General features: G+C 36.3%; 1 protein-coding gene across 1 annotated transcript; it reads left to right on the top strand.

Moving 5' to 3' along the window:
- Positions 1-31013: 31013 nt before the first annotated feature.
- GABRG1 (gamma-aminobutyric acid type A receptor subunit gamma1) lies at positions 31014-115365 on the top strand. Its single transcript, XM_051831322.3, has 9 exons — positions 31014-31255; positions 58500-58648; positions 72636-72703; positions 89031-89251; positions 94183-94265; positions 96933-97070; positions 97160-97312; positions 102570-102781; positions 113094-115365. Exons 1-9 carry the CDS (start codon positions 31152-31154, stop codon positions 113361-113363), a joined length of 1398 nt encoding a protein of 465 aa, XP_051687282.1. The 5' UTR covers positions 31014-31151; the 3' UTR covers positions 113364-115365.
- The last annotated feature ends 28654 nt before the right edge of the window (positions 115366-144019 follow it).

The following is a 144019-nucleotide window of genomic DNA, read 5'->3' as shown; positions in this document are numbered from 1 at the left end:
GTATTGATTTTATGTCCTGCTACTTTACCAAATTCTTTTATGAGTTTCCATGGACTCATGGTGGAATCTTTTGGATCCCCTATATTTAGAATCATGTCATCTGCAAATAGGGATAGTTTGATTTCCCCTTTCCAATTTTGCATCCCTTTGATTTCTTTTCCTTGCCTAATGGCTCTAGCTAAAACTTCCAGGACTATATTGAATAGCAATGGTGAGAATGAGCATCATTGTCTAGTTCCGGATCTCAGTGGGAATGCTTCCAACTTTTCCCCATTCAATAGGCTGCTGGCTATGGGTTTGTCATAAATTGCCTTGATTGTGTTTAGGAATGTTCCTTCTGTACCCAATTTGCTTAGCATTTTCAACATGAAAGGGTGTTATATTTTATCAAAAGCTTCCTCTGCATATGGTTTTTGTTTTTCAATATGTTAATGTGATATATCACATTGATTGATTTGTGAATGTTGAACCATCCTTGCACACACAAAATCCCATTTTGTCTGGGTGGCTGATCTTTCTGATGTGTTGTTGAATTTGACTAGCTGAAATTTTGCTGATGATTTGTGCATCTATGTTCATCAGGGAAATTGGTCTGCAATTCTCTTTCTTGTATCTTCTTCAAGTTTAGGAATTAAAGTGATGCTGACTTCATACAAGGAGTTTGGGAAGATTCCCTCCCTTTCAATTGTTTTGAATAGCTTGAGAAGAATTGGAGTTAGATTCGAGTTAGTTATTTAAATGTCTGGTAGATTTCTTCAGTGAAGCCAGCTGGTCTTGGGCTTTTTTTTTTTTTTTCCGGTTGGGGGGGTCTTTATTACTGATTCAATTTCTGTCTTGGTTATGGGGTCTGTTTAGATTTTCTATGTCTTCATGGCTCAATTTAGGTTGGTTGTATGTGTTCAGGAATCTATCCATGTCTTCTAGGTTTCCCAGTTTGTTGGCATACAGCACTTTGTAGTAATTTCTTGTGATTCTTATTATATCTGTGGTGTTTGTTTTTACATTTCCTTTTTCATCTCTAATTTTAGTAATTTGGGTCCTCTATCTTCTTTTTTGGTTTACTTAGGCCAATGGTGTGTTCATTTTATAGATTTTTCAAAAAAAAAGCTCTTCATTTTGCTGATGCTTTGAATTTTTTTGTTTCAGTTTTGCTTATTCTCTAATTTCAATTTTTTCTTTCTTCCTACTAATTTTTGGTTTTAGTTTGATTTTTTTTTAGATCCTTGAGATGCATTGATAGCTCAATTATTTGGTGTCCTTCCAATTTCTGAAACTTCCCTCTTATCATTGCTTTTGCTATATCCCATATGTTACATTGATATGTTACATTGTCCTCTTCATTTTTTTCCAATATTTTTTTCTCTTTTGATTTCTTCTATGGCCAACTGTTCATTCAGGATCATGTTGTTCAGTCTCCATGTGTTTGCATATATTCTAGAGGTTCTTGAGTTGCTGATTTCCAGCTTCATTCCATTGAGGTCTGAGAAAATACATGGTATGGTTTCAATTTTCTTTGAATTTGCAGAGACTTGCTTTATTTGGTCAGTCCTAATGAAAATTCAATGGACTGCTGAGAAGAATGTGTATTCTGCAACCATAGGATGGAAAGTTCTGTAGATATTGTTAGGTCCATTTTGTATATAGTATCGATTAACTCTGTTGTTTGCTGATTTTCTGTCTGGTTGATCTGTCCACGGCTGAAAGTGGGCTATAGAAGTCTCCCATTACTATTGCATTTGAGTCATTGTTGGGTGCGGACACAAGCTAGTACAGCTGTTGTGTATGTCCAAAAAGCCAACTGCTCTGTATAGGCTTGTTACAGGATGCTGTTGTAGGGCGATAAGGGAGAGAGGAACGTGCATCTTCACCCCCTTTTTCTCCTCTAGTTTGGCAGGTGCACTATCCCCCACAGGTTCCAAGCCAGATTTCCTCCAGGCTCTTCCCATAGCTTTATTGCCAGTGGCTTGGGCTGCTGCAGTGTGGCCTCACCTCTCTACACAGCTGGTGTGGAGGCTCTCAGCTGCTGGGGTCCTGATTTGTGCATGCCACACCCCCCCATGGAAGTATGCTGTGTCCCTCTGATTTGCATGAAGTTTTCTCTGCTGTTTTCTCTCTAACTCTTCCCTGACACTGCACTCTCTCCATTTTTTAAAAACTATCTTCTGGGCCGGCACCTTGGCTCACTTGGCTAATCCTCCCGGGTTCTAGTCCTGGTTAGAAGCGCCAGGTACTAGTCCTGGTGCTCCTCTTCCAGTCCAGCTGCCTGCTGTTGCCCAGGAGGGCAGTGGAGGATGGCCCAAGTGCTTGGGTCCTGCACCCACATAGGATACCGGGAGGAAGTACCGGGCTCCTGGCTTCAGATCAGCGCAGGAAGACCTTTCTCTCTGTCTCTCTCTCACTGTCTATAACTCTCTCTCTGTCTCTCTCTGTCTAACTCTGCCTGGCAAAAAATTAAAAAAAAAAAATCTTCTAGAGTAGAGCAGTAAGCTCCCTCCCTGCTCTGCTATCTTAATCACTGCATGGTGAATTTTCTTATCCTGCCAACAAATATATAATTAATACTTTTGTTTGATGGCTATGTTGATTTGCATTTGATCTTCAGAGCTGTTGAGAAAATGTAACCTTGGTGCTGGAGCTGTGGCATAGCAGGTTATGCCCTGGCCTGAAGTGCCGGCATCCCATATGCGCACCAGTTCGAGACCTGGCTGCTCTACTTCAGATCCAGCTCTCTGCTATGGCCTGGGAAAGCAGTAGAAGATGGCCAAAGTTCTTGGACCCCTACACCTATGTGGGAGACCCAGAAGAAGCTCCTGGCTCCTGGCTTTGGATCGGTGCAGTTCCAGCCATCGCAGCCAATTGGAGAGTGAACCAATGGATGGAAGATTCTCCTCTCTCTCTATCTCTACCTCTCCTCTCTGTGTGTAACTCTTCGAAATAAACAAATAAATCTTTAAAAAAAGTAATCTTATAATAAATATTAACTATTTAGTACACAAAAGGGGGACAGCCACTCTACAGAAATTCAATTTCTTCTCTCTTTATCTTTAAACTGATAATACTAGTTTATTTTAAGGAAGAATATAAAACGAATAAAACAAATATTAGCAATACAAAGTTAAAGGATCAAATTTATGGACTATCGCATTAATAAAAACTCAGTCTGTGCTTTCAATGTGTTACTGTTTTTAATCAAAGCATAAAGCACTAACTTATCAGTGATCTATTTCCTCAATTATGGATTAGTTTGTTCATACTGATTATTCAGAACTTAATGTAAATCATAAATCTTATTTGTGCATGTGCCATAAAATGACTGGTATGTTAGTGCTGACACATAATGTATGTCATGCTTTCTTGAAACTGCATGCTTATTCATATGCTGTTCAATACATAATCACTGAATGCTTATCAGGTGCCTGGCACTATTATCTGATACAGTTGTTAATCTTCCAGAGATGCCCTTCTTGTCTCTGACATTCTTATTTTCAGGACTCACACAAGAGGTTTCATAACAATTTTGTATGCTTCCACTTTCTTACAGATAGAAATGACAAAGAAGTAACTGAACCAGATTTAGTTTTTGCTACTTCTGTATTATAAATTTTTCTGTGACAAAAGTTGTCATTTATATCCAAGAACTATCCAAAGTAAGATAAATTTCTTCTACTTTTCCTGCTATCACCATCTTAACATTTAAAAAATATATTCGTTTATTTATTTTTACCACTGGTTCACTCTCCAGATGATCGCAACGTCAGGGCCTATGCCAGACTGAAGTCAGGAGCCCAGAATTCCATCTGGGTCTTCCATGTTGATGGCAGGGATTCAAGCACCTGGACCATTCTCTGCTGCTTTCCTATGTGCATCAGCAGGGAGCTAGCTGGACCAGAAGTGGAGCCCCTCAGATGGGACCTGAACCAGCACTTCAATATGTGATGCTGCAGTTGCATGCAGTAGCTTAATCCACTGCACCACATTTCCCTTGCCATCTTAACTTTGAGCTTTATAATTCTACACTGAGATAACCACAATATCCTTTAACTAGCTTACTGCAGCCTGTCCTACTTCCACTTATCAGTTGTGTTAGAGCAGTAGAGTAATCATCCTGTCTACTTTGTACAAATTAAACAAAATAAAACTAGTATAATAATCCCAGTAGTCAATACTCTACAACTGACTTTGATTCTCTTCTGTATTTCTGTATCCAGATACTTAGAAACCCAAATATTCTATTTCACCAAAATGGTCAGTTGCTCACCTGAGTCTCAGCGAGTACTAATCTTTCTGTATCTAAGCTAAGTTGCATATTAAGCTAGTGATCCCTTCAGTAAACTCCTAAATAACTTTGATCCCATAATCTCATTTGTATCTATTACTCATTACATGGTATTTGAATTTCTTTGTATTATATCCCATGCTACTTTTGTAAATAAATTGTAAGCTAATTCATAGTAAATGTGTTTTGAATCCACCCAAAATATCCATGGCACTTAACAAATATTTAAAATTTGACCCTAATAATTGTTGTACTTCATTTTTTCTTGGAAAAACTAACTTTGGAAATCATCACATCAGCCAAGTTTTATATGAGAAATACTGTGAAGAATAATAAGTAAAATTATCAAATGAATATGTTCTCACACTAAATAACACAGATTTAATATTTCTTAAAGCTTCTGGTAGGCTTTAAGACCACTTTTGGGGGAAAGCAATTGAAGAACAGAGTTGCTCTATCTTTTCCAATGCCTAGTCTTCAGTTTGGGCATTTATAAATCATCATCCAAGCAAGATGATTTCCATTTCAGTGTTATAATATTATTTCAAGATAGAGAAGAATAAAAAAAAGCTATTAACATATCTTACAGAAGAAAAAATGTGTTTTTTTTTTAAAAAGAGAATGTTTTTGCTTCTATCAGAGCAAGCAACAAAGATAAAATGGTGAAAGTGTATTCGTTGGTAGAAAACTGAGCCTCTGTGTTAAAGAGTGGAAGATATGACTGTAAGCTGAGACACAAAAAATAAATACTGAGAGACATCAGTTAATCCTAGGATTCAAAGGCTAGAAGCACAATTTCAAACTAAATTTTTGCCAGTGTGTGGAAAGTTAAAATTACATACTAGGGGAAAATAATGTCTTTCCCATTTTCTTGAATAACACTAGGAAGAAGAAAATTCAGAGTTAAGCATTAAAACTGCCTGCAATGCAGACTTCCCAATATGTGGCAGGCGCCAGGGGTAGGTGTAAGCTATAGTACAAGAAAAGCAACAGAAAGATGGCTCAAGTACTTGGACCTCTGTATGCATGTGGGAGACCTGAATGAAACTCCTGGCTTCTGGCTCCTTGTGGCAGTTATGGCCATTTGGAGAGTGAGTCAGTGGGTGGAAGATCTCTCTCGCGCTCTCTCTCTTGCGTGCTCTCTTTCTCTCTCTCTCTGTTTCTCTCTATCTCTATCTCTATTTGCCTCTCCCTCTCTGTAACTCTGCCTTTCAAATACATTAACAAATAAATCTTATAACAAAAGAATTATAAAATTCCAGATGTTTTATGAGCAGGTAGACACTCTATTAACTTCTCTGAGAATCCAGGAGGTCAGAATAGAGAAGAAAAATTGTCTCTCTCTCTCTCTATATATATATATATCAACAATGCAAGCGATTAAATACCAGAAATTAACAAGTGAGTTCTAGAAGTGGCCATGTCTCTTTATTTTTTCCAAATAAGCTTAAGAAAAAAATAATTTCAGACTAATACTTGTAAAGTTTGGTGCCAGTAAGAGAAAGCTGGTTTTGAGACCTTTAAAGAGGAGACAGAAAAAAAGTTGGGGTCTTAAAGAAAAAAGGATTAGAACTAAATCAACATCATAAAAATGTTTTCTGAAAGGGATATTAAGTTACAGGTATAAAGTAATTCAATCATTCCCTTTTCTGTTAACCAAGGGCAGGCTTGACTCCTAGTGAATCTTACTGATCATCAGCTAGAAGTCTTGATTCTCCTGTACCCAGGAAACAAAAAAAAACATTTCATCCACTTTGGAGACCTGTTCACTCATTTGACTGTTACACCCTTTTAGAGTTACTAGATTGTATTCCTGGTCCTCCTATTTCGAAGTCGAACTTTTGCCCTTGTCTTACCTCACCTGTCAAAGACAAACAAAACAAGAGACTAGTTAAAGTAGCAAGGTCATTTCTAAATCAGGATGACTATTGCACCAGGAGAGAGTGAAGTGAACTTAATTTTAGCTTGTACACAGCAGACTGACTATTTTAAAGGGAGAATGAGGAAGTTGGGCTGAGGGGGGCAAGTTAGAAGTTCAGAGTCACAGAAAATCCCATATGGGCGCTGGGTTCTAGTCCTGGTTGCTCCTCTTCCAGTCCAGCTCTTTGCTATGGCCCAGGAGGGCAGGCAGTGGAGGATGGCCCAAGTGCTTGGGTCCCTGCACCCGCATGGGAGACCAGGAGGAAGCACCTGGCTCCTGGCTTTGGATCGGTGCAGCGCTGGCTGTAGCGAACATTTGGGGGGCGAACTAATGGAAGGAAGACCTTTCTCTCTCTCTCTCTCTCTCTCTCTCACTGCCTATAACTCTTCCTGGCAACTGAAATAAATCTTTAAAAAAAAAGAAGAAAAGTTACAAAGAGTTTGTTGCTGTAAATAAAATTAAGCCAGCTGTACGTGCTAGCTCGTGAGTATCCAAGTTAGTATCTTAGTCTCTCATGGTGACTGGAAGAAAGAAATCCTATCCTCGGGTGTTGACAGGAAAGAAACATGCATTTCTCAGCCACTTTGAGTTTTCTTAGAAACATTGAGCAGATGGAGTCATTTTAGGGATGCGGCCTTAAGCTACTAGAAACTATATTGATGTTTGTGTTCAAATCTTTGTAGGTCAAGATTGGAAACAGGTTGGAGCAGAGGGCTCAGAGGAGCCTGGCTAGGTATGGGTTGTAGAGGGAGATTCTGTCATATCAGTACACATTAAATTTCTATCCTTTGCAGCTCACCTTTCTGTTCACCACTCCTCCATTGCCACCCCATCCACAAAACTCCTAGACTTAGATTGCTTTGTCTTACTGTTCAACCATCAATGCTCTTCATGACATGCCTCCAGTCAGTTCTCCAGTCAAGTATCAAAGCATGTCATAAAGGACTAATGAAACACTCAGTGAGTTGATTGCTCAAATAACATTTTGCACTGTAGCTGATAACAACAGTCCTTTGCTTCTTTTAAAGGAAAGAACATTGTATTATCATCAAAGATCTTCACATTTCCCACAGCCACAATTTATTTTTGATTTCAAAAAATTAAAATATAATGGTAGCCACAGTATGATTAATATTTACAATAATGTGTAAAAATTTGAAAGAAAATCTGTCTTCAAATATTTCCTGATTGCCCTAAAAACAGAGATAACCCTACCCACAGAAAATACTTGTCACTATGGCTCTGTGAGCAATCACTGGAAAAGTTTGTTAAAGTTCCTATTGTTATAAGTGGCCTATCAGCTGTTGAAAGTGTGTATGAACTGCCTGATGGTATAGAGAAGACAGCTGACACCTTGATCCACACAATTGCAGGTTGTGTACACAACTATTTGTGTTTGTGTTTGGAATTTATTCTTTGAAAATCTCTCTGCCCCTTTTTGTAAATTAGATCCTTCATGGGAAAACTTTCTTTGTTACAGAGTAAGTTTACAGAAATTAGATATATTTATAACATAAAATATTAATATTTTTATATTTTCAAAGTATGTCCTAGTTTCCAGCCTAAACACTGTATAATTTCTATGAAATTTTTTTTGTAGATAAATCTCAGGCTTTGGTCTCACTTTAGTAGTTCCCAATATGTAAATTGCTACTATCAGTTCATGTGTGCTACGTACTGAATGATTTTAGTTCATGCTTAGCAGTAGACTCTCCCATTTAGTTTCAGGTCAATTTTACATATGTTAGGCATATAGATCTGCTATATTGGTAGTACCTTGAAAAGAAAGGTTAGTAACTCTGTACCATGGCATGTTCCCATCTTGTTATTTAAACTGTATTCAGCACACAAAATATTTCCTTGGAATATGCCAGAGAGCTGAGCAGGCAGTCAGGAGGGTGAGGAAGAATAGATTGAAAGAGGGGGAAGGCATGTTAGTACAGTGAGTTAAGCCACCCCTTGTGATGTCAACATCCTATATAAGAGTACCTGTGATCTAGCTTCTTGCAAATGCATCTGGGAGGCATCAGATAGTGGCCCAAGTACTTTCATTCCTGCCACCCATGTGAGAGACCAAGATGGAGTCCCTGTCTCTTAGTTTCTACCTGTCCTAGTGCAGGATATTAAGGGCATTTGAATAGTGAACAAACAGGTGAAATCTCTTTCTCTTTGTCTTTTAACCTGCTGCACCACAACACCTTCCCCAGCAAAAATGCTTTATTCAGAGGGTGCTTCAGGTTGTAGGGACTAAGGCTTAATTTTTGTTCATTCAAATAATTTTTACTTTCCAGTATTACTCGATAGCCATCTTTACTGCTTGGTTTAGTACCCCTGATAAATTCTGTTCATCATTATAACAGTGATTATTTAATCTTGTCTTTAACTAATCCTATGATCTCTTTAATGAGAGGCTATGGTAAAAACACTTGAACACATATTTGTGAAACTGAATCCTTCATTAATAAATTCTGATGCCCTGAGTTAAATCTATAATCATAAAGTCCTGCTAATGAGTCATGCACCTAATAAATGAATTAGAAAGAAAAAGCATTGAGAGGCTGCCTTTGAATTTAGGTGGGAAATATAGTTTTAGTTATTTAAGTATGCTAGTCTCAAGTTTCCTTTATGATTAAAGAAATCGATGTCTCCTTACCATTGGTATCCAATTTGCAATTTCCTTCTTTGATGTTTTGCTAGCATCATGTTAGTTAAATGAAGCAAATGTGCTCTTAGCTTTAAGCAGCTACTTAGCTGCTTTTGAAGTACAGTGGAAAGCAGCAGGGCATTAAAGTTGGGATGGCCTGAGATTTAAATATCTGCTCTGCCATTTAGTAATTGTATAACCTTGGGCAAGTTATTTAAGTTCTCTGAGTTTCCATTACTCTATGTATAAAATAGACATTATAATATCAGGTTGGAAGATTTCTTCTAGGGATTAAATGAAGTAATAAATCTATTTAAAAGACAACACGTATCTTACTAAATAGTATTTTTCATCTAATGATAACTATCATTAATTATACATACAGACATTCTAATTTTAATAACTTAATTCGCATATACATTTTGAGTATTATATTTAATATCAACTTTTAAAATTTAGAATACTCCAGAAATTTTCAATTTTGTGCTTCAGAGATGGCTTTTCTCCTATGTCTCATACCTATCTCTCAATTGTGAGGGCTACTTCTTCATCTCCACATGGAAATATATTCACCTAGAATGTCAAATCATGAAAGCTAACCAGTGTCCAAAAGCTACTGCGTGAAGGAGACATGCAGAGATGACAGCATGGCAATTTCACTTTTTATTACAATAAAACATTTTCATAAAACATGTTCTGTAAAATTTTAACTTGTAAGATAGTCTTAGAAAACAAAATAAAGCAAATTAAACAAAAACAAATTGAAGATGGAGATTCTGTAATTAATATTGAATATCAACTACACTTCTTGGAGATTCACAAATCACAGAAGGTTTTGAGGATTCTGACAGGAAAGAAACCTAAGTCTGCTTTGTCCAGTGTTTACATATTTTTTGAAACAAATGTGGGATGACATTTTTCACATCAATAAAATCACATTGGGAAATCCTATCATAAGTCTTTGATATCAAATCCTTCTATGGAGCCTTGAAATTTGATTGAAATGGTTGGACTATACACATTTCCATAAGCAAGATACTATCCTTTTCTGTAGTCTTCATCAGATAGACCAAGTTACTTTTTTGAGTCCTTTCATATAAACTCATAGGTCCGATTTAATTCTGATGATCTTAATAATAATAAGAAAAGTTAATGAAAAATTTATTTTTGTTTTTTAATTTTTTAACTTTTAAAAATTCTATAAGCTTAGCAAATTTCATGTATTTCTTATATACAGATTTGAGAACAGAGTGCTATATGCCACCATACCCTCCCTCCAGCCCATGCTCACAATCTCCATCCTCCTTCCTTTTTTATTCCTCCCTTTAATTTTTACAATGACATGCTTTCAGTTTATTTTATGATCATAAGATTAACCCTCCACTAAGTAAAGGATTAAACAAATAGTATGAAAAAAAAACACATAATGATAAATTTAAATAAAAGGAACTGACATAACAAGATATATTTCTGACTTGAGAATTAAATGCCAAATACAGTCCAGTCAAGCATCAAGACTGAGGCTGGAATAAGGTAAAATACAGCATCCTCCCAAATCCCATACAATTCAGTCACCAAATAATAAACAGCAGTAGTGAATAGCTGGCTCTGGGGGATGAGTTAGAGCGTGTAGAAAGATGCTCACAGTGTTACAAGTATACAGAAATGATGCATGATGACGCTGAGGGGGAATAAGTACTCTGTGCCTTACTCTCAACTCTGTACACAAGAAACCAACAAGTCAGTACTAAACTAACCTGAGTATTGTACGCATTTGAAGATAACAATAGCAACAACAAAATGCAAATACAGTTCAACTACAAAGAAAACTGGCCTATTCCTTACACTAATCACAAAATGACATGTTTATTTCTAAGCATAATTATTATTCACCTCTATATTTAATATTCTTTCAACAATGCTTAATTGTGATTTAAGAAAATTCTAAGGTAAACAAAAACACAAGACAAAAATATTTAAATTTTCAAGAGATAACTCATAAGATTCAAAGATGGCCCTGATTTGTTACTATGAGACAGAGATGTTAAAATAACTATAACTAGTATGTTAAAGAAACTACTGGAAAAGGTAGACACCATATATGCATGGCAAACAGCAGAAAAAGGAAAATTAAACAAACATAATTATAAATAGTAAAATAAAAATGCTAGAAACTTTCAAATTGCTATAATAAGTGAAAAATTCCATTGATGGCTTCATAAGTAGACTATAGATACAAAAAAGGAAAGGATGACAAGGTCCCAAAACAGATAAATAATATGAAACAGTAAACAAGTATATAATTGAAGTCTAGAATATATATTTGAGTAAATAATGGCCCAGAAGCCTTTAGAACCTCAATCAGCATAGGTACAAAAGCAAAGAAAAAACAATTTACCTGGATAGAACAATCAGAACATGGAAGGAAAAAAAGAGTAAATGAAACTCTTGAATGTAAACTGAAAAAGATAAGTAATAAATATGAAGAGAAATATATGAATATCTTTGATTTATGGACAAGAACCTATGTATGCCAGAAGATGTTAGGGTTACAGCTTTAAAAAACTGGCGAAGTGTAGAGGCTAGTGCTGGGGTGGGGGTGAAGGGGTAGGGATTGGCAATCAAAGCACAATTCTATATACAAAGAAGCAATCTTAAAAAAAAAAAAAAAAAAAAAAAAAAAAAAAAAAAAAAAACAAGATGAAATAAACTCTTTTCAGCAGGGACTGGCATTGTGGTGCAGCAGGTTAAACCACCTGCGTGGGATGCCAGAATACCATATCATAGGGCCTATTAATGTCCTGACTTCTCTGCTTTCCATCCAGCTTCCTGATAATGTACCTGTGAAGGAAGTGGAAGATGGCCCAAGTTCTTGGGCCACTGCAAACTGTGTGGGAGAACAGAATGGAGCTCTGGCTTCATACTGGTCCATACCTGATTTGTGACTATCCTGGGAGTGAATTAGCAGATGGAAAGATATCCTTTTCTCCCTCTGTCTCTCTTTTAAATGAATGAATGAATCAATAAAATCCTTTTAAACAAAGATTTAGTCGGGAAACAAAATTGGAGATAGTTGATTGCCAGCAAAACATGTTAAGAAAATTAAATATGATACCAGATAAAAACTTGAATCTAGGTAAAGAAAAACATGATGTGGGTAATAAACTAACAAAAAGATACCAATAAAAACTCCATACTTATTTTGTTTTTAATAATGTTAAGCATAATTGATTTCCTATTTATAAGTGGATTTTGCAATATATACAAGGGCTCTTCAAAAAAGTTCATGGAAAATGGAATTAAAAATATTTATTTTGCGCCAAAATTGTTGAAATGCATACATTTTATGTATTTTACAAAAGCTTTTAAACTCCTTTCAAATATGACTGTACCATTGAGCAATTTCCAATAGCAATATATGAAACTTTAGTCATGCTTATATGTATATAATATACAACCCAGAAATTGCTCTTCCAAGAGTCTACCCAAGAGAAAGAATGTATAAATTCACAAAAAACCTATACACAAATATTCATAGCAATACCTTGAAATTATAAATCCATCAACTGTCAAATGAATCAGTAAATCTGGTACATCCATACAATGCAATTTTGTTCAGAATTTAGGCAATAAAATATCAATTATTCTTAATGAAGAATATCAATTATACTAAACTAAATTCTTAGACAAAATATGGCATACTTTATTATTTCATTTATATAACATTCTGGAAAAGACAAAATATAGGGGGTAGAAATCAAATAAGAAATTTCTGGGCCTTGGTTGTGAGGTGGACTGACCACAAAGTAGCATGATGAAATTTACAGGATAGTGGTAATATTCTGTATCTTCACAGTGACAACGAGAACACAACTTATATAAATTTATCAAAACCCATGGACTTGTACACCTAAATAAAGTGTATCCCATTTTATAAATTTATTTTTAATTTGCTTGAGCGGCAATGTTACAGACAGAGAGGGAGAGACAGAGGGAAAGGACTTCCATCCTCTGGTTCACTCTCCAAATGGCTGCAAAGGCCAGAGCTGGACTGATCTGAATGCAGGAGCTAGAAGCTTCTTCTGGGTCTCCCACATGGGTGCAAGGGACCAAAGGACTTGGCCCATCTTTTACTCCTTTCCCAGGCCATAGCAGAGAGTTTTATCAGAAGTGGAGCAACCAAGACTAGAACCAGTGCCCAAATGGGATGCCAGCACTGCAGGTGGAGGATTAATCTACTATGACATAATGCTGGCCCGATTTTACCACTTTTAAGTTGTGAATTACAACCATCTAAATGATGTCCTCTATACCAATTCCTGTTCTATTAGATTGTAATTACATCTAGATTTTTTTAAAATTTAACCAATCATTCCTCACATAAGTAAACTTTCTCTCTTCGTTTCATGTTTTTCACTATCTTGAAAAAGATACTATTAAAACTCCCTGCAGAATAACGTTGATAGATTTAATCTTTACTCTTCTTGTTTGTTTGATTTATCAACTTTTAATTCACATAGACTATAGCAATTAAAGAGAGAGAAGCAATCTGAATTACAAGGACATCAAAACCATGACCTTCTACCATGCTATAAGCAGAAAGTTCTAGCAATGTGGCCAATTAAGCTACAAACAGCACTGATGAAATTATTCTCAGGGTAGCAATCTCTATCTTGAATTCCATTATTCCTGCAGAAAATTAATGTGGAAAATTGACACTGTTTGACTTTGTTTCTAGATCACACACTATTCTTTTTTTTCTAAGGATACATAATTTCAAGTGACTGCACTATTTCAAATTTAAATGATGGTTGAACATCTATAGACCAACATACCTGCAATTCAGTGGCTACATGAAAAAATAGGAAAGTAGTTCGGTTTAGAAAAGATTTATTTATTTATTTATTTATTTATTTATTTCTATGAAAGAGTTACAGAGAGAGGGGAGGAAGGGAGAGAGAGAGAGAGAGAGAGAGAGAGAGAGAGAGAGAGAGAATCTTCAATTTGCTGGTTCACTCTAGATGGCCACAAAGCCAGAGCTGGGCGAGTCCAAAGCCAGGAGCCAAGAGCTTCATCCAGCTCTTCCATATGCTTGTCAGGGGCCCAAACACTTGGGCCATCTTCCACTGCTTTTCCCAGGTCATTAGTAGGGTTCTGGTTTGGATGTGGAGCAGTCAGATATGAACCAGAGCCTATATGGGATGCTAGTGTCTCAAGCAGCAGCCTTACCCACTAGGCTAGAACACCAGTCCTAGGGAATTAGTTCTGAAACTGAGGGACACTTTACAAGTAGTCAGATATTTGCTGAAAATGAGTATGAGATGGAAAACTCTTTGCAGAAAAAAAGCATGCATATTATTTGTATAAAATTAAGTTGAAGACTATAGATTATGGATCTACTCCATCTTTTCTTGTTAGGAGGCTATACCCTGACAAAAAGTTCACTAAATACAAATCATCATGCTGGCTTATAAATACACATGCTTGCTAAGTTCTAGAAAATGTTTTAGCATTCCTGACAAAGTAATAATTTTATCAGTAATTGACTCAACTATATATTAACTAACAAAAATATAGATTGCATTTTGAGTTTTTTATCAGTGGTTTCAATGAAGGCCCACATAAACTTTATGGGATAATCTGTTGATAAGCTTAACATACAGATTTTGAGATTTCATCTATTGAAACTCTGAGTCAGATTGTTTAGGGTGGTGGAATTTGTATTTTTTTTTTAAACTTTTATTTAATGCATATAATTTTCCAAAGTACGACTTATGGATTACAATGGCTTCCCCCCCATACCGTCCCTCCCACCCACAACCCTCCCCTTTCCCACTCCCTCTCCCCTTCCATTCACATCATGATTCATTTTCGATTATCTTAATATACAGAAGATCAGCTTAGTATACATTAAGTATGGATTTCAACAGTTTGCTCCCACACAGAAACATAAAGTGAAAAATAATAGATGATTTTTTTAAATGATGATGAAATCAGAGCAGACCTATTGTCATGTTTAATCCCAGTGAGAGTCAAGTTGGGAATTGATAATTTCTTTTTTTTTTTTTTTTTTTTTTTTTTTTTTTACAGAGGATCAGTTTAGTATGCATTAAGTAGGGATTTCAACATTTTGCACCCCCATAGAAACACAAAGTGAAATATATTGTTTGAGTACTCGTTATAGCATTAAATCTCAATGTACAGCACATTAAGGATAAAGATCCTACATGAGGAGTAAGTGCACAGTGACTCCTGTTGTTGGAATTTGTATTTTTTTAAAAAATGATTATTTATTTATTTGAAAGGCAGAGAGAGAGAGAGAGAGAGAGCGAGAAAGAAGAGAGGTCTTCCATCCGATGTTTCACTCCCCAAATGGCTGCAACAGCCGGAACTGAGCCAATCCAAAGCCAGGAGCCAGGAGCTTCTTCCAGGTCTCCCATGTGGGTGCAGGAGTCCAAACATTTGGGCTGTCTTCTACTGTTTTCCCAGGTTATAGCAGAGAGCTGGATTGGAAGTGGAGCTGCTGGGACTCAAAAGGGTGCCCATATGGGATGCTGTGGCATTGCAGGTGGTGGCTTTATGTGCTCTGCCACAGTGCTGGCCCCAGAATTTCTATTTTTAAAGGATCTACTGTGTCTTTCTGCTAAATATCCAAGTTTGTAAATATGGTTCAAAAATAAATAATACCTAGGCAAAATTTTAAGTGTTTATACAGGCAAGAAATTATGTAGTATGCTCCTTAAAGTTATTTTCAGTGAAAACGTTATGCATGATAAAATTTTTCCCTAAAAACCATGAGAGATGATTTTTTCCCTTTTAAATGTATAAGCAGTTGTTTGGGGAAGAATAATGTATGGATGGCTTTAGCAATAATGAAGGAATCATCACCAAAAAAACTATTGACTTCAAAGAAATAATACTACATTTCTGAAATAAAATTCAATTCTCAGAAAAGGACAAAAACCTGTTCATAATGCATATGATAGGAGGGAAACTGAGTGGTTATAAGGATCTTTATGAATAAATACCCTTAGTAAAATGCTTATTTTAGAAAAATATTTACTATATTATGCCTATGTGTACTATAAATCTACAGATAACTTCTCTCCATTTAAATATGTAAATTATTTTAACATGAATTTCACCCTATTTGATTCTGTACTCCTCACTTATGGGTCTCATAATGTGTTGAAGATTAATTGCCCATACTCCTGTCCTTTGTCACAATCCTAAATATGTAAACAAATTTCACTGATTAACTTTCAAGTCTGTTTTGGTCAGTAACAGTACAAATATCCATTAGTTCTGAATGGCTCAACTTGCAGCAACCTTTGAATTATCTCAATTTCAAAATAGAACTTTCTCACTCTCTGCGTTATTATTTATCCCAACCTTTGCAGTCAAATTTGCTCACAAATTTCTAGCTGTTGCTAAGCTTTCATGATTTAAGCTTTTATATTCTTCCAAATAATACATAGATTTATATAAATAAAAATAGCAATAAATTCATTATTTTCATTCAACAATTTCAATGTGCTCACTATTGCTAAGAGTAAGGAACAAAAAGCCACTGGAAGTCTGTGTCAGAGTTTACCATGGCAACATATCAACTGCTTGTAAATGGATAACATGTAAGCTATGATAGAGGTACAGAAAAATTGATCTAGGTATCTTATGGTGAATACTTCACATGTGTGGGTTCCATCCATAAAGATTTAATGTAAAAATATCTCTTACACTGTGATCACATAGACTTTTCTTTAGTATTTAAATAATAATCTGTGAGACATTATAATCTAAATTTTTCTCAGAGCAGTCTGCTTTTACTTTGCTTAAAATGAGTCAGACATCTCTGGAACTCTGGTGTTGGTGGTAGGTCCAAAGTCACTCTAAGTCATCAGGGATAGAACCTGGGGAAGAGTTGTGGAACTTAATATGTTATCCCTCTTAGTATTTTTTTTTTGTTTGCTCTACTTAATACTTTTGGTTGAATACTGTAATCAATACACAATTCTTCTTAAGTGCTGAAACTTAACTGAAAAGTGATCACTGTTAAATATAAGAGTGAAAATAAGAGAGGGAGGAGATGTACAATTTGGGACATGCTCAAGCTGACTTACCTCAAATGGTAGAGTTAGAAACATACCAGGGGATTCCAATTCAATCCCATCAAGGTGGCATGTACCAGTGCCATCTCACTATTCCAGGTGATCAATTTCAGTTCACAATTGATCATAATGATAGGGCTAAGAGCCAAAGGGAGCACATAAACAAGAATAGTGTCTGCAAATACTAGCTGATAGAATAAAAAAGGGAGAGAATGATCCAACATTGGAAGTGGGATACACAGCAGACCCATAGAATGGCAGATGTCCTAAACAGCACTCTGGCTTCAGAATCAGCCCTTAAGGCATGCGGATCCGGCTGAAATGCCCATGAGAGCCATGAGAGTATTTCAGGCATGGAAAGCCAAGACACTCTGGGGGAAAAAAAAAAACCTATATGAAAGATCTCCACGAGTGAGATCCCAGTGGAAAGAATGGGTCATCAAAGAAGGAGATACCTTTCTCTGAAGGGAGGAGAGAACTTCCACTTTGACCATGGCCTTGCCTAAATATGATCAAAGTCAGTGAACTCAGGGGGCTTTCATAGCCTTGGCAGCTCATGACAAGAGCCTAGCGTGATTACTGAGGCCATAAACAAGAGTGTCAATTTGTTAAGTCAACAACAGGAGTCACTGTGCACTTACTCCTCATGTAGGATCTTTGTCCTTAGTGTGCTATACATTGAGATTTAATGCTATAACTAGTACTCAAACAGTATTTTTCACTTTATGTTTTTTTGTGGGAGCAAACTGTTGAAATCTTTACTTAATATATGCTAAACTGATCTTCTGTATATAAAGAGAATCAAAAATGAATCATGATGTGAATGGAAGGGGAGAGGGAGTGGGAAAGGGGAGGGTTGCGGGTGGGAGGGACGTTATGGGGGGGAAGCCATTGTAATCCATAAGCTGTACTTTGGAAATTTATATTCATTAAATGAAAGTTTAAAAAAATTAAAAAAAAAGAATAACGAAATAAACCTTGGGTATTTCTCACAACTTCCACCTTGGCAACTCTGGTAGTCTGCAGAAAAAAAAAAAGGCATTCTTAGAAGTTTCAAATTAATTGACTTGGCATTCCTTACAGAAAAATACCACTTTGTGAGATAAGTGTTAGTGTCTACTAATATCAGATTGGATACTCACCACATCAAATCACCCCTGGTAAGTAAAAGTCCATGTTGTGGAACCCATGCATATCATTCATCCCTGCTCCAGAGAGTACATTACAGGGCAGATTGACTGGAGAAAGAGGTTGCCTGATATTCACACAAGAGATTATATTATTTACCTACTCTGCTGAGAATACTCTTTGGTGAAAATTCACACATGGAACAGCATATATCCCTACACTCTGAGGATTCAGGGAATTCTATCTAAATTCTCTTCTGTCTTTATCACCAGTTTTCTAATTGTGTCCTTTCCAAATCTCTATCTTTTTAGCATATAGCAATATAAATACTGCCTATATTTCTCAATTCAGGAAAAACAAGCCAAAATATGTATAATACTCAGAGATCTGCTAATGAAAGATGTTTGCTTTTTTTTACTTCTTTTTTCCAGGTTACCGTAGACTGAAGCTGTCTACTTTGAGTGATTTCAACCAATTCCACAAATAATACACATTAAAACCTGTTTTTTTTCCTTCTTTCACAGTTAGGTCATCATAAGAAATTCCAATTAGATTCTACAGATTATGTTAGAGAATTGGAGGCAGTGTACGGGGAGAATGTAGCCACAGGTATCTGAGCCACTTGTTCATGTGACTTGCTCATATCTTCAGGTACCACTCAAGGCTGAGGCCATATGTATCACTTTTATTTGCTAATGGACTTCTGTCCAGATGTGCATCTGTGATATGCTGGTCAGAGAATACCATTTCATAATGGGCAGTTCACCTAGCAGGGTTATTTGGTCTCTCATGGAAGATGTTCAATATTTGAGAGACCAGGAGCAAGTCAGACACTATTTATTGTAAAGGAAAAAATAATTTGAAAATGATAACATAAGTTTGTCTAAAATCTTGAAATTTTACTTTGTGGTTCATCAGTAGAAGCCTGACTGGTAATGATACAGCACCCCTATCTGCTACAATCATTTCAAAGATAATTGAATCTGCAATGTCCTGGAGCCCAAGCTGTCAAGTAGCTTGTGCAGTAGTTTAAACCTATTAAAGAGTTGTCTTTTTTTCTGAGACCTAGTAAAAAGTAGCAAAATTCTAATAAAAACAGACTTCAAGGATACTCAGTAAATGTGTTGGAACAATAAATCCAAATAAAGTATATCCTTCCTACAAACTGCCAAGATATAGTATGTCCCTTTATTAATACTAGGAAGCGCATGATGAAATAAATTTACTTTTATCTCCACACGCATACCTCAACATGCACAGAACCTTGAGCCTGTAGAAACTTAATCAGAGTTCCTGAAGATTTTGTGGTATATTCTTTTCCAACTTCTTATTTATTTATTTATTTATTTTCTTTAAAAACTCATTTTTGTGTTCATTAGGCCCAATGAACAGGATGTTATTAATGTAATGGAATAATAGCATGACATTTGATGAGATACTGAGAAAGATGATCACGATCCCTTGAGATTAGATTTTGTCATATGGCTGTGTATTTTATTTAGCCCCCTAATAGGTCAGTGGCAGTGTTTTATTGACCCTGTCAGCTGAAATTGAACTTCTCCTAGTGGGTTTTATACTAAAATATTTGTTCTGTACTAGGTAACAGAGGGTCTATTATTGATTAACTTCAGCAATAAAACCACATCTAGGTTAGTGGTTAGAATTAGAATTATTATCTGATTACATTTTTGATAATCCAATGACATTTTCCTATATCCATCTGCCTTTGCACGTGCCAAACAGAAAATCTGAATTTGCATATGGTAAAAAGCATAACTTCTTTACTGCTCAAATCCTTGATTGGCAGACTTGTGATACGCATATTCCTTATTATGTTTGTAGGCTTTCATTTTACTTTTCTCTGCAAGCAAAAATAATACCTGCAATCTTCCAGTTTCTGAACATTTCCTTTACGTCTGTGCATATTTATAATTTGAATTTATTTTATCATGTGGTGTGTTCAAGGGTATATAGTTCAACTGTGGGATGAGCCCGAATCATAATCGCAGTTAGCACCTGGTCTCAATAGATCTCTACTCTGACTATTGGAATGCTGACATTTGGGGTCCCTGGAGATTGCTGACAGGTAGAGTCAGAGCGTTACATTCTATGAGAGGTTTTTTATTGTCCTTCTCTAATACTTACCCTGATAAATCATGGCAGGATTCCTTGGGGGAAGATTAGGAAGTAGATTTGCAGTACAAATTCTTCATGTATAGTCATGTTATTTCTCAAAGGAACTCAATCTCTGTGTCCTTGGGAGATCCTGAATCTAAGAACTATATAAATATTAGAAGAACTATATCAAGGTTGAAGGCTCTGGACCCTGTTAAAGTGATTTAAATAATATCTCTCTTTATCACATTTAGTGCTTTTCTGCCTGCGCACATCAATAAAACTCTATAGACTGATCATTTACTTCAGCACTAAGAACACCACAATTAATTAGCAACTTTTCTTATTCAGTTCACACTACTGGATTACAATACCATAGACTGATCGATTTAACAACTGACACCTATTTCTCACAGTTCTAGAGACAAAGATGTCCAGCATCTAAGGGTCAACAAATCTGGTTCTGGTGAAGGCACTCTTTTTTCATTTGCAGACAATAACCAACTAGTTGTATCCTCTCCTGACCAAGAGTGATTATTTCTCTCATGATTCTTCCAAGGCCACTAACCCAACTGATTAAGGATCCAATTTCCCAACTAATTTTAACGCCAAAGACCTATAACCTAATACTGTCAAATTGGGCTTAAGACTCTACAATATGGATCATGGGAGAAAACACACTATATAACACAAACACCAAGGATTTCTGCTGGTCAAATGATGATAATTCAGTGGGATCTGGTCCCTTACTGCAAATGTGGACACATTAACTATGGAAAGTAAGCACTGTCTCTTCGCCTATCTCTTTCAATAAATCTCATCTTGCCTGGTGAATACAGGAAATCTCTTGTGACCCATTACCCATATTGAATTTCAAAAATGCAATGTGATTGCAGTATTTCCCACTGTCATCATTGACCTACAATAATGCCATGACAAAGACTGTTGGACTTCCATTGTAAATGCTTTAAGGTAAAGGAAATGCTTTAGACAAACTCAGGGGCATACATTGAGTTTTTTTAAACAGGTCTTTTGCAGTTCCAAGGACATTTCAGTCTCATTATTTATTTATTTATTTATTTTTGACAGGCAGAGTGGACAGTGAGAGAGAGAGACAGAGAGAAAGGTTTTCCTTTTGCGTTGGTTCACCCTCCAATGGCCGCCGCAGCCAGCACGCTGCAGCCGGCGCACTGCGCTGATCCGATGGCAGGAGCCAGGTACTTATCCTGGTCTCCCATGGGGTGCAGGGCCCAAGCACTTGGGCCATCCTCCACTGCACTCCCTGGCCACAGCAGAGAGCTGGCCTGGAAGAGGGGCAACCAGGACAGAATCTGGTGCCCCGACCGGGACTTGAACCCGGTGTGCTGGCGCCGCAAGGTGGAGGATTAGCCTAGTGAGCCGCGGCGCCGGCCTCAGTCTCATTATTATAGGCTACCTTTGGGTAAAGGTTTAGTCAACTAGCAAACAGATTGTTCGAAACACTATTAATTACTTGATGTAATATATCTTCCAGAGTCTTTGCCTAGTGCATGTACCAATTTCAATACATTTTACTAATTAAACACTAGAATCCCTACAACTCAATAAAATATACTTAGAACCCTTTCCCATGTAAATTCCTCAGAATTCTGTCAATAAATACTGACGATTCTTTTAGTGTACCCGGAGTCAACTCATGGATCTGAGAAAAGACTATGGACTGTAAATGGGTTCTGTCACTTACATGTAGTTGCTATACTCATTTGTGGCCCCAAATCGACAAGGAGATAAATGTGAGAGGAAATAGGCATGTTGAAGAAGGTTCTGTCTGTCTCTGGAACCTATCACCCATAGGGAATTACATTATCCTTTAGGTCCTAGTCAAACTTGCATAAGTAGACACATTTCAGGCTATAAAGTGGATGAGTAGGGAGTTAGGTCCTGGATAAGACCCATTCAAAGATGCCCTAAGGGTTACTATTTCAATACCAGCCCTGCTAGCAAGGCATTTTTAAAATAAAATATATTAGGCTATATATGAAGTGAGTGAGTAATTGACATAATAAAGTTCCATCAAAACCTTGAGGGTTTTCATTAAATGTCAGGCTACAATAAATCTTCAAGTGCTGGACCTCTTTCCTGTAAGTGTCTCATATCTTAAACAGCACTGTACCCCTTTGAAACATGACTGCTTAAGGTTAATTCCTCAAAAATTCTTTCCCACTTTTGACATTTTTATTGCAGGGTCCTTTAAAGTGAAATATGAAAGGTTTTAACGACAATGATGCTTTGGTATGTAGTCACTGAAATAACTGTGTTGGTTAACCTCAGAGGAGAAAGGTGACCTGAAGAAATATTAATAATTTCCTTTAAGAATATCATGATTCATTGACCATCAAAGGACACTATCATGGAGAAATTCAAAACACAGGCTCTCTAGGTTCAAGTTTCTGCTCTGCCATTGCTTGCTATTTAACAAGGGGAAATTACTCAATCTCTGCTCTTCAGTTTCCTCATCTGCAAAATAGGAAATTAGTAGTAACTGATTGACAGGACTATTGTGGGACTAAGGTTTCCAAATCTTTAAGATATCCAGTGTTTAGCAGATTTTGAATACTACATACTTTTCCGTTTTTTTTATATTTTATATTTCTTTATGATATGCTCTTTACTTGCTTCCATTCTGTGTTGATCATCAAAAAGGAATAAATAAATAACTAATATTTTTCTATCATGTGATATTTCACAAAGAGTTACACTAATGTGATTTTATTTTATCTTTATATTCACCATCTCTATTTTTAATAGTAAAATCTGAAATTCAGAGAAATGTTGCGATTAGGCACAGATTCTACATTCTTTCCTTTTCCCAGTTATAAGATTTGTGATACTTATGAGTGTTTATTCTCCTGAACACTGCATCCTTACAATTTACTGTGCCTTTACTGTGTATTTAATCATATGATCTACTAATATTAACTGCAAATTTCATATTGTTATTCTATTCCTTTATTATGAAGAGACTTAGAGAAACAGAGTATAATGTTTAAAACTATCAAGAGAGCAATGTTGAGACATTGCAGTGCATTCCTTCCTTCATTTATTCTTTCAAGAAATGTCTACAATGGGGCCATACAAGATATTTGAACACAGTGTGGAAAAAGAAAGTCAAATTTTCTTGACATCAAAGAGTAACAGTCTATAATAGAGGTAATAATTAAATTAATGTTTATTAAAATGTAAGAATCAAAATATAATTTACATTATAGAAGTTTCATTAAAATGTGTATTTTGTTTCTTATGCTATTTTTATTATATCGAAAAGTGCTTGGGGCCAGCGCTGTGGCAAAGTAGGTAAGGCCACTGCCTGCGGTGCCGGCATCCCATATGGGCTTCAATTCTATGTCTGGCAGCTTCAATTCTGATCCAGCTCTCTGCTATGGCCTGGGAAAGCAGTGGAAGATGGCACAGGTCCTTGGGCCCTTACACCTGTATGGGAGACCCGGAAGAAGCTCCAAGCTCCTGGATTCAGATCAGTACAGCTCTGGGAGTTGAGGCCTGCAGGGGAGTGAATGAAAGGATGCAATCCTCTCTCTGCCTCTGCCTCTATAACTCTGCCTTTCAAATGAATAACTAAATCTTTAAAAAAAAAGAAATGCTTGAAACCCAGGTGTTGAAAGACTGTTTATTGAATTCAATGAATCAATGAATTATAAAATATAGCAAGTGTCAGGAAGAAATAGTGACTGGTGTTATTAGATGTTATAATGTGGAAGTCAATTTAAATTGGGAAATCAGTGTTTCTTGAATATATGCCAGTTTAGCAGAGACTGATAAAAAGGAAATAGCCAAATAAATGACGTAAGGCATGGTGGAGTAATCCAAGTATAAACAAATCTTCTGAAAAGCTGTAAAGATGGGGCAGGACAATGAAGAAACTAAAGTAAGAGCATTCTACAAACATGAAGCAGGACAGAACATAGAGGCTAGAAACTGGAGGAACTCAAAAGCTTCCATAACAGTATTGCATTTTGTTCTCAGTACAGTAAAACATCATTGAATGGTAAACAGAAAATATTTCAAATGCCTACTTTTTAAAAGACTATTCTGATAAGTATGTAAAGAATAAATAAATGTTAGACAAGTCTGGAAATGATTATTATAGTCATCTGAGTAAGTAATAATGATCACTTAGATTAACTGGGAGTAGAAATAGAAAGAAGGCTAATGATAATGACAATAAAAATTGAAGTTTAATTTGAACACTTACTATGTGCCTGTTATTCTGTTAACTAGCATAATTTTCATGGAAATCATATGGAAATTAAGGCACTGGAAAAATAAGAAAGCTTTCTGGGAAGAATATTTACTGCAGCAGTTAAGATGCTGTAGGGAAATCTGCATCCCATATTGGAATATGTGAATTTAACTTCTGCCTCTGCTTCCAATCCAGTTTCCTGCTAATGTACACATAGTTATGGCTAAAGTATTTAGGTCCCTACCACCACCCATGTGGGGGTTGTGGATTGAATGCCTAGCTCCCAGCTTTGACCTGGCCCAGCCCTATCTGTTGTAGGCTTTAGAGGAGTAAACTAGCAGATGGAAGATCTCCATTTGTGTGTCACTGTTTCTTTCTCTCTTTGCTCCTCTGCCTTTCAAATAAATTAATATAAATACATTTAAAAATTAAAATATAAAAAAACTTTCCATCCTTAAGCAACTATTACTTAGAGGATCTTTGCTTGGAACACATATCAACTTATTTTTGATACCTATTTAAATGGAATAGATTGGAGGTAAGATGGGGGAGTATTAAAATGAGCTGGTGATAAACTGAAAGATATGTATGTCAAGTAAACAGTGTGTGATGCATCTGGCTTGACTAATTGGTTGTGTATATGTGTCAGAAGTACACTAGAAATTCCTTGACTTGCAATACAAGTTGACAAAGTACTTTTTAAAGTTTTTACAATGGTATGTACAGATTTGTGAATAGATGAATTTGCCAAAGGTGACAATGTAAAATAGAAAGAAAAAAATCAAACTGATATTTGAGGAACTATAAAATATTGAGTCTAGGTAGAAAAAAATGTAAAGCTTAAAAAACATTTGGTGAGGATGTATGGGGAGAAATGATCAGAAGTATTTTGAGAAACATAGAATGGCCAACAGGATCAAATGTAGATGAGAGACCGTACACTCTGTGTATTGCAAATTTCTACTAGATTAAGCAACATGGAGACATTAGTGTCATGAGGACAAAAGTCACAGCAGAGAGTTTTGTGAATAAAGAAGCAGAGAAGGATAGCTGTTTTTTATATTGATTTTTTTAAATTTGAAAGAAAGATAGAAAGAGACAGAGAGAAGGAGATCTTTATCCACTAAATCACTTCCCAAATGGCCACAGTAGTCAGAGCTGGGCCAAGCTGAATCGAGGCACTTGGAACTCCATCTGGGTCTTCCATGTGGGTAACAAGGGCCCAGATACTTGTATTATTTTTCTCTTCTCTCCCAGGTGTATTATTGAAGAGTTGGATCAGAAATGGAGCAACTTGGTTTCAAACAGGCACTCTGATATGGGATGCCAGTGTCACAAGCCACAGCCCACCCTCTGTGCTACCATACTGGCCTCAATGATGGCTGTTGATGGGAATGAAACTATAGCATGAAAGAGAGAAAGGAAGCAGGATAATATAATATATATGTGCCTGTTGATTTTAAAGCTGAAAGTGCATTGTATGTTGGTATGCAAAATCAAATAAGAAAGAAAAATATGAAGGAAGCAGTAGAGGTAACCAATGACAGAAGTGCAGACTAAGATATAATGTAGAAGTAAGCCAAAAGATCGAATGGCATTATAGTTATAAGCTATAGTCCCATTGCTGATTAACTTCTGGATTCCGTCCTTTGGCTGTATTTGGAGACCAGGTACATATTAAAGAGACTGAACAGATTAGCAAATGAAAGGTATGTATCTTCAGGCTTTTAAAAATCTTGTTTTGTTTTTTTTCTTCTAACAACTGAGATCTGGAATTTGTCTACCTAGAGAAGGACACATGAGGCCTAGGTAGAGAAATAGAGATCACTTTATATTTCCAGAAATATTTTTTAAAAAAGCGTTAAAATCATTCATTTGCTTATTCTTTTGAGTACACATTGTATATCTAATCATTTTACAGATATTTATTGAATGTCAATTATTAAGTACTAGCCACTGCCTTGAACAATAACTTTACAGTTGTAAAGAACACAGATCATGTGCCCACCTTTATGAAGCTACATTCAGGGAAGAAATTCACTGCTAAATGTAACAAAATATTAAACACATGATATAATACTAAATGGGATAACCATTACCAGTCCTTAGTAAAAATTGGACTGGTGGCTTGAATAGAAAAACAAGTTTCTGAAAATGTGATATGTACTATAATATAGATATGATGCAGTTGTGTTAGGACATCTGACCTTGGACAACCATACTCAAGAGCTATCCACAATGCCTAGTGACATACAGTTAGCCCCCAAATGTATCAACTGTTAGTTATAGGACATCCCTGTAAAACAGACTAGTATGCTGTGAACAACCAATAAAGACTTCTCGAGGAAAAAAAAATGACTAATCAGAAAAATGAAGAGGGACTTGTCAGATGATGAGGAGGCTGCCAGGCTAAAAGAATAGCATGAGACAAGACAAAATGTGTGATACTATAAATAATGTTTAGGGACATTAACTTGAAGACTTGACTGCAGTATATGGGGTTTGTAATTATCAGAAAAGTAAATAAGGAAAGGTAGGATGTGAGGCAAAGGCCTCTTTGCTCTAAAGTATGACCATTAATTCCTAATTTCCTCCATCCTTCCTGTCAGACTGAGCTATTTGGAAATTAACTATTAAGAACCAATTACTGTTCTAGAGATAGAATGAATGAATTAGATTTGAAACCCATCTTCAATGAGGTAACAATAACAACTAACATTTTTCAAATAATTTATGTAAGTCAGGGATTGTTTCAAGCAATACCTATATATTAATCCATTTAATCCTCAAGATAATTCTGTAAGATAAGTGGAATTCTCCTCTTTTTTTATAGATGAAGAAAACAAGGTACAAATAACCATTATACTCACAGTGCCAGGCACAGTGCCTGACATCATAGTTTCTTAATATTTTTGAATGATAGAATTAATAGATGAATGATGCTGAAGGCCTGCTTTGCAAGGGCCAAGATTGTACACACATGATGAGGTTATTGTCTTGCTCATTGGTCGTTTTGTGAGATGACAGTAGGAAAATGTTTCTCAAACTCTGATAGATTTTCTTGCTAAGAATTCTAATTCATTGGCTTCAAATTGAAATGCATTGCGTTTTTAATATGTTCCCCAAACATTTTATTCTAAGGTGAACTTGAAAAGTTTTGAAGCCGAAAAAAGAAAATGAAACAAATTTGCAGTACACTGAATTGGTAGTCATTACAACTAAACACACAACTAGTGGATAATGATTCTTATTCTAGCTCAACCAATTAAAATTAGGAGGAGGGGGGTGTTGACTTTGTGACACAATGGGTAAAGCTGCCACTTGGAACATCAACATCAAATGTCCAAGGGCCAGTTCAATTCCTGTCTATGCAAACTGAGAGTCAACTTCCTGATAATGTGTCTGCGAAGGTGGTAAAGATTGCCCAAGAACTTGGTGAGCCCTTGCCAGCCATATGAGAGAATCAAGTTCCTTGGCTTTAGCCTGGCCCTGATCTGGCTGTTGTAGCCATTCGGGGGGTGAACCATGGAAATGAAGGATCTCTCTCTCTCTCTCTCTGTGTGTGTGTGTGTGTGTGTGTGTGTGTGTCTGCCTTTCAAATAAGTAAATAAATCATTTTTACAGAAATGAGGTGGGGAATGATGACTTCAATGAAATTATTAGTTATCATTCATTAGTTATCTTCAGCCATAACATAGGGCTTCTCTGTCTTGATGTCTTTAGCTGTATAATTCTTGGTTGTATGATGGCTTTCCTGCTGTGCATTTTAGGATATGCAGCAGAAATCTTAACCTCTATCCACCAGATCCCAGTAGCTCATTCTATCTCCCTCCCCCACGGCATTATGCCAACTAAAAACCTCTCCAGTCATTAACAAAGGTCCCATACAATAAAAATGATCTCTGATTGACAGCTACTGACATAATACAAGACAGGGAGCTTTCACCATCCGGTTCCTCACCCACAGTAACGTTATCTCTGAACCCAGAATCCTGTGAAACACCTGATCTATTTCCCTATAAATGTGTCTCTGAGAGCAATGGGGTGTGTTTGATGAGTACAATGTACCTTATTTGCATTATCCAGATTCTATAGTACATATCTTTCCCCAACTCTTGTGCCCAACATGTAGAGCTGGTTAACAAGTCAGATGGAATTGAATGTGGCGTCAAGACATGGATGATGTTCAAAACCTTCATTCTTTTTTTTTTTTCAGGTTCTGGAGGGCTCAGATCCCTTTTACATAGTGTTCAGGGAATTATAATTAACTGTGACAGCAGAATAAGATTCCCAGCAGACATATATTACAAAAAGGAATAAAAGGAATCAAAATTAGAAACATAGAAATAAAGTCAAATTAAAGTACTTGGAGAAAGGTATAAACTAAAAACATTCGGTAAAATTGGCAAAAAAATACATTTTGAAAAAAAGTGAAGTGTTCCGATATTGTAGTTATTTACCTTTCATTAAAATAAACGTGCAGCTTGTTACTACCCAAGGTATATCTTTCATTTTTCCTTTCCATTAATCTCTTTTAATGGTTCTCCAGGTCTTTCAGTTACATATGAGAAAAATAAAAGTAAAACCTTGTTAAGAATTATTGACTGCCACAGCCAGTGCTGTGGCATAGTGGGTAAAGCTGCTGTCTGAAGTGCAAGCATCCCACAAGGACACTGGTTCCAGTACCAGCTTCTCCACTTCCCATCCAGATCTCTGCTATCACCTAGAGAAGCAGTGGAAGATGGCCCAAGTGCTTGGGCCCATGAACCCGCGTGGGAGACCTGGAAGAAGCTCCTGGCTCCTGGCTTCTGATTGGCGCAGCTCCGGCTGTTGTGGCCATCTGGGGAGTGAACCAGCAGATGGAAGACCTCTCTCTCTCTATCTCTGCCTCTCTATAACTATATCTTTCAAACAAATAAATAATTTTTTTAAAAAAGAATTACTGATGGGAGAGTTATCAACTGCTATTGTATAACATTAGGTAATACCATATTTCCACTGATGTTTTAGAACTCTAATCTTACCAAAATGCAAGGGGTAGCTAGAAAAGTATTTATTATTCACAACATTCTTCTAGTGAATTAATTGCTTCTTCACTGGCTAATCAGATCAGTGAATTAGTGGGTGCAACCAATGAAACAGTTGATTAACTACCCAAAGCACAACCTTAATAGAAACACTAAAACTAAGAAAAAGAAAACCCATCAACTCAAATTTATATTGGTATTACTTTTTAACTTAAATGTACTAGCCAAAAGTCTATTACAATGAGAGTTTATTGTTATATTAATTATTTTGCATGGACTACTTTGATTAATGTGCTTTTTGGAAGAAGAAAATTATGCCTAATTAATGTGTGGTGGGGGAAGAAAAACAAGGAGAGTCAATACGTTTGTTTGGAGGAGACTGAGAGGAGAATCAATCAAAGAAAGGGAAGAAAAGCCCAGCACTGCGCTCTGCATTATTCCAGGCAAGAAAAAGAATAGAAAGCCACCTCCGACCTTGTTACCTCTGTCCGTTTTAGTGATGTGGACAGGTAGAGTAGCTACAGCTCCCTTTCTGGCGTCCCCTGTGTGCTAGAGACAAACATTCCCAAGTCATGAGGCGCTAAATTGCAGACCATCCCCGCATCTGGCCCATTCCAGGTGGCTGTGGGGTGATTAATGAGACAGACACAGACCCCTCCCCACCCCCAAGCCCGGCGGCTTCCGTGGGAAACAGGAGTTCCTGCAGGCGGAAGGCAGAAGATGGCTGGGCAGAGCGAGTCTGCTGCTGCACCACCACTGTCTTAGTTCCCGCTGCCAGAGGCTTTCTGGTTGCCATGGATACTGCTGGGCTCCGCCGCCAAGTGCAGGCGGCGCCTCTGAAGTTCGGCCCGAGCAGTGGCGCTCGGAGGCGACCCGCGAGGGAGGGGCGCGGCAGGTCCACGCTCGTACGAGGCCGACAAGGATCCCGTCAAAGCCAGACTCTCGGCTCAGTGTTTATACAGCAAGACAGTTCCTGTCTGCCGTTATTCGTCAGTGTCATCTTTCGGTGCCTGGCGGGAGACTGCACGCATCCTCTCCTTACGAAGGCTCTGAAAGGGAGTAGGACCGCGCAGAGCAATGGGCGCCTGCATGCATTCGGTTATCAATCTAGCATCCCCCGGGGGCCCCGTGCCTGCTCTGCTGGGGCTGCAGAGAAATGAGGCGCCGCCCCATCCCCACAAATTAACAGCGATGGTCAACAAAGATGAACGGAATCCGCAAGTCCAGGGAAAACCGAGTGGGCACTCTCTGCTTCCCGAGGGTCTGTCGGAATCCGAACGTGGGAACGGACACGGACGGTGGTCCCCACACTACGCCGAGGGGCGCGCAGGCTGGGAGGGGCTCCGCCTTTCCAGGGAGGGCGTCCGTCTGGGCCCCTCCAAAGCGTCCCCGCCACGGCGACGGGAAGAGGTTTGTTTTTCTTTCAGAAACCCGGAGCCCTTTTCCCTACTGGGCTCGGTTTCTAGTAGGGGAAGCTCCGCCCCTCGGAGCCGCCGATTGGCTCCGCTCTTTTCAAGATAATCTATGCCTGCATCCTCTCGCTCCGATTGGCTGCCCCGCTCCGCCGCTGCGGGAGTCGTGTCCACCTGGTGAGGAGGTGCAGCGCGGTCCAGCACTCGCCTGGCCGCCTTGGGCTGCGAGGGAAAGTCCTGGCTGCGCGGACAGAGCTCCGGCCGCTCCGAGAAAGCCATCCCGATGGGGTTCTGCAAAGCCTTCCTCTCCTCCCCGTTTCTTCTGTGGAGTCATAGTAGAGGGGTGAGGTTGATGTTCTTGCTACTGACCCTGCATTTGGGGAGCTGGTGAGTACATTCAAGGACACGAAACTATTCTTTGCTGATTACCCTCTTCCCCCGCTTTATTTCTCCTTCTTTAAAAAAAAAAAAAAAAAAAAAAAAAAAAAAAAAAGCTGTCCAAGTTCAGTAGTTCGCATTGCCCAGCAACATGTGCGTTTTGTACCGTCATTCTGTTTTCTGGTTAGATGCATTTACTCAGATAAAATGGAATTGGCTTAATATTGAAGCATCAGGATTAGTTCAGTTTTTTTTTTTTTTTATTTACTTGTAAAGGCTCAGTTACTGGAACGGGACGAGGAAGAGTAGAGATGACTTTGCTACTAAATTTAGTGAATGGATGTCATTGATGAACTTTCTGGATGGTTCTACATTCAGAAACTTGTCACACAGTGATACATAATGATGCTTTTCTGTATACTAACATGGCTTTTATCTTATTTTGTTTGCTTGGTAACTTTTTGGAAAATATATCTTATATCAAGAAAAGATATGACTTTAAAAACATGTAACATGAAATTGTGTAATATATAAATAAGAAGCATGCATGTTTTATTTGAAACAGCTTTCAATGGTTTTTACTTTGGTTGGCTATTCACAAGTAATCAAGAAGTGGGTGGTGATATGAATGTTTTATGGGAGAGAGAGAGAGAGAGAGTGAGTTATCCCAATCCTGCAATTGAGCAGGGACAGGATGTAATACCTTTCAATAAACTTTGGAATCATTTTGATACAAAAATAAATTGTTCAAGTATCATACCTGTATTGTGTGGTAGTAGGTGAAAAGAATTACAGTATGTTTATTAAGGCATATTCACAATAAAGGTTTGTTGCACACTACTCATATCATACAATATATTTTAAATGAATATATATTTTAATTATATTTTTGTATTATGTAATCCTGCTTAGAACTTGAGCAAAGCAAAATCAGTATAAAGATAAAAATATGCCTTTATAAGTACTTACATCATTGCTAAAATAAATGATTATAATTTTAGCATATAACCAGAGTGAATTTTTTTTTGCCATTACCACCAGATGGAACAAGTATATTTTCTCTCACGAAATAGAGATTGGCTTGTAATGTGCTAAGTAATTGACTAGTTAGAAAATTTTTGACATAGTGTTTTGAGGTTCTTTTTTAGTTCTACATTTAGAGTTTATATATCTTTTCCGTTGAAAATATTCTGAATGGGCACAAACATACTACTGCTGGTTGAATTATTCCACATATATGAATATATGACTCTATATGTGTGTATATATATCTGTATGTATGATATCAATGGCTTAGGCTTTGAATATATTATAATGCCTTGTAAAAGATATTTATATAGAACATCTACCTTCTTAATAGTTCAAAAGTAACAACTGATCTACCCAGTTGTTTTCTGAAATAAGCTGTATGTTCTTTTACCTTTACAAGTTTCTCTTTCAATGAAATAGGAAAAATGCATAGTAAACAGCACATTGTCTACCCAAAGATACATTTGTTTTAAATTGGAGATGTTTTATTTTTAGAGATATTTAGGTTATGACTATTGTCACTGGCTCCAGAACTCTCATCATGCTACTCAAAGTTAAAGAGCTGTATGGTACTGTAGATGGAGCCCAGGTTTAACAGTCTGGAGACGTGAGCTCATGTGTCAAGATCCTTAACTTCTCTGAATCCAGTTTCTTTACTTAAGAAATGAAAAGTTGCAGTAAATGACTTCTTGAGGTTTCATATTCAATACATCTAAGATTTGAACTGAAACATAAAATAACTCTGAGATTGGCTTCCCTGGTGTTTCTTAGTAGTTTTCACAAAGAAAATTCCATTGTGGATGCCATGTGTCTTTTTATTTACCATTCTGTGTGCATGGGTGAGATGTTATACAGTTAAAAGTGATAAATAATTCATTTTATCATGGAGATATAGATACTCTGGATTATTCTGGCCACAGAATTAATACATATTGAAAAATGCACTTGCATGAGTTGCTGTTATAATAGGTTTAGGGCCTCAGCAAAAGAGGTCATTTATTTACTTTTTAAAGTAGCTGCAGTTGCAGTGAACTTTTCATCCTTTTGATATTTATTTGAAGATAATTGATGTCAACATGTACTAGCCCTGTATAATCATATTTCCCACCCATTTTCCCTTTATAGGGACAAATGTAAACCAATAATGGCTGGTTCTGTCTGTGAGACCCTTTCTATCTTATACTTGTTTCCAAAAGAAATCTTTAAAGTTATCTCTTTTTGGTTTTACCTATTTGGAAACTATTGCTTCTTATATCTAATCAGAGGGGATGTCTTGTTTGCTTGTTAGTTTCCATCAAGAGGATGAAGAAGGAGAGACACAGTATTCATTTTTCATTACTAGACTAAGAAAACTTGTCCTGAAAGATGTAACCATGATTCCCGTGTTTCATTCTTCAGGAGACTCTACGGCATCTCCACAAGTTGGAAAAAAAATATCTTCAACTTGATTTGACTTCCTTTAATGTTGAAAAATATCTAATTATAGTTAGGCTTTTGAGACAATTGAAAAGATGATTTGACATTTTAGCTGTTTTAAAAGTAACCTACTACAAGCTTTGACTAAGAAGCTGTATTTTGAGAAATCTCAAGAAAAATAATTTTTTTCTAATTTTTAAGCAGTGATAATATAATTTAGCATTTAGTTGCTTATCTGGAAATATTCAAATACATTTCTTTTGTAACATATTTTATTTTCAAGTAATCTCAGTAATGTCTTTAGAGAGAGTAGAAGTGAATGAATGCTATTTACTCACATGTCTACGTTTTTGGCTGAATTTTTAAATAAAATGCTGCTGTTAACATGAAAACTCAAGAAAAAATAACCCTGTAATGGTGCGCCAAGATAATTACATAGACAAAGAAATGAAGAACAAAAATATTTTGAAGCTCAGGTTCAAATATCATAATTGCTAAATCCCCTATGTATAGGGTGTTTTAGTTTATGAAAACAAGAAATCTGCTTTGTCAATTCCATTCCATGTTGTACTATGCCACACATATATGGCTTAACAACAAAAGGAAATGTCTGACATATTATTCAAGTACTGAATATATTAGTCTAATGTATGTATTTATATACATGTGTGTCATACACATGTGTGTATATATATATGTGTATATATATATATATACACACACATATGAGAGTGTGTTTGCATGTATTTAAAACATGTCTAAGAATATGATAAGGAATGTGGGGGCCCAAAGGTGAGAACATAAGGAAAGGTAGGAAACTCAAGAATGACTGTGAGTTATTGAGAAAATGATTATCAACATATGATGAATGACTGGCATGAGAGAAGGGGTATATGTGGTCATAAATAGAATGAGCAGGATCCAGGGGAATAATTCACAGGGAGGGAGCCAAATGAGACTCCTGGGCTTTCCCATCAGGTCCAATTTAGTTTCAGTTCCTCCATTTCCAACTAGAGTGATATCAGGCATGTATATGTGTGTAGATACCTAATATATACATATATACATATATATATATATGGTAAAGAGGCCTCATGTTTGAAAAGTAAAGATGTCATCAACATTTCCAAATGTTTTCAAGACCAAGAAAGAAAATTTGTGCAAGTAATCTAGTACTTAATTTTTTGTCTGAAAATAAAGACAGAATGGCAGTTATTCTATGGAGTTACAATGAATGTGGTGTTATTTATCCTACTTAAAGTGGTTTTAGCTATATCAAGCTGTGTATTATTAGATTCCTTTTGCATTTGTGAGATATTATTTTTCTATTTAACAAATATTTAATGAACTTGTACTCTGTGCTACACCTTGTACAATATGCTGGGTTTACTGTGGTGAATAGATTCGATATTACTATTAGCCATATGAAGTTATACTCATTTCTAAAACATAGGTTTATGATATTAATCAAACAAAAATCTTTTTATCAGAATAAATAAATACACCTTCAGAATTTCAAGTATAAAGAGTTATCTGAATTTTTGAAGATAAAAGATACTGATGGAACATATAGTATGAAGGAAAAAGAACTAAAGAGCCAACAAAGTTTGCATTAGCAACACAAGAAAACTGTGAGGGAAAATATCAGCAAAAGTCTGATGCACAATATTCAGTCTGGGTGATTGTACATAGCCAAATTATCAATCAAGAATTCAGAGAGTGACATTTAGATACTGGTATTCTTTCCCTTTCACAGATTGAAGAAGTGGGGCACAGAAGTTTTATAGGAACTTAGTACAGGTCATGTTGTTTGTAAGAGCTAAATTCAACACTCAAATCCATGTGATCTATTCTGAGAGCCTGAATTTTTACTACCAAATCACAGACAATGAGTGCAATAACGTGAATGCAAGTAGCATGAATACAGATGAAGAAAATACAAAAGAAGAGGAGCAATGAAGGAGAACAGGAGGTAACAGGAGTAGGAAGGGAAGGGAAAGAAGAACACCTAAAAGGAAACCTGTTGAAGTGAAATGGACACTAGGGGAAACGGTGACTTGATCAGCATAGCCTTGACTGTTAATGAACAACTTAATACATTATCCCTCTTAGTAGTTTTTTTTGTCTGTTCTACTTAATATGACTGGTTTAATTCTGTAATTAATACACAGTTATTCTTAAGTGTTGAAAATTAACTGAAATGTGATCCCTGTTAAACACAAGAGTGGGAATAAGAGAGGGAAGAGATGTATAATTTGGGACATGCTCAAGCTGACTTGCCCCAAACGGTAGAGTTAGAAACATACCAGGGGATTCCAATTCAATCCCATCAAGGTGGCATGTACCAATGCCATCTCACTATTCCAAGTGATCAATTTCAGTTCACAATTGATCATAATGAAAGGACTAAGAGTCAAAGGGAGCACATAAACAAGTCTAGTACCTGCTAACACTAACCGATAGAATAAATAAAGGGGAGAGTGATCCAACATGGGAAGTGAGATACTCAGCAGACTCAGAATGGCAGATGTCCTAAATAGCACTCTGGCCTCAGAATCAGCCCTAAAGGCATTCGGATCTGGCTGAAAAGCCCATGAGAGTACTTCAGGCATGGAAAGCCAAGACACTCTGGCAAAAGATCTCTGTGAGTGAGATCCCAGTGGAAAGAACAGGTCTTCAAAGAAGGAGGTACCTTTCTCTGAAGGGAGGAGAGAACCTCCACTTTGACTATGACCTTGTCTAAAGATAAGAGTCGGAGAACTCAAGGGGCTTCCATAGCCTTAGAAACTCATGACTGGAGCATAGGGAGATTACTGATGCCATAGACAGGAGTGTCAATTGGTAAAGTCAACAACAGGAGTCACTGTGCACTTACTCCTCATGTAGGATCTCTGTCCTTAATGTGCTGTGCATTGAGATTTAATGCTATAACGAGTACTCAAACAATATATTTCACTTTGTGTTTCTATGGGGGTGCAAACTGTTGAAATCTTTACTTAATGCATACTAAACTGATCTTCTGTAAAAAAAAAAAAAAAAAAGAAAGAAAAAGAAATTATCAATTCCCAACTTGACTCTCATTGGGATTAAACATGACAATAGGTCTGATCTGATTTCATCATCATTTAAAAAAATCATCTATTATTTTTCACTTTATGTTTCTGTGTGGGAGCAAACTGTTGAAATCCTTACTTAATGTATACTAAGCTGATCTTCTGTATATTAAGATAATCGAAAATGAATCTTGATGTGAATGGAAGGGGAGAGGGAGTGGGAAAGGGGAGGGTTGCGGGTGGGAGGGACGGTATGGGGGGGAAGCCATTGTAATCCATAAGTTATACTTTTGAAATTTATATTCATTTAATAAAAGTTAAAAAAAAGAAAGAGGATGAGATAGTGGCTAATTCATAGATGTAAAGTATGCAGAAAATTCTGTACCTATTATATACTTTCTGGAATAATGTGTGCAGTTCTAGATTATTTCAGGGGAAACTTTGACCTACCACTTGATCTAGGAGCAGCCTCATAAATAAACTAAAAGCAAGAATTTTTAGTTTAGACAAGTTTTATTTATCTTTAATGATGCTACATAAAATCATGCTTTAATATATCATATATTTATGTAGCAGATAAACAATACCAAATAGTGAAAGTTACAGGAAGGCAGATTTTCTTCTATCATAAAAGTTCCTTAATGATATAATGGATTCATTATCAATAAACCTATTCAAAAAGAAGCTTCTGAGAATGATCTTGTATTCAATAGGAGATAGATGACATTAATGCATTTTTACTTTTTTTCTTCATCTTAAAATCCAAAACTCTATCGAAATAATTTATATGAATGAAATTTCATGTTTTAAGAAAGAGATTTAGCTATTTTTTTCAATTTTTTAAACTTTTATTTAATAAATATAAATTTCCAAAGTACAGTTTATGGATTACCATGGCTTTTTCCCCCATAACTTCCTCCCACCCGCAACCTCCCATCTCCCACTCCCTCTCCCATTCCATTTGCATCAAGATTCATTTTCAATTTTCTTTATATACAGAAGATCGATTTAGTATATATTAAGTAAAGATTTCATCAGTTTGCACCCACACTGAAACACAAAGTGTAAAATACTGTTTGAGTACTAGTTATACCATTAATTCACATTGTAGAACACATTAAGGACAGAGATCCTACATGAGGAGTAAGTGCACAGTGACTCCTGTTGTTAAAAAATATTTATTTATTTATTTGAAAGGCAGAGTTACAGGGAGAGGAGAGACACAAAGAGAGAGAGAACTCTTCACTTCCCCAAATGGTCACAAAGGCTGGGACTGGAACAGGCCAAAGCCAGAGCCAAGCACTTTTCCCAACTCTCCCTAGTGGGTGGCAGAGGCCCAAGTACTTGGCCATCTGCTGCTGCTTTTCTGGGTACATTAGCAGGGAGCTAGATCTGAAGTGGGCAGCCGGACTTGGCCTGGAACTTGCAGGTGGTTTATTCAAACTCTCTCTTGCTTCTCCACCTTTCCTAGCCCCTAGTGTTATAACTCTGTGATCACACTGAGTTTTTTTTTTTTTTTTTTTTTAAGTAATTTCCTTTCAAAACTCTCTCAAAATTGCCCTTGTTTGACTATCAGAATAAGCAGGATCACTGCCATGGTATAGAAAGAGTCTCTGGGGAAGCATTTCCCCAGCATTTTCCTGCTGTCACTTTGGCTTCAAAACATTCTTCTAAACATTTTATCATTCTTTGGCCTTTCAGAAGATTAACAAGTATAATAACACTTTGAACATCCCCAAAACGTGCTCTCATGAACTTGGCTTTTCACAAGTCTATGTTTGCTTTGACAGGGTCACTTTTACCTCCTGACAACCACTGGTTTGATTGTGGTTTATCTTCAGGATCTGACTGGTAAAGCCATCTTACACCTCCTGTTACGATTCTATAAAATACTTCAAGAACTTGATTTCACTTGCTGAAAACTGGTGAAATCTCTGTTGTTGCTTGCAGCTGAGGCAGGTGCAACAATTTTGGCACCCATTGAGTGTGGTATTTGCTCTACTTTAATTTTTCAAAGGGATGTAAGTTGAATTTACTGAAATGTCTAATAGTTGACTACTCTTTCTGTTGTTATTGTCAGTCTTCTTCAATGAGAGTATGAACAATAATGCACTCCTTGTCTTCAACATCTTCTTGTCTCAAAATGAGTTGCCTGTTTGTAAACTGCTGACTTCCTTAGTACATTGTCCTCATACACTTTTTAAATATAGTTTATAGATAAAATTCTAAAAACAGTGATGCTTCCTTTCTTCCCTCGTTTGCTCCTCCCTCCCTCCCTCCCTTCCTCCCTCTCTTCCTCACTCCCTTTCTCCCTTCCTCACTTCCTCCCTCCCTTTCTCCCTTCCTCACTTCCTCCCTCCCTCCCTCCCTTCCTTTCTTCCTTCATTTTCTGCTTTCTTTCCTTCCTGCTGTCTTTCTTTCTTTCTCTCTTTCTCTCTCTCTCTTTCTATCTGTCTTTAATTTTTGAGATAACATACTTGTAATTTACATTATAGTCAAAGATTTATTGCTCCAATAAATAAATAAATAAACAGTTCAATAAGGGAAAAGTTAAAATATCATGGTTCAGTAGGAATACAGACAATGACTATAAATGATGATCAAATGTAAATGTCCATTTCACTCACTTAAATTTGAAAAATAATCATAGATCATTAAAACTATAGAGTAATCATTCTTAACCATTTGTTTGACAAATATACATACAACATTTGACCAAACTATATTTGCAACAGTACTGGTACACATAGGCATGTCCTTTTTTGTTTTTGTTTATTCAATTTTTCTTTTTTAAAAATTTTAGCTTTCACATATAAGGGAGAACACATGGCATTTGTCTTGCTGTGTCCAGCTTATTTCACTCACATGATGTCCTCTGGTTGCATCCATTTTGATGCAAAAGGTAGAATTTCATTATTTTTCATAGCTGAATAATATTCCATATATATGTATATCCTGTCTTATGTACACATGTATACATATATATTGTACATTTAACTGATTATGAACACCTTGGTTGAATCCATATTTTGACTATGGTTAACAGTGCTGCTATAAACATGGTGGTGTAGTTAACTCTTTAATACACTGTGTTCATGTCTTTTGGGTATGTACCCAGTAGTGGAATCATTGGGTCAAATGGCAAGTCTATTTGTGGTTCTTCTTTTTTTTAAAGATTTTATTTATTTATTTAAGAGGTAGAGTTACAGACAGTGAGAGGGAGAGACAGAGAGAAAGGTTTTCTGTCCGTTGGTTCACACCCCAAATGGTCACAATGGCTAGAGCTGTGCCAATCTGAAGCTAGGAGCCAGGAGCTTCTTCTGGGTCTCCCATGTGGGTGTAGGGACCCAAGGACCTGGGCCATCTTCTACTGCTTTCTCAGGCCGCAATAGAGAGCTGGATTGGAAAAGGAGCGGCCAGGACTAGAACCTGCGCCCATATGGGATGCCAGCACTGCAGGAAGAGGATTCACGTACTGTGCCACGGCCCCTATTTGTGGCTTTCAAAGAAATCTCCATACTGTTTCCCACAGTGACTTCATTAATTCACATTTCCATCCATGGTATATTAGAATCCCCATTTCTCCACATTCTGGCCAGCATTTGTAAGTTTCTGTCTTTTGGATAATAACCCTCTCCACCACCCCTAAACTTTTCATAAAGCATGAAAGATTTTACCATTGCTTCAGCATCCATTTTATGTTTGTTTTTGCTTCAATTTTAACAGAATTCATGCTCTGACAGACACTCTTTAGACTGATGTCTTTTTCATAGTGCCTCAAAACAGACTCTGTTCAGGGGAAGACATTTGGTGCAGTGTTTAACACACTAGGTGGAACTCCAGCATCCCATATGAATGCTTTGTTCAAGTCCCAGCTCCTCCGCTTCTGATCCAGCTTCTTGCTACTCTGCATCTTGGGAAGCAGAAAGTGATGGCTCAAGTACCTGAATCCCAGGCACCCATTTGGGAGACTCATACTGAGTTCTTGACTTCTGAATTAAGCCTAGCCCAGTCACAGCTACTATAGGCATTTAAAGAATGATTCAGCAGGTGGAAGCTATCCGTCTGTCTTTATCTTTGTCTGGCTGCCTTTCAAACAAACTGAAGATGAGTAAATAAAAACTTAAAAAAAGAAGATCCTGTTCCAATATAACAATTTATTATGAGTTTATTTTGGTGCAAAAAATTGAAACAGCATATTTGTCATATGTGAATTTTCCATGAATTTTTGAGGATCTCTTGATTATACTGGGTGCAAAGAATAGAGGAGTTAAGAGTTCATATCCCCAGTGAAATTTAACTCTGACAGTTTGTACTGAGATGCTTCACTTATATAAATAAATAGAGATAATAAATTATTGTAATTACCAATTAGAATTCCAAGTGAAGTGGACACAGTAAGAAGGCTGCTACCAGTGTAACTATGATGAAATATTAAATACTGTCAGCTATCATAGGCATAAGTTCAGTTCAGTTTTAATGAAGGACTGAGACAGATGGGTGACATTACTGTGGCTAGATCTATGGGTTCATAACTTGATAGACCTTTCGAAATTTGCTTTACTCTGATCATCTAACAAGTGGCATTAGGATAGCAATAAACTAAAAAAAAAACCCTGATATAATTTAGTTTAATAATGAAATTCTGAAATATGTGTATCCTTTCCTCCCAGAAACAGTGAATTCAAGATGTAACATTTCTCCCTTTTTTAGACAAATACTGAATGACAGAGAAGTAATAGAAACTACATATAGAAGTAATCTTTTTTTTTTTAAGATTTATTTATTTATTTGAAAGTCAGAGTTACACAAAGAGAGGAGAGGCAGAGAGAGAGAGGGAGATCTTCCATTCCAATGGTTCACTCCCCACTTGGCCACAACAGCCGGAGCTGCGCCAATCTGAAGCCAGGAGCTTCTTCTGGGTCTCCCACATGGGTATAGGGGCCCAAGGAGTTGGACCGTCTTCTACTGCTTTCCCAGACCATATCAGAGAGGTGGATCAGAATTGGAGCAGCCAGGTCTTGAACCAGGGCCTATATGGGATGCCGGCGCTTCAGGCCAGGGCGTTAACCTGCTGTGCCACAGCGCTGGCCCCAGAAGTAATTTTAACATTCTTGGCTCTGTATCTTTTAGCTGGGATGGGAAAAACAAAAGACTGTACTTAAAAAATAGTGGGCTTAATATGAATTCTTTAAAATTGGTATGATCAGGTTTATTATTTTCCTCAGATGACTTTAGAACTGTTAGAATTAAGAATTCTGACCACTAACTTAATCTTTGAATATATATTTAGAATTATCACTCAGAGTTTGTACAAACAGGAATTTCTTAAATGTTGGCACACCATGAACCTCTTAGTCATCACAGATGACTGTAATTATCAGAATAATCTTTCAGTGTTGTTTTTAGACAACATGTGTCTTGAGAAAAGGAGCACCTTTTCCACAAAATAGCCATGTTGAACAGTGTGCTCACACACACATGCACACACACACACAAAACACAGACTGTGTTAAATTTAAGTGTAACTCAAACATCTACATTCTACAAAGTGATTTTTTACTGTCAGACTATCTTATGAGTACATATTTGTTCCTGTATTTCCTTAGTAACAATTCTTTTTGAGAAACTTCAAGCTGGCATAACTGGAATAGAGTAGAAAGAATGCTTGGTTGTTTTGTTGTCCTCATTTGTATTCTCTCCCATGTGAAGTGAGTGGTTCGAGAGAATCCTGTCAATGAAAATATTTCACTCTTATTTTAAGATTTCAAGACAGTATTTTTAAGAAAAAACTATATGCTTCTGTATTTAGAATTGATCATTTTCATTTTCTCTTCTACCTTTAAGTTCTTTTAATATGTTTTATAATTCAATAAGTTTAAATATGATGCCTCCACTTTGCCAAAATGTTTAGCAACCTTGGAGAATTTGTCTGGTGAATCAAAGCATCAAAGACTTAGTGAATGTGAATGTCATGAAGGGTTATATTGTTTCTAAATCTAATTTATGTTCTGTCAGGCTCTGTGGTTATAAACTGGAGCAACAGAGATTTTGGTGCTCATTTTAAGATGCTCTCCGCACAACAGCCATTTTCTAAGTAGAGTAAAATGAAAATTATGGTGTTTTTCCCCTCTTCCAAAAAAAAAAAATACATGAAATTAGCTCCAAAGGAACATTTATAACCTCTGGATATTCACATCTTCTGAAGACTATTCATTAGATGCATGGCTCCCAGTTTTCTAAACTTAGTTTTAAGAAGAGTATTGACCTATCAAATAAAGCAAATAACCCCAAATCAAACACTGGCAAAGTATGTGATTGCATTGGTAGAATTCTTTTTTTTTTTTTTTAAGGATCAATCAGTAAATCATAGTAATTTAAAATATTTGTTTATTTTCATCTACCTGAAAACCAACAGAGAAAGAGAAGGAGAGGTGGAGAGAGATATTCCCACTTTTGTTTTATTTTCCCAATGTCTGCATCAGTTGGATCCAGGCTTGTCTAAATCCAAGAATCTGGAACTCAATCCAGATCTCTGATACGGAGGCAGAGATCCTAGCCCTTAAGTCATCATCGGTTGCTTTCCAAGATGCATTAATAGGAAGCTGGCTCAGAAGTGGAGATGCTGGAACATGAGCTGGCAATCCCATATTGGATGTAGGCATCCCAAAAGGTTATTTACTCCACTATAGCACAACGCCTCTCTCCTACAGTAATTTCAAATCTATTATTAAATTCATTAATAAAATATTCTGCTTTACAATATTTTATTTTTATTTCTTTTGTAAAAATATGACATTATTCTTATCATTTTAAAAATCTATTGATATCACCATGTCGTCTTTCCTTAACTGAAAGAATTTGACATTCTTATATCTGATCTGGCTAGACTAACAATGTTCAGATAGGGTTGGGAACTGCCCAAACTTAATTTTGAAACCAACAATGAAGCATTCTGTGTCCAAAGCAGTGTTCATTGCCATTTATTTCCTAAGCTTAAAGTAATTTTAAATAGTTCCATACTCCCAGTCTTATTGATAAATTTATATAAAATAGATCAGAAAATATCACATTATATTTTTTCTCAGAAATCAATTTTCCAATATAGTTTCACTTTTATTTTTTTCACTAATATCTTTTTAGATTTCATTTTCCTTTACAGGTTGTTTGAAAACCTAAATTCCAACAACCTCTAAAATCTGAAATTTTGGAGTACCAATATAACATCATCACTGGAGAAATCTGTATGCAACCTCATGATCCACCCATTCTGAAAATATTGTATGAAGTTAACTTAAGGCTACATGCATAAAGTTTATGTGAAACATAACTGGATTTCATGTTTAAATTTGAATCCTGTTGGCAAGATATCTCATATATATTCAAATATTCTCGATTTTGAAAAAGTCAGAAGTCATAAACACCCTGGTCCAAAAGTTTTGTATATGGGATATTCATCCTTTTCTTGTTCCCTTAAAATCCATTTCGAGTTGCTGCTTTTGATTAAACATGTGAGAATAACCATTTTGCCTTAATGCCATAGTATTTTGATCATATAATAAAAATATTGAAAGTCTCTTTTCCATTTCACTTCTCAAAACTACTTAAAAATTCGAACTTATATTCCAGATTTTTCCACAAGTTTAGTCATGTATGATATTTGGGATTGGTGTTGGGGTGCAGCAGATTAAGCCATTCCTTGGGATGCCCACATTCTACATCAGAGGGCTTACTATTCTGAGCTTCTCATCCATCTGACTGCTAAAATACCTGGAGGTAGCAGTTAATGTAAGTACTTTGGTTCCTGTCACCCACATGGGAGACCTGAATGAAATCCAGGGTTCCTGGCTTTTACCAGGTCTAGTGCCATCTGTTGGCCATTGCGGGTGAACTAGCAGATGGGAGATTCTAGGTCCTTTTGTTGTCATTCTGTCTTTCAAATAAAGGAATCTTTTTTTTTATTAAGAAAAAAATGTGTATTTACATTTTTGTGCATGTTTTCAGTACAAATTATATCTGGCACTTGTTTTTGACACATAACAAATATTAGAGTTATCTTTCTAGATAAGTACACTACCTTATTGATAATGTGGTATTCTATATTATATAAAAGTTATAATTCATTAAATTATGATAATTTTTCTCTTATTTTGTTTGTTGTATCTTATTTTTATATATACATATACACATGCTTTTAATTTTAACATTTTAATCCATACTACTAAATTATTTACCCAGTTTTCCACCAATTGTTATAAAAATGTCATCTATGCATAGTATTCCCTATACTGGATGTAATTGGTTTTGTATTTTGCCAATGTGATGGCTCAAAATTGTTGTCATATTTGTAAATTATTTTTTGCTAAAATGTATAATTTGATGTATTTATTTTCCTTTATCCTCTCAATTCTTTTGGGGCCAGTTATGTTGTAAATATTTCACTTGATCTTTTGTCTTAACTATTCTTTAAAGCATCGTATACCATGAATGAATTCTTAATTTTTTGGTTATGTGTTACATAGAAGGGATTCTTTACCCTAAGGATTAAAAATATGCATAAAATCTTCTTTAATACATTTGTACTGTATCTATTGTTTTGATCTTGAATATATCTACCATTTACTTTGTAAGACAGGAAATAAATCTTAATTTTTTAAATTGAGTTAATCAACATTTCAATGCTGATTTCATTTCTAAATTCTGTAGTCACTTGTATCATATTCCTAGCTACTGATTTTTAAATGTTTAATTTTTTCTCTGAAATTCTACCTTATATTGCTACAATTGGTTCTTGATTACAGTAACTATTTTTTTTCTTTTTATTCTTGCAGGGAAAATTCCATCTAATAATTCTCTTTTCTTATAAACTCATATGGATTGTTTCCTTTTTTTGTCCTTATGTTTTTTAATGAACTTTTTAGTCTTCTCCTCGTAAGACCTACCTTCCCTGGTACATGTTTCCTATTAATCATCTTATAACTTGTGCTGTCATTGGGAAAAGAATCATGTTTCTTCTACTTTTACTTATGATGGATTACTATTATATCTGAAAGCTACTGTATTTTTAATCTTATTTTAGGTTAGGTACCAAAATTATATTATTAAGGTGAATACTTAAATGTTTTGGTTTTTTATTTTCTGGATTCATGGTAATTTCACAAGAATATATCATAAGGAGCACCAACGTTCTTATAATTAATTCATTTCTTCTGTGAATATTCCTTGGGATGAGGAAATTACTATATGTCAGACTTTGGGCTACGTTCCAATGATATCACATTGAACACTGTAGGTCCTGTCTTCCAGTTGCTCATATTGTAGAAAGGTTTGAGAACAAATATGTATTTTTTTTTTTTGACAGGCAGAGTGGACAGTGAGAGAGAGAAACAGAGAGAAAGGTCTTCCTTTTGCTGTTGGTTCACCCTCCAATGGCCGCCACGGCCGGCGCGCTGCAGCCTGCACACCGCGCTGATCCGATGGCCCGAGCCAGGTGCTTCTCCTGGTCTCCCATGGGGTGCAGGGACCAAGGACTTGGGCCATCCTCCACTGCACTCCCTGGCCACAGCAGAGAGCTGGCCTGGAAGAGGGGCAACAGGGACAGAATCCGGCGCCCCGACAGGGGCTAGAACCTGGTGTGCCGGCGCCACAAGGCGGAGGATTAGCCTAGTGAGCTGCGGCACCGGCCACAAATATGTATTTCAGAATGATGAACTATGATTAATATTTTTTTTAACTTTTATTTAATGAATATAAATTTCCAAAGTACGATTTATGGATTACAATGGCTTCCCCCCCATACCGTCCCTCCCACCCACAACCCTCCCCTTTCCCACACCCTCTCCCCTTCCATTCACATCAAGATTCATTTTCGATTATCTTAATATACAGAAGACCTGGAACCAACCTAAATGCCCATCAGCGGTAGACTGGATAAAGAAATTATGGGATATGTACTCTTTAGAATACTATACCACAGTAAGAAACAATGAAATCCAGTCATTTGCAACAAAATGGAGGAATCTGGAACACATCATGCTGAGTGAAATAAGCCAATCCCAAAGGGACAAATACCATATGTTCTCCCTGATCGGTGACAACTGACTGAACACCAAAAAGGAAACCTGTTGAAGTGAAATGGACACTATGGGAAATGGTGACTTGATCAGCATAGCCCTGACTGTTAATGAACAACTTAATACATTATCCCTCTTAGTAGTTTGTCTGTTCTACTTAATATGACTGGTTTAATTCTGTAATTAATACACAGTTATTCTTAAGTGTTAAAAATTAACTGAAATGTGATCCCTGTTAAACATAAGAGTGGGAATAAGAGAGGGAAGAGATGTATAATTTGGGACATGCTCAAGCTGACTTGCCCCAAATGGTAGAGTTAGAAACATACCAGGGGATTCCAATTCAATCCCATCAAGGTGGCATGTACCAATGCCATCTCACTATTCCAAGTGATCAATTTCAGTTCACAATTGATCATAATGAAAGGACTAAGAGTCAAAGGGATCACATAAACAAGTCTAGTATGATTAATATTATGATAGAATTATGCACTAGATAGACTTGGTGGGGGGGCATCATTACCGAAATCCAGGCTTGGTTCTCATCTACCTCTTCAACTTTCCAAACAATTTCTGTAGGTTAAATAATGGATCTCATTTTAGTTTTCACTCATCAAATAATCATAGAATTGAGTGGACTGTCATTTCACCTCTTTAAGACTCTGGAAGTTCAAATCTATAACTCATCTATCACAGAAGTATCTCATGGAGGTAATGTGTATTGATTTATTCAACAACTATTTGTTGAACATTTATTTATTGAACTCTTAGAATGTGATGGAACTCCTTGATCACAGAAGAGGAGTTTGACATGAGAAACTAGATTGTTAGAGCCTTTAAGGCATTCCTTCTTCTGAGTGAAACAGACAACCTTCTGAAGGGGTCTAGGCTTTTATATAGAGAGAAGATTTGATATCAACTTTGTCTCTCTGTCATATTGATTACAGATTATAACAATGAAAGGATGATAGTAGAGAATTCCAGGAGAAGACTTTTCCAGTAATTTGGGTCTTCCTGATGAGTTTTACCTGTGTCTCTTGCTACTAGTAATAATTTTGGCAAATCACTTAGACTTTTCAGAAAATTTCACATTCATGTATAAAATTAGGTCACAAAGACTGACTTTCAGAATATATGTTCATTTACTTAAATGTACAGCAAATAATAGTTAAGTGCTCATTTTGTGCCAGGCATTCTTCAGGGCATCAGCAAACAAACCAAACAAAAACACCCATACTGCCAGATAGTAGCCAGGAGTAGCACAATGTATTTAGACCTCTAGTACAAACCTTTTCTTTTAAGATCTTGGGTGGCAGGAACAAAACATTAGAGCCATCACCTCTTGCCTCTCAGGGTGTGCATTTGCAAAGAAGCTTGATTGGAAGTGATGCTGGGACTCAACTCAGGCACTCTACTACGGGATTAAAGTATTCCAAGTGAAATTTTAACTGTTGTGCCAAAATTCACACTTAAAATTATTATTATTTATTTTTTTACAGGCAGAGTGGACAGTGAGAGAGAGAGAGACAGAGAGAAAGGTCTTCCTTTTTGCCGTTGGTTCACCCTCCAATGGCCGCCGCGGCCAGCATGCTGCGGCCAGCGCACCGTGCTGATCCGATGGCAGGAGCCAGGTACTTATCTTGGTCTCCCATGGGGTGCAGGGCCCAAGTACTTGGGCCATCCTCCACTGCACTCCCTGGCCACAGCAGAGAGCTGGCCTGGAAGAGGGGCAACCGGGACAGAATCTTGTGCCCCGACACACTTAAAATTATTTGAAAACAAAATAAACTCACTCCTTTACCAGGTGGATTCAACTCTGGTCTCCTGGTTTTGGCCTGGTCCAATTCTTGGTGTGGTGTGCATTTGGGGAGTGAGCAAGCAGATGAAAGATCTCTTATCTCATGTCTCTTTCTGCGTTTCTCTCTCTCCTTTCCTCTTCCTTTGGCTCTTTCTCCCTGCCTTCCAAATAAATAAGTAAATAAATAAAATTTTAAATAAAAGAAGTAAATAAAAAAAAAAAAACACCTTGAGAGCAGAAATTACCCTTTTAGCTTGTAATTGATGCCTGTTTGGACCTTGTTATGTGAAGTGACCATAAGAAAGAATTGAACAAAATTGTTTTCCACTCAGGTAACTGAGCAAATCATCACTACTCATGAAGAGTTTTATTAATACTTAATTTGAATATATATGACAAAATCTTACCGCATTTACAGAACAGAAACGAAGAAATTGACATCGTGGCAAGCTCAGGGTGCTAATTTCCCAGCTTAAGAAATGCATATGAAAATATAAAATTTACTTCCCCCTGTGATCTAAAGATTTCCCTTTATTTTTATTCTTGCTTTTTACTATTTTCCTCAACTATTTCCAGCAACTGAAAGAATCTTTGTCTTCCTAATACTACTTCTGATACATGTTTAAATATTTGATAAATACTCAGAATATGCAGGAAATCTTTTGATATGCCCTTCCAGCTTTCTAAGACTTGTATCCCTTACAGCATAGATATTTATCATATTTCAAAAACATTCTACCAAGTATAAAATTAAATATTTTCTTATTGATATCACCTATTACAATTGAGTTATATCACTACTTGTAGAATATATATTTTATAATAGACAGAGAATAATTAATGAATGGAAAAAGAAAATATAGTTTGTATATTTAATGGATTATTATTCAGCCATAAATGGAAAGAAATTCTTTTATTTGCAGCAAAATGAATGAAATTTGAGGTCATTATGTTAAGTGAAATAAGCCAAAGATAATACAATTGCATGTTCTTCTTCATAGTGGAGATTTAAAAAATTTGATGTGAATTTAGAATAGTGATTACTAGAGGCTGGGAAGGGAGAGATGAAGGAGAGTTTGGTTGTGGGTACTAAAACAGTATGATACAAATAAGTTCTAGTGTTCCACAATGTAGTGGGGTAACTGTAGTACACATTAAAAAATTATATTTTATATGAGGACTGGAAGAGAGGCAGGATAGGCTGCAAGCATAAAGAGACAGTAAGGAAATAGAAATGTCAATTGTCTGATTTGTTCAGTTTACACTATATGAATATATCAAAATATTGCATTGTATCCCTTAAAATGTACAAAATTTCATGTAAATTGAATGATAATAAAAATAAAAATATGATCTGTCAATATTGTAGAAAATTTTCAGGTCAAATCTTTTTAGTAGATATATTGTTCAATCATAAGAATTGTAGTACATAAGATTCTTATGCTGTAATGCAGCTTATTAATAATATATCTAGAGAATATACATTAAAATATGACAGGATTTCTGGTCTCTCAAGAGATAATGTCAAGGGGCTTGCCATTTCCATTTAATGACCTTAAACTTCATAATTCTGCATGAAAGCAGCTGTGTGACCCTAATGAAATCATTTGTATTTTTAGAATTCTAGGGTTCTAATTTATTGTGTCAGGAGTAGACTGTGAAGCCTCTAAAATGCACTTCTTTCAAATATCCGGTGTTGCTCAAAATGCTTAGGTTGAGGATGGATCATATAAAGAATGTAGAGCCCTTGGAGATATTATATATATAGCAAATCATGGAAATAAAGAAACATCATAAATTTCATTCTTATTTATTTATTTATTTATTTGAGAAACAGATAGAAATATACAGACAGAGTCCAGTCCCGCCTACTTGTTCACTCCTCATATGCCTGCAGAGGCTGGGTTAATCTGTAGCTCAATACAAGTCTCCCACTGGGGTGGCAGGAACTTAATTACTTGAGTTACCACCTCTGTCTCCCAGTGTGTACACCAGCAGGAAGCTGTCGTCAGGAGCTGGAGCTGGGAGTCGAGTCCAGGCATTCTGAAGTGGAGTGTCAGTGTATTAACTACTAGGCTGAAACCTACTCCTTGACTCATAAGTAAAATTATGTAAAATACAAATTTTGAAGCTTTTTGTTCCATTATACACATTGCTTTTTTCTCAAATAAGTACATGATTCTTATGGAGATATGAAAGCAGTTCAGCCAAATGTATTCAATATTAAAATTATAAGAATATAAAATACCTCAATTAACAAAATAACAAGAATAAGGATAAAAAATATAGTCATGATTTCCAAACATGATTATTTATTTATTTTCTAAATGTAAAAGGCAAGAATTCAGATTCCTTGATCAAATATAGCTACATATTATTTGGTGTTTTGAATTGATTAATTGATTCACTTATATAAATTTTTGTAAGCAGTACTTATTTTTAAAGAGAAAGCTATGATGTCTCAAGTGATAAAAATAAGGCTAATTAAATTTGATATTTACTTTTTAAGAAACAACATGGAAATCTGTGAGGATATAATAATTAAGTAACTAGTCTAAATGTGGAAGTGGAAGTAGTAGTCAAAAACTATATATTATATTCATTACTCAATTATATATATATATATATATTCAGTGCAAGTAGCAACAATTGTGCTTTTTGTCTCCTATGAAGCATATAAATGACTTTCCCAGTGCATTCTGCAATTAAAATATTTTTTTAATTATGAGAAAAACATTTATCAGTATCAATATCAATATTAGTATCAGCATCAGCATTCCTCAAGCAACTCATTATTATGTCCTGGGTTTTATCTGCTTTCTGAACAGATTAATGGAATAGATTCCTTCATGTGTCAGAACCAGGGCATTTAAAGCCATCTTTATGTGAACTATATACAGGGTGACTATGTAATTTATCGTTCAAAGTAGGACATTTTGTAAGTGAGGATTCTAACAAAAGTTGTTCCAGGACAACAGGTGTACAGGAGGACTGTCCTAGGTAAATCTTTTATTTGTTTGTTTATTTATTTATTTGACAGAGTTAGACAGTGAGAGAGAGAGAGTAAGAGAGAAAGGTCTTCCTTTTTCTGTTGGTTCACCCCCCCAAGTGACCACCACGGCTGGCACGCTGCACCAATCAGAAGCCAGGAGCCAGGTGCTTCCTCCTGATCTCCCATGCGGGTGCAGGACCCAAGCACTTGGGCCATCTTCCACTGCCCTCCCAGGCCACAGCAGAGAGCTGGACTGGAAGAGGAGCAACCAGGACTAGAACCCGGTGCCCATATGGGATGCTGGTGCCACAGGCAGAGGATTAACCAAGTGAGCCATGGCGCCGGCCCCAAGTCCTAGGCAAATCTTAATGAATATTTACCCTATAAAAAACAGTTAACATTAATTGAGCTGCTATAGGCATTTTTTGCTCTAGTAATAAAGATGATTCATAGCATAGCAAACTTTGTCTTTATTTAAATTATCTCTTAGTTATTGCTTTAAAAGCTTCATTTTTATAAGGTTTATTTGTTTATTTTAAAGGGAGAGTTACAGAGAGAGAGGGATCTTGCATCTACTGGTATACTCCCCAAATGGCTGCAATAGCAGGACTGGGCTAGGCTGAAACCAGGAGCCAGGAGCTTCACCTTAGTCTCCTAAGGGATGAAGCGCTTGGGCCATCTTCTGCTGGATCAGAAGTGGAGCAGATGGGACTAGACCTGGTGCCCATATAGTATGCCATAGTCACAGGTAATGGCCTATTCCACTGTGCCACAATATAGGCCCTAAACTCTCATTATTCAAAAGAATAATAAGCAATTAAAGTACGTTTTCACATACCATAATTTCTAAAGATTTATTTGTTTGAAAGGCAGAGTTACACACACACACACACACACACACACACAGAGTGAGACACAGAGAGACAGAGAGAGAGAGAGCGCAAGAGAGAGAGATCTTCCATCTGCTGGTTCACTTCCCAAATGGCTACAACAGCTGGGGCTGAGGCAGGCCAAAGCTAGGAACTGGGAGCTTCATCCAGGCCTCCCATGTGGGTGCAGGGGCAAAGCTCTTATGTTAGCATCTGATGCTTTCCTAGCATCAGCAGGGAGCCAGATTGGAACTGGAGCAGGTGGGATTCAACACAGCGCCCATATGGGACTTGAAATGGTACCCCTATGGCATGCTGGTGCCACAAGTGGGAGCCTAGCATTCTGCACCACTGTTCCAGCCCCCACAAAAATTTTCTTAATGATGTATAATGCTCTTCCTCCCCTCATAAAAGATCCCATTTTATTTAGTTTTTATGATTAGAAATTTATTTCAGAGCACTACCAAGTACATAAGAAAAGGTAGCTCAATTTTAGGTAGTCATTCCTGTCAAGTTAACTCCTTTTCATGTATTTATATTACAAAATTCATACAGGAAGACTGTAGGACACTATTAATATAAAGAAGAAATAAATTCTCAGTAGCCTTGCTGGTGTAAAATATTCATTGTGTACATTATGTTGTTTCTCTATCAAATCCTTTAAGCTTTTTATATATAAAGGTTGATGGAAGTAAATTGTTAAATGCTATTTTTCATATACTATTAAATTCTGAACATAATTTTGTGATTTTATAGAATTCAAAACCATCAGTAGACTGGATATAAACATCTAATTATGTGAATATATCATTTTTATAAGTTACCCTTTGTTTAAAATTATGTTCTCATAGATAATATTATGATAAACAATTTATGTATGAGGTTTTTTTTCGCATCATCCACTTAGTTTTGTCCTTTATAATAAAATAAAAACATTTAGATCAGGAATATACTTTGCATTTCTAGGACTTAATGCATTTCAGGACATACTGAGTATCCGTTATAAATAAATTTAAAACATCTTTTGGAGACTAAGAAACCATTAGAAACCCTTCTTCACCAAAGAATGTGTGGTATCCTGAAATTGTCATCAAACATTGTGATGATGGCAAGGTTATAACTAAGCTTCCTGGTCATGCACAAGCCAAATATTCTTCCTCATTACAAACCATGAGTATTGTTACGTCCCAACAAAGCAAGCAATTCAAAATTCAACCATCCTGGATTATTCATTAAAGACAAAATGAGGTGGTACTAGGGAAACTACAAAGGAAAGAACAAATATGTCTTCTAATTAAATCTGTTTTGTTTTCAATACAGGCTTTGTTACTTAATAGTTGTGTATCCTTGAAATTCTACATTTTTCTTAACTATAAAATAAGTATGTTAGTTTTTATTGCATGTGACTGTGGATAAATGATAACAACATGGGAATGGAATCTAACACATGGTCTTGATACTTGGTAGGCATTTTTGATGAATTACATGTATTCAGTCCCTAAAGATGAGAAGGAAATCATCAATCATTATAATAAACAATTAACAGCATTTATAATCAAGGCTTTAACTATATTTCCACAAAGGTTAGAATGATACTTACTTGAATTATATAAAAAAAGTTTTTGAGCATGAATGTATACATTTTTGAAGTATTATTTAAGAAAAATTATCCCTGGTTCCCAAAATGAATAGTAACCCCTGAACTGTAAAAGTTACAAAAATCCGTTACATTTCTAAAAGACATGAGGATGGCAGGTGCACTGTTAATCCTATGTTTTAAAATGATAAGTATTTTGAATCACCAAATGTTACCAATATTTAAGTACTTAATGAATATTCTTAAGGCAATTCAGATAGCTTAGAGGTAAAATGTAGACAAATTAACTGTAATGAAATTTCCTTTCTGTTAGGCAAAAATGAGGAAAGATATCATTGTAATATTACTGAAGCTGATTTTTATATTACTTCTGTGCTACTGGGAAAAGGAAGTAACATTCATGATGAACATGTGGTTTCGGATTACCAAAATGTTGCTACCAGAAAAGGATGGAAAGAAAAGCTTTTATTTTTTCTGGGAACTTTCATTTCAGTGTAGTCATATCTCAAGGAAAGATCAACTGCTTGTGTGTACCAGTTGACTTCTCATACATCATCTCCCCCTGTGTAACAATGAAGGAGCATGGGCTCCAGAGGCTGAGTTACCCTCTGTCTGTTCTAGAGGAATTTGTTGATGTTGTGAGACAACCACGTTGTATTTATTCAACGTATGCCTTCATTTGAAGAGGCTAAAATTGTTTAGGCATTTATTAAGACCTATGTTTAATTGGGGTGACAGTCGTGGAAGGAACGGATGACATTTTGGAGTAGTGGAACTACAGTAGGTGTTATTTAACATCTCTCAATTTGTTGTTGAACACTAAATGAAAATGTGGTAAAAACTGAACAGAGGCTGTCAGTTGGGATACATTAGATTATGGTGTGATAAAAAACTACTCCTGGGGCCAGCGCTCTGGTGCAATGGGTTAACACTCTGGCCTGAAGCGCCGGCATCCCATATGGTTGCCAGTTCTACTCCTGGCTGCTCCACTTTCGATCTAGCTCTCTGCTATGTCCTGGGAAAGCAGTAGAAGATGGTCCAAGCCCTTGGGCCCCTGCAACCATGTGGGAGACCTGGAAGAAGCTCCTGGCTCCTGGCTTTGGATCAGTGCAACTCTGGCTGTTGTGGACAATTGGGGAGTGAACCAGCAGATGGAAGACCTCTCTCTCTCTTTCTCTCTCTCTCTCTCTGCCTCTCCTCTCTCTGTGTAACTCTGACTTTCAAATAAATAAATAAATTTTTTTAAAAAAAACTACTCCTAATTCTTAGTGGCTTACAATCCAGAATATTTATTTCTTGCCCATTGTATCCAAGCTGTGGCTCTGCCCATGTCACTTTCACTTCAGGACTGAAGAAATTGAATAGCCTTGGTTTGAGAATGGCTGATCTTCTGGTGGAAGGATAAGAGACATGGTAAACTTTATTGATACTAAACCTTTGCTCGGTAGTGACACAACTAAATTTCTCAAAAGCAATCACAGGACCATGACGGAGGTCAACAGGACAGGGCTGTATAATTTTCAGGCAGGAAGGAGTTGCAGGTCACATGACCGAGTTAGACATTAATGGAGTGAGAAGCAACAGAAAGGAGGGAAAACTTTAAAATAACGTTAAAATAGCAATGAAGTCATTATCTGTGAATAATACAACTACCAATAGGACTTTGTGAAGATGGAGTGAGACAGTATATTCTTTAAAAGTACAATGGTAATGTCCACTGCCAAGATGTTTAGATCCAAAGCAAAAGATATCTAAATGGATAGTTTACAAAGATCAAGTAAAAAGCTATTTACTCCAGGAAAGAGCACATCTCTGATATATATATATATATATATATATATATATATATATATATTAGTATACTACACGTTTATTTGTTTTTCCTCAATGTTAATGCTCACTCTTTGGAAACATTTTTTCACTGGAAACAGAGATTTACTAAACTAGCTAGGATATGTTGCGCAGAGTAGAATGCTCTTACTCAAATGAAGATGGGGTTACTCATGGCTAATAATGAGAACTTTGTTATTTTGATGAATTGTAGATGGGCATCTGTATTTCTCCATGTTTCTAAGATAGTTTGGTCTGATTTTTTGTGCTTGTTAAGCACATGGATGCAGAAAACAGCTAGAAAGCCAGAAGTCAACGTTAATTTTGCTGATAAACAGGCTTGCGCTTTGGCTATTTACCTATGGCCTTCTCAGTTAAAAAAAAAAATAAAGGCAAGGGATATTTGATCAATAAAATCTCATTTCTTGTTGAAAATTTGATACTTCTGCTCTTGCTGCTCCTCCCAGCAATAAATGGATCAGTGAATCACCCATTCATGTTTTGATGAATCACACAATCTTTCTTAAAATGTTCTTAAAATAATATGCCTGGGTTCTTTGAACTCAAAAAGAATGAGCACAGGAGTATACAATACTTTCTCCTTTTTTATTCAAATCTTTCCTCACTTGTCTTTTCTTAGCTATTCTCTACACATGCATTTTCATACATTTTTATAAGATTGTTGCAATTTTCCAGTAATTATTGACCTTTTAATTTTTATTTTTGGACTTTGTGATGTAGGATCATCATAGATGGTTGTATAGATTGTGTGCAAACCTAAGAGGCAATATCCAAAAAATTTTTAAATAGGTAAATAATTTAATGATACAACACTCAAATTTCTTTAAACACATTTCTTTAACAATATTTTTTCTTTGGAGTACAGATCTAAAATGTTACAAATTGAGTCATGAATTAAAAAATAGAGAATGAAAAAAATCCTCCTGGCTGAGGTTTCCAGTCCTTACTTCCACAGCCTCAGACAGTTTCTGTTGAGGATATTTAGGTAAGCCTTTAATGGACAATTTGCAAAGACCCCAAACCAGAATGGCTGCTCTGTTGAGCTCCTGGGGTGGGAGATGCTGAAGCAATCTACTTCCTACAGGAAACCCGTCCCATTTGCTGTTTTGTTTCCATCCAGGCCCATGCATAGGAAGCACCACTAGGTAGCTACTGACTAGTAAAGAATGGAGAGAAAAGTCATGTTGAAAAACGGTTTTCTCTTAAACAGCAAGTAGAAAACAGCTCCCAGTCCCGCTCCTGGCCCTGTGCCAGCACCTTCTTGCTTCTAAAGCTGGGGCTAAGAGCTTACGGTGAGGCCTCAGAGATAGCAAAAAACTTAAGGAAACCAGAGTTGCTGCAACGTTTCCATTCTTCCAGGAAGGAGAAACAGACAACGACTGCTACTGCTGTGTTAGCCTCTGGCTTCCAGCATCCCACCTGCCTAAGAACACTTTTTATTGTGAGACTTTGCTGGTCCTGGAGCAGCATGCTCCAGTGGTGATGAGAATGACCCTCCTACACACATGCCAAAGGGTAGCCGCCCATCCGCAAACCTGCGGGGGGTCAGACTAACGGGGTTGGGCGGTGGTTTTGGTTGATATAAACATGCAGTTGGCAGAGATTAATAAGGTGCTTCTATGTCCTATTGCTTTATAAAGTCACTCTCCACGTACAGTCATCATTACAAGTCACGGAGGACCTGTACCAAACGTAGGCGGCTCCTTGCTGGGGACTAGTGGCAGGGAGTTACAGACCCAAAGGTAAGCTGCTGGCAAGTCAGCCTGTGGACAGAAGCCTGGGGTTCTTTCTAGTTCTGTCCCTCAGTCACCAGCCAGCAAACAACGACTTCTCTCGGCTTTGGCACTCTGTTCCCTGGAAGGGTTTCCCATCAGTGGAGAAAGAGAGGACAGTGGGTGGTTTAAAGACTATGCTTTCCTTTTCTTTTCTCTTTTAAAGATTTATTTATTTTTTTGAAAGTCAGAGTTACACACAGAGAGAAGGAGAGACAGAGGGAGAGAGGACTTCCATCCTCTGGTTCACTCCCCAATTGACTGCAATGGCCGGAGCTGCGCCAATCCGGAACCAGGAGCCAGGAGCTTCCTCTGGGTCTCCAACATGGGTGCAGAAGCCCAAGGACTTGGATCATCTTCTGTTGTTTTCCCAGGCCATAACAGAGAGCTTGATCGGAAGTGGAGCAGCCAGGACTGGAACCGGCACCCATATGGGATGCTGGCACTGCAAGCGGTGGCTTTACCCACTACGCCACAGCACCAGCCCCACACATTTTCAATCTATAACTTATATGGATTTTAATCTGTATGAGTTGTGGGGATAGTAAATATTTATTTTAGTCTCTAATGTTTTCTCTTGTAATGCTTGAAGCTAATATTTAAGTTTTGGGCATTATACTATTAGGAAAGTTCATATGATATGCTGAAAACATTGTCTTACTGAAGGTAACATTTCTGGAATGCTTTATTTCCATTTCCACAACTCTTTTTGCCATTATAATAAACTATTTGTAATATATATATATATATATATATATATAGTTCAGCTTTCAGTCATCCAAATTTTTCTTTTAATTATTTAGTGTTGATAAAGCAGATGATGAAGATGATGAGGATTTAACAGTGAACAAAACTTGGGTCTTGGCACCAAAAATCCATGAAGGAGATATTACACAAATTCTCAACTCATTGCTTCAAGGCTATGACAACAAACTGCGTCCAGATATAGGAGGTAAGTTTGACTTATTGTGAAATTTTGCTTACTATGAAAAATATCTTCACTAATGCTCTTTTAATCATTCATTTCATATTATTTTAGTATCTGAAGTAAGTGAGAGACCTTTCTGGTCTTGAGGATTATTAGTATGAATTGGCATTGTATTTGAGAAATTCATAATCTGAGGTGAGAAAAAGCAACATCTAAGCATATTTAATATACTTATTTTATAAATGCTACGATAAGAGGTGCAGCAAGAGAATTTTGTTAAATTGTCTAAAATGTTGGGAATTATGATATAATACTTGAAATGTAAATAGGACTTCTAGTTGTGTTCCAATTGTGCACTGTTTATAATCTCGATAGTACAATTCATGTAGAAAATCAACTTTGTTCTTCAATTACTCTCCGTTCCTTTGCATTTAGGTATAAATTTTATAAAATAGTAAATTTTCTGTATGACTCTTTAAAACAAGCAAACATAAAAGAGCATAAATTTTCATTGACATTACTTATACATCTATCTAGAGTCAATATATGGAGATTGATATGTTTGCCATGTTGAATTTTTACAACAATAAAATCATGAACATCATATATTCCTATTAAAATGCTAAAATTTTATGAAGATTTTTCATAAAGAAAAATTTTAAATGTGTTTTAGATTTACTTCTGTAGAATTGAATTATCTGATATAAGAGTAGATGAATTTTTTTAAGTTCTATTCCAATTTAGAAGGAATGGATAAGATCTGGTGTTCTATAGCACTGTAGGGTAACTATAGTTCACAATAACATATTATATATTTTATGAAGTAATAGAAGAATAGTGGTCAAAGGCGACAAACATAATGGTAAGGAGATAAAAATATTAAGTAAGTACTCTGATTTGATTTGTACATATTGTATAAATATATTGAAATATCACATTGACATTATAAAATAATTCAATACTAGAAAAATTGACAAATACAACAGAATAGAAAGTCTGAATTTACTTATATTTGATTATAAGTACTATAATTTCCCATCAAAAAGCAAACTCTAAATAAACAAGACTGAATTTTTAATTTTAATTATTTTAAATAAGGAAAAAGTAGCATATATCTTAACTCAGAAATGCGAAGAGAGGGAAAACATAATTTATTGGTATATGTTAGCATACTATTGATTCCAAAAACTGAAAAAGTCATTACAGAAAATAAAATAAACAGTCAATATCTCTCAAGGACATATCTATTCTAAATATGTAAAATAACTACTACCAAATTAGACACAGTGGTATTTTTAGGGGTTACTGTATTAGAATCAAGTGGCATTTGTGAAACAGAAGTTTAGTTTAAATTGTAAAAGTTACTCAATGTTATTTGTAAAATATTAAGCAGAATAAAGACCCAAATATAATCTATATGATAACAATCATTTAGGATCACAGTTTTTTCTCCTGTTGTCATTCCTGTTATTAGTAATACATTGCTTCACTTATAAATCAATCTTAAAGGGATTTTCCAATTTTATTTATACTGTCTTGGAGTCGAATTTTCACTTTGTCAGTTTTCTGCATTGAATAGTTTATCTTAAATTTCATTGTTTTATAATATTTGGTGTATTGTCTGAATCAATTTTCCTTAGGTTTCATTTCTTATTTTCATACTTGTTTTAAGCATTGAATTTCAAAATAAATTTTAGGCTTAGTAATATAAGATCTGTACATGGAATTCTCACGAACCCTTACATCTTGCAAAGCTACTACTGATGCAATACTATTAATTAATCCCCAAGCCTTTTTTTATTAGTGACTCATTAATGTCCTTCTATTTCTGATTTAAAACTCCAACCAAGAACACACATTCCGTTTTGTCTCCATGTCTCCTCCAGTCTGCTATAGTTTCTTAAGTTTTTGTTTCTTTCATCATCTTAAAATTTAAAGAGTGTTTGACATTTCAATGACTTTTCAATTTGAGCTTTTCTGATGTTTGTACTAATATGTTGAGGTTATACATTTTTACTGAGAATACCACAGGGCTGATATTGTGTCTTTTCAGTGTATTAGAGCACAAGGTAACATGTTATTGCTTATTTATTTCCTGTGATTTTAACTTTGATCATGTGACTAACCAGAATTTCTTCTAATTTTTTCCTCCATAAGGTTATTAGTTTTCCATTTTCAAATAATGGCTATGTCGTGAGGAGATGTTGAGACTATGCATATATTTGTCACCACACATTCTCTAGTATCCATCAAAGCTCCTTAACTCTGACAGTTATTACCCTTCTGCTTGTCAGATGATGACTCGGTATTACCATAATTCATTTGATAGATATTAATTGAAATTCTAGCGTAAGGAGTAGCTGTAGGAGGGTATTGCAGAAGCTTTTGTAGAATAGAATTAAAGTATATTCATTTTGGTGCAAAATATTTTTGAAATCCATGCATAGTTTTTATATAATACTAATTTCTCATGAAATTTTTGAAGACTGATCATATTATCCCAATTCTTCAAGTCTCCACTTATTTTAGCAATTTACTATGTATCTACCTATCATATATATATGCCTATGAAAGCAAAATTAACAAGTGATATATTCATTTTTTTTGTCTTTTGCTTTACTGTATGTGATCAAAATATTGTTCCCCAAATTTACTGAAGTTAGATCTTATCCACCCCCTTCTCTCCAGGGTAATTTTTCTTTATTTTTGATTCAGTGTATTTCAGGTATTTCTGGTTATGTTCTAACTTGAGCTCAATCCATTTTCTGGTTATTTTTGATAATTTATTTTTGTAACTATTAGATTATTGAAAGCAAACATGTAGTCAGTGGAATGTTTCTTTTCTAACTTGCCTCTACTTTGTTCACATTCTTGTGATAAACTAAAGTTGTTGGCTTCTGCTTAATTCTTGTGCATTTACTTGCACAATTGAGAAGATATTTTTTCTTATATACTCTTTAACTTATATGAAACATAGTCTACTTTAAATATTATTTTATGTTTTGCTATTTTTCACTTAGATCTTTTATATTCTTTTTTAGTATATGCATCATAAACCACTGTGAAATTATGTCATAATTTAGTCAGCCAACCCTATATGTATGGTTGTTTCCAGTACTTTGCAAATACCAACAATGAAGCAATGCATAGTTGTGAGCATATATATATATATATAAACATATAATATTTGTGTTATTGCATGTTTAAATTCACAGTAAATTTCTACACATTAAATTGTTGAATCAAAACATATGTGCATATGTAGTTTGCTCAACATTGATTGATAAAATTCCACTCCAGGATGGGTATGCAATTTTAATTCCTTACAATAACATATGGAATTCTAACTTCTCTATAGTCTGAATAATGGGATATAGTCTCGTGACTTTTAGTTTTGTCCATCCTGATAGCTCAGAAATATTGTATCATTACTATATTAATTTTTGTTTAATTATAAGTGCTTCAGAATGTCATGAGTTTGAGGGCCAATTTAATATCATTTTTGAGAATTTTCTGTTCATGTTTATCTCTCATTTACTAGATGATATTAAAATCTTGATCCCTCTATTTTAAAACTTTTGGAGCATTTATTTGAGAAGCTGTGAAACAGAGGTGAGGGGCGCAGAGAGGTCCCATCCACTGGTTCATATCAAATGTCTGCAGCAGCAAGGACTGAGTCCACTGAAGCCAGGAGTTGAAACTCCACCATGGGAGGCAGAAGCTCAGTTCTTTGAGCCATCGTGTCTTCTTCCCAGGGTCTGTACCAGCCGGAACCTGGAGTCAGGAGCTCGAGCCAGGCATCAAATCCAGGCACTCAGATATGAGATATAAGATGCTGTTATTTTAACTCCTAGGCTAAGCACCTGTCATGAGAGAATTTTATATACAAAAGATTGTAGAGCGCTCAATAGTACCCTCCAAAAATACATGCCCATGTTCTCATCCCAGAATCTCTGCATGTGACCGTATTTGGAAAGATGGTCATGCTGGAATTTCTCTGTGATCCTAAATCCAATGGTAAGGATTTTCATAGAAGAGAAGGAAGAGATGGACAGAGACAAACAGAATGAGAAGAAATAGATGATAAATGATGAAAGATAAAGGCGGCCCCTTAAGGTGAGGGATACTGGTAGCCACCAGCAGCTGGAATAGACAAGAAAAGATTCTCCTCTGGAGCCTCCTAGGAGTTTAGCCTGTTGACACTTTGATTTTGGATTTCTAGCAGCCAGAACTGAGAGAGAATAAACTGATGCTCTTTGAAACCAAATTGATGGTAATTTTCTTGTCCCATGAATGTTTACTTCTGGTACTTGTGTGATTTTAGTTTTTGTGTTTGGGTCCCTGACCCATTTAGAAATTTTCCCTGTGCGTGGAGTAAAGTGTAGATCTAATTTTACCTTTTCAAATATTTATTATGTAGACTCAGTATCATTTTTTAAAATGTCAATATTTCCCTCTGCTGTTTGAGACATCAACTTTGTCGTACTTTACAATTTTGTGTATTTTAGTTATTTCTGGCGTTTCTGTTTCATTATCTGGCCTATTTCTCTATTTATGTGCCACTACATTATATTAATGGTAGTGGTTCAGTAATATATTGAGACAATAGCATTTATGCTAATGTCTTATAAAGTTAATCTCATCCCATAGCTTGATTTGTTTTTTATTCTTTTCCTTGTTTTTGTTGTCATTCTTGTGTTTTTATATTACTATATGGTCTTTATTTTCAGCAAGTTTAGCCTAATGAACAAAGCTATTCTAGTACAGTGCTGATGAACAAAGTGGTCTAGTCTACTATTGAATAGTAGAGGCGATAGTGGGCAACGCCCCCATTGTGAGTCTTCGAGGAAGTGGCTTTAGTGTTTTCTTCATATGTGTACTCACCTCAAAAAATTATTCCCCAATCTTCCTAATATTTTTTAAATAAGGAAATGGTGTTGGAACAAACTCATTGGTATTTATCCTAGAATTATGTGAAATACACAAATTAACTTGGGGAGAACTAAGAGTGAAAAGTCTAACACAAGAACAGGAACTGTACTTCCATTTTTCAAATTAATTACGTGTCTTTCTGAGTATTTTTAAGATTATTCATATGCAATTTTATGTTTATTATGTTTAATACTAAATATTAGATATGGTTTCTTGAGCATAGTGTTGATAAATTATGTTCACTTTAAATTTTGTTATATTACTGAATGTTATAGTTACTTTTTAGTCATTAGAATTAAATGACCAAAAGTAGTTTCAATGATGACTTTCCCTTTTGTTATTTCTTATTTTATATTCTATATTACAAAATCACTGCTCTTTTTTTTAAAAAAATCAAATAAAACAAGCAGAATGACCTCTATTTTTTATTTGTATTAAAAATGATTTTATTTTATTGTAAAGGCAGCGAGAGGGAGGGAGGGAGGGAGGGAGAGAGAGAGAGAGAGAGAAAGAGTGAGCTCTTTTGTCTGCAGGTTCACTTCCCCAAAATGTCCATGACAGCCAGGGCTGGGCCATGCAGGAGCCACGAGCCTGTAACTGCACCTTGCTTTCCCACACAGTGGCAGGAATCTAAGTCCTTTAGCCATCTCAGGTTGTGAATTTACAAGAAGCTGGATCTGAAACGGAGCTGTACTCCAACCAGGATCTCCACGTGGGAAATGGGCTTCCAAAACAAGGTCTTGACTGCTGCACCAACCACCTCAGCCCACTTTTCTAAGTTTTTGATAGTCTTCCACTCCCAGATCATCTTGCTTTTCAATTTCAGTTATTGATGATGTCTACTATTTTCCCATCCCTACCTCATAGATTTCTTTCTTGTCTTTCTTTTAACCTTCATTATATTGTGTTTTGCTTTCCTGTTTTCCTTGGCTGAGAACTTAGTGATTTCTTCCACTCTTTAATTTTCAGTGTTACTTGCCGTATCTCCCTTCTACCCTTGTAAATTTTGCCCCCGAGGTAACTGCATAGTTATTTGGCATGTGGATATTTTAAACATTATGTTTTCGGAATTGTGACAGAGCACTGGACATGAGATTTTATTTGTCACATTTAAGACTTTCTGCTTGAATTGTTTTTCGTTTGTTATCAAGATTGCTGCTCCTGCCTTCATACTGTTTCTGTTTGCCTGGTATCCCTTTATCTACCCAGTTAATTTCTGTCTTTGTGAATTTATGTCTCTCATATGTAGCATATTAATGGATATTGTCTTATAAGACAAAATGAAAACAATCTTTTCATGCATAAATTAATCCCATTGTTATTATCCATCAGATTTACAGGCCTATTCTCCACTCTGTCAGGAATTTCCCGCCGGCAGAGGTCGCTAGGCACAAGTACTTGGGGAATCACCCACTGCCCACCCAGACTTATTAGCAGGAAGCTGGATTGGAATTGGAATAGCCTGAGCACAATGTGGCCCTCTGATCTGGATTGCTGGTATTGCAATTAGCAGCTTAGCTGCCTGCACCACAATGCCAACTTCGGCACAGCTTTCTCCATGACATTCTGACTTTTCTTCATCTCATTTATATTCTCTTAACTTTCCCCTTGTAACTTATTAACATTTTGGTATATTGATTGTTGGTTATCTTGTAGTTTTTACTTTTTATTTCAGTTCTGTCCTGAGTTTATTCAATCATCTATCCATTTTTTCTTGTTTGTGTAGAAGGGAGAGGGTCTTAGGGTGGGTGCAAATCTCTTTTAGTTTCTGAATTTCTGAATAAACATAATTTTTCTTATTTCTAAATGTTTATTAGAATATATTTAGCTGATTGGAGTATTTTCTTAACTTTGTTTCTTCTACTTAATGTTTTTCTTTGTGGGAATTTTCCACCTTTGATTTGTAGGATCTTGATTTCTTATTTCTTCAGTAATTCTTTTGTCTTATTTATTTTGTGGTTTCTGAGCATTTTACAAGCTAATTAGTTCATTGATAACCTTGTATATCATGATAGCAAAGCCCAGATTCATTGAACAGATTTATGGGCAGCAATGGTTTATATCTGTTTTGTGGTGAGAGAAGAATTGTATGATATCCAACTTATTGGTTACATTGTAATTAGAGGAACATACCATTGCCCCCTTTACTTCTTTTTGCCTTTTACTAATCAAATTTCCAAAGTACATTTTTTTTCTCCTTATGGACGTTTTCTTCGACCAAGAATGTCTAGTTTTAAATACTGCTTTTTCACATGATATAGCCTGGTAGATCCTTCTTTTCTCACATCTTCTGCTCCAGGGATACATTTTTAAATATTTGCCAATTGATGGCACACTTATTCTTGATAGAGCTACCTTTAGGTCACAATTAGCCCATCAGTGAGTCTGTCCTCTCTGCCGCACAGTGTATCTCACTCCGCTGTGTTCATCAAACACTCATGCTGTAGAGCAGAGGTGACACAGTGCTTAAGAGATTTCTTACCAGCATGTGGTGTTTTGTGGGAGCTTATTTTGTTTTACATCTTTACTACTATTTTGAAGCCACTGGACCGTTCTCTGTATTCAAGTTATACTGAAGACATGATTTTTGAACACTTCTATTTTTACTTTTTTTTTTATTGTTGCATGCATTTTGGAGGGATAGTAAAAGGTGGGGATATAGGAAAAAGAAATAGTTTTTTTTTAAACTTTTATTTAATGAATATAAATTTCCAAAGTACAGCTTATGGATTACAATGGCTTCCCTCCCCAATAACTTCCCTCTCACCCGCAACCCTCCCCTTTCCCTCTCCCGCCCCCCTTCCATTCACATCAAGATTCATTTTCAATTCTCTTTATATACAGAAGATCAGTTTAGCATACATTAAGTAAAGATTTCAACAGTTTGCACCCACATAGAAACACAAAGAGAAAAATACTGTTTGAGTACTAGCTATAGCATTAAATCACAAGGTATAGCACATTAAGGACAGAGATCCTACATGAGGAGTAAGTGCACAGTGACTCCTGTTGTTAACTTAACAAATTGACACTCTTGTTTATGGCTTCAGCAATCACCCTAGGCTCTTGTCATGAGTTGCCAAGGCTATGGAAGCCTTTTGAGTTCACCAACTCTGATCATATTTAGACAAGGTCATAGTCAAAGTGGAAGTTCTCTCCTCCATTCAGAGAAAGGTACCTCCTTCTTTGATGACCCGTTCTTTCCACTGGGATCTCACTCGCGGAGATCTTTCATTTAGGTGTTTTTTTTTTTTTTTTTTTTTTTTTTTTTTTTGCCAGAGTTTCTTGGCTTTCTATGCCTGTAATACTCTCATGGGCTTTTCAGCCAGATCTGCATGCCTTTAGGGCTGATTCTGAGGCCAGAGTGCTGTTTAGGACATCTGCCATTCTATGGGTCTGCTGTGTATCTCGCTTCCCATGTTTCTTAAGCGTAGCTGTAGCCATTCACAATTCATTCCTTTGTCATTAATTTTTATAATTTTTGTAATTTTGTAATTAATTTTTGTAGTTAAATGAACATTATTTTTTTTAAAATGGACTGTATGCTAGATACACATTTGTTGTTGACACCTAGTCTACTTCCATTCTCCTGAGAGCACACACACCCCATTGTCGTGAAGGAGCAAACACTGTAGGACTTCCCCTCTCCTAAGGCACTTTCCCTTCTCCATTGGAGATGTGACACTTTCTCCTTGGTGGTCCAGACGTTCCCTGAATAGCTGAAATCTGTCTGTGAAAATTTAGTTGCATAGCAACTGTTTGTATTCAGTTTGTCCCCATAACCACACACATGTGCACAATTTAGGAATTAGCAAATGCCTTGCGGGTAAATTGCATGCAGAATATCCTCTCGTATCTTTTATTCTAAAAAAGCCTTAGCTGTCATGACAGTCATTAAGTGCAATTTTGTCTCTGCAGCCCAATGAGACAGTTGCAAGCTGTGATAACATTCTTCAGCTTTCCTTCATGGGTGATGTTTAAATTTTAAGTCAATCTATTAGATAAATATAGCCTTTATGTTAATAAGATCAAGATTCCATTTAAATTATTTTCTCAATTTTATTAACTTGTAACTTTATTTTCGTTCTTGCTTATTTTGAAAAATATTATAAAATCTTCATGATTTCTTTCTGATCCACAGATTATTTTTAATGCCATTATCTAATTTGTAAATATTTTAGGATTATTCAAGATATCTTTAATTGTTATTGATTTATATTTTAACATGGTTGTGGTCATAGAATATTCATATACATTTCAATCTTACATAAGCATGAAACAACCATAAAAATTGGAACATGATATTGATGTATTAATACAATGGAATTTTCAGCCCCAAGTTTCTGTTGTCCCAAGAATATATTTAAATGATTAGACTCAAAAATACTCATCATTTTTTTTAGTTTATTTGAAAGACAGGGTTACAGAGAGAGAGAGGGAGAGACAGAGAGAGATATATCTTCCATCCACTGGTTCACTCCACAAGTGGCTGCAACAAGCAGGAATAGGCCAGGCGGAAGCCAGGATCCAGGAGCTTCTTCTGGGTCTCCCACATGGGTACAGAGGCCCCAAAACATGAGCCAGCAATGCTGCCTTCCTAGGCTTATTGGCAGAGAACTGAATCGGAAGTGGAACAGCCAGTATTCAAACCAGAGCTCATATGTGATGCTCGTGCTGCGGGTGTGGCCTAAACTGCTGCACCACAGCCTTGGTCCCTTATCATGTATTTTTTTCAGAAACAATCATCAGACCTTTTTTCTACATGGACAAACTCTACAAAATACATAAAATAAAAATGTAAACCTACAAAATCTCTTTCAGAAAATAGAGAAGGATAGATTCTCAACTTTTTTTACTATCCTAGCATAATGTTAAAAACTGTATACTCTGGGACATTATCAGAAATAAAATTATTGACTCATGTCTCTCCTAAAAGTATCAGTTAAATGCCAGAATTGATGCCCCAGAGGAATCAGCAGACAGGACAGGATTCCTTAAGGGAACTTTCAGAAAAGTTTCATAGAGCTTTGAGCACAGTTTTGTTGTTAATATTATTGAAAGGCAAACAGACAGGAAGAGAGATAAACAGAGAGGAAGATTTCATACCCACTGCCTCACTCCCCAGATGTTGGCAATGGCCATGGTTGGCAAGGCTGAATCCAGGGGCCCAGAATTCATTCAAATTCTCCCACGTGGGAGGCAGGTACCCAAGAACTTAAGCCATCACATACTCCTTCCCAGGGTGCATGTTAACAGGAAGTTGGAATGTGCAGTGGAACCAGGACCTGAAGCTGAATACTCCAAAGAGGATGTGAGCATCCCGAGTACAGCTTTATAAAAATAAATCTGTATGTGGGCAAGGACTAGAAGAGAAGCAAATCAGTCGGTATATAGAACTCCTCAGGCTGTGTAATTGCTTTCTTTCTTGGATTGTACCTATATCCTTTACAATGATATACTTGGTTTCATAAGATGTTTTGATTGACATAAAATTCACATAATGAAATATAAAGTAAAACAAAGGCTGTGTGTGGAAACTACAGTATCCAGATCAAAGAGACTTTTTCTCTTTCTTGTTCTTTTCTTAAAAATTCCTATTCTGGAAAAATAAGAGCCTTTAAAGCTTACTTCTTGGAACTAAAATTATTAATTTCTCTGAATTAATTTTAGTATGCAAAATGACCAAAAAACTACATAATATGATGCATATTTCTTAGAACAGACTATTCAAGGAAGCATGGTCATGATCGATTATGAAAAAAATTAAAATCAATTTTTCTTTATCTTTTCTGATTCAGGATTTAATTACCTACCGGTGGAGCTGGCTTCCCTCAGTTTTTGCGTTTGCCACCTGGAAACTGAAAGTGGAAGCCTTCATTGATTTCATTGCTTTATTCTTTCAGCATTTGTCCTTCATCTTTGCTGGTTGTTCTTGAAGTTGCCCTGAACCTCTTTTTTCTATAAACTCACCCCCACACTGGGAGTGTATGTACTTGTATTCTGGGGAGCAACTTAGACCAAATTGAATTACAGCACAAAATGAGTTCTTGCAAAAATAATACAGTGTCATCTTTGCTTGCCTTCCATATCTAAGAAATGTAATTTGCTGTGGCAGTACATGGTTTTCTCATCCATTGTTACACTATTGCAGAGGAAGGGATCCTTGATCTCTGTGTGTATTGGTGAATTAAACATAGTCTGTGCCCACTTTCAAGACATCATTTAATAAGCCTCAAATGACAATTCCATTTTAGTTTAATTTTTCTGGCTTTGAATTGAAATATTCTTTTTTCCTTTTTGAACATCAATATTATCCTTGAAGTGAACAAACTTTGGACTCCAAAAATCACTGTGCTGTAAAAGAGTACTTAATTCTATGAAGCCTGTTTTTTAAGTAATTTTCCATATGTATTGAAAATAGCATGAATCAATTAGAGGCAATGAGTCATTATTAAGGAACAGTTGTCAATCTGTTGTTTTCCTCATAACTATACATGCATACAAGCACTAGCTGTAGTTTCAAAATATGAACTGTTTCGGTTTACTTTCAGGTTTAGTCTCTCTTGTGTTCTTGGGCTTTAGATGAAAGGACAAGGTCAAACATTCACATCCCAGAGTTATTGAATGGGATACAAAATAAGTCAGAGATTTATAATTTGCAAATACATATTTTACAATTATTTAGTGTCTTCTTTATCCAAGGCACTATACTACATTGGACTTACTGATAGAGTTCTTCTTTGTTTCATCCGAGGCACACTTCCTGTATGTTGATCAGAAACACCTGAGTGCTTCAATGCCATGTAACTTGTAACCTACTGCCACAGCTACAGCTTTAACATTTTTTAATTCATCTCATAATTGACTAAAAATGTTGATATCAGTTAATTATGATAGGTTAATCATATCTAAAATTTCCTACATTGTCAAAGTGAAAAGAGTGGCTATAAATAACGAAGTCCAATGTCCAGCACCATGTATCATGCAACATAAGCAGGCATTTGGTATTTGTTTAATTGCTAGTTTAAATGAAAAAAAAAAATGACTAATCACCCAAGAGTGGCACATACCTTATACCTACTATAATTGCTTATAACTTGTAATAGTATACCAACAAATTGACTAATAAACTTATTATCTCATTGTTAATTGACTTTCAAAAAGATTTTTTAAGTCTAGCCATGATTAGTTTTATCATATGCTAGTTATTAGCTAAGATTCATAGCTAGGCAGAAATAAACAGAAAGCAGTTAAAGTGAATCATCTCAGAGGTCAGGAGCTTATGTTAAATTGCAAAACCTTGTATGTATCATAAGACCTACTTAAGATACTGAATTGTTGGCTAGTATCTCAAATTAGCTTTTCACATTTGATATGGATCTACAAACTTAACAGTTTTGCATACTGAAAATATTTTAAGACATTTCTTTTATTTTTCTGCTTTAGAAAACACGTATACCATATTGTAAAAGTTGTTCTTGATGAAAAACAAATTCTGTAAATATTATGCATTTTCCTAAGCGTATGATTTTTAATTGCAAGAGTGAAAATAAACATTGTTTTAAACATTGTATAGGTACTCTTGAAAAATGCTTAAAGTATTCTGTTGAAGTGTGGTAGCCTGGGGTATCTGCCAGGCTAGAAAATGCCAGGAAAGGGAGGCTGGCTGGAGAGATATTCAACCAGGAAGACATGGCCACCATGTGTGAGGAAGAGGGAAACCGAACTGGGTCAGTCACTTCTGAATGTCAGGAGTGATAAGCACTAGACCTGAAAGGAGAGTTAGATTAAGTTTACAGAGAATTGAAAAATTGTGATGAAAAATATCCTACAGTACCAGAAAATTTACAACCCACATGGTGATTTTTCTGCTTTATATCATTTGTTTTGTTTCTATATTATTTCCTCTTAAGTTTATTTCAGAAAAAGCAAGGGGTGGGGAGAGATAGAGAGAGACAGAGAGAGAGCGAGAATGAGTCTTCCATCTCTGGTTTATTCTTCAAATGCTGAAAAAGCCAAGACTTGGGCATGCTAAACTAAGGAGCCAAGAACTCCATCTAGGTCTCCCACATGGACATTAGGGACTCAAGTACTTGGCCATTACTCACTGCCTTCTCAGGCACAATGGTAAGAAGTTGGATTAGAAGCTGATCAGCTGGGATTCCAACCAGCCCTCTGATAGTAGCTTAATCTATTGTACCACAATGCTGGCCCCACTATATAATTTCTTGTGAGAGACATGACCAATTTTCTTACTCATTTTTTATCCTCCTTGCATAACTTGGAAACCCTTTACTCTGTGCCTGTTCCTCAGTATTTTCTCACAAACACACACACACACACACACACACACTTACACATACACATATGTGAATATTTTACATCTTAATTGATGGGAGGATGGGGTGGATAGGAGAAAGTATTTGAAAATGTGCTTATAGAAAACAGAAAGCTATACATTATGTGATTTAATTTTCATACTACTTCAAGTTATAGTGTGTGCCGGAACTGGATCATACTTACTTACAATCGCCATTATGATATATTGTCCCACCTTTGCTTTTAGTGATTTCACTTAGTTATCTTTAAATCAGCCCTTGTGGGAGTATTTATAACGTGAAATTAACAAAAGCTGCAGGTCAGGACTTCTTCCCACTTGTCTGAGAGCAGACTTGTTAAATATTTATTAGCACACTACTGGTTAGCAGTAAATTTATTATATATTATTTAGGATCTGAAATCAATTCCACTCCTAAAATTCTGTAACTATTTCTGAACCAACCATCTAGCATATTTTTAATGAATAAACGACCTTAATCTTAATGGATAATTTTAATACTCATAGGTTGTGTTGGAAGTTTTTTGTTAAAATGTTAATGTTTTCTTATTGACTAATTTATAAACTGAAAAGCTCTTTGTGGTTTTACAATAAATCATGTTTCTGCACTTCACAATGGGAAAGGCTTTATGATTGAAATGACAAAATAGTATGTGTCATTAAGATTTATTTAAAATTAAAATTTACTCAAAACTATCTCTGATCTAATTCTTGACCATTCTTTGTGTTGGTATTTTACAGTGAGGCCCACAGTAATTGAAACCGATGTTTATGTAAATAGCATTGGACCAGTTGATCCCATAAACATGGTGAGTAAGGAATATTAAAATATGCAGATCGCAAACATACGCTTTCAGAATGAAATGAATATGACAGTACTTGCTGATAGCTAATTTTTAAAGAATTCAGATCTCAACATGGGAAATTATTATGTGCCAGGTACTAGCAATGGGGGATAAAATATTCCTTATCATCTAAGACTTTTTAGCTCATTTTTACGATGTTTGGAAGCACTATGTCAAAGAATTTTTAAAAAAATTGCCACCCAATCCATTAAGAGTAAGTCCCTGAAAATATCTTGGAAAAGGATATGCACAGGTCTGATAGGGAAAGAGTCAGCGAAGGAAAGGAGCTTTCTGGCAGAGAAAGCGGCATGAACAAAAACACAGAGCAATGGAGCAATCTGACACGACTGGGACAACTTCAGCAAATTCATATCACTGGTGTAAAGTGCAGGCTCAGGAATTGAGGCCAAAGGTGTCCTTAAGGGCCTTTTAAGGCAAGTCTTGTAAACAACTATAATAGGAAGCATAAATGTTGTTTAATGAATTGTATCCTTTTGAATAAGAGAAATAACTGGAAGCTTGTCATTAAGAGAGTCTCATAGATGAGTTTATATCTTCAATACATCACTCTGAACAGTATAGAAGATGAATGCAAGAGGCCAAGTTCAGGGCTAGGGAAATCAGTTAAGTTGGTGCGTTAGTCTGGGCAGTAGGTATCTAAGGTTTTATACAGTGTAGTAGCAATTGGGCTGGAGAAGACACTAGCACATTTTAAATTTTTTTTTAGAATTTGGTGGCTCATTAATTGTACATTGGATGACCTTGAGATATAAAAAAATGTTTTCAGGAAGGATGATCTGATAAAGATAGAGAATACGGGCATGTGTGTCCCCAGTGCTAATGGTGCTCTCGGAAGGAGCTGTTCTGCAGCACTTCGTCTTATTTGCCTACTTTTCAGGTATGAGGCTAGGACTGGGTAACAGATTACTATTAGAAGAGTGACATAATCTCTTTACCACAATAATTCACTTCCTTAAACCTAGAAGCCATCATATCATATGTAACAGTTGCTTGTGTCTGCTTATTCTTATGGTATTGCTTTAGACCCAACTTTTCTCTTACTCAATGTGCTGTTTTTATGACTGTCATTAACTTTCACAGCTGTCTGCACTGATTAATGTAGTGAAAGCATTTTAGCTGTACCAGAACTGACATCTCTTTTACCTTAATGCAAATGGATATAAACTGGCTTTGGATAAATTAAATGTGAGAGGATGGGGGATGTCTTGATGGACTGGCTCGAAGTCAGTCTTAAATGAGAGGCTTGGGGAGGTCTGGGTTAAAGCCATTTTTTTTTTTTGTCAGGAATTAGCTAAATTCTTTGCAACTAGAAAACAAAGGTATAAAAAAAGCCTTAAAGTGATGAAAGGAGAAATAAAGAATGAATATCAAACATGTACATTTAAGGACTTGAATGAGGAAGTTGAGTTAGTAAATGAAACAGCAAATTTGCCAAGAAATAGGAAGATAAAATAGTGTCATAAAAACAAAAGGAAAAGAAAATTTCAATGAAATTTCAGTATTAGTTGTGTCGAAAACAAATTCCTACAGCAACAACTGGAGTTTGTAAAGAGAAAGCATTTTATATACTTGTGAGCAAAAATGTCAAATTTTAGTATGCAAATAGGAGATCTCATATATTAATACATCACTAAAATGTTAATTTTTCTCTTCAGGAAACTCTTATAATCTTCAGATTTTTTTAAATGGGAACAGGAGTGGGAGGGGGATTAGAGATTCAAACAAAGATTTATTTATTTATTTATTTATGACTCAGAAAGCAAGCTTCCATCCACTGGTTCATTTCCCAAATGCCCATATGGCTTGTGCTAGGATAGCAAGAGACAAAGGCTGGGAACTCTATGTCAGTCTGCAAATTGGTGCCAGGAACCCATTTGCTGTCTCCAAGGATCTGTATTAGTAGAAAGCTGCACTTAGGAATCAAATCAAGGAATCGAATCCAGGTACTTCTGTGTGGAATATTTTAGTTTTAATTGCTAAGATATATATGTACTTTAATTTTTAAGTAACTAATGCCTACAGGAGAGAAGTCTGTTTGAAAATATGGAAAAGTCTCTGTTTTCTGAAAATCCTGTATTTTTGTTTGGGGCTTTGTTTCCAGTTTGCATGAAGTCATTAGATGCAAAATATGGTCATTGAAATAACGAGAAGGGGAATTCAACCCTGTATTAGTATCTAGAAACACAGTGACATGTTGGCTACCAAGAAATTTCTGTGATAATCTTCGAATTAAAAGATTCATAGTATTAAAGATTTAGTTTTCCCCATGGAGTAAATTACACACTGGTAACCTTGGACAGTGATAGTTGTAAAAAACTCTAATTAAATGAAATTGCTATTGATAATAATGACATTAAAACACTCTGTGGAACACATGGTATCATTTATTAAAGGGAAGCATTGTCAAACTAGGGATTAATGAGAAGCAGATTATGTAGAAGACTTTAAACAATGAATGAAAATTAGAATTCCCTTTTCATAAAATGTGCAAAATTGCTTGGACTGTGAGTTTAATCAAGCAAGCAAACTTTGGTGTAATTAAGCAAGCAAGAGCATAACTTCTTCCTCTACTTAAGTACTAACACAATCTAAGTGACTGGAAGGAAGACAATTAAATACAGTGGTTTCACTTTTCTTTTTAAGTTAGCTAAAATTTGCTTTGCCAAAAAGTGAATGTTTCTTTTTAAACTTGGCTATATAAAATACCACTTCTAAGAGCCGGCGCTGCGGCTCACTAGGCTAATCCTCCACCTTGCAGCGCCAGCACACCAGGTTCTAGTCCCCGTTGGGTCGCCAGATTCCGTCCCGGTTGCCCTTCTTCCAGGCCAGCTCTCTGCTGTGGCCCGAAGTGCAGTGGAGGATGGCCCAAGTGCTTGGGCCCTGCACCCCATGGGAGACCAGGATAAGCACCTGGCTCCTGCCATCGGATCAGCGTGGTGTGCTGGCCACAGCTCGCTGGCCGCGGCGGCCATTGGAGGGTGAACCAACGGCAAAAGGAAGACCTTTCTCTCTGTCTCTCTCTCTCTCACTGTCCACTCTGCCTGTCAAAAATAAAATACCACTTCTATAGATTAATGATAACCTCTGAAACAACATCATTCTACATTGAGATACGTCTTTATTATTTTCAGGATTAGGCTCAAGATTTCAATCTTGTGTATCAAAAAAATGGAGTATTTGATAATTTGATAAATAAATACATTGGTCAATAAATAGAACATTTCCATAGTTTCCATTTCTAGAATTCACAGATATGCTAATAATGTCTGGAATAAAGTACAGGAAGTGGGAGAGAGACTGCTCAATTTTATGAGTGCTCTGATTAAAATGATCTTAATTGCAAGTAGAATAAACATATGCAATCAGAATTAAAGGCAAGGTATCATTGATATATGTTATTAGGTGAGAATTAAAGTACTTTCTTAAATTTTAAATCTTAATCTCTTAAATTTTCTGGTTTGAGGAAGCTTTTGTGTGTGTGTGTGTGTGTGTATTTTAAGGACATGTCTCATGGTAGTGTCTGACCCACTAAATATTCAAATGTCATATCAAATTTTTGAATTAAGTCAGTCTCAGTAAGACCTATAGGAAATCCAAGATCATACTGTGGATGTCTAACAGGAGCCCACAACACAAGATTATTAAACCCATTATTATTAACTTCAGGTATAATTTAGATCTAGATTTACTTGTAAGGACTGGTCCACCCTTATTTGGTCTAATACTAAGACATTAAAAATAAAGAACTTTAAAAGTAAAGGACAAGAAAATCGACTTATAAAAACCACTCCAGAATAAAACTTCAGTACACATTTGCCTAGCAATTTATAGAATTCTAGTAGTGAAAGAAGTACATCACATAGTTCTAAAAAAAAAGGTTCTTAAGCTAGAAATATTCTTCCTGCTTACCATTGTGATTGGTCTTGGTAATGGAGACAGGGCTGAGAAACATGGGCACTAACCAATACAGGGACAATTTAAAAAGAGGTGGAGAGCCAGCTGAGTTGTGCTTCAAGTTAACTGCCTGCTTCAGTGAACTGCAAGTGGTGAGTGGCGCACAAAGAGATGAAGTAAATTTAGTAAGGGGCTTCATGCATTCTTTCTAGGGAGCACAGAAATATTTAACAAAACTTCCCCATTTCAGACACCTTTGAATAGAAAGGAAAAATCCCATTGCCCCTTACAAAGGAAAAAGAAACCATTTTAAACAAAATAGTTATGAACTACAAAAGCAATAAGCATTTTTTTTTTTTGAAAGACAGAGTGGACAGCGAGAGAGAGAGACAGAGAGAAAGGTCTTCCTTTGCCGTTGGTTCACCCTCCAATGGCCGCCGCGGCCGGTGCGCTGTGGCCAGCGCATCACGCTGATCGGATGGCAGGAGCCAGGTACTTATCCTGGTCTCCCATGGGGTGCAGGGACCAAGGACTTGGGCCATCCTCCACTGCACTCCCTGGCCACAGCAGAGAGCTGGCCTGGAAGAGGGGCAACCGGGACAGAATCTGGCACCCTGACCGGGACTAGAACCCAGTGTGCCAGCGCTACAAGGTGGAGGATTAGCCTAGTGAGCCGCGGCGCCGGCTATCTCCATAGTTTTTATTTTCTTGCTTCTGCATGAGAATTAAAAACTTTTTTGGTCATAAGATACTATAAAATCATGTTTTCACAAATCTTAAAACAATATAAGCCTGTTATTTTTGATTTAACACTAGCAAAGATACAATTAAAAAGTAGGAATGGATGCAATATTTCTTATTCTCTGTGTTCTTGGGTCCAGGGTATTCATATTGATCCATAAAAGAGTTCAAATTTTTAGCATTAGAATGTTAAATTAACCTCCAAATCTCTAAAAGTATTAAAACAATCTTATTTCTTGATTTAAATAAGCCCATTTTTGTGTTTACAATGGTGACCCTAATACAATTTTTTAAAAATATTCCATAGTTTTTTTTTTTTCTAGTTAAAAATGAACACAGTTCAGTATGAGAAATTCAGAAATTTAATTTAGGCTGTAAAAAGTAAAATGTCTTAGAGGAGTGGGTGTATGACACAATAGTTAAACTCCTAGGAAACTGCCTCCAATATACAAGTGCCTAGTTTGTAGTCCCTTCATTCCAGCTTCCTGCTAATATGCCCTCTGGGAGGGTTCAAGCAATTTGATAGCTGTCACCCATGTAGGAGACCTATACTGAGCTCCCAGCGTTTTTCTTCAGCCTGATTTGGTAAGCATTTAGGGAGTGAACCAATGGATAGGAGCTCTGTCGATTTATGTCTGTCCTTCTTTCTGACTTTCAAATAAATAAATGAATTTTTAAAAATGAGCATACCAGGGGATTCCAATTCAATCCCATCGAGGTGGCATGTACCAATGCCATCTCACTGTTCCAGGTGATCAGTTTCAGTTCACAGTTGGTCATGGTGAAGGGACTGGGAGTCAAAGGGAGCACATAGACAAGTCTAGTACCTGCTAACGCTAACTGATGGAGTAAATAAAGGGGAGAGTGATCCAACATGGGAAGTGAGATACTCAGCAGACTCATAGAATGGCAGACGTCCTAAATAGCACTCTGGCCTCAGAATCAGCCCTAAAGGCATTCAGAGCTGGCTGAAAAGCTCATGAGAGTATTTCAGGCATGGAAAGCCAAGACACTCTGGCAAAAGATCTCTGCGAGTGAGATCCCAGTGGAAAGAACAGGTCATCAAAGAAGGAGGTACCTTTCTCTGAAGGGAGGAGAGAACCTCCACTTTGACTATGACCTTGTCTAAACAAGATAAGAGTCGGAGAACTCAGAGGGCTTCCATAGCCTTGGAAACTCATGACTGGAGCATAGGGAGATTACTGATGCCATAGACAGGAGTGTCAATTGGTAAAGTCAACAACAGGAGTCACTGTGCACTTACTCCTCATGTAGGATCTCTATCCTTAATGTGCTGTACATTGAGATTTAATGCTATAACGAGTACTTAAACAATATATTTCACTTTGTGTTTCTATGGGGGTGCAAACTGTTGAAATCCTTACTTAATGCATACTAAACTGATCCTCTGTAAAAAAAAAAAAAAAAAAAAAGAAATTATCAATTCCCAACTTGACTCTCACTGGGATTAAACATGACAATAGGTCTGCTCTGATTTCATCATCATTTAAAAAAAATCATCTATTATTTTTCACTTTATGTTTCTGTGTGGGAGCAAACTGTTGAAATCCATACTTAATGTATACTAAGCTGATCTTCTGTATATTAAGAGAATCGAAAATGAATCTTGATGTGAATGGAAGGGGAGAGGGAGTGGGAAAGGGGAGGGTTGTGGGTGGGAGGGACGGTATGGGGGGGAAGCCATTGTAATCCATAAGTCGTACTTTGGAAAATTATATGCATTAAATAAAAGTTTAAAAAAAAATTAAAATAAAATATTAGAATATAATTATCGATTACTATTGTTACTACAATTTTCATAACTTTTTTTGAAGATTTATTTATTTATTTGAAAGTCTGAGTTACACAGAGAGAGGAGAGGCAAAGAGAGAGAAAGAGAGAGGTCTTCCATCTGATGGTTCACTCCCCAATTGGCCCCAATGGCCAGAGCTGCACCCATCCGAAGCCGGGAGCCAGGAGCCTCTTCTGGGTCTCCCATGCGGGTGCAGGGACCCAAGCACTTGGGCCATCTTCTACTGCTTTCCAAGGCCATAGCAGAGAGCTGGATAGGAAGTGGTGCATTTGGGACTAGAACGTCCATATGGGAAGCCAGCGCTTCAGGCCTGGGACTTAACTCACTGCACCACAGCGCCAGCCCCTCCATTATTTTATATATGTAATTTTATGATATTCTGTATTATTACACATACCCTTTTATATCACTGCATCTTTCCACTTGTTATATCAATAATGCTATTTTCTTTAACTACAATTAAATATCATCAAATGCTGCATAATATTAAGAGTTGATTAGTATCATAATATATTTAATAATCCATTAAATAGGGTGTTTCCTATTTACTGTGATAAAGAAAAATGTTATCGTCATATCCTTTCAGCTACCTAATTATTTCTGTATTATATGGGTTCACACATGAGAAATCTCTACTTGATCTCTATCAGATTTTAAATATAGTTGTGTTTATTTTGAATTTTTTTCTAATAAGATGACTGAGAGCTTTATGGATTAATATATATAGAATTAGTACAATTAAATATTTGCCAATGAGAACATGTAGATGACTCAGTCAGCACCATCTTCTAATAAGTTACAGAATTAGAACTGTTTGATGACTTCCTCTCTTGAATTCAACCCGTGTTCAATGCAGTACATGTAACTTCTCAAATGTCTCATGATGTAGAGATTTGATATACTCAGCATGTTCTGGAATGTATTTAAAATTATGTATATAATTAAAAGACAAAATCTTATTCCTTATTTAATTTTTTATTTCTTTCTTTATTTTTAAGATTTTTTTTTATTTATTTGAAAGTTACAGAGAGAGGTAGAGACAGAGAGAGAGGTCTTCCATCAGTGGATTCACTCCCCAGATGGCCGCAACGGCCAAAACTGCGCTGATCCGAAGCCAGGAGCCAGGAGCTTCTTCCAGGTCTCTCACGTGGGTGCAGGGGCCCAAGCACTTGGGCCATCTTCCACTGCTTTCCCAAGCCATAGCAGGGAGCTGGATGGGAAGAGGAGCAGCCGGGATTAGAACCGGTGGCCATATGGGATGCCAGCGCTTTGGGCCAGGGCTAATTAACTAGCTTTAGGAGTCTTTACTTTTGACATTTTGTTATAACAAAAATTCTGACAAATTGCTATATTGGAAATTGTGCAAATTGGTTAATAAATCTTAGATTTTCTGGTGGAGTCCCCAGCTCTGTTTTGTACAAAATATGTTCCAAACTACTGAGATAAGAAAGTAATTCTGAACTTGATGTAAACAAATGTCCACCCACAAACAAATCTCCACCTACAAAAAATTCTTTATTTTGTGCATTAGTAGTATTGATAAGAATCCATAAACTTGTATTAATATAAATAATCCTAAGCATTAGCTATACAAATTCTTTCTAAATATATTATTTCCAAATATAGTGGCCTGTCTTGCTTAGATAGACAGCATAATTCAGACAGCAAGATATACATTTTTAATTGTACACTGAAATTACTATTGCAGAAATACTTTCCCACTCAACCTTAGAACAATTAATCCAACTATCTAACATTGAACCAATATATGCCAAATGTTGCACATTATGTTGGAAAACATGATTGCCTGTTAGTGTTCACTAGGAAGCTGAGCCCTCACTTGAATATCAATTATCCAATGTACAGAAGTAGTTACCATGATTTTAATTGAGTGTGAAACATAATGTGAGAGTATAATTGAAATATATGTATATGTTTGCTCTCATTCTGTGCTTCTGGCTGAAGAAGCATGTTCTAAACAGGCTTCATTCATTCATTCATTCATTCAGGTATCCCACAGTGATAACAAGGATATACATGCCATTAAAACAGAACACGATGATAAAAGCAGAAAGGAAATAAGTGACACAAGCTAGTAACTGAAATTTTCTCTACTGTATATGGGTGAAATGGCCATTTTTCTATTCAGTTATTGTTTATAGCTATTGTTTGCATTCCCATTAAACTAGGGTTTTCTTAATTATAATTTCATGTTTCATATGAATGAACTGTGCTATAGGGAAGAGGTTAAACTTTAGGGTATATGTTCAAAATCTGGTCCATGTTACGTGATCCTGGAAAGTTTGCTTCCTTGTACTTGAATTATAATGGTGGAAATGAGGATTGGATAAGAAGATAAAGTTTGAAAATCTAAAAATAATTATTGAACAAAAACAATTTGATGCACTCTCGAAAGCAAATAAGAATGTTTTAAGGGGATTATCTTTATTTATTCTCTGCTTAAAAGAGACTACTAAGGGCCGGCGCCGCAGCTCACTAGGCTAATCCTCTGCCTTGCAGCGCCGGCACACCGGGTTCTAGTCCCGGTTGGGGCGCCGGATTCTGTCCCGGTTGCCCCTCTTCCAGGCCAGCTCTCTGCTGTGGCCAGGGAGTGCAGTGGAGGATGGCCCAAGTCCTTGGTCCCTGCACCCCATGGGAGACCAGGATAAGTACCTGGCTCCTGCCATCGGATCAGCGCGGTGCACGGGCCACAGCCATTGGAGGGTGAACCAATGGCAAAAAGGAAGACCTTTCTCTCTGTCTCTCCCTCTCACTGTCCACTCTGCCTGTTAAAAAAAAAAATACTAAGTGTAGGTGTTGTGATGCAGTTGGTTAAACTGCCACCCAGAACACCCACATCCTCTGTCAGAATACTTGGACTTTAATCCTGCTCCTCTTTGCATCCAGATTCCTGTTAATGTATATCCCAGGAGGCATGAGATAATGGCTCAAGTTACATCCTTGACACCTAAATGGGAAACCCAGTTGGAGTTCCAGCCTCCTAGATATGACCTGATCCATTTACTGATGTCTCTGGCATTTGGGGGGTAAACCTGTGGAAGGAAGATTCTCTCTCTTTCTCCAAAATAAATAAATTGGGACCAGCATTAGGGCCAAGCTTGTAAAACCGTGGCCTATGATGCCAGTATCCTATAACTGATGTCTTGGTTGCTCCACTTCCAAACCAGCTTCCTTCTAATGGCCTGGGAAAAGTAGAAGATGCCCAAATGCTTGGGCCTCTGCCACTCATGTGGGAGCTGAAAGAAGCTATTAGCTCTTGACTTTGGCATGGCACCCCCTTGACCTTGCATCCAACTGGGGACTGAAACAGCAGATAGAAAATCTTCCTCCTCCCGAGTCTCTGCCTGTTTCTCTGCAACTCTTTCAAATAAATAAATAGATGTTTAAAAATAAATAAATAACCATTAAAGAATGAATGTTCACCGTGTGTGTGTGTGTGTGAGTGTGTGTATGAATATATGATTTATTTTATTCACTTGAAAGGCAGAGTTGGGGGGCAGGCAGGGAGAAGACAGACACCGAGAGAGAGAGAGAGAGAGAGAGAGACAGAAACAGAGAGAGAGAGACAGAGAGAGCATCTTCCATTGACTGGTTCACTCCTCAAATTACTGCAATGGCCAGGGTTGGACCAGATTAAAGCCAAGAGCTTCATCCAGGTCTCCCACCTGAGTGCAGGGGGCCAAGCACTTGGACCATCTTCTGTTGCTTTTCCAAGAGCATTCGCAGGGAACTGGACCAGAATGGAGCGTCCGGTACTCAAACTGGTACCCTTAGGGGATGCCGGCATTGCAGGTAGTGGCTTTACCTGTTAGACAATGATACCAGCCCCTGAATATAAATTTGAATTTCCTTAAGTAAGGATCTATTAAAATATTTTTAATTTAGTATTAGAGGTAGGCTCAGAGTAAATTTCACATGATTTTGGATAAATGCTTCTGAAATATTTCATGGATATATGCTATTCTTAATATAAACTAGTGTAGTAAAATACATGTGTCTGGTTGCTAGATATTAAATAAAAATACATTATCTTAATTATATAAAAATTTTCAAATATTAGCTTTTTTCCTAAAAGTTGCTTCAAGTCAATATTAAGCTGTAGCGAATTGGTAGTAAGTTTAAAATAAGTTTAAAATGTAAGATCAACACACATATCTCATTTAGTGACTCATCACACATCCAAAAACTGGTATATTGATATATATTGATGTGCTCATTTTTTTTCATTATTTACTTTTTTGAAACTTTTCTTAATACCTCTATATCTTCAGTGAAGATTGCTTCTTTTCAGATTTCATGCTTATTCAGATCAATTCAGAGTTCAGGGAAACAGAAAGAGAGAAGAACCAATCAATAGTGAAATTTTAATTTATTACATGCATTCCATTGAAAAACAGGGAGCAAACTTCACTAAATTACAGTCAGGTAGAGGAAAGTGAAAAGAGTGTAGAGTCACAGAAAGCATGAGGGAATAAGATATATTTTTTGTAACATAATAATTATCTCCCCCATTTTCTTGTCTGTAAAAGAAACACATGGATAACTTTTGTTAAAGTTTATGACTCCATAATTGCATTCCTATTATTATCATTCTGTGATGGTTAATTTTGTGTGGCAAGTCGACTATGCTATAACATTACCTAGATATTTTCCCAGGCACAAGTCCACATGTTGCTGTGGAAGTATTTTTCGGATATGATTAACATCTATATCAGTAGATTTTGAATAAAGCAAATTGTTCTTATCCCATGAAGTGAAAACACAGAAGATTGAGATTACTTGAGGGAGAAAGGGTTCTGTCTATGCTACCTGGTAACTCAACATCAGCTCTTTCCTGGATCTCCAGTTACCAATCTGCTGCACATATTTTTCCCTTTCTAGACCCAATACTGCCACAAATCAATTCCCCAAAATAATTTTATAATCCACCTGCCATCATCATCATCATCAGTGTATCATCTGTCATCAATTCCTGCATCCATTTTACTCCTTATGTTTCTCTAGAGAACCCTAACTAACCCATGTTCATAAAGGCAGCTCCCACAACAGATCTCAGCTTACTTCTGTATAAACAAGGAAGCTGACCTTATCCTTTTTATTGATTGGCATTGTAACCTCCTTAAAGATTGTAATTCACTTTTTTCTTGGTATTTTTTCTAGAATCAGGATACAGTGTGATTATACTATTTGATGTTTTACTCTTAAAATTGTATATAGAATATTACAGAATATATATCTGGTAAGAATTGCACAGATAAGCATGATGCAGAAAATTAACAAATGAAGTTTTAGGATTTCAGTTTATCTTCCGTAGTATTTTCTAGCTGAAAATAATCTCTATTATTTCTATTTCACTTGATTTATACTTCTCATAAGTCTTATTAATTTCCAGCTTTCATTCATCCATATATTAAACGTCCATTTAAATTTTTGTAAACACAGTATAATAAAAAAGCAACAGTAACAATGGAAAATATTTGCTACAAAAATTAACCAGTGAATACACACAATGTTATGTGCCTTTGCCCATATGCTTCCATAGACATAAAAATAAGATAGAGTCCAAAGTATTTGAAGCTGAATCAGGATTATTCGATATTTTTCAAACCACTTTTAGTATACTGCTAGATGACTTGAATAATTTAAAAAGCTGACATAACCTATTTGTTCCTTATTTTTTTCCACTTGAAAAATAGAATAACAACACTTTTTAACTTACTATTGTGATAGAATCAAGAAGCTGATGCTCTTACAATGATGGAGAAAAATGGATGATATCCATTAACTTTTACCAGTAAAGCTATTTGTGCTGTGGGTTAGCTAGATGTGTATCTATTCTGTGCATGTCATAGCTCTGGAACCTGAGTGATTTTCAACCATGATTCGGGTCACCATACTATTTTGGCCATGATTAGATTATTTAGGAGATTAAAGCCAAGCATTTCAGGATCAACCAAACGTCATGATAATATTATATGTTTGCATTTATTTCTTATACAGGCCTTGTGTTTTGTGTGAAGTTCCTCATATTACCAGAATGATAGTAATATTGAGCTAACCAGTGATTTAAAAATGTAATAAAATCATTAATATTGATTTATCTAGTACTTTAACATTGGATGCAATACATATTTGTAAATTTGTTATTGTAATAGTGAGGCCATTCTACAGACTTTCATTAATATGGTTTCACGAGTTAAGTTAGAAATCAGGATGGGATGACATTTATTTATTATGATATTTGATCAGCTAATTTGCAAGGATGTACGGTAAATCTAATTAGGTAGATTGGATCTCAATTGTTAATGGTCTATTTGCTATTTCAACATGTTAATCTTAGAATCTAAAGTACTTCTTGTTCTGAGTGAAGGGATGTTCCATTTCATATTTTCTTTGCTTATGTAATATTCAGATACTTATAACCTCTAAATAGGAACATCAAGTACAGAGCACTTTTGGTCATTTTCTGGAAATGAAACTAATACAAATGAGTGAATGAAATTTGATTTTTCAATTAATATTAAATAACACAGATTTAATGAACTTCTTATCTTAGTGAGGCATTTTTAAGGGTCAGCAACATAGAAGGGCTTGAGAGAATTAGACACAACAATGAGTTTGGGAAGGACAGATTTTCAAATCTTGTATTCTATATCTTTTTATATCTAAGAATGAGAAGACAATTGCATTAGATATCCAAAGTAAACCCTTCTGTCTCTAAGAAGCATCAACAGCTGGTTGCAACACGCCTCACTTAGACAAAGCAGTTCTCAATTACCACCAATGATGCCCTGTTAGGAATACTGGAGCAAAGTATACCCTTATAATTGTTGAATTTTAGCCAGCCACTACCTGGCTGGTATTTTAAGTAGATTTTGCTGCCAATCCCACAAAAAAAGTGCATAATCATGGCAAAAAAATTGATCAAACACTCTTTCTAGGCTATACCAAAAAATGAGGAATGGACCTCATTTGTATTTACATTTATTAACCAAAATTAGAAAACATGTCATTAGTTTAGGTTGTACTGTTGGACTCTAAAAGTTTAATCATTTATGTGAGGTGAAAAGGCTTCTTGGATATGATAATATATCATAATTAATTCAAAATATAAGTTATCTGGTCTGAGAAGTAAGATTAAATAAAGATTAAAGATATATTCAAGGAAATTGCCCAAGAATTTTTCACATGGCTTAAGGAGGAGATTCACTCATAATGTTATATGTAAGTCTATTTGTTCTCCTAAATACATTCCATGTTGTGTACCGATCAATAAATATTATACCATAAGATTACCAAGCAGCCACAGTGTAAGTATGCTTAGTTATTATGCATTAGGTATTGTGATTTGTATTATTCCTTAGCTTTCATTATAAACAAAGTACATCAGCAAGATTATGGCTATCATATGAGGCTGCAAATGTACTTTCTCCCTATATCCCACTTTCTGCCCATAACTTGCCTTTCCATATTAAGTTACAAAAATTACAATTTTAATCTTCTGTCTCTACACTTGTAACTCTGGAGAGGCAACAAAAACTTTGCTAAGAGTCACAATGTATTTTTGCACAAAAGTACTTCATATTTTCAAACATGAATTCATGCAAAACAATGACTGACATGCAATAGATATTAAATATACAGGTAGATTATTGCATGATCATATATTACATTACTATATGGAAAATCATCTATTATCTATCTTTCATCTGTCTCTCTGAATCCCTTTATATTCAATTACATAATATTTGGTTTGTTGCTGGATTTTAATTAATCAATTCTAAATTTGCAACAGTGTTCATTTGAAATAATTAAAATTTCCCTTTCAATTTTCTTCTATATCCCCTTAACAAATTATAAGTATTCCACCTACTAACCAGGATTTTTGTTCCAACTTACCCTTTAATAAGTTAATTCCTGGTGTGTTTACTTATTAGTCCTCATGGTATTGTTTTCAGTTTCCAATTATACTTCTATTTCTTTTTTAATTAAGATTTTATTTAATGAATGCAAATTTCATAGGTAGAGCTTTAGGAATATAGCTGTTCTTCCACCCATACCCGCCCTCCCACCCCCATTCCTGTCCCACCTCCTACTCCCTCTCCCATTCTTCATTATTCTTCATTAAGATTCATTTTTAATTATCTTTATGTACAGAAGACCAACTCTATACTAAGTAAAGATTTCAACATTTTGCACACACATAGACACACAAAATGTAAAGTACTGTTTGAAGACAACTTTTACAGCTAATTCTCATAGTGCAACTCATTAAGGACAGAGGTCCTACATGGGGAGCAATGCACAGTGACACCTGTTGTTGATTTAACAATTGGCACTCTTATTTATGACATCAGTAATCACCCGAGGCTCATGTCAGGAGCTGCCAAGGCTATGGAAGCCTTTTTAGTCCACAAACTCCATCAGTATTAGGCTGGGGCATAAGCAAAGTAGAAGTTCTCTCCTTCCTTCAGAGAAGAGTACATGATTCTTTGATGGCCCCTTCTTTCCACTGGGATCTCACTCACTGAGATCCTTCATGTAGCCCATTTTTTTGTGACAGTGTCTTGGCTTTCCATGCCTGAAATACTCTCATGGGCTTTTCATCCAGATCCAAATGCTTTAAGGGCCGATTCTGAGATCAGAGTGCTGTTTAGGATATCTGTCATTATAGGAGTTTGGTTTTTCCTTAAGGTAAATTGGCTAATTGCTAATAAAAGCAAGCAGTGACTGTTTCCCTTCAAAAAATTTACATAACACCTTGTATTTTTCAATTTATTTCCTCCTTCAACATCGAAGTTATGGATATGCACACACACACACACACACACACACACGCATGTTTTCATTTCCCTTCCTATAAGGTACTGATTATTACTGCATTCTTACTCATTTACTTTATCAAATAAATTTGACATTTCTATGGAAGACATTTTTTAGGATCCAAAGTTAGCTCACACTTGATTACCTCTTTCACAATTATACAACTTCCCATTTAAAGTATTTGATCACAGACAAGTTCTGAGCTTGGAATCCATTGGGTCTCATTATGACTACCAGTCTGTGTGTTAGTTCTGGATATGGGCTTAGAATCTATCTTCCTGTGGCTTGGCTCAGCTTTCCTAACAGCTGGATCATTAGCTCTGTGATATGGGACAGGGATTATTTGACCTCTTTATTACTCCATTCATGTTACTGAAAATCATAATTATAGTTGTATATATTTCATAGGGTTATAATATGAATTTAGTTACATGATATAGTAAACCATTTAATGCAATGTTTGGCATGACTTAATTTCTCAATAGGTTTGTATATGATTGCTTTAAAAATTTAAGAACAGTGAGCTTAATAATTACAACTGCTTTTTCAGGAAAAGGACAATGGCTGTTAGATAATTTGGGAGGTATTGTATCTTGACTCAGCACTTGTGATATTTTGTAATTTAAGCACTGCATAAGTATCACAAATTTTAAAATAATTGCTTTGTTAATATTAAAATAGTTTACTTTTGTATTTAATTTACATTTGCTGCCTATGTATATAATAAAGCCTTGAATAAAATTAAAAAAGAAAGTCACAATGATAGGCAACAATTATTTGACATCATGGATTTTATTTTCTGTATTTATGTAAATATTTAAAAACAGTGGTTAAAATAATGGCATTTCCTCCCTCACAAAGACTGTGTTTAAATGATATTTACTTGCAGGAACTTCACAATATAAATATTTTAACTTCTGAGGAAAGCAACTAAAAGAGTGGCTTCACTAATATATTATTACCCTTTTTATATTTTAGGAGTACACAATTGATATAATATTTGCCCAAACATGGTTTGACAGTCGCTTAAAGTTCAATAGTACCATGAAAGTGCTTATGCTTAATAGTAATATGGTTGGAAAAATTTGGATTCCTGACACGTTCTTCAGAAATTCTAGAAAATCTGATGCTCACTGGATAACAACTCCTAATCGTCTGCTTAGAATTTGGAATGATGGTCGAGTTCTATATACATTAAGGTAAACTTTTTTATTTTATTTTTTATTTTTTTGAAAGATAGAGTTACAGAGATAGGTAGAGACACAGAGAGAGGTAGGTCTTCTATCCGCTGGTTCATTCTCCAGATGGTCACAATGGCTGGGGCCGTGCCAATTCAAAGCCAGGAGCCAAGAGCCTCCTCTGGGTCTCCCACAAAGGTGCAAGGGCCCAAGCACCTAGGCCATCCTCCACCGCTATCCCAGGCCGTGGCAGAGAGCCAGATGGGAAGAGGAGCAGCCGAGACTAGAACCGGTGCCTACATGGGATGTGGCGCTTCAGGCCAGGACGTTAACCCATTGCAGCACAGTGCCAGCCCCAGTTATTTATTTTTTAATTTGTAGTTCTCTAATTTACTTTTTTTTTTTTTTTGACAGGCAGAGTGGACAGTGAGAGAGAGAGAGAGACAGAGAGAAAGGTCTTCCTTTGCCATTGGTTCACCCTCCAATAGCCGCCGCGGTTGGTGGGTTGCGGCCAGAGCACCACGCTGATCCGATGGCAGGAGCCAGGTACTTATCCTGGTCTCCCATGGGGTGCAGGGCTCAAGCACTTGGGCCATCCTCCACTGCACTCCCGGGCCACAGCAGAGAGCTGGCCTGGAAGAGGGGCAACTGGGACAGAATCCGGCGCCCCGACTGGGACTAGAACCCGGTGTGCCGGCGCCGCAAGGTGGAGGATTAGCCTATTGAGCCACGGCGCTGGCCTCTGATTTACTTTCAGTACTAACATTTGATCAGCTCATAAATTTTCCTTTTTCTTTTTTTAAATTTTATTTAATTTATGCAAGTTTTTTTCTTTTTTTTAACTTTTATTTAATAGATATAAATTTCCAGAGTACAACTTTTGGAATATAGTGTTTTTTTTTACCCCCATAACCACCCTCCCACCCACAACCATCCCATCTCCCACTTCCTCTCCCATCCCATTCTTCATCAAGATTCATTTTCAATTATCATTATATACAGAAGATCAATTTGGTATATAATAAGTAAAGATTTCAACAGTTTGCACCCACACAGATACACAAAGTATAAAGTACTGTTTGAGTACTAGTTATATTGTTAATTCACATAGTACAACACAGTAAGGACAGAGATCCTACATTGGGAGTAAGTGCACAGTGACTCCTGTTGTTGATTTAACAATTGACACTCTTGTTTATGGCATCAGTAATTACCCTAGGCTCTTGTCATGGGTTTCCAAGGCTATGGAAGCCTTTTGAGTTTGCCAACTCTGATGTTAGTTAGACGAGGTCATAGTCAAAGTGGAAGTTCTCTCCTCTCTTCAGAGAAAGGTACCTCCTTCTTTGATGGCCTGTTCTTTCCACTGGGATCTCACTCGCAGAGATATTTCATTTAGGTTTTTGTTTTGTTTTGTTTTGTTTTTGCCAGAGTGTCATGGCTTTCCATGCCTGAAATACTCTCATGGGCTTTTTAGCCTGATCCGAATGCCTTAAGGGCTGATTCTGAGGCCAGAGTGCTGTTTAGGACATTTGCCATTCTATGAGTCTGCTGTGTATCCTGCTTCTCATGATGGAACATTCTCTCCTTTTTAATTCTATCAGTTAGTATTAGAAGAAACTGGTCTTGTTTATGTGATCCCTTTGACACTTATTCCTATCATTATGATCAATTATGAACTGAAACGGATCACTTTGAATAGTGAGATGGCATTGGTACATGCCACCTTGATGGGATTGAATTAGAGTCCCCTGGCACGTTTCTAACTCTCCCATTATGGGTAAGTCCAATTGAGCATGTGCCAAACTGGACATCTCCTCCCTCTCTTATTCCCACTCTTATATTTAACAGGGATCACTTTTCAATTAAATTTAAACACCTAAGAATAATTGTGTGTTAATTAAAAAGTTCAAGCAATGGTATTAAGTAGAACAAAAAAAATACTTAAAGGAATAAAGTAGTAAGTTGTTCCTCAACAGTCAGGACAAGGGCTGATCAAGTCATTGTTTCTCATAGCATCCATTTTACTTCAACAGGTTTCCTTTTTGGTGCACAGTTATTTGCACTGATCAGGGAGAACATACGATATTTGTCCCTTTGGGACTGGCTTATTTCACTCAGCATGATGTTTTCCAGATTCCTCCATCTTGTTGCAAATGACCGGATTTCATTCTTGTGTGTTTTATTTTTACTGCTCTATAGTATTCTATACAGTACATATCCCATAATTTCTTTACCAAGTCTACTGTTGATGGGCATTTAGATTGATTCCAGGTCTTAGCTATTGTGAATTGAGCTGCAATAAACATATAGGTGAAGACAGCTCTTTTATTTGCACATTTAATTTCCTTTGGGTAAATTCCAAGGAGTGGGATGGCTGGGTTGTATTCAGGTTTTTGAGGACTCTCTAAACTGACTTCCATAGTGGCTTTACCAGTTTGCATTCCCACCAACAGTGGGTTAGTGTCCCTTTTTCCCCACATCCTCTCCAGCATCTATTGTTGGTAGATTTCTGTATGTAAGCCACTAACTGGGGTGAGGTGAAACCTCATTGTGGTTTTGATTTGCATTTCCCTGATGGCTAGTGATCCTGAACATTTTTTCCTGTGTCTGTTGGCCATTTGGATTTCCTCTTTTGCAAAATGTCTATTGAGGTCCTTGGCCCAACTCTTAAGTAGGTTGTTTGTTTTGTTGTGGATTTTCTTGATCTCTTTGTAGATTCTGGTTTTTAATCCTTTATTGGTTGCATAGTTCGCAAATATTTTTTCCATTGCAAGTTTTCATATATATAGATTTAGGAACATAGAGGCACTTCCTACCCAACCCTTCCTCCCACCTAGGCTCCCTCCCTCTCGCTTTCTTACTCTAAGTTTTTACAACAATCTTTTTTCAGTCTACTTAAGAATTGTATAGTTAACAATACTCTTAAGTAAAAACTTTCAATACTGTTCCTCATCAAAAGATAAAAGGGTTATAAACAATCATCAATCTCAAAATGTCTATTTCAATCCAATACATTACATTTCAGGTACTGTATTAGTTACATTGGATCAGGGAAAAGATATGATATCTGTCTTTTGGAAACTGGCTTATTTCACTAGGTATAATGGTTTCTAGTTGTGTCCTTATTGTTTCAAAAGACAGGATTTCATTTCCTTTTTATAGCTGAGTAGTATTCCATAATGCATATACCATAATTTCTTTGTCCAGTCAACAGCTGATGAACATCTGGTTTGATTCCACAATGTAGCTGTTGTGAATTGTGAAGCAATGTACATGGGGGTACAGATAACCCTTTCACATGCTGATATCTTTTGATTTGGTTAAATTCCCAGGAGTAGGATGGCTAGATCATATATCTATATTCAGGTTTCTGAGGTATCTCCAATACTGTTTTCCACAGTGACTACACGAGTACATTCCTACCAACACACAGTGGACCAGAGTAACTTTATCCCCACATCCTCTCCAGCATCTGTCACTTGTTGATTTCTGTATCAGAGCCATTCTAACTGGAGTGAGGTGAAACCTCATTGTGCTTTTGATTAGATTTGCGTTTTCCTTATGGCTAGTGATTTTGAGCATTTTCTCCAGTGTCTGTTAGCCATTTGAATTTCCTCTCTTAAAAAATGCCTGTTCAGATCCTTTGCCCATTTCTTCATCAGATTGTTTGTTTTGTTGTTGATGAATTTCTTGAGCTCTTTATAGATTCTGGATGCTAACCCTTTATCAGTTGCATAGTTTGCATATATTTTCTCCTATTCTGCCAGTTGCCAGGTTTTCTGTATGAATCCATCTGGTTATATTTTATAATGCTTGGATTTTCAAAAGTGATGTGAAACATTTCCATGAAAGTATAAATGCCCATGGTTAACTTTATTAACTAATTTCCTTGGACATACCTGCTTTTTAAGAATCATTCATAATGGAAAGATGTATAAGGATAAGAAAAAATAACCATACTTGACCATCCATACATTGTTAATCTTGTATGTGTGCTCATGTGTGCATGTATAAGTTTGCTGAGATCCTGAAGTATGAGCTTAAAATGCAAATGTAGGGGGTGAATGTTTAGTGCAGCACTTTCATAGCACTCAGGATGCCTGCATCCCAGAATCTAGCTTCCTTTTAATGTGCACCCCAGGAGGCAGCAGGTGATGGATCAAGTACCTAGGTTCCTGCCACTCATGTGGAAGATACAAATTGAGTTTCTGGATATTGGAGCATTTTGAAGGGTGATCCAGTGGATAGAAGATCTCTCCTTTTCCATTCATCTCTCTGTCTTTATATCTGACTTTCAAATCAATAAATTAATTAGTTAATAATTTCCATGTAAGTATAGGGTTATTATGGAACTGTATACAAAGCAACTTAAATTGCTGGTGAAGAAAAATTAGAATTTTCTTCCTCATTTATGACTATTATAATAGTATCATTTCAGACCTTGAGACTTTAGGAGTATTACCATATTCTAATATTATATATTAGTCCTTTATTATAGAACAAAATCACATTTCCAAACTAAATAAGAAGGTTGGGCATTGTGACACAGTGCGTTATACCCCTGGTTGGGATGACCATATCACACATATCATTGTGTCTTATTAGAGAATCAGCTATTGCGTACTTCCAAATTAACTTCCTGCTAATATGCCTGAAAAGGCAACAAATGATGGTGCAAGTATTTGTGTTCCTGCCATCCTCATGAGAGTCCTGGATAGACTTCCTGGATAAAAACCTTGATCTGATCTACTCCTGGCTATTGCAGGCATTTAGGTTTTAAACCAGTTGTGGATTAAAGATCTCTCTCTCTTTCTCTCTCTCTCTATGTCCCCCCCTTGTTTTATGTCACTCGGGCTTTCAAATAAATAAATAAAACCCTTTAAATAAATTAGACAAAAATATTTTAATGCTTAAAATCTTTATCTTTAATACTTATTTGTTTTTCTAACTAGGTTGACAATTAATGCAGAATGTTACCTTCAGCTTCATAACTTTCCTATGGATGAACATTCCTGTCCACTTGAATTTTCAAGCTGTAAGTGATAAATAATTCATAATTTCATAGAATTTTAGCTTCCAATTATCTTTATTTTAAATAGAAAATAAGATAGAATACAGTTTTCAAAACTGTAGATTGTATTCAACTGTCTCAGATAAAAGGATAAAGTAATTACAAATAATGAATTTGCTTCTTACTTTTAGAAGTGGCAATACATATGGTGTGAATACATGTTTTATTAAATAATTCTGCATAAGTTTTGTCTTTTTCAAATGTTCTGTTGTTTTTGAATAAGTAGACTACTGAAGAAAAAATTATAGTCAAATGCTTTTACATAAGCAAGAATAAAAAGTTGATTCAAATAATATCCATTTTTCTAAAAGTATGATTTAACTTCATTACATTGGATTATAAAATGTTTCAAATATTTATTGAGTGGAAACTATTTACTACATGAATATCACATATTTGAGAAGACTTAACGAGTCAGAAAAGGCAAGGTAGAAATAAGTTTATTTAATTATAAAAAGCAACAAAAGAAAAGTGGTTAGAGCTAAACAGTTTGAGTACAAACCCAAATGCTTTCTTTCAAGGAAAGAGTTATAGTCTTTTTGTAGTAGTATTAATTACATTTTATCTTTATTAATACATTAGTCCTCATATATTTTTGTAAAATATTTTTCTATAAACCTAATTAAGAAAGTCTTACAAACATATAAAATGATATTTAAATTTTTCCTTATATTTGCAAATTATCTACTGCTGTTTTACTCTCAAAATTCTACTTTATCATAGAGTCCATTCTTAATTACTTATTTGTAATTTACCATAGTTCTTCACTTGCTAAATTCCCATATATTTGTGATTTCAATTTATTAATTATTTTATTGAATTTTCTTAATGATTTTTCTCATTAAAACATCCTTTATTTGTGTATTTATTTGAAAGTCAGAGTTACAGAGGGAAAGGGAGACACACACACACAGAGGTCTTCCATCCACTGCTTCACTCCCCAAATGGTGGTAAGGACCAGAGATGGACCAGACCGGAGCCAAGAGCCAGAAGCTTGTCTTGATCTACAGTGTGGGTGCCAGAGGCCCAAGGACCTGGCCCATCCTCCACTGTTTTTCCCAGGAGACCAGCAGGGAGTTGGATGGGGAGTGAAACAGCTGGAACTCAAACCCATTCCCATATGGGTTTCTGGCATTGCAGGGATAGCTTTAGACACAATGACACAACACCAGCACTAAAATATTCTTTTATATTAATATCTCATATATCACTGTGTTAGGAGTTTTAAAATTAACATATCAAAGAATAAAACAAATTACAAAAATTAATTAATAGGAAACCAGGAAGAATAGTTGATATGAAAATAGGATAAAGTAGCAGTTATTATACTTCTGACTGCCACTCTTAATTCTTGTGACATTGTTATAATCTGCTTTGTGAGTACATTTGAGTACCTGCGACAATCATTGTTCATTTTTCTGGTATTCTAAGAGTACGGTAGAGAATTAAGCCTGTTTCACAAAATATGTATGCAAGATTTTGTTGCACTCTCAAGTTTATAAGTCAGTATCATGAGATTCACAATGGCTACATATATAACTAGCTGTGTTTGTTGTTCTGACTCTCCTATAAATGATGACTACAGCCTCTGTAGTTGCAAGGAATAAGAACTAGGTGGGTAGAGATCTAGAGAGTAAAAGAAAAAAGATGGAGAAAAAAGAGAGGGAAATAGATTCTTAAATGGGTCAACACAGATAACTAACTAGTTCTGTTGCAGAAAAGAGATCTTAGTTCAACTTGATACATTGTTTTGGAAATTTCTAAAGTTGACTAGTGAGCTCAGCTTCCATAATATGATAGAGCAATCTTTATGCTTTGCTACTAAAATACTCTCAGAGAAAGATAAATGATCACAAACAAGAAGGAATTTTCAACCACAAAATTTCACATAAAAAGTTAAAAGCCTGTGAATCAGATTTGCAGCCGATTATGACCTCAGAATATTTGCAAAATGGTAACTTTAACTTGTGGCTTTGACAGCCTTGTGGGGTAGAAGCCTAATAGAACATAATCTGGGCCGGTGCCGCAGTTCACTAGGCTAATCCTCCGCCTTGCGGCGCCGGCACACCGGGTTCTAGTCCTGGTCAGGGCGCCGGATTCTGTCCTGGTTGCCCCTCTTCCAGGCCAGCTCTCTGCTGTGGCCAGGGAGTGCAGTGGAGGATGGCCCAAGTCCTTGGGTCCTGCACCCCATGGGAGACCAGGATAAGTACCTGGCTCCTGCCTTCGGATCAGTGCAGTGTGCTGGCCGCAGCGCGCTGGCTGCAGCGGCCATTGGAGGGTGAACCAATGGCAAAGGAAGACCTTTCTCTCTGTCTCTCTTACTGTCCACTCTGCCTGTCAACAACAACAACAACAACAAAAAACAAAAAAACATAATCTGTACATGATGCTGGGTTACAAAAGACTAGACATTTGGGGTCACATGAAGTAGTGTCCTCTACCCTCAATACACATACAGTCACTATATGCTAAAATAAAGTTGCCTCTGAAATCAGCCTATCAAGGTAAAATAACTGTGATATGACTATGCTTTATATTATGGATATATAGTTTATGCAGGGCCTTCTATATTTTTGTGCCTTATAATGAAACTTTCTAGCTAGACACTTTTTATTTTAATTTCTTCTCTAGATGGATATCCTAAAAATGAAATTGAATATAAGTGGAAAAAACCCTCTGTGGAAGTGGCTGATCCTAAATACTGGCGATTATATCAATTTGCATTTGTAGGGTTACGGAACTCAACTGAAATCTCACACACAATCTCTGGTAAGACAAAACAAGGAAGCAATGAATGATACTAGCATATGTTTTTGTATATTTTATAACCAGAATAAAACATATGTTTTTTCTTCCAGGGGATTATGTTATCATGACAATTTTTTTTGACCTGAGCAGGCGGATGGGATATTTCACTATTCAGACCTACATTCCATGCATTCTGACAGTTGTTCTTTCTTGGGTGTCTTTTTGGATCAATAAAGATGCAGTGCCTGCAAGAACATCACTGGGTATGATATGCAATGCTATGCTATAGTATTAAAGGATATTTAAATGCATTTTACTGTGATCAAAGTTTGTAGTCACCCTTATTAGAGTTATTTCCCTAGGCTGCAATCAGATAAAAATGGATAGGAACTTTAGTACAATACCATTTTGAAATGAATATATATATATATAAAAGAGTGAGAAATATAGAATTACAAAGAAATTGACATTTTAGAAAATTCCTTATTTCTCCTGCTAACACAGATCAAGGGAAGCATAGGTGCACAGTGAAAATTAATACGTTAAAATCAACATAGTCCCTGAATTGTATTTGGATCAATATTTTCTTTTTCTTTGTTTGAGATTTATTTTATTATTCATTTATCAGGCAGGGTTATGGAGGTTGGGGGGAGATGTGAAGAGGAGACAGACAGCAAAAGATTTTCCATCTGCTGGTTCACTCTCCAAATGGCCATGAAAATGAAGGCTGGGACAGGCTGAAGCCAGGTGCCAGGAACTCCAGCTGTGTCTCCCCTTTGAGTAGTAGGCACTCAAGTATTTGGACCATCTTCTGCTGCCTTCCCAGGTGCATTAACAGGGAACTGGATCAGAAGCAGAGCAGCTGGGTTTGGCACTGGCACTCATACGGATGCCAGTATGGCAGGTGGCAGCTTAACCTGCTATGACACAAAGCTGGTCCCCAAATTTTCAATATCTTTTAATCAGTATTTTACTTTAGCTAAATCACTCATAATCAGCATTAGTTTACTAGTGTCTGGTTGCATGGCTTTGCAATCCTGACTCATAACTGCAAATGAACAGTCAACTTTTCTAAAGGACTGATAATTGCAAAGAATAAGAAGCTCCATGGGATTTCATTTTTAAAGATTTGTTTTATTTATTTGAAATGCAGAGTTACATAGAGGCAGAGAGAGAGAGAGAGAGAGAGAGAGAGATCTTCCATCCACTGGTTCATTCCCCAAATGGTTGCAATGGCCGGAGTTGGGCTGATCCGAAGCCATAACGCAGGAGTTTCTTCCAGGTCTCCCACGTGGGTTCAGGGGCCCAAGGACTTGGATCATCTTTTGCTGCTTTCCCAGGAACATAATCAGGGAACAAGATAGGAAGTGGAGCAGCTGTGACTTGAACCAGTGCCCATATGGGATGCCAGCACTGCAGGTGGCAACTTTACCCACCACACCACAGCACCAGCCCTATTCCATAGGTTTTGTTATCTATAAAATATATAATTGGCCTGTGAATATTTGAGAATTGCTTGTACAATCCTATTGATTAAAAGGTTAATTTATAATTCATGTTTGATATAATAGATTTTTGCTCTCTTTCTCTAGTGATCTATTGCAGTAATCAAATGATATAAGAAAATAACTGGCTAATTAATGCACATTTGTTTAACAAATTATAATCTTCATTCTTATGTTGATATACAAAGAAAACTTGCTAATCAATTGATTCATCCTTAAAATCAATGTAAGACACAGGTCACACTGCTGATAATTGCATCTTATAAAAATAAAGGAAGCTGAGATCATTTCTATTTTCAACCACAAGGAGGTTTTTATGTAGTTTCTGTGATAGATGGTAAATAATTCCATTTAATAAATGTAATAAAATCCATATCACATAATAACAAAGATCAAACATGAAGTATGTAACTCTATACTTGGAAATATAGTTTTTTTGGGAGACTAAATGGACATATTAATATAACTCATGCACAAAGTCTACTAATACTTCAGAATTTTTTTTGAAAATATTTTAAATTATTTTATGTTCAAGGCACATGAATTACTTTGGGCTGTAGGTTTGCTGCTGTGAGTATACCTTAAATATTTTATTTATTCTTATTTTCACTTGCATATTTTTCCCCAAAGAAAATTTGAATGGATTATTTCTGTTATTGGGTTTGTAGAAAGCTATTTGCTGTAGTGTCATAAAATTGTGAAATTGTTTTTTTGCTTGAATTTATCTTTTTTCAATATTAGCATATACCAATTGCAAAGATAAGCACAGCAAGATTTTACTGTAAGATTCCCTCTCTCTCTCTTTCTCTCTCTCTCACAGGAACTGCTTTTCAAATAAGTAAATAAACTTTGAGAAAAACCGTGGAAGATATCTTACAATCTCAGATACTACATAGTTAGACAATCAAGAATTTTAAAGTATATTTTGTATATTTTAACAAACATTTGTCAGACATTTTCTATAGAACAAGCACTGTTCTTGGTGCTGCAGGGTTAACAAGTGAACCAACATTAAGAAATGTTCATGGTGTTAAAATTTGTTTAGTGGGGAAATCATGAGATGTGCAAATATTAAGCAGCTACTAAAATTTTAGTCTGATAAAGGCAATGAAGAGGAAATGGTACGAGTGGTTAGAGGAGAGTAGGTAGATGTTTATGGTGTTTGTTACTTCATATGCATAGATCTCTCCAAAGAGACGACTTTTGAGCAGTGATCTTAAGTATCTAAAGAGCTGGTGGATATTTTGTAGAAAGGTACACCAAACAGGGAGAACCACAGGTTCTTAATATCTGCTAGACTATCCCTGATGTTAAGATAATGTTGTGGTTAAGCTGATTAAAAAAATTAGAAAAGAGATTGAATAAGTGGCCAGTTGTCAGATCATATCACTCTTACTGAGTCATTTTAAGGACATTGAATTTTATTCCAAAAGTGTTGGGAGTCTATTGTAGGATTTTAAGCAGGAGAAACGATAGAGAAAAGAATTATGCTTTTTGAGATGTTTTGTGATTCTCTAAACATCCCAAATGTTTTCCTGTTATTGTGGACCTAGAGATATTTTCATGAAATTGACTCTGCTCTTCTCAAACTAATCAATGACAATAACTACTAACTTGAAAAGGTAACCAAAAACCAAGTTCTACTGTAGTTTTTGTTTCCACATAAAACAGAAACATAATAGCATGTTACTAACATAAAATTTAACACAATTATTAATAACAAAATAAAACCACATATTTGTTTCAAGATTTTCAAAGTAATAATGGAATATAATTGTGGAAGGAATATCTTTGGAAATATATTTTTGTATAACTGTGGAAATACTATAATTTAATTTTTTAAAAAAGTGTGCAGACTGAGAAAATTTAGAGAGACATGCATTCAATAAAATTATTCATTATTTACGAAATATGAAGCCTTTAATTTATTATATATATATATACTTATTTTAAAATAATTGAAACAGTGATAATGGGAGAAGTATCAAGCCTGCAACCATAATTGAGGATTTTAATACTCCTTCTTCTTTTATTGTTAAAACTGCATAACAATCATTTAAAAATGTAGAAAAGCTTATGAAATGACCAACTTATTGACTTATATGATGACTATAGAACTCTACACCTAACTTGAGAATACAAAATATTTGTACCTTCATGGAGAGTATTAACCAAGATCTCAATAAAATCAAAATTAACCAAGATCTCAATAAATCAAAAGACTAAGATTTTTCAGAGTGTATTTCTAGGAAAAACTGAAATCCATTAAAAGTTAATAAAAGTGACAACTAATAATGACAAATTTGGAAATTAAGAAAAAGACCTTTCAGATAACCCTTGGGTCAAAAAAAATTATAGGGATTTTAAACAATATTTCAAATTGAATTTTGATAAGAACATACATAAGATAACATAGGAGGGTTTGTGAAAAAGTAGAATTAAAATATAAGCTTATTTTAATGCAGTTTTTTTGGAAATGCATGCATAGTTTTTCATAATACTTATTTTCTATCAACTTTTTAAAAGACCCCTCTTACAAATATCTGTATACTGTAGCTAAGTGCTACTTACAGGAAAAATATAGCTTTAAAATGTTAGCATCAATAACCTAAGTATCCACATTAAGAACAAATAAGTAAATTAAATGCCTTTTGTATCTGTTCATCACAGGAATCAAGCAAGATATTCCTATGTCAGTTGTTTAATGACAGGCAGAGAGGAGTTAAGAAAGTTCTATAAGATGACAAAGCTGGAGGTGGTAGAGTCAGAGACTTTGCTTCTACAATCCCAAATCCATCACATCCATGTCATCTTTAACTTTTGTCAGTGCTGAGGTGAGGGAGTATGAGAGGAATGGTTAGAGAAGATTTCAGTGGAGACCTGGTGGAAAGAGGTGGCTAGTGCTTCACCATACCACAGAGACCCTGTTGCTGCAGGGCTTTTTTATTCATATTATTGTTCATAATAGGTGTTGATGTACAGATTTTAGAAAAAATTTGAAAGCATTTTGCATTGTATTTAGTACTTTTTTGAGAATAAACAATTCTACTCATGTGGCCATTATAGTGGTAAAACAAATGGGAACTGAGTCCATTGAGGTTAGAAGAAATGCAGCATGTACAACTAGGACTCACTCTACCTAAGAACACTGCTAAGAATCACAAGAAGGTCACTGGTAAAGACAGGCAGACATGTCCAAGGATACAAAGAGATACGGCTCTGGGGCATGTCCTGAATACAGATGCTGAATTCTTAAAAATATAGATTTCTATTCTACTATGCCTGTAGTCTTTACTCGCGCTTTGAGTTAAAAAACATAGATCAAGACATCAGATATGAATTTATTAATTTTCGTTAATGAACTGTGTATGACAGAAAACATCAAACCACTATTGCTTTGGTTGGAGGAACAATATTCATTTCCCCAGTTGAAGTCTGGAGATTGGTAGTCCGACTGGATACGGAAAAATGCAGTACGAAGGATTCAGTCTTCTATCTTTCTGCTCTCATGTGGGTGATTTTGATTCCAAGGATTGTCTAATGGTCTAAGATGGTGGTTAGTGTTCTGGCCATTGGATTCTAGCAGGAAGTAATGAGGAGGAGGGAAAGAAGGCCACCACCTCTCTTTAATGGCGTCTGTTCGCCATTGCTTATGTTCTTAGTTCCCCTTGTGTGTCTGCGTATGGGCACAGACACCTGCAGGGAAGGCAACAAACAAAAGTATTTCTTCCACACAACTATTCGTCAGCTAAAATTGATTATGTTATTACTGTGAAGGAAGGGAAGGGTTGATATTGGAAATCAATTTGCAATCCACAGAATTGAAAATAATTAAAATTCTCACAGATATAAAGAACACGTTCAGCATAATGCAGCTGTAGTAACTGGTGATTCTTTCTTATGGGTCTAGAAACCGTATCACTTTGCTTCAATTGTTTACATATGCTCACAATAATGCTTAATCTGCTGGAAGAACAAGAGTAGTGTATTTGTTTTTTTCTCTCTCTCTTCTTAGGTATCACTACAGTTCTGACCATGACAACCCTGAGTACAATCGCCAGGAAATCTTTACCAAAGGTTTCTTATGTGACTGCGATGGATCTCTTTGTTTCCGTTTGTTTCATTTTTGTTTTTGCAGCTTTGATGGAATATGGAACCTTGCATTATTTTACCAGCAACAGAAAAGCAAAGACTACTAGAGAAAAAAAGCTAAAAAACAAGGCCTCGGTATGTTAAAATATCACTAGTATTTCTTAAAGCAATTTACTTAGAAGTACTCTTTTGAATATTCATGCTGTATTTGCTTAGAATAATAGAAATGCTTGAGGCAACGTGACTAATGATGAATACAATTACAGAGAAAGTGGAGAACCTAGCATTGACTAACAGGGACAGTGTATTTGTATTTCCCAAATTTCCTGTATTGGATGTTTCTTGCAAAGAGTGGTTCTTGTGCTCTGAAAATTTTCACAAGTAATAGATTCTTAGTACCTAAAATATTAAGATTTTATTTAATTCTATTTTGTGTTTGCATTTGTAACTATTTGTGTGGATTTGTAACCACTTGTGGCCCTCAAAATTAACTACTTTTAGAGACATATGTCCCTCTTTAATGTTAGAATTCAACTGTGTTTGGACTTCAAAGCTATAAAATTCTTTTTTAGACTTTATGTTTGCATCTTACCCTACTGTCTTTTCCAGGTTGTACAGGTATCTACCTTAATTTATATCACATCAAGTTTATATAATAACATGTATTCCACTGATCGTAGTACACTTAATATTGAATGATTGCTGATTCTTTTTATAATATCAGTTATAACAAACTGAAGTAGCATTTAAGACTTACTGAATGATCCAGTGTTCTTATGAGTGTTTTACAAGCACGATTTCATTTAAGTTCAGAGCAATTGTGAATATACAAGTTCAGTAATTTTCACAGGAACAGACTTTGTAAGTGAAGGATCTAGGACTTAAACATGTGTCAGTTTTCGTGCAGTAAAGTGGGCATTTATCCTCCAAAATAAACACCAAAAATCTTTGTAATGCTATTTCCTATCAATGTTTTCAGAGCAAATTTGTTCCAAAAGTTCATATAAATGAGACATGTATAAAACATCTTTGTACGGGTAGATAGCTTATAAGCCTACTGTACTGTATTTATAATGAGTGTGGAGTTTTCCACATTAACCAACTTTATAAATTATATGACAGAGTGCTCTTCCCTCCTCCTCTTTTTTTGTGCTTTTTGAGCTTTCAGTACTAATGATACTTTGTGAAAAATCTCGACCAGTAATCACACCTGATTTTTCATTAGTTTATTCATAGAACATTGCCATCCTTTTAAATTATATTTAACTTTTCATGCTATGTTCCAAATAATAAATACTAGCATATTTTGCTTTCATATTCCCACAATATTTAAAGGAAGCAGATCACATTGCTTGAGTACAAACTTGAGTACAAATTTGAAAACTTGCATTGTATAATCTGTCTGTAACTCTCAACTCTTCATCCTTTTAGCTTATCCATAGAACATAGCACAAACCCTGAATGGACAAGGAATCAGAGGGCAATGATGTCAACTGTGTTTTTTAAAGATTTTATTTCTTTATTGGAGAAGTAGAGCTACAGAGAGTGAGTGAGAAAGAGAGAGAGAGAGAGAGAGAGAGAGAGAGAGAGATCTTCCATCTGCTAGTTCACTCTCCAAATGGCCACAATAGCTGGAGCCAGGAAAATTCAAAGCCAGGGAGACAGGGGCTTCTGCATCTCCCACACAGGTGAAGGTGCCCAAGCACTTGGGCCATCTTCCACTGCTTTCCCAGGCCATACAGAGAGCTGGATTGGAAGTGGAGCAGCTGGGACATGAACCGGCGCCTATATGGGATGCTGGCACCACAGGCGGAGGCTTAGCCTACTACGCCACAGCTCCAGCTGCAATGATGTCAACTTTAGTATTCATCGCTTAATTTTTAAAGTGAAAAATGAAGGATTTCTGCTATTTTCCCTTAGTCAAAGCCAAGCATCCAGTCTGGATTTTCCATTTCATCATTTCCCATATTCACCCATGTATAATCTCTCCCTATAAAACAATACTTACAGAAATTCTGATTGGAAATTTTTATAATAAGAATAGTTAACATTAACAGCCAGGCGATATACAATCTCACATAGATTCCCTAATTTCATTGTAAGAATATATCATGTATATTTCATAGTTATATTATCTAAGGACCAAAAAGTAGCTAGTGTAGACCTTCAGCTGATCTTTGGATTCAGGATCAGGCACTCTCAAGCACGTTTCCAATGGCAAACGTATTCAGGGGAGCTGAGACTCAGGAGTGGCAGATTTAAATTTGCCTGGTACTCAATCATTCATTCTCCAAATACTCACTGTGGACTTTCCCATCAAGAGACTCTTACAGTAAACTTAGGAAACTTAAAGAATATATTTGTCAAGGTTTTATTTATTTTAAGGTTTAATTATGTATTTGAAAAGCAGAGCATTGGTGGGGGAGGGCGGTTGGGTAGGAAGAATGCTTAGGTTTTAAAATTTAGCATCAAGCCCAGGATGAAAAATACTAAAGATGAAAAAAATAAGAAATAAAAATTAAATGAAAGCTTTGAACTACTACATGAAATAAGCAGCAGTTCAATTCAGGTATTATAATTGACAATCCCAGTGCCAAATATATATATTTTTGCAATTATCTGAAGTTCCATAGTATTTTTTCTTTGTTCAACTATGTGCTTTTTGAGTTTTCAATACTAATGACACTTTGTGTGGAAAATCTCGATCAGCAATCACATCTCATTTCATACCTGGCTCAGTGTTCTGGCATACGGTTCTATATTGAGGTAAATCAGAATACACTTTTGTGAAGAATAGACCGCTCTGCTTGGTGTTGGCTCATATCTCCTACATAAGTGTTTTGTGGAATCTGCATTTTCCTTTTGTGCCAGTCAGGACAAGCATATGTGCAACTTGAACCCAGAGATGGGCAGCATGTTGCCATTACACCTGCTTTGTTTTGTTGTGATTATTATCCCTCCCCACTCACACCTCCCCTCCTCTCTGCATGTTTCTCCCTTCTTCCTTCTCCACACTTTCTGTAATAGCCTCACAAGTCTGAGTAGCTTTATATATAAATTTCTTTTCTTTTCTTCTCTGAATTGTGTATGGCAACAATCAGGATGGTGTTGTGCCTGAGTGAGTGCTGACAGAGGAGAACCACACACCAATAAACTTTGGAGTCCTTTATTGCCAGCGATAGGCAGTGGAGAGTGGGCTCTTATCCCAAAGAACTCTGGACCTGAAGCTCAAAACAACAGAGTTTATAAAGGCAAAAACCACAAGGAGTGGAGGGGGAATACATAGTTCCTGGTATGGGGGGAATACATGGTTACTAGCATCAAATTAACATAAGGCCTGTGCAAAACTAATGTTGTTTTTTACAATCTTGACGATACAATCTTGACATTAGTTCATGTTTCAACCGAAGTTAGATGTGGGACATAGACAAATTACAATCTTAATATTAATCCAGGTGGAGCCTATCTATTTTAAGCTTGAGCGATCATGCTAGGAAGTTTCTACATTCTGCCAGAAGGGATGTGGTTTGCTGTTATTGTCTAAGTTTTAAATCAGAGTTAGTTTCGGCCCATAGTCTCATGGTGGGCTGTGCTTCCTAGAGTGTCAGGTTTTCTCTCTCTCTCCTTCCCTCTCTCCTTTCTTGCTTTTACTCCTTTCAGGCTTTTTCCCTTGTTTTGTTCACCCATGCTCCCTCCCCACTGCTTTGCTTCCCTTCTTCCCTTCTCCCCATGTATCCATATTCTTTCTTCTTTCTTTCTTATGTGAATCTCAATGACATTTTGATTTTGTTCATATTTTCATCCAGTATATTTTTTAAAATTATCACCAAGTAAGAATACGATTCAATTATATTTATGTCAACTATTTTCATAAATATCTAAGATCCTTTATGAAAATGGTAAAACATACCAAAGAAGGCCTACAGTAATACACCAGCCATTGGTAACTGAAAGGTAGTTCAAGTTGAAACTTGGATACTCAGTTATATGCTATTAGAAATCTCAGGAATGTCTGTGATATTTACATCAAGAGTCTGATATATCCGCTGGAGAAATAGAGCTTATTGATTTTAGGCTTTCAATGAAGTAAAATGTAAAATGAATGAAATATATTGTATCCACTTTGAACAAGGTATTTTGGGAGTAAAATGAGAATTATCTTCTCTGTATTCAGGTATCATTTAATGCAGTTGTGGAAAAGTGCATTAGATACACAAACAAAAGATAATAAAATACAATATAAATAACAATCCAAAATTAAAACAAACAAGGAGGCTCTGAAGGAACTAACAATCACATAGGTAGTTTCTGATACTTTTTCAAAAGTAGAATATTTTTCTACAATTAACATAAATGAAATATAAAATACTCTATATGGTATGAAATCATAAAATATATATTTAAATGCTGTATTCTTGTTGAAACACAGCCTTGCCTATTTGGCCTATCCCTAGTATCTGAGACAGTCTTGAGCTACCATGTAATATGGTCTGGAAACATTAGCTTAACCGCACATGGTGTTGAAATGAAGCTTGTGTCAAGGTGTGTCACAGTAGACTGAGGGACTTACATTCATTTCAAGTGTATATAATTCATTCAAAGATTAATCAAGACTCTTTCAGTTGGAATAGTCTATGGAGCTTTCAGTAGAAGGGAAAGCCTGGGGTGTGCTATCTGGAAGCCACAGAGCTATATTGGTGGTGGTGTCTTTACACCTTCAGAGGAGCATCTCAAAGCCATTGTCACAATTGATATGAAATGATTATGCTATCTGTTGAAAGCATCCTGTTATCCACAGAATCTTTACAATTATTTAAATAACCTTCTTTCTGAACTTCATATTTCACCAGTATCTTATAATCCCTCCTGGGAACTTTACCAAATACCATTACAGGAAAAAATCTTTCTAATTTGTGAAATGCTGGATTGATGCAGGTTTTCATTATTCTAGCATTCCGCAAGGCAGATAAATGTTTATTCATATAGATATACACTGCCTGAAAAGAGATATTTTCTTCACAGAGAAGAGGCTGCGGTGTGAACATTGGATTAAAAAAAAAAAATCTTCCCACATATTATTTCCACCTCAGTACCTGGGTTCCAACTCTCAGTAATATATTACTTCATGAGGCATTTTTATAAGGATTCATTTATTTATTTGAAAGGCAGAGTGGCAGAGAGAGAGACAGCGGGAGAGAAAGAGAGACAGAGACAGAGACAGCCAGAGACAGAGAGACAGAGAGATCTTGATCCATTGGTTTACCAAAGCGGTAGCAATAGCCAGAATTCTGGGCCAGGTCAAAGCTAAGAGTCAGGAATTCCATCTGGATTTCCCACTTCAGTAGCAGGGAACAAGTACCTGAGCCATCATCCACTGCTTTCCCAAGCACATTTTCTAGTAGCTGGATCAGAAACGGAACAGCCTGAACTTGAACTGGCACTCTGATATGGGAGGCTGGTGTTATAATTGGTGGATTAACGGCTGCACCACAATGCTGGTGTCTTCTCCCTCCTTCTTCTCCTTTTCCTCCTCCTTCTCCTTCTTGGATTCATCTATTCATTTGAAAGTCAGAATTCCACAAAAACAAGGAGAGACAGGCAGAAAGAGGGATAGAGAGAGAGAGAGAGAGAGAGAGAATCTTCTATGTGCTGATGCTGTCCCCAAATGGCTACAACTGCCAGATCTGGGACACAGCAGTTTTAGGAATGAACAACCTGTCAGCTTCTTTCTTCCCAATGCACAGTGTTTAAGTTGCAGTTGAAAGAATTGCAGTTGATCTGGAGTAGACATTTAATTAATGCCATTGTACATTTTCTTTATCATTATCAATCTTTGTAACTAACAGAGGAAAGCATCTCCAGAGCTTTACTTTTTAAAATTTATTTGTTTGAAAAACAGAGTCATAGAATAAGATACACACACGCACACACACACACACACACACACAGAGAGAGAGAGAGAGGGAAGGAGGGAGGGAGGGAGGGAGGGAGAAACTTCCATCTACTGGCTCACTCTCCAAATAATCACAACAACCAAAGATGGGCCAGACCAAAGCCAGAAGCCAGAGCCAGAAGCCAGGAGCTTCTTCTGGGTCTCCCACATGGGTACAGGGACCCAGGCCCTTGGACCATCTTCCACTGCTTTCCCAGGTGCATTTGCAGGGAGCTGGATTGGAAGTGGAACAGCCAGTCTTGAACAGGCACCAGCACGAGATGCTAGCATCACAGGCCATGGTTTTACCCCCTACAACATAATGCTGGCCCCATTTCTAGAGCTTTAATGGAAAAAACAGCTTCCACATTCAAGTTCCCATTTCCTGAGCCTTTCTGAGACCCAATTTCCATGTGTATACTTTATCCATTTGCCTATCTTCATCTATTCTTTGACTTTCAGGAATTCTTCAGAAATTATGACAAGCTGACTGAAGTTTCCTCTTTACCAAGGTCCACCATGTGTCTGTACTTTAACACTGATGAAGAATGTTTCCTAACATCTATCAGGGACAATTGATTCCTTCTCACAAACACACCATATTTCCACTTATGGCAGTATTTAGAGATAAGTGAGTTGTGTTTTCTGCCATACAACCTTAAAATTGCAACTAAAACATATTTTAATCATGATCAATCTAATTATTATATGAGCATATACTATTAAAATACTAAATGACAGGGAGATGGATGCCAATTAGTGTCATTTTTTAACATAATTTCAATGTTCCACTAACATTTCAGTACCTCTTGAAGTATCGCCAGGTATCCTCAAAAGATCTGTCCTTAACATTTAATAATAGATTGCCTTTTCTTTTTATGATACATCCAGACAGCTGTAGTTGTGAATTTGTTTTATGCATCACTCCTTATTTTCTAATTTTGTATGGATATTGTGTCCAGAATGATATTTTTATCTTTGTAAAATATCAGTATATGCGATTGACTCTTTTTTTATATCTACTGAACTTTTAATATTTAATAGCTTAGATACTACCATTCCTTTTGGAACAAAAATAAGCTCCAAATTTCAAGAAATTTTTTGTGTATTGTTTTTATATTTTCTTTCTTTTAAGATTTATTTATTTATTTGAAAGGCAGAGTTACAAAGAGGCGGAGGGAGACAGAGAGAGAGAGAAAGAGAGAGAGAGAGAGAAATCTTCCATTCTCTGGTTCACTCCCCAAATGGCTACAACAGCCAGAGCTGTGCCAATCTGAAGACAGGAGCCAGGAGCTTCTTTTGAGTCTCCTATGGAGGTGTAGGGGCCCAAGCACCTGGGACATCTTCTTTTGCTTTCCCAGGCCATTGCAGAGAGCTGGATGGAAAAAGGAGCAGCTGGGACTAGAACTGGCGCCCTTATGGCATGCTGGCAACACAGGCATAGATTTAACCCACTGTGCCACAGTGCTGCCCTGTTTTTATATTTTTAAGAAAACATTTAATCTTCATGGTTTTCATACTTACTTTTTCCAAAATTTAGGGTGAAAAATTAATAAAAATTTACAGTAGAATGAATTTAAGACCAGATTAAAATTATAGTTAGCTTTTCGATAATAAGACCGCCAATTATAATGTTACAACAGTTACATGTTTAGATGGCCCTTGAAAATTGTAAAAGTTTTGAAGAAAAAAAGATGATCAAAACTGTAATTCTCATTCATATTCTACTTGACATTTCATTTAGATTCTTTTTTTTTATTATTTTTATTTGTAAAGCAGAGTTACAGAGAGAGAGGGAGAGACAGAGAGAGGTCTTCCATCTGCTGATTCACTCTCCAAATGGCCACAATGGCTGGAGCTGTGACAATCCAAAGCCAGGGGCCTGGAGCTTCTTCTGTGTCTCCCACGCGTGTGCAGGAACCCAAGCACTTGAGCCATCTTCCAATGCTTTCCAAGTCTGTAGCAGAGACCTGGATTGGAAGTGGAACAGCTAGGACTCAAACCAGTGCCCAAATGGGATGCTGGCTCTGCAGGCAGCAGCTTTAACCTCTATGCCACAGTGCTGGCCCCCAGATTAATTAATTTTTTGAATATTTATTTTATGTATTTGAAAGGTAGAGTCGCAGAGAGAAGGAAAGACAGAGGTCTTCCATCTGCTGGTCCACTCCCAAAATGGCTACAACACCTGTGACGGGGCTACACCAAGCCAGGAGCTAGAAACTTCTTTGGGTTTCTCACATGGGTAGCAGAGGCCCAATAACTTGGGCCATCCTCTGCTGCTTTCCCAAGCTGATTAACAGGGACCTGGATTGGAAGTGGAGCACCTGGGACATAAACCTGTGCCCATATGGGATACTAGTGCAGCAGACAGTGGCTTAACCTGCTATGCAACAATGCCGGCCCATAGATTCATTAATTTTTGGCAGCAGTTTGATGAGATGCAGATGTGTGTATGCGGTTATTGTTTAGTTTGTTGGTCTCTTCGTTTTAGCATGTCTTTTATAATTAATTGTGATAGATCCTAGTCAGGACTCATCAGTAATGGTGACAATAACAATATCAGTGATAATAAATATTGCCCATTGGCAGGTGAATATGTAATATTTATCAGATATTTTACTTAGTGCACTATGCGCATCATCTAGTTTAGTCATTGAATGAATCTACAGTGCTGTTATTGTGACTTTTGTAATCAGAAGACACAAAGGCAAAAGAGCAGTCATATTTCCTGTTCAAGCTAACACAACTCTTCTGGGCAAATCTACAAATACACCCCAAGCTTGTCTGACTCTGAAGTGCTTGCTTTAATGTTCTGTAGTATGCTAACCTGGAATAATTTATAATACTTTTGAAAATTCTATTATTTAAGTATTATGCAGAACCTGGTATCACAAAAAGTTAATTTAATATGTGTCCCAAATAATCCTGATAATATTAACTTATTATTACCATGCAGTATGGGACACTATAATTTTTTTAATGAGTTTTTCATTTTTTTTTTCATTTTTTTTTGACAGGCAGAGTGGACAGTAAGAGAGAGAGACAGAGAGAAAGGTCTTCCTTTGCCATTGGTTCACCCTCCAATGGCCGCCACAGCCGGCGCGCTGCGGCCAGCGCACCACACTGAGCCAGGTACTTATCCTGGTCTCCCATGGGGTGCAGGGCCCAAGCACTTGGGCCATCCTCCACTGCACTCCCGGGCCACAGCAGAGAGCTGGCCTGGAAGAGGGGCAACCGGGACAGAATCTGGTGCCCCGACCGGGACTAGAACCTGGTGTGCTGGTGCCGCAAGGCGGAGGATTAGCCTAGTGAGCTGCGGCGCCGGCCGGGACACTATAATTTTACATTGTTATAATAAAATTTACTCATCACAGTTGCCACAAAAAAGGTGCTAACTGGAATCCAGCTCTGAGAAGAGTTAAATTGGTAGGGTGAGCATAATTTTGAACACCAGTTGTTCTCAAATATGAGGCTGTAACTCCTATAATGCCTCTCTCTCAAATATGATGCCTTTCACTTATCCACTACTCCAGACACCATGTTGTTCTTGTCTACTCACAGTTTCTCAAAATTTGCATTATCAAAGTGTCTTCTTTTCTATGTTTTTTAAAGATTTTATTCATTTTATTTGAGAGTTAGAGTTATAGGCAGTGAGTGGGAGAGACAGAGAGAAAGGTCTTCCTTCCGTTGGTTCAGTCCCCAAATGGCTGCACCATCTGGAGCTGTGTCAATCTGAAGCCAGGGGCCAGGAGCTTCTTCCTGGTCTCCCATGTGGTTGCAGAGGCCCAAGGACTTGGGCCATCTTCTACTGCTTTCCCGGGCCATAGCAGAGAGCTGGATTGGAAGTGGAGGAGCTGAAATTTGAACCGGAGCCCATATGGGATGCCAGTGCCTCAGGCGGAGGATTAACTTACTGCGCCACAGCGCCTGCCCACTCTATGTATTCTTATTACTACCAAGACACATAAATAATACAACATAGTGAATGTATTTACAACAAATTTACAACAAATGTATTACAACAAATGAATGTATTTATAATGTTGTAAATGTTTTCATATTAAGTATCATAGGAATATGAGTACTTCAAAAGGTTTATGGAAAATGGAATTAAAGGATAAGCTATTTTTTTGCCAAAATTTTTGATACTTGTGCATGGTTTCTTCAAAATCCACATTTCCCATGAACTTTCTAAAGACTGCAGATAAAATTTATTTCCATTTTAGGGCTAGATCGTGGCTGACAAAATTTTGATGGGCCAGCTTTCTAAAGGTATAAAGTATATTTTATTTTTCAGAAACATTTATTTTCTACATCATCTTTGGTACAAAAAAAGTGTTATCTGTTACAAAGTAAATTATGATCTAAAAACATGTTAGAATTGAAAATACTTGATTTTTGGAAATCAATATTATTTTATTACTTGATAGTTTCTTAGAGTTTGCCTTGAAGAGGAAAACTGATCTTTCTTTACGGAAACTATGTAAGTTCTAAACCTCTCATTATTTTGCTCAGGTGTCCCCTGGGCTCCACCCTGGATCCACTCTGATTCCAATGAGCAGTATTTCTCTGCCTCAAGGAGAGGATGAGTACGGATATCAGTGTTTGGAGGGCAAAGATTGTGCCAGCTTCTTCTGCTGCTTCGAAGACTGCAGAACAGGGTCGTGGCGGGAAGGCAGAATACACATACGAATTGCCAAAATTGACTCCTATTCGCGAATATTTTTCCCAACAGCTTTCGCCCTGTTCAATCTGGTTTATTGGGTTGGTTATCTTTACTTATGAGTTCCAATTAATAGGCAAAATCATATGCCTGAATAGAATCTGTTATAATCTCTAGCACTTCAATGAAAGGAAGTTTGAATTTAAAATATAGGGAAACCATTGGGAAAAGTTTGAGTAGTATTGTAACTGTTTTACAGCATTAATTGGTAATTAAAATAGTAGCTTTTAGATGAATTAAAATTATGTGAATCAGATCAGTTGTACAATTCTTTACATTAAAATACTACTACATATTACCATAATTTTACTTATTTCTTATTAGAGTTTTGAATTTATAAGTTTTGTCATTCATATTCTAATGATGAGATGGTTTTAATATGTATTTTATTTAAATATGATTTGGTACTGTTTTTAAGGGGAAACTAATGCCTAATATTTACATAATAATTTTTGTCACAGAAATGATTGCTAATTTGATTTTTCTGGCTTTTTACTTTTTCTACTGTTTGGAACATGGTTAGTTAAAAACTTAAAGCCGTGATTTCCTTGGATTTATTTCCAAGATGATTTCTTCCCATGAGAAATTATTTTTAAGTTCTGAATTTAGTGTTTTTTTTTTGTAATTTGTAATCATGTTAACTTATGGAGTACAAAGTAATATGATTTCTGAATACAATGTAGAATAATCACATCAAGCCTGTTAAGAATTATAAAAGACAAATGAAATAGCCAAGTTTTATCTTCTACTTTGGTCCATTTCCTGATATCCAATTAGACATATCTCTAGATACATCTAGTCTTATGGTTTTTTTTTCAAACTACACAGAAATTAATCAAGTCATTTCTTTTCAATGCAAAATGAAAAAATCAGAAAAATATTACATTTGACCATTTTATTTTGTATCTCAGCATTTATGAAGGATAAAGAGGTTAACATGTAAATATTGCAGTCTACCAACTCTGAGATTAAATGTGGAGGTAAATTATCAATTTCTCTTTATGCTCCACAAGATTGTTACAGCCCTTAGCAAAAACATAAAGAAACAGTCTTTTTATTTACTCACTATGGTTAAAGAATTATGTGGTAAATTCAGTAGCAATTCTTATTGAGTATATGGACTTAAATATTTACTATTAACATTTTTCAGGCCAAAAATATTTAGGAAACAATTTTAGTTCTGTGTTACATTTTCCTCTTCCAACTTCTAAGTGCTGGTTTGAGACAGGTGTAAAACAGTGTTATAAATTTTTATGATATTTTCTTTTCTAAAAAATTGGGAACAGTCCCCAAAATCATGATTACAGTAATTTTTTATCAGAGTCATCTTGCTTGTTGGGGATGGGAAAGGAGAGTTCTCCAAATTCCTAGACAGGAACAGATAAAGTAGAGATCAAGTCTCACTACAGGTACAGTTTATCAGTTAATACTTCGAGTTTCTAGAATGTCTGTTTTGTTAGAAGGAGATTTAAATTTAGACTGCAACCATCACATTTCTGTAAGTTTTTTGATCTATCTCTTGTTCAGAGGAACTCCATAATCATTCATCATCACTTAATCTTGTGGAAAAGCACTAAAAATGTTATCTATAGATAACCTTTAAAAATTGCTTCCACAGCCAAGAGCAATTATGATCAGGGATTTATGATTAATCTTAAGGTTTCAGGAGACTATGCATTTGACATTCCAGTTTTTAATGTGATATCCCATATGATTAGTGAACATCAGACTGAGGATTTAGAATGGTTATTCTGATATTTGGGGGATGTGAAAGTTTTTTTTTTCTGTATATTATAAATAAGTTTCACTATACATTCCTAGCTAAATATGAATTTTTCACTTTGCTTATAAAACTTAAAAAAATAAGTAGGAATTGAATAATAGTGCCCATATCCACCAAAATGTCTTTTGGATGGAGAGCCAAATTAAACTTTGGTTATGTACATAGGCACTTAAAGATTATTCATGAATTGATTTTTATTACATAGAGTATCTATGTGATACTCATATGATGAACATGCATATAGGTATTAATGGAAAATGAAATACCTATGAAGAATAAAATACTTCAATAAAATATATTACAGTTATTTCTGTGTTTTAAGCTATAACTTGCTCGTTGTCACAGGGCAGTTTTGTTTGGGGCTCTTTCAATTGTTTCCAAACATGACTATATTCTAAAATACTGGGAGATGCTTGAAATAGTCTTGACTTTTTCTCACTAGTGTTTCATTAGTTAGCTTGGCTTTTGAGTGTTGACAACGTTTATGAGTGGCAGCAAAGCTGATAAAAACATGAAAGATTATTTTCTATATATTGATACATATATTCCTTGTAAATACCATAAAGACAACATTTTGTCATCAAAGCCAAGGATGTTTTGAACAATCCAGTATGCAGATCAGAAAGGGAAGTGTACAAATTTTGTTTCTAAAAATAATAATGAAATGATAAAAATGCATTGACCTTTTTTAAACAAATAAGATAAAATTTATTGTCGTAGGAATTGCAGTCCAATTACTATTTGCTTCTTTATTCAAATATTAGTTTTGCCATTTTGAAGAAGGTTTTTTAACCCTCCTTTTTTTCCAACTCAGTTATTTCCTAATTTATTGGATTCACTGAGGCTTCTGTTTCCTCGGTGTTTTAAATGTTTTTAACACTAAAAAGATGGGTATAAAGGCTAGGAAGGCTAACTGAAGCATAAGAATTTAGCATCATTTGCAAAAATGTTACATTCTTATACATCCATCCCCTAAATATATGGCCAGGATGTAGAAGTTCTGAGAATGTGAAATGTCATGTCATGGACATGATTTTATTCTTTTGGATTAGCAATGACATGGTAGTATTTTACTCATTCTCGAATTTTATGGACAATATTTGACTTATTGAAGATTCCTATAATGCTAAATATTGTCTTTAAAAAGAAGGTACTTGCAATTATCTGAAATTCAGTATGGAAATGGAAATATCCCCCCAGGAAAGGTAACCAAATACAAAGTGTTGATATAAATAGGGTTCAATTAATTGGATACTTTTTACTTTAGGCTAAAAACAAATGTCATTTAGGAGTTTTTAAAACTGGTCAATTTTAGGTCCACACAGTTTATGTATATAAATATCGAGGACTATATCAGGGTTTCTTTTTCTTTCTTCAGTGTGTTCCCTTTGTCTGACATCAATGTATAGCCATAAAATAGACTTTATTTTTCCTAAAGCACAAAATTGAGGGTCTCTTTCTTACCAAAAACTCAGCATCAAAAAGAATGGCTTATAGTACTGTCATCTTAAGGTGATCATATTTGTAAACGTGAAATTGTATTTTGAGTCTATATATTGTGACAAAATGCATCTTGTAGTTTGATTATACAAAAATAGAACTTTAGTCCTAAGAATTGTTTGACTGACATTGCAATTAACAATCAGAAGTTGAACATACACAATCTATGAAAAAACATACATCAAATTATCAAAGTTGTATACCAGTGCCTATTTTTGGTGTTCACAGAATTTCTTCTAGAAAGATAGCACATTTGCATTTATTTCATCTGTTTTAACACTGGATTGGAACTGACACAACAGATACTCAGTGATTAAAATCTATCTCACTAGAAACATTTTTTAAATAGTTGCTAACCAAGCTATTCCTTGCCATCATGAAATTTTGTCCAGCTTGTTAGTTTTCTCTAACTCCATTCAAATATAGAGATCAGATGTACTTTGTATTACTTTCCTATTTGTCATCTTTTGTTTTTGTTTTGTTTGTTTTACTGCTCTAGAAACCTTTAACAGGCCTCTGTAAAGTTCCAAACCAATTATAAAGTCTTTATCAAAGACAGCCCAAAAAGTAAATTTTGTGTTTGCATTTTAGAAGTGGAGTGACCTAATTCAAATAGTTACATAAACCTTCTTTGTAGACAGTTCTGTTCTAAATACAATAGAGTCTATAAAGATGAATTCTCAAGGAACATATGATATAGTAATAGAGATGAATAGGCTTGGTTTTACAATTAAGTGAAGAGGATGACTCCAGGAAGGTTTCCTTACATGTGGGAGCTTGAGAATTCAATGCATTGAAGTTGAGTGAAAAGATCAAAATTTCCAGGATGGGGGTCAACAGCCTGCTTAAAGAAAAGAAAGCTTGTGTTCTGTTTCAATTGGAGGTTAAGATTCATGTAGAGACAATGAGAGGTGAACCTAGAAAGACAGACAGAGCCCTTTGATAGAGTGGCAGGAATATGAATTTCAGAGGGCAGGGTGGTATCAGGAACTCCTGAAGACTTCACAGATACACTTGAGGACAAAGGAGCCATTATTAAAATTGCAGTTTCCTCTCTTGTGTGTGTGATCTCTGGCTTAAGAAAAGCTATCTGGGAAGCTACTATAAACAGGAGGCTAGGGTGGCTGAGGATCGTTACTCTGATGGCCCATGTCTGCAGTGAAGCCGGAGGAAAAGTAGACCTGAACAAGAAAGAAAAGGGGCAGGTATTCAGCCGTGATCCACAAGCAACACTGAGTGGTGTGATTGGTGTCAGTCAGCGGAATGGGAACTGTATTGAATAAGACCTGTGTGTGAATAGACCGTAAAATACTACCAGACAATTCCGGATATTTTGTAATCTTGCTTGACATTGAATTTTAATCAAATGTTTATTTTCTCTATTGATCTATATTTTGCCATATTATTTAGAATAACCCCCCAAAGTGATATTCATAATGTGAACTTATAATTCTTTTCCAAAAATTTGTTCCTCATTGAAAGACCTTCCTCTGCAAATAGCCTCTGCTATCTTTCTAACACAGAAACAAGCATTTGTATATATATTTATTGAAAAGGAGAAGAGAGTACAATTTTGAATATAAATAGGCACTGTGGGACCAGATAAATAAAGAAGTTAATATTTGATCATAGACAATTTCTGAAATACCTGTCTCAGAATAAATTTTTAAAAGGCCTGTTGGACAATAAAATATACCTGAACTCTTTGTATCTTTGAATAGTAAAGACTGTAATATCTGGTTTGTAGTAAAGCAGAAAGATATAATTAGCAGACTTAAGACATAGTTTACCTAACTGAAAATAGTTTGGGTCTCCATAAATCACTGTTATGGCACTTATTTGCACCCATTCAGTATATGTAATCATTTTGTTTAAAAAGTTTTATGGCTTGTGATTATAATGGCTCTTGTTATGTTTCTGATTCATCATCTTGAGAAACATTTGTAAATGTGTGGCAAAAGTATCTCAATTTTCAAAGTATTCTGTGCTGTTATTATCCTGAGTACAAAATAAACGAATAACATGTTACAAAATAAAGGTTACATTCTCTTAAAATGTATGTTTTTGTTACTTTTTTTATAGGTAACTCATTTTATTGTTTGTATGGGATCATGATAGGGCTATGATGTTTCCAATTTATATAAGTTTGGGGATTAAAAATTAATTTATCAGTTTCTCCTCTATGTAGAGGGAGATTTTAAAGTGAATGAAACTGTGAAAGGTTAGGAAAAGATCATTACTATTTATGCATGATCTTTTACTGCAAAAACAATGACTGTATTGATTAGCCTTAAAAGGAATCTCGCCAAACTTTGCCAGGAGACCTCGGCTCAAACTGTTGCCAATTGCTCTTCTCAGGATGAGAATAGCACCTAAAACCGCCTGAAAGCTTAGCCCCTCCATGGAAGGCCTTTTCTCATCTCTGACATCCTCTTTGATTCAGAGGTGCAAGATCAAATAAAGTACATTATCAACTTAGGCCAGATACAAAAGGCTCTGGTAAAGTATGGCAACAAGGTCCTTCCAGCGCCAGACCCTGAGGCCCATGAGCAGCCTGTCTCCCCAGGGGACTGGTCTTATTAAAGACCTGGAAGGAAGGGTCTCCCTCAGACCAGTTAGAGCCCCAGTGGAAGGGGCCCTATCGGGTACTGCCGAGCACGCCTACATCAGTAAAATTACAGGGAGTTCCAAGCTGGGTACATTTGTCAAGGATTAAACCTCTACCACTTGAGTCTCCACAGGTGGATCCAACAGATACATCACCTTATTCCTGTGAGCCAGTTGAAGATCTAAAATACCTCTTCAAAAGGCAGAAAGATAAGTAGAACTCTTGTCCTAGCAATTCAGTGCCCACCTGATATACATACCTCTCTTGGTCCTTTCTGGGTGCTATTATTGGCAGAAGGACCCCTTGGTGGGTTCCTCAGCGGTAAAGGGTGACAGCCCAGAGGAGTTTTATGAAACCGACTTTAAGAACCTGACCTTAGCTATGGGTTATCTGGCCTACACTTCAGGACAGCTTCTGCAGCAGGCTCTGATTTCAGTAGACTCCCTGTCCAGGGTAGTTATGGACAACAGACAGACCTTAGAGTTCATGTTAATAGAACAAGGGGGCATGTGTGCAGTGTTCAGCGGGATCTGTCACCTTTACTCAAATAATAGTATGTTCGTAGAAGAGGACATCAAAGCCCTCTATGATCAAGCTAAATGGTTTTATAGTCTGCATAGGGGAATTCTCCCACCACCTACTGTCTGGGAGATGGCTAGACATGTTTTTTCTATTTTAAGGGGCACACCAGTTGCACTTGGGGCTATTCCAATCTTGCTCATGGTGATTGACAAACTTACATTTTTCAGAACCCAGCAGCTTCTGAGAATAATGATGACCATGCAGGGACATGGAGGATGGCAGTGACTGAAAGAACCCCAGCTCGTGAAGCAAACTCATTAGAGGAGATAGGCAGAGACATTCAGACCGAGAACAGGTAGGGTCTGTGACCCTAATAAGCAGAAAGCAGCTACAGAAGATGGTGACTTGACACCCATCAACATCCCTTTAAAATTAAGGTCCGAAGTCTCTGAGTGGGGAATGAAGTAGGCAGGCATACAGGCGAAAATTGATTAGATTTGTGAGCTGGAAGAACATGCCTTCGCCATGCCCCTGTGTGACCTTACACCCTACCTGATACCCTCATCATGCCCCCATGTGACATCAGGCTCTACCTGACCATACCTGAGCACCCACCTGCCCACAAGCCAATCCCCTGTGGAAAATATTTAAAAAGGCAGGGAGTATCACAAAACGCTCTCTGCCTCTGCTTTGCTGCTGGTGATAAGCGGTGGATAGCAGCTCACGGCACTTGCTGTACATGGCTTTTGGCCTGCTCTCTGTTTGGTATGGACACTACCCCAGTTTCCAGACTTTCCCCTCTCTCCAACCTGAACTAAAGTCCTCACTTTCCTAGCTACCTCTCGCACTAAATAAAAACCTAAAATATACCATGCTGCCTCATTTATCTGTGCCGGTATTTAGAATTCTTCTCTAAATATTAGGCAAGAACCCTCTTGGGCTTACTAACATTGGGGATTTATTAGTAAACATATGGTGAAATCATATGGAGCCCCAAATTTCGATAGCACATGTGGCATCCCAGATAGCAATTCTGGGGAACTTTAAGGGGCCACATTTTTGTGTAAATTTTAGGGAGTCATGTCAGATTTCATAATGATTAGAGATTCCATGCCAATCAGAATTGCTAGATATTCATCTGCAGTTGAAATCAATATATAATGGTCAGAGTTGATACCCAGACTGTTCCAAATATTTCATGTTATGAAAACATCTTCTTTCACTTGAGGAAATAGTTACCAAAATCAGAAAACAAGGTATTTTCCTCGCTCACTCTTTCCTCTATCTGCCATCATAATATGATACTATATATTAAGGCAGCTAGTGTGTAATAGGGGCCAAAGACAATGAGAGGTTTTAAAGCAAATTATGTGCAATGGAATGAGGAAACAACCTTCAAAGTGGAACTCAGCCTCTTGTCTGTGACCCCCTGCCCAATGGATCCTCGCTTGTCTTTTATCAAAAGGAATCTCTGAATGGAGGGAGTGATACAGGTGGCCCTACTAGACTGAAGGAGTCATTTCCTTCTCCAGTATATAAGAATCCTAATGATTCTTGTCAGGAGGGGTTGAAAAATTATGACAAAAGCAGTAGTTCCTAAGGGAAAAGCCATATGCATTTATTTGTGTTGTCCATGTCTGCTTTTTGATTTAAAGAGAGTTGAGTAGCTGCAACAGAAACTAAGTGGCCTGGAAACCCTAGAAACTGACTGCCTGACATTTTACAGAAAACAGTTGGACAATTCATGTTTCAGAATAAATTAACTCAGCTAATTAACAATCACATTTTAAAAAAGCTTTTGCTTAATTTTAAAAAGTTAGTTTAAATAGACTGATATTCCAATTGAGAAAGATTTTTTGTGCAGGTAATGTTCATTTCTCTGCAGTGTACTTCATAATCTTAACTTTTTCCAAAGAGAAACTAATTAAAACTATGCCTCTTATTTTAAATCTGTAAAAAAATTATTTTGAGTCTGTTTAATTAATGAAAATACATGCGTCTTCATAATTATTTCAATGTTATTTGAAGTGTATAAAGCAGGTTAATCTACAGAGAAGTTGCTGTTACCACTAAAATTGACACAGGGTGTTTTAAATAATAGTGAAGTGGTAAATGCAAATATTAAAGTAATTTTAATAACTTTTCCCTTGAGACATAAAGAAATATGTTTCTTCATTAAAACTGTGTCAATATAGAGTCTTGCTTTTAACAACATTTTTCACAGCACTAAAATCTAAGCAGCACTTTATGAATAATTTCATCAGAATAAATGTTTAATTCACCTTGCACATTACTCATGTCCTTTACTCTGTACTTCAGTATGTGCATTTCAATTATTAAAATTTGCATTTCAAGTAGAAACAAAGAGTATTTTGTTAAACATTGCATGCTTAATAAATAAAATAGGTCTTCTTTAAAATAATTCTGTAGAATATGAAATCTTAGTGACAATATAGCCTAATCATACCTTATGTCATATATCTGAACATTGATTGAAGTCTCTACTACATTTTTCATATATTCACAGTAAGACTTGAAGTTTAATTTTCAATTAATGTTTACCTTTCAAGTCATTGTGCTAAATTGTCTATTTCTGACTTCTTTATTTAAAAGATTACTATCATAATAAAATTTGAAACTTTGCATTAGTATTTAATAAATAATGTCTGTTATTTTCCTATACGAACATCTTATATTAATGATCTCTGGTGACCATTAACAAAGCACATGGACTATAAGGGAGGGGGCTGTTATTAAGCACTTCATTTGATGAAAAAGAAAATAGTGAGCCAGAGAGCTTGGGTGAGCTATACACCATTCCAAAATGCCACCCTCAAGCCTTGCTTATAAAATCTAAGTTTGCTACATACACCCCAAGCTTTAAGGCTTACGATACAAGTATTCAACCATTTATATTGTGTGCATGGTCTCTCCTGTCTTCCCTGACTCTGTCTTCTCAAGGTTGGGAAAGCAAGGTCTCTCACTCCAAGGTGTTCTTTACTGCCTTTCAGTCACAGTCTAGAGGAAGAACAATGGTATGAACAAAACATAACAAAGGGTTAGAAAAGCCCTCCAAGGATCTTTCAGAATCCTGCAAATGATTACAAAAGGAGATGCGGATAAAGGATGAGCAAGGAGGAAGAAGTCCCAGGAAGCTATGAAAAAATGGCAAAAGGACCCCTGACAGCAACTGTGTTCTTCATCCGCCAAAGGAGATACAGCAGCAGGCAGCGTGGGGCCGCCCTGCTGGAGGCAAGCTGTGGAACAAACACCACAGTGCCTTCACTGCTCTCTTGCTGCTCTTCCAAACCCTCTTTGCCACTTCCTCTCTCTGTTCTGCTTCTGCTCCCCGTGGTGGAAAGGAAGGCAGTCATTGAACTAGTTCAGACAGGTCACTTTTCTTAGACACAGAGCAGAGGGAAGAGGGTAGAGACATGATTTGCAGAGGAAAATGGGAATACCTGGAGAGAAATTCAAGAACACTTTGGGGTTCAAAGTTGACTGAAATGAGGGGGCCAGCGCTGTGGCATAGTAGGCTAAGCTTCTGCCTATGGTGCTGGCATCCCATATCGGTGCCGGTTCCTGTTCTGCCTGCTCCTCTTCAGACCCAGCTCTCTGCTATGACCTGGGAAAGCGGTGGAAAACGGCCCAAGTGCTTGTGTCCCTGCACCAACGTGGGAGACCCAGAGGAAGCTCCTGGCATCGGCCCAACTCCAGTCACAAGTGAACCAGCAGATGGAAGACCTTTTTCTATGCCTCTCTGTCTGTAACCTCTCTCAAATAAATAAATAAATTCTTCTTAAAAATTGACTAAAGTGTGCGCACTTTATGGTACATACTTACTTTGTTCCTACTTAAAACAAAACAGAAACAAAAAATTGAGAACACCCTGCCTCATGTTGCAGGGTCAATAAGCACAGCTGGGCCTGGACACAATATGGAACGTGACCTGTGCACCCAAGGAGCTTTGTCTCTGTCTCTGAAGCTCTGTTTTCAACGACACTGTCAAGAATACTTTTTGGCAAATTGGGTGAAGTAAGCTTCTACACATAGATTTGTTCTAAGGAAAGAAAGCTAATTTACTAGATTTCTTAAGCTGACATTTGTTGTGAAAATTCCAGTTGGGATAAGTGTTTTTTTTTTTCCATTGTACACCACTTTTTCTAGACAATTTGATTAGAGGGAGACAAGGTGAACTGACAAGTGCAAGGTCTTCCCGGATCCCTCTTTCTTTCTAAGATTATAGCTATAACATATGTGGTTTAGAATTCAATGAAAAATAATAATCAGAAAAATATGACAATCTAATCCATGCCATATTGAGGAAACATATTAATACATAGGGAAATTAATTCAGGCTTACCTGATGAGAAAGTAAATTGAGACATAAAATATTGTTAGGGTCAGAAATTTGCAGGCATCAGCATATAACGTGGTGGGCTGGGCCACTGCCTGCAGCATCAGGATCCCATATGGGTGCCAGTTCATGCCCTGGCTGTGCCTCTTCTGATCCAACTCCCTGCTATGACCTGGAAAAGCAGCAGAAGATGGCCCAAGTGCTTGGGCTCCTACACCCATGTGGGAGACCCAGAAGAAGTTCCTGGCTCCTGGCTTTGGATCAGCTCAGCTCCGACCATTGCAGCCATCTGGGGAGTAAACTGGTGGATGGAAGACCTTTCTCTTTGTCTCTTCTTCTGTCTGTAACTCTGCCTATCAAATCAATCAATCAATATATATATATATAGTATATATATTATATATTGTATATTTTATTTATATACATATATAATTTTCAAAGCAGTTAAGACACCATGTGGGGCACCAGCTTGCCATATTGCAATGCTTAGGTTCAAGTCCTGACTCTGCTGTCATTCCAGATTCCTGGGAGGAATCATGTAATGGCTTAAATACTTGGATCACTGCCACCACATGGGAGACCTGGACTGAGTTAAACCTAGGCCCTGCTGCTGTAGGCATTTGGAAGAATGAACCAGCAGATGGAAAATCTCTTTCTGCTCTTTACCTTCCAGTAAATACGAATTAATAATTAATTTAAAAAAGGATTATTATGAATTGGCTATATAAGAGATGGTTGTAGAAAGTAAGAGAATAGAGTATAAAAAGTTGAAGATTATCTTATTTTAGTACTCTTTTCTCCTCTTAGTTCAGTGTCTTAAAAATCAGACTTCATTACTTTGGAATGTGTGTCTGAACAATCTACAATATTTTCTATGGAAAGCTACTTTAAAGTTGTATTTTTCCTTAGCAAAAGATTCTGACAATATGTTGCATAGTTGTCTTGAACTCTTGACAGTATCCATAACCCACAATCACTTCACCACTACACACACTCAGACTTTCTGAATGCTGCTTGACTGAGGCTTCACCAGGGAGCACTTAGCAAACTACACACATTGTATTTCACTTTCTTAAAAAGAAATAAGGACTTATTGCAGTTTTTCAATAGTCTTGGACTATATATAAAAGAAAATCCTAATGAAAGCAACTAATTTCACTTAAAATTACAACAATTATTTGAAATTATATTACTTATCTAGTAGTTACTTTTTTTGTGTTTATATAATCAAACACTGAAGACAAAGTCTTCTTTTTAAGTTAATTAATTTGAAAGGCAGATTAACACACACACACAGAGAGAGACAGAAACAGAAAGAGAGAGAGAGAGAGAGAGAGAGAGAGAGATGGAGAAATCTTCCACTCACTGGTTCACTCTCCAAGTGGCTGCAACAGCAGGATCTGAATCAGGCCTAAGCCAGGTGCCAGGAACTCCATGCTGGTCTTCCACAAGCACTTGGGTAATATTTTGCTGCTTTCCCAGGTGTATCTGTAGGAAGTTGGATAGAAAGAAGAGTGGTTGGAACTTAAACTGGGGCTCCAATATGGGATGTGGTGTCAAAGTTGGCAGTTGCCCCATAGCACTGTTCCCTAAATTATTTCTTGAAAGATCAACTTTTCCTTTCATCAAATCATTGCCTGATGGATACTGTTTTAAGCTTAATATATCTTGGAAGATAATTGTACAATCTTACAGTTTTTACACACCACTTGACACTAAAACAGAAACTGGCACATTTGATAGGACAGTTTATGGGTGGTTTTAGAATTATTCACATGACTATGAGTTTTTCTTCAAGAATTGATGAAATGTAGGGCTGGCATTGTGGAGTAGTGGTTTAAGCCACTGCCTAAAACACTGGCATCCTATATGGTTGCTTTGTGTCCTTGCCCTACTTCCAATCTGGCTCCCTGCTAATGGTCTGGTAAACCAGCAGAAGATGGTCCAAGTACTTGAGCCCTGCCATCCATGTGGGAAACCTCGATGAAGCTCCTGGCTCCTTGACTTCTGTAAGCCCCATCCTCAGCAATTGTGAACATTTGGGGAGTGAATGAGCAGATGGAAGATATCTCCCCAACTCCGTGTGTCTTTCAAATAAATAAATGTAAAATATTTTCATAATTTTTTTTTAAATTTAATTAATCATAAACTTTTTGATGCAACTCACTTCTTATTCTAAGGTATATTTGTTCAGTTTTTCCTATGGAGGCACACACAAACACACACAAATGGGAGAAGAATCATTGATTCTTATAATTACTACATATTAAAACCACCCTCTCTCTCTGCCTCTCCTTCTCTCTCTGTGTAATTCTGACTTTCAAATAAATAAATAAATCTTAAAAAAAAAGAATTCATACATGCATATTGTAAGAATTTCCAGAGACTTTAACAAAATTTTTTTCTTGTATGGATTTCACTGTTGCATTAAAAAATTGAATGTGCATCTGGTATAAACTATTTTGATGAAGTTTAAAATATGTTGGGGGGAGTAGAATGTGTTTACCATATGCTCCAGCCTTAGTTCATTGATTGGTTTATTGAACCATGCTGACTTCCTAGTATGAAGCTGATTCATTTCGTGATTCATCCTAAGATAAGCTAATAGGAAGTAAAAATGATTTTTCTGCTGCTCTGAGAATGTATGTCTCCTAATGATCTTTAAATGGCATGGTTTTCAACCATGACCTGCACTGCCTAAATCTATCAAGATGAAAATTAAAATAGCATTTAAAAAAATGATAAGTTCAATGAAGTAAAGATGTCCCTGCTCTTTGAAAGATACATGAATCCTATTATAATTGTAGAGTTCCATTAATTTACCTAACTAGATGCATGGTAGATAATGTTTTCCATAAACGGTTTCAACAGTTTTTTCAATTCATATGTTCTTAAAATGTCGATGTACAACTTAATACTTTATCCTTTTTAGTATTTTTTTTGTTCTACTTAGTACTATTGGTTGAACTCTGTAATTAACACACAATTATTGTCAGGTGTTTAAATTTAACTAAAAAGTGATCCTCGTTAAATATAAGAGAGGGAGGAGATTTACAGTTTGGCACATGCTCAATCGGACTCACCCCTAATGGTAGAGTTAGAAACGTGCCAGGGGATTCCAATACAATCCCATCAAGGTGGCATGTACCAATGCCATCTCACTAGTGCAAGTGATCAATTTCAGTTCACAGTTGATCATACTGATAGGTCTAAGAGTCAAAGGGATCACATAAACAAGACTAGTGTCTGCTAATACTAACTGATAGAATAAAAAAGGGAGAGAACGATCCAACATGGGAAGCGAGATACACAGCAGACTCATAGAATGGCGGATGTCCCAAACAGCATTCTGGCCTCTGGCCTCAGAATCAGCCCTTAAGGCATTTGGATCTGGCTAAAAAGCCCATGAAAGTATTTCAGGCATGGAAAGCCAAGACACTCTGGCAAAAAAAAAAAAAAAAAAAAAAAAAAAAAAAAAAAAAAAAAAAAAAAAAAAAAAAAACACTAAATGAAAGATCTTTGCAAGTGAGATCCCAGTAGAAAGAATGGGCCATCAAAGAAGGAGGTACCTTTCTCTGAGGGGAGGAGAGAACTTCCACTTTGACTATGACCTTGTCTAAATAAGATCAGAGTTGGTGAACTCAAGTGGCTTCCATAGCCTTGGCAACACATGACAAGAGCCTAGGGAGATTACTAACACCATAAATAAGAGTGTCAATTTTTAAGTCAACAACAGGAGTCACTGTGCACTTACTCCTCATGTAGGATCTCTGTCCTTAATGTGTTGTTCAATGTGAATTAATGCTATAACTAGTACTGAAACAGTATTTTATACTTTATGTTCCAGTGTGGATGCAAACTGTTGAAATCTTTATTTAGTATATACTAAATTGATCTTCTTTATATAAAGACAATTGAAAATGAATCTTGATGTGAATGGAATGAGAGAGGGGGTGGCAGATGGGAGGGTTGCAGGTCAGAGGGAAGTATGGGGGGAGGGAAATCCATTGTAACCATAAGCTGTACTTTGGAAATTTATATTTGCTAAATAAAAGTTAAAAAAGTCACATTAACTTTCCTCCCATTAAAGGATCAAGAATTAGTTATTTATTTATAATTCAGATAGGATTGGGAGTCCAGTGAAAGTAATGTTATGAGCCCTCCAAAGTTAGAACATCAAAGGTAACACCCTGCTCCCTGATTTTCTTGTGACATTTGGTCCTGTGACCTTGCCAGTATACTTTGAGGAAGCCCAACACAATCCATGTAGAAAAAAATCACATGGATACATAATGTGTAGATATGTTTAGTTATTAGAATAGCTAAGGCCCCGGTTGACGTCTGTAATCAGCTACTCAACATGTAAGTGAACATTCTTCCAGAAAATTCCTACTCTCAGGCATTGAAATGTCCCTGGCCTTCCGACAGTTCCTGGTAAGGGCCCAGACATGATGGAAGCAAGACAAACCATCCCCATTGTGCCTTTGTCAAATTCTTGATTTAAATAAACAGCCTATTAATGGTATTGTCTGAAGCAATAAGTTTTGGGTAACTTTTTAAACAGAAACAGTGACTTCCATAGTTTTTCTTCTTTTTTTTAACTTTTATTTAATGAATATAAATTTCCAAAGTACAATTTATGGATTACAATGGCTTCCCCCCCATACCGTCCCTCCCACCCACAACCCTCCCCTTTCCCACTCCCTCTCCCCTTCCATTCACATCAAGATTCATTTTCAATTATCTTAATATACAGAAGATCAGCTTAGTATACATTAAGTAAGGATTTCAACAGTTTGCTCCCACATAGAAACATAAAGTGAAAAATAATAGATGATTTTTTTAAATGATGATGAAATCAGATCAGACCTATTGTCATGTTTAATCCCAGTGAGAGTCAAGTTGGGAGTTGATAATTTTTTTTTTTTTACAGAGGATCAGTTTAGTATGCATTAAGTAAAGATTTCAACAGTTTGCACCCCCATAGAAACACAAAGTGAAATATATTGTTTGAGTACTCGTTATAGCATTAAATCTCAATGTACAGCACATTAAGGACAGAGATCCTACATGAGGAGTAAGTGCACAGTGACTCCTGTTGTTGACTTTACCAATTGACACTCCTGTCTATGGCATCAGTAATCTCCCTATGCTCCAGTCATGAGTTTCCAAGGCTATGGAAGCCCTCTGAGTTCTCCGACTCTTATCTTGTTTAGACAAGGTCATAGTCAAAGTGGAGGTTCTCTCCTCCCTTCAGAGAAAGGTACCTCCTTCTTTGAAGACCTGTTCTTTCCACTAGGATCTCACTCACAGAGATCTTTTGCCAGAGTGTCTTGGCTTTCCATGCCTGAAATACTCTCATGAGCTTTTCAGCCAGATCCGAATGCCTTTAGGGCTGATTCTGAGGCCAGAGTGCTATTTAGGATATCTGCCATTCTATGAGTCTGCTGAGTATCTCACTTCCCATGTTGGATCACTCTCCCTTTTATTTATTCTATCGGTTAGTGTTAGCAGGTACTAGACTTGTTTATGTGCTCCCTTTGACTCTTAGTCCTTTCATTATGATCAATTGTGAACTGAAATTGATCACTTGGAATAGTGAGATGGCATTGGTACATGCCACCTTGATGGGATTGAATTGGAATCCCCTGGTATGTTTCTAACTCTACCATTTGGGGCGGTCTGCAGCCTAATGTTTATTGCAGCTCAATTCACAGTAGCTAAGACCTGGAACCAACCTAAATGCCCATCAACGGTAGACTGGATAAAGAAATTATGGGATATGTACTCTTTAGAATACTATACCGCAGTAAGAAAAAATGAAATCCAGTCATTTGCAACAAGATGGAGGAATCTGGAACACATCATGCTGAGTGAATTAAGCCAGTCCCAAAGGGACAAATACCATATGTTCTCCCTGATCGGTGACAACTGAGTGAACACCAAAAAGGAAACCTGTTGAAGTGAAATGGACACTATGGGAAATGGTGACTTGATCAGCATAGCCCTGACTGTTAATGAACAACTTAATACATTATCCCTCTTAGTAGTTTTTTGTCTGTTCTACTTAATATGACTGGTTTAATTCTGTAATTAATACACAGTTATTCTTAAGTGTTGAAAATTAACTGAAATGTGATCCCTGTTAAACATAAGAGTGGGAATAAGAGAGGGAAGAGATGTATAATTTGGGACATAGTTTTTCTTCTTTAGAAGTTAAGAGCTCTGGGTGATAAAACCCAGGATTCCTCATTTAATGCCATAGGCTATACATGTATACTACGCTTCTCATTATGCTGACTAAATACAAGCTTCATGGAAGTTCCCTTAGTTCAGTGAGTTGTAGCAGATTAATGGGAACTCAAGTAACAGGTAATAGGATCCCTGATGAACAACTGATAGATCAAAAGTGTAGGTGACAGCCTACTCTCTGCAAATGGTCTCTGAAGTGTGTGTGTGTGTATGTGGGGGGGTGTTCTCATGGGTCTGAGTCTTTAACCTGTTGCATGTAACCAGACAGATAGAATCAGAATTGGAATAAAGTAGAATACAGGAGGCTGGTGTCTGCACCAAATGAGAAGAGACATCTGAGAATGCTTTGTAATATTACACAATAGAAACAAGACAATATGAAGTATTCCAGATTCATATGAAACCATTTTCTAAAGCAAACAAAAAAATCAGGGGAAAAAGACATGAGACTTGAGGAAATTCATCAATGAGTTATTTAAATATATTTAAAGGAACTGAATAGAAATAAATTCTGAAAGCATGAAAAGCAGAACTAAGGAAGCTATAGCCCTGCTGCATTAGTGTGTGTAGACAATATCTTCTTTTTTTTTAATTTATTTGACAAGTAGAGTTATAGACAGAGAGAGAGAGACAGAGAGAAAGGTCTTCCTTCCGTTGGTTCACTCTCCAAATGGCCGCCACTGTGCAGATCTGAAACCATGAGCCAGGTGCTTCTTCCTGGTCTACCAAGCGGGTGCAGTGGCCCAAGCACCTGGGCCATCTTCCACTGCCTTCCCGGGCCACAGCAGAGAGCAGGACTGGAAGAGGAGCAACTGGGACTAGAACCCGGCACCCATATAGGATGCCAGCGTCGCAGGCGGAGGATTAACCAAGTAAGCCACAGCGCTGGCCCCGACAATATATTCTTACATAAAATAATAGCAAATATAATTCAGCAAACATACTTCCATACTTGACAGAAAATACTATTCACTGCATATCACCATAATCTTCTGAAGTGGTCAGCCAAGAACGTTGTGGTCAGCAATAGTACCTAACAGACATTAAAAAATGTACATTCGAAGAGCATTTTCTTGAGACTAGATTTCCATTTCCATTCGCTGAGTATTTACTATGATATCTCATACGTGTAATAATTTGAAACAAGATTATCAGCAAAATTACTTAGAAAATATTAGGGTAATAAGTATGCTCATATATAAACAAGCTTTTCATAGTTTAAGGAGTGCCTGGCGCTGTGGCATAAATGGTAGTCACTCACCGCCTGCAGTGCTGACATCCCATATGCATACCAATTGGAGTCCCAGTTGCTCAGCTTCCGATCCAGCTCTCTGCTATGGCCTGCACAAGCAGTAGAGGATGGCTCAAGTCCTTGGGCCCCTGCACCCATGTGGGAGACCCGGAAGAAGCTCTTGGCTTCTGGCTTTGGATTGGCCCAGCTCCGGCTGTTGCAGCCATTTGGTGAGTGAACCAGCAGATTGAAGACCACTTTCTCTCTCTTTCTGCCTCTGCCTGTCTCTAACTCTGCCTTTCATATAAAATAAATAAATCCTTACTAAAAATAATTCAAGGAAAATAAAGTTCAAAAATTAAATATTCCTTTCAGGTAATTTTTATCATTAATGAAGAAATTTCAAATCCAGTCATGCAAGAAAGAGCATTACTAAACTTACATTAATGTCCTCTTTAATATTCTTTCCCATAAGAAAATTTCATGCAGCAATTTTTTTCAGTCAGCTTGAAAAGTATATGAATTGTTTTCATGAACAATTAATTCAATTATGTAAAATAATCCTGGTGGGGGGAGAAAGTAGAAAATGGAATTATGTCACTGAAGAAAATTTCTTGTCAGTATATGCTTAAATTGTGTAATACTTGGTTCTTTATGTCATTTACTTCTAACAGTCTGTCTGTGAAATAGGTATTTTATTTTTTATATATTTTCATTTTTAAAAGCTTTTATTTGCTTTTTTGAGAGGTAGAGTTACATGCAGAAAGAAGGAGAGATAGAAAAAGGTCTTTTCACCTGGTTAACGCCCCAAATGGCCACAATGACTGGAGCTGCACCGATTTGAATCCAGGAGCCGGGAGTTTCTTCCATATCTCCCACGTGAATGCAGGGGCCCAAGCACTTGGGCCATCCTCTGCTGTTTTCCCAGGCCATAGCAGAGAACTGGGCTGGGACTAGAAATGGCATCCATATGGGATGCCAGCACTGCAGGTGGAGGCTTAGTCCACTATGCCATACTCTGGTCCCTATGAAATAGGTATTTTAAAATTAGGTAATCAAAGCTAGCTACTCCAGTCGTGTTGTTGGTGAATTACAGTAAGATTTAAATTTGGATTAACCTGGTGACAAAATTCATACCATGTTGTTGTTCTATATTAGACAATTTTCGATTATAGTCACCTCAAATCAAATCCATCTGTGTGTGTGTGTGTGTGTGTAAAAATATTGTTATTCAGGTGTATGGGTACAGGCTTCCTCATAGAATCTGATACAGGGAATGATAAAAGAAGTCTAGTTTCTTCTAGAAGCAAAATAAAATGATGAATGAGTCACAATAACATTGAAAATGGTGACTCTCAATTTGAAATAGTAATATAAAGTATTATTTTTCTAAATAATGTGGTTTAGAATGATTGTTACTTTCAAATGATTGAACTATCATAGCTATAAACATTTTATCATTTCAAAAGTACATTTACAAAGTAATCAATTAAAGTCTAATCAGCATCAGGATTGATGAGGACAGCCATTAAAAAGTCAACAAACATTTGGAACAAAATTCAAATTTTCTAGTAAACTATGAAAAGCAGGCATAAAACATTATTCATATAATCCTTATATGTTTATTATGCAATTTATGCTATGAAATGGTTGCATTCTAGAATTTATAATGTATCCCTATATAGCTTTGTCAATTTTGAATCCTGACAAAATCTAGGTTCCTCAAGGGCAGGCACCATGTATGAATTACTACTCTGTGTTTTCCATATGACAGTTTTAAAAATGTGGTATTATATATTACTGCCTAAATTAATGAATTTGGATCTTGTAAAATGGGAGGTCAACTGGATAATGTTATTATTTCACAGATGAATAAATTATTACCTTATTTTTTTCCTTCTCTATATCCTTGTTTGTTTCTTCACAATAAGGATATTTTTGCAAAATGTCTTTACCCCTGTCAGGCATTCTCTCTGAATAGAATTTAACATCCCTTTCATACTTTTCTTGCTCCACTTGCACCAGATTCCTTGCAGTGTTCTCAAGCATCTCACACACTTTCCAAGCCAGAAGTTGTCCTTGTTGTCCCTATCTGAAAAGACCTCATTATGATATTTTCTTGATTAGCTTGCTCACTTTCTTCAGGTTGCTGTTCCAGTATCATCTGTATATGAACCCTGGTCTAATATTTTTATAAATCAACATATGTGTCAAAAGTTTATTTTGTGTAAAAATTACATAAGTGGGAAAAACTGACTTGTGAGATATTTTATTTTAGTGAAACTCATTCAAAAATTCTAATTCAGTCATTCATATGTCAAAAATATTAATTTTATTTTTTATACATTGAGTTCTAAGTTAACTACTTTAAATGTAAAATAAATTCCTTGATTTATGCTTTTCTAGACTTGTAATATCTAATTAACCATAATTGTAAGTTGTAAAGTAAAGCTATCCCAGATAAGCTATTCTTCATGGGGTACAATTAAAAATACTTACTATATTATGTTCTTTATATAACTGATTGTCTTTATATTGTTTCCAATGATTTCTGATTTTTCTATAAATCTCAAATCAAAATTATCTACTGTGTTCATGAAATTCTCACTATTGTAGAAATTATGAAAGAATCAAGAGACATTAAAATGAGTCTCTTAATTGCAGAAATTTATAATATTGTTGGTTATTATGAGGAAAATGCTAGCCAAAATATTATGAACTACTTCAGAAGTTGAAAGTCAGTATTATAAAAATACGTTCAACTTGGGAAAAATTGATAGATTCTGAAAAGTGTTAAGGAGTTTTTCTATAGGATTCCTGTCACTTCTTACATATTTCTTAATTGTTCTTAAGCCAGCTTATCATATATAACTAATGGTTTTTAAATAATAAAATGGGAGTAACCATACTGTGCAAAAGGGGATTAGCAATGGGATGTTTAAACATACAATTGTAGAAGGTAAAAAAAAAATCATAGAATGTGTAGATATAATTGTCAGCTTTGTACTTGATCCTGGTTGCAGTTTGCAGAAGTGAGTCAAAAAGGAATATTAGAATGGAACATATGGTACATCAAAATTCATTTAGAAAAGAGTTAATGACTCTGAAGATTAGAGACAGCAGTGAGACTAACTTATCCAATTTAAATATATGGCTAAAATGTTGCTAGGAATTCTGTCACATCATTAAATTCAGAATATTTGGGGGGTAAAAAATCATCAGCATTGCATCTGGATTTTTTTTTTAAGATTTATTTATTTATTTAAAAGACAGAGTGAGAGAGAGGGAGAGAGAGAGAGAGAAAGAGGGAGAGAGAAACACAGAGAGAGATATCGTCCATCCTCTGGTTCACTCCCCAGATGGCTGCAATGGCCAGGGCTAGGCTAGGAGAAAGCCAGGAGCCAGTGAGTTTCATCTGGGTCACCCACATGGGTGCAAGGGCCCAAACACTTGAGCTATTTGCCACTGCTTTCTCAGACACATTAGCAGGGAGCTGGATTGGGACTGAAGCTGCTGGGAAACAAAACGGTGCCCATATGGGATGCCTGTCTCACTGGCAGCAGCTTAACCTGCTATACCACACCAAACCCATTATCTATTAATAGAACTTTTATATAAAATCTTTTTATATATTTGAAAGAGTTGCATAATATAACTCTTGGCCATAGTTTCACTCGCAAAGAATTAATCTATAGGAAAACACTGTATAAAAAATAATTCTTGTTTGAATTTATTCTTACTATGATGGTTGCAGAATGGTCATTTTTATGTTCATCATTCTTTTCAAAATTATTAATTGGCATTATACTATAAAGAAGTACTTTTCCTCTTTTCCTGAATTTATTTTTGACTTCTGGTGTTTGTGTTAAAAGGTATATTTTACAGGATTCTAAGATCTAAGGACCAGTAACATCAATGGACTAAGTTGCATTCTACAAACTAGCAAGTTCACAACTGAAGAAAAGCCAGTTGTAATCTCAGTCTGAAAGACAGGAAAAAAAGTCCTAGTTCAGGCAGTAAGGTACAGGAATTCTCTCTTATTTGGAAAGGTCAGTTTTTTGTGCTATTAAAGTCGAATTGATTAACAGAGGCTCACTCATCTAAAGGCAGATAATCTACCTAAATATTCTACCAATTCGATTCTTTATATCATACATAAACACATATGTACACACACACACACACACACACACACTAGTGTTTGATCAATGTCCGAGCCTCTTGTTGGTTGTTCACAAATCACCATATAATTAGCCGTTACAATATGTGACTTACGAGTTCTTTTATGTTCACTCTCAAGATTTACTTTGAAGGTTTACTCTCTCAGGTTTGGGCACTGGGAGATATGTAAAACTGAATGTTATGTCATTCAGAGAGGACCCTTCACTCTTGAGTAATTGATATTTTCTGCCACAACAAATCCCTGAATCATCTTATACTTTCCCCAGAATGAATTATTTTTATTAGGATTGCTGTTTTGCTTTTAATGGGGAGCAATAATTAGGAAACAAAAGGTACTCAGTGTTGTGAGGCTGTACTCATTGTGACTGGATTTACCTTGTCTTTACATTACTTCAGGGTACAAAAGCAGGAAGTATGCTCTGTGTAGTGAAGGAGTGAGAAAATTAGTCTACATGGTGATACTTGGGAAGAAAATTGAATCAGAAAAGTGAGAAGAATAATGTATGGTATTTAGTTTGAAATATAATGTCAATACAAAATAATATCTTTGTCATTTGAATTTTTTCTGTAAAAAAGCCTTTAGCAACTGTATTTGTTTCAGTGTGCTTTTTTCACTTTTTTCACTGAGATTTTCTAAAGGGATCAAAAAATTCTTCTCAAATAAGCCCTGTGGTCATTAAATTTGAAAAATGTGACTTTCTCTACCTCCCTTCTATTCACACTAGACAGAGTAGGCACACTAGCATTTTAAAGTTCCTAAGAAGTCAAACAACAATAAACTTTCTGACCACTTTCACTAAGCTATTTCCATCACAGAAATTTTTTCTTCTTTTGCAAAGGGAAAATACAATCAAACTGGTACTTCACAGAATGCCTTCTGAGAACTGCTCTACATTTCTATAGAAGTATGTTATGTTTATCAATGTGGCTCTTAAGCAGAAGAGGCAAAGCTAAAGGGCACATAATACTTCTTTCTCACACAGGCAAACTGTATTAAAGGGTTTTTTCTGGAAAAGGAAAGATCCAGAAGTTGATTGATCTGGGATGTACTAATGGGGCTGCCCCTGCCTCCAGGTTACCAGATGTAGGTGATGATTCAATATATGTTAGGCAGTCTCACTGGCTTAATGATAATTTTTTTTTTTTTTTTTTTTTTTTTGGACAGGCAGAGTGGACAGTGAGAGAGAAAGACAGAGAGAAAGGTCTTCCTTTTGCTGTTGGTTCACCCTCCAATAGCCGCCGCGGCCAGCGTGTTGCGGCCGGCGCACCATGCTGATTCAATGGCAGGAGCCAGGTACTTCTCCTGGTCTCCCATGGGGTGCAGGGCCCAAGCACTTGGGCCATCCTCCACTGCACTCCCTGGCCACAGCAGAGGGCTGGCCTGGAAGAGGGGCAACCGGGACAGAATCCGGCACCCCGACAGGGACTAGAACCCGGTGTGCTGGCGCAGCAAGGCGGAGGATTAGCCTAGTGAGCCGCGTCGCCGGCCAAATGATAATTTATATATGATCTGTGTATCAAGAAAAATGTCTGTTGGTGCCGGCACTGTGGCGCAGCGGTTAACCCATCCCATATGGGTGCCGGTTCCTCCCAGCTGCTCCTCTTCCAGTCCAGCTCTCTGCTATGGCTTGGGAAAGCAGTAGAAGGTGACTCAAGTCCTTGAGCCCCTGCACCAGCATGGGAGACCCAGAGGAAGCTCCTGGCTCTTAGCTTCCATTGGTGCAGCACCGGCCTTATTGGCCATTTGGGGAGTGAATCAGCAGATGGAAGACCTCTTTCTCTACCTCTCCTCTCTCTGTGTAACTCTGACTTTCAAATAAATAAATAAACCTTTAAAAAAAAAAGAAAAATGTGTCTGTTTTATTTATTTAGAAAGCAGAGAGTATGTGAAGGGGGAGAGAGAAATAGAGACAGAGAAATATTTCCATCTGCTGGCTCACTCCCCAAATGCTGACTAGTCTGAAGCCAGGTCTCAATGTGGGTGGCAGAGACCCAGCCACTTGAGTCACAACTGCTGACTCCTGGGGTCTGCAATAGCAAGAAACTGGAATTGGGAGTAGAGCCAAGACTCAAATCCAGGCATTCCAAAATGAGATGCAGCTGTCCTATGCAGTCTCTGAAACAGTACACCAATACACTGTATCATTTTAAAACAAAATCCAGGGAACACATAAATTTTTGCCACCTCAGTCCTGACGCATTTACCTTTCTTTATATAACAGGAAAGCAATAATTTAGGTATATGAAGGCTTGAAATACAATGTGACAAACTTTACCTATATGACCAGAGCTGCATTCATTACATGTATATCTGCTACGGAAAATTATATGCCAGGCTTGGATGATTAAAGTGTAGTTGAAGATGTAGAAATTCAAGCTACCATCGGGAACATAATTATTGCTAAAGGCCATGCTCACTATTGTCTTACACAAATTAAAACTCCCAGAAACTTTTTACATACCCTAGATAGGCATCTTATTTCTTTTACTAGATATGATAAAGGAGTTTTAGCCAATGCTTTTTTTTTATTCATTTTATTTGAAAGGCAGAGTTATGGGGCGAAGTGGGGCGGGGCGGGAGAGAGAGAGATCCCATTTGTTTGTCTGCTTCCCAAATAATTGCAGCAGCCAGAAGTAGGCCAGGCAGATGCCAGAAGCCCAGAATGCAACTCAGTTCTCCCACATGGGCGGCAAGAACTCAGTTCCTTGAGCCTTCACCTGCTGGCTCTAAAGGTACACACTAAAAGGAAACTGGAATTGCAAACGGAGCTGGGACTCAAATCCAGGCATTCCCATATGGGATGTGGCTATCCCAAGCAGCATCGTAACCACTTTGCCACTGCCTGTTCCAAGGAATGAGGAAATTTTGATAACCAGGTAGAAATAAGATGTATCCTCCCCTTGTGGGAAAAGAACACCCATATCTAGAAGGGACAAGAGAGTCAAGCAGTAGTGTACAAAATGAGAGGGCGAGACGAGTCTTAGGCAGACCTTTCTTCATAGCCACTAGAAATAGCAAGAGCCTGCAAATTCCTTCAGATTACATTAAAATCCTCACTCTGATTTTCCATGTAGTAACACAAAAAAGCCAAACACTACACTGTCTTCATGCCTTGTTACACTGTACACACGTGGAACAAAGAGCTGGAAACCTGAATTTGAGGAAGGCATCCTCTCTAGCCAGGGCGACAGGCCTCTCATTTTGCTTTGATGAAAGATCCCTGGACCAAGGGGAAAGCACCTCGCAAATGTGAATGAAATCCCTCTGGTATGAAATGTGTGCATAAGCCAGGAAGAGGCCGTTTTCATGTGGTTTGGGTTTCTGATGAAAATTTCACACTGCTCTAGCTTGTTCCTTTCCCCTAGGAACTGTCACAAATGAGCCTGTGTGAAGCAGATCCCAGCAGACATTTCAGTTTATTAGCTTTCCTTTCTTCCTGTTATGGCTGCTTTTTATCTTTCTCTTTCAAATTCACACAGCCTGGTCCCTCATAGCTATGTGCTATGTCAAAGTTTTATTGCTCTTCGCACTGAAAGCCCATGGTAAGGATGGGATGTTCCTTTTACTGTAATAAATCTGCGCAGCACTCTGGGGTGAATATTTTGCATCCAAATGGTAACTTGTGTCCAGTTATTCAACATTTTTATTTTCTTGAAAACCAAAGTGAAGAGCAGGGAAATTAAGTGGAATTGACTTTACCCTTCTGACTGTCCTGCATGAGTTGAGGCTGCCATGATTTCTTTCCTGGTTAATAAAACCTACCTAAGTGGCAGCATTGCCTTCAGATTCACTTTCTTCAAGCCTGTCACCACATCCATGAACGCCTACTCATTCAAAAATGCACTCTTCATGCTGAAAAATCCCAGTGTGGCTTCCATGGCCTTAAAATAACTTCCTGCATTCCATTCCTTGTGAGTGATCTGGCCACTCCTAGCCATCCAGCTTGAGCTCTTCTTGACTTTGGTTCTTTCGGGCTATCCTCCAGCCTTATTGACCTCACCATGTTCTTAACAAGCTGCAGCGCTTCCTAAGTTTCCAACCACTACTCTACATGGCACATTCCCTTCCTTTCACATCTACCTCCCACAGACTACATTAGAACTGCCACTAACAATACCTCGTATCTATGAGTATTCTCTTCATTATGCACGCTCTCCTCCCAAAATGCTAATTGGTAAGTGTAATTATGTAATACAGTTTTATTTTTAAAGATTTATTTTATTTATTTGAAACACAGAGTTAGAGAGAGAAGTATAGACAGAGAGAGGTCTTCCACCTGCTGGTTCATTCCCCAGATGGCCTCAATGGTCAGAGATGTGCTGATCCAAAGCCAGGAGCCAGGAGCTTCTTCTGGGTCTCCAACGTAGGTGCAGGGGCCCAAGGACTTGGGCCATCTTCCACTGCTTTCCCAGGCCATAGCAGAGAGCAGGATTAGAAATGGAGCAGCCAGGACTCAAACTGGCACCCATATGGGATGCCGGCACTGCAGGCAGCAGCTTTAACCTGCTGTGCCACAGTGCTTACTATAATGTAGTTTTTTAATGTGTGCTTTTTCCAGTAGACTGTGAGCTCCGCTGGTGCCGGGTTTTATCTGCTCTTGAAAACTGCTCTGACCTTTCAGTAAGAAGTGTCTAGCACATAATGGACTCAAAATATCTGCTTATTAAACAAAATAGATACTGGAAGTTGAAATTCCTGCTTTTTACCACTATCCTGCATATTGCAATCTCACTTGAATTTTTTGTAATGCCACAAAGACAATCTGAGCATATTTGTTTTCCTCATGCTTGTTTTTTGACTACCTCTTCAGCACTCTTCAGCACACCACAATCCCAGTTTGTGGAAATATCTGCTTTCTAAAGTGTCAACTTATCTCTGCCTGTGTTCCTTCACCTCTACTCAATCCAGTCAAACAATGTTCATGGATAGCCACCTCTAAAAGCCGTTATTGTTTATAAGTTCCCCGTGCTTGTACTGTACTATTATTGTGCTTAGCAACACACTTCCAAGATGAATTTCCTACGTGTTTGGCAAACAATTTAAAAATAATACATTCTATATTTGCTTATATGCCTATTATCTTAATTACTCAAAACTTCACAGAATTAGGGATGTGAATGCCTGTGTAATAAAAAACAAAGCTGCATACTGGTCTAGTCAGATAATCAATATTTTCCCTTCTTTGAAATTGCTTTATTAATGAAGCCTGGAGCTCCTTTTATTTTCTCATAAAATACACTATAGGTTATTATAATGTGGTCACCCTGCTATACTGTGTAACATGAGCAACTTACTCCTTTGATCTAACTTGGATTTGATACGCATTCTTCAAATCCTCACTATCTTCCCTCACCCCCCAGCACCTCCCAGCCTCTAGTAATCACTATTCTGTTTTCATATTAGTTTTAACTCCCATGTCTGATGAAGAATGTCTTTCTGTGTCTGACAGATTTCACATACAATGTCCTCCAGTTCCATTCCATTCCTTTTGCTGCAAATGACAGGGTTTCATTCTTTTTACAGCTGACTAATATTTCATTGTACATATATATAATATTTTGTTCATTTATGATGATAGACATGTTAGTTTATTCTAGGCTATTGTGAATAGAACTGCAGTAAATCTAGTAGAGGAGGTATCTCTTTGACATAATGATCATATTTCTTGGATAAATATCCATGTATTCAACTGTAGGATTGCTTCATGACATGGAATTTCTATTTCTGGTTTTTCTATAAGGAATCTCCATACTACTTTCCATAGTTGTTATACTAAACTATTAGTATGTAAAAATTTTCCATGCTCCACATCTTAGCCAGCATTTGTTACTTTAATCTTTCCTATTAAAATATAGGTATTCTAATGAAGGTGAGGTGATATTTTATTGTACCTTATATTTCTCTGATGGCTGTTTGTACTGAGCATTGTTCAATTATTTGTTGGCTGTTTGTATTTCTTCTTCTGATAAGTGTTTATGCAGGCCTTTTGTTCCTTTCTTAATTGAATTATGTGGTTATTGTTGAATTTTGAGATTTCTTTCATACTCTGGATATTAACCCATTGTCAGATAAATAGTTTGCAAATGTTTTCTCCAGTTATTTTTGATGTCTCTTCATTCTGTTGATTAACTCCATTATTTTACAGAAGTTTATGAATTAATTATAATCTCATCTATCTAGTTTTTGTTGTTGTTGCTGACTGCACTTTTGTGATCTTACCCAAAAAATCATTTTATTTCTTTGTTTTCAAATTACCTCTAACTGTACTTTTGTGTATTTCTCTTGACCTTTTGTTTATGTGTCTTTGATTTTCTTGTTTTATCTAAAAGTAAACATCTTACATATTCTACATTGTTCATCATAAGAATAGTTCTTTCTGTATTTCAAAAAATATACTTTATGGTCCTCAGAGAAAGATGTACTTTTCTCTGAAGGAGGCGAGAACTTCCACTTGCTTATTGCTTTGTCTAAATACAGAAGAAGCTTGTGGATTTAAAAGGCTTCCATAACCTAAGCAGCTCATGTCAAGAGCTTTAGGTGATCACTGATGTCTTATGTGCAAGAGCATTAATTGTTAAATTAACAATAGGAGTCACTGTGTACTAACTTCCCATGCAGAACCTCTGTCTTCAAAGAGTTGGATTATGAGAGTTAGTAATAAAACTTATTCTCAAAGATTTACTTCATTTTAGTGTAATAGATGGAGAATATTCTTAAGTATCATAAGTTATAGTTATGTCTAAGTGCTCACAAAATACATAACATTCTTGGGTTCTTCTTCAAAATTAATTAAGTTTCTTAAATATATATATAATTAGACCTCAGAAAGATTTACTTTTATTGAATTTAGAAGTATTTTTTCTTTATTATAAATATAGTCCTTCTGGTGTTCTATTGCATAGTAGGATAACAATAGTTAACAATAGCTTATTGTAGTTTTCTAAATAGCTAGAAGAAAGACTTTTGAATGTTCACACTACAAAGAAATCTTGAATATATGAAGGAATGGATACTAATTATCCTAATTTGATCATTAAAATCTATGCATTTATTGAAATATTAAATTGTATGCCATAAATATGTACAATTATTGCTTGTCAATAAATCAAATAATCTAAAAAGTATACTTTAACAATTGGAATTAAATTAATATATTTAAAAATCACTTTTGCACTTTTATAGTTCCCAGTAACTTAATATTATATGCTTGTGTTTACAATACTAGGTTATATAATAGAAAGTTATGATATATAAACATGATCTTTAGATCTTTTGGCTTCAATATGGAGATGAACAAACAACAAATGCTGGTGAGAACGTGGGGAAAAATGTACACTGGTCCACTGTGGGTGGAAATGTAACTGAAGCCACTGCAGAAGAAAGTTTGGAGTTACCTCAGATATTTGAATGCAGACCTGCCATAAGAACCAGCCATCTCACTGGTGGGAATTCACTAAAACCAAAAGAAATTAGCATCTGGAAGAGTTTTTGGTACCTCCATGTTCACTGCAGCACAATTAAGAATAGCTAAGATATGGAATCAACCCAGATGTTCATCACTTGTTAACTGAATAGAGAAATCACATTATATATACAGTATGAAGTACTACTCAGCTATTAAAAAATGAAATCCAATCTATTACAACATAATGGATGCAACTGGAAACCATTATATTTAGTGAAATAAGCCAGTCCCCAAAAGACAGATATATTGTTTCCCTTGATACAAGGTAATTAATAGAGTACTTGAAATGTAATGTATTAGAGTAAAACAGACTTTTTGAGATTTGATGATTTTTTTACAGCCTTTATCTCTTCTGTAGAGGCACAGTGTTTTTTTTTATTTCTTTTCATGCTATTTGTTGAACTCTTTTACTTAGTGTAGAGTTAACTATACAACCATTAATTAAACTGAAAATAGGACTTTGTAAAAATTAAGAAAGGGAAAATGAGAGTAAGAGGAGTAAGAGTTGGAGCATGGACAGGAAGTAGGGTGGGGGGAAATGTTACTATGGTCCTAAAACAATATATATGAAATACATGAAACTTGTACAATTTTAATAAAGTTTTAAAATATGAAAAAAATAAAAATACTTTTTTTTCTCTTGACAAATAGTGCCAAATTTATTTTCCAAATTGGGTATTAGAAATTTATATTTCCTGTAAAATTAGTCTTGAATTTCCTATTCAATCTAAACTCCCTGAACACTATGGTCTTACAATGCCCCATATCTATGTTACTATGCATAATGAAACTTAGTTTTCATATGCCTTTCTTTATT

This window comes from Oryctolagus cuniculus, chromosome 2 (genome assembly GCF_051225735.1).
Source record: "Oryctolagus cuniculus isolate XC-2025 breed Fujian yellow rabbit chromosome 2, ASM5122573v1, whole genome shotgun sequence".
Lineage (NCBI taxonomy): Eukaryota > Metazoa > Chordata > Mammalia > Lagomorpha > Leporidae > Oryctolagus > Oryctolagus cuniculus.
This window is presented reverse-complemented; position numbering and strand designations above follow the sequence as displayed.

Excerpts from the sequence above, each read along its gene's own strand:
- GABRG1 (XM_051831322.3), top strand. The coding sequence starts at position 31,152 with ATGGGGTTCTGCAAAGCCTTCCTCTCCTCCCCGTTTCTTCTGTGGAGT. Across the intron at positions 31,256-58,499 it reads ACCCTGCATTTGGGGAGCTG|TGTTGATAAAGCAGATGATG; the intron begins GTGAGTACATTC and ends TTAATTATTTAG. Across the intron at positions 102,782-113,093 it reads AGCTAAAAAACAAGGCCTCG|GTGTCCCCTGGGCTCCACCC; the intron begins GTATGTTAAAAT and ends TATTTTGCTCAG.